This window comes from Anoplophora glabripennis, unplaced genomic scaffold (assembly GCF_000390285.2).
Source record: "Anoplophora glabripennis isolate ALB-LARVAE unplaced genomic scaffold, Agla_2.0 scaffold46, whole genome shotgun sequence".
Taxonomy (NCBI): Eukaryota; Metazoa; Arthropoda; class Insecta; order Coleoptera; family Cerambycidae; genus Anoplophora; species Anoplophora glabripennis.
This window is the reverse complement of record NW_019416736.1, coordinates 1,500,328-1,644,506: the sequence shown is the minus strand read 5'-3', so window position 1 is coordinate 1,644,506 and position 144,179 is coordinate 1,500,328. Positions and strand designations below refer to the sequence as shown.

At 31.8% G+C, this 144,179-nt stretch overlaps 7 protein-coding genes across 8 annotated transcripts; 3 read left to right on the top strand and 4 right to left on the bottom strand.

Moving 5' to 3' along the window:
- Positions 1–8,138: 8,138 nt before the first annotated feature.
- Positions 8,139–11,267, bottom strand: LOC108904230 (tyrosine decarboxylase). Its single transcript, XM_018706696.1, has 2 exons — positions 10,841–11,267; positions 8,139–9,782 (listed from the first exon to the last, which is right to left on the bottom strand). Exons 1-2 carry the CDS (start codon positions 11,153–11,155, stop codon positions 8,346–8,348), a joined length of 1,752 nt encoding a protein of 583 aa, XP_018562212.1. The 5' UTR covers positions 11,156–11,267; the 3' UTR covers positions 8,139–8,345.
- A 32,142-nt stretch (positions 11,268–43,409) lies between these two features.
- On the top strand, positions 43,410–44,745 carry LOC108904259 (histidine protein methyltransferase 1 homolog). 2 transcript variants are annotated; one of them, XM_018706738.2, is made up of 5 exons: positions 43,410–43,694; positions 43,761–44,000; positions 44,055–44,215; positions 44,266–44,504; positions 44,571–44,745. In XM_018706738.2, exons 1-5 carry the CDS (start codon positions 43,646–43,648, stop codon positions 44,728–44,730), a joined length of 849 nt encoding a protein of 282 aa, XP_018562254.1. In that variant the 5' UTR covers positions 43,410–43,645; the 3' UTR covers positions 44,731–44,745. The 2 variants fall into 2 exon arrangements, with proteins under 2 accessions (XP_018562254.1, XP_018562253.1); XM_018706737.2 differs by having other exon boundaries at positions 43,755–44,000.
- A 28-nt stretch (positions 44,746–44,773) lies between these two features.
- On the bottom strand, positions 44,774–45,943 carry LOC108904261 (pyridoxine-5'-phosphate oxidase). The gene is made up of 6 exons (XM_018706740.1): positions 45,802–45,943; positions 45,591–45,747; positions 45,394–45,493; positions 45,286–45,339; positions 45,012–45,208; positions 44,774–44,958 (listed from the first exon to the last, which is right to left on the bottom strand). The coding sequence occupies exons 1-6, from the start codon at positions 45,812–45,814 to the stop codon at positions 44,796–44,798; spliced, it is 684 nt and encodes a 227-aa protein (XP_018562256.1). The 5' UTR covers positions 45,815–45,943; the 3' UTR covers positions 44,774–44,795.
- A 459-nt stretch (positions 45,944–46,402) lies between these two features.
- LOC108904260 (proteasome activator complex subunit 3) lies at positions 46,403–47,690 on the top strand. Its single transcript, XM_018706739.2, has 4 exons — positions 46,403–46,562; positions 46,822–47,175; positions 47,241–47,394; positions 47,449–47,690. The coding sequence occupies exons 1-4, from the start codon at positions 46,545–46,547 to the stop codon at positions 47,655–47,657; spliced, it is 735 nt and encodes a 244-aa protein (XP_018562255.1). The 5' UTR covers positions 46,403–46,544; the 3' UTR covers positions 47,658–47,690.
- A 559-nt stretch (positions 47,691–48,249) lies between these two features.
- LOC111691884 (histone-lysine N-methyltransferase, H3 lysine-79 specific-like) lies at positions 48,250–51,314 on the bottom strand. The gene is made up of 3 exons (XM_023455353.1): positions 50,522–51,314; positions 48,512–48,658; positions 48,250–48,338 (listed from the first exon to the last, which is right to left on the bottom strand). The coding sequence occupies exons 1-3, from the start codon at positions 51,312–51,314 to the stop codon at positions 48,250–48,252; spliced, it is 1,029 nt and encodes a 342-aa protein (XP_023311121.1).
- A 3,160-nt stretch (positions 51,315–54,474) lies between these two features.
- On the bottom strand, positions 54,475–107,953 carry LOC108904228. The gene is made up of 22 exons (XM_023455352.1): positions 107,870–107,953; positions 105,805–105,898; positions 99,592–99,752; positions 94,706–94,921; positions 93,908–94,115; positions 78,685–78,845; positions 76,029–76,160; positions 75,117–75,296; positions 74,766–75,057; positions 73,805–74,709; positions 71,564–71,675; positions 69,114–69,313; positions 66,448–66,562; positions 61,140–61,649; positions 58,027–58,842; positions 57,468–57,545; positions 57,240–57,376; positions 56,489–56,626; positions 56,224–56,428; positions 55,980–56,131; positions 55,704–55,925; positions 54,475–55,300 (listed from the first exon to the last, which is right to left on the bottom strand). Exons 1-22 carry the CDS (start codon positions 107,951–107,953, stop codon positions 55,121–55,123), a joined length of 5,298 nt encoding a protein of 1,765 aa, XP_023311120.1. The 3' UTR covers positions 54,475–55,120.
- A 9,574-nt stretch (positions 107,954–117,527) lies between these two features.
- LOC108904227 lies at positions 117,528–140,353 on the top strand. Its single transcript, XM_018706692.1, has 11 exons — positions 117,528–117,617; positions 119,345–119,497; positions 121,639–121,925; positions 122,083–122,365; positions 125,067–125,216; positions 127,343–127,372; positions 127,446–127,557; positions 135,823–135,995; positions 136,055–136,183; positions 136,253–136,510; positions 139,934–140,353. The coding sequence occupies exons 2-11, from the start codon at positions 119,354–119,356 to the stop codon at positions 140,351–140,353; spliced, it is 1,986 nt and encodes a 661-aa protein (XP_018562208.1). The 5' UTR covers positions 117,528–117,617; positions 119,345–119,353.
- Positions 140,354–144,179: the final 3,826 nt, after the last annotated feature.

Sequence of the window (144,179 nt, the reverse complement as noted above, 5' to 3'; positions counted from 1 at the left end):
AAGTTATTCAACACATCGCCAACTTACGTTATTTAACATTTACCTTTAAATTTCATGGAACTGTTATTAAACAAGTAAAGTCTTTGGGTTTGCCGATGTTTTAGTTATTACGAGTGTATGAAAAGGCTGCTGAAGATTTCCATATATGTACCCGGTAATTAACAAATTTTTATCTTTTAGGATGTTGTGGTATATTACTACTATATACTAGTATTTTATCAGATGTGGGGTTTTAAAAACCACAACATTAATAAAATTTACGTCAAACTGATAAAAAGTATATGTATGTACCTGCGTTTGATATTACGAAATTTATGGAATTTCAATAATTTCGATTTCATTTTTAGGAACTTCAAATATCTTGAATAACAATATCAAAATATTTATTTATTTACGTATTCATTACCACTATCAACTCCCAGCATTCTTTTCGCTATATTTTCTTTATTCAAAACTGATTCTTCAACGTAGCCTTCCGCCACAGTGCTCGATCACCATCCTCCGTGTTTTTAAAACAAGTGAGGTCGCCACCGCCTCCAACTAAAAGGGTAGCAGACGTTCCTCGTAATGCGTGTCCACTGTACGAAAGTTGTCCAGCTTCAAAAATTTTGCCACTTCTTGCGAGACGGCACTGATTTTATAAATACCGACCACCATTCGATGACACTTTCCACTAACATATCTGAGAAATAATAAACGTTCTACCAATCTGGGTGGATGTAAAGTAACATGTAACGGTACACTACAATTACATTTAGTACCTGCCCCAATAAATGTATTTTGCTTTCTGGGAATTTACGAGCCATATAAATTATACTTTGAATTATCCGAGGTTATCCCAAATAAATGTATTTAGCAAATGAGATTAGAATAAGTAGGCTATAAAACATAAATTCGTTGTTGTTTATTAGGGTACATAAGCACAAACCGAGTAGGCAATGACCCGGATAAGTGTTAATTAGGATAGGGTAATAAAAGTAGATACCTGGGGACAAGGATACAACCGAAAACATTTCGAGGCACGAACCAGAAGTCTTGAAGCCTAGTTTCTAGGGATTTCGGTTGGAGAAAAACTACCATGTTTTATTGGGATTAAAAGCGTTTTTTTTGTCTCGCAATTTTGCATCCGCTTGGCTCGCCACAAAAGTAACACTTTTACTCCTAGTATAACAATACATATACTATTTTTTCGAGTAGTTGTTTTCCGCAGTATCGGCAGTTGGAATATTGTTTGACTTTATTTGAATTTTGAATTAAAAAAAAATGAGTAAAAGCTTGAAGATTGTATACGTTCCACAACATAAAACGAATTTATGATGGAAGATGGAAAAGTGTTGGGCGCCTATTTTTTTAAGAACAAAGGTAGTGTCATTTACATATGCAAAAAGAAAACAATTACATCAACGAATAAGACGCTAAATTTAAAAGTACCTGAAAAGAAATAATTCATTAATTTTTAAAAATGCTCTGATTTATTGTCCGAAATTGGCACGCGTCAGCACTTCTTCTAATTCAAAAGCTTGTTAACGCATCATTTTAATTCACTTGTTAACGACTCCGAACTGAGTTACAGATCGTAAAGTGTAGTGGTTAATAAATCACTTTCCAGCTGGTTGTTGTGAATGAATCCGTTTGAGGAAAACACCACTCGCGACGTTTCGCATTAACCTCCCACGGAATTGTTAACTTATGAAGATAGGGTCTCCCGGCAAGTAATATTTTGTTTATAAATAAGTGTGAGTGGTTGTCTGTCCACGAGCGGACCAAGTGTCACCAACGTGGAAGACAGTATCGGGTTTAAGGGGAAGGAGATGAGTAACAGTTCCCTGCTTCCACAATATGTACACTGAAAGAAATGCGCTTTAATATTTGTTTGAATTCTAAACGGTTTTGCAAGGATATTGTATACTACGAGCCCAGGCTAATAATAGTTGGGCCAGGCATAATTTTGCCACTAATATATTTCAATAAAAGTACTAACACTCTCAAAACTATTTTATTAAAGAGAAATATTGGCAACAGGAACATAATGTTTCTTTTATGGAATAACCCTTTAGCAGTCCAGATCTCATGTCAATACAAACATTGTGGCATAAAATGAAAAAAGAGTTGCGCAAACATCCAGCTTGTTCAGTTAACGATCTATGCAAGAAATTTGGAATAGTGCGCCTTCTAAAGAGTGCGCTAAACTAGTAAATACAATTCCTGCCAGAATAAAGATGTTATTCTTAATAAAGGGTATGTAAATTTTGATGAAACGGCCGAACTATCCTGAACCGCCAATCTTAATGTTTTTTATTAACAAACTAGGTATTGGCACATCAGTACGTGGTAATATTTAATCGTATTTAAGTTAAAAGTTTATACTTTGTTTCTATTACCAATATTTTTGTTTTGAGAGTTTTATTACTTTTATTTAAATATATTAGTAGTAAAACTATACCTGGCGAACTATTATGAGCCTGGGCTATTGTATACTATGGATATAATAAAAACATAAAAGTTGTATATTTCTTATAAAAGATTTAATATGTGGTGGACACACGATTAAAGAACTTCCTTCCCTAAAAAAATATAATATTGAGGCGAAAGGAACTATCAAATTTTTACCTCGAAGTAACTAAAACAATTATATACCTATTCAAGTGCAAAACATTATGAAAGTAACATTTCCATATTATTATCCCAAAAAAAAATTTTTCTAGAATCTATCGAAAGTTTTGAGCCCCAAATATTATTGGATTACACCATTCTAATACCCATTAAATGGTTAGTAAAAAATAACACAGCCACACAAAAAAAAAGTTGTGTACCTTTCATGCGACATAGGTTATATCAGAATTGAGTTATCCCATCACAGAAATTTCCTAACCTCAAAAAACAGGTCAAAAATAGCAGAAATTCACGAAAGAGTGCTAGGAAAAATACAATTTTTTTTCTATATTCAAATGTTATATTGTTAAAACCACACCGAACGTGAATCCGCGGTCGGAATTGGTATATTTTTTCCTAACCTCAAAAAAACGGTCAGGTCAGATATCACGAATTTTCAAAAAAATAACAGATTCGCGCCAAAATTAGTACACGGGGGTTTTCAGGGTCGCTGATCACGGATCCGAGGTCAATTTTGCAAAAATCAAGAAGGCGGATCCAAGATGGCCGACCAAATTTTCAAAAACTAACACATTCGCGCCAAATTTGGTGTACGAGCGTTTTCGGGGTCACTGATTACGAATCCGAAATCAGATTTACAAAATTCGTTTTTAACAATTTAATCAATTACCTAAGTACTTTATTACCTGATATTAGACAGAAAACCCGTGAATATATCTCTTACGGAAATAAGAACAAGATATAGCCGAAAAAAGGAGGTTAAACATGATTGGGTACTCAGGTTATAAAGTAAACAAAAATATTACAAAATGAATTTCGCAATTCTAACCTCGAATTCGTAATCAGCGACCCCGAAAACTCTCGTGTACCAAATTTGTCGCGAATCTGTTATTTTTGAAAATTTGTGTTTTTTGAGGTTAGAAAAATCCTGTGATGTGATAGCTCAATTCTGACTGCGGATAATTTTTTTTTATGTGACTTATCCAAAATAAAATGAAATGTTTAAATAAATAATTAATAGAGAAGCATATACCAGATATGTTTACATTCTCAAATAATGCAATCATTTAGAGAAACATCCCATATTATTGTTGATCATGTAAAAAATAGCTGCTACAAACAGATCTTTTTGTTTACACATTTTACATTAAAAAAATTAGAAATAAATTAAAATTAGCGCAAATTTTTTTTGAGAATGTCCATCAATTCATCAGCTTAGAAATAATAAAATAATCATTTCAAGCTACAATAGTATCTTAGTAGAACATTTTAATTTGTCACAATCGCGGGTAATATAGAAAGAAAAATTGTATGTATTAACATTAACTGTTATGCTGAAATTTGGCCTTGTCAGACATGGACAGTGTTTATCACGTGTTGGAGAGCATATAGTAGAAGATATAGAATTCAAAACGCAATCGATACTCCTTATTGCAAATTGAAATGTTTGGGAATTCTGTAATCGATAAAAAATAATTTCCGGCGACAACAGAAAGACGTTCTATATCCGTCTTTAGTCCAGGCCTTAAATTATTATTATTATAAAGTACAGCAGAGAAAATTTTTCTTTGAAAGTATATCTGCAGATCATGAAGTTTTTGTTGTCTAGAAAAAGTTCAGCTCTAATACCGACTTTGTGCAAGGTTTGCCGCAAAAACCTTATTTGGTTGATCACTGTCATCAATTAAAAAGCGAAATAAAGTATCATTTGCAGCTAGGAATTTAATTTTCGCGATATCCTTGATAATTCATCGCACTTCAAATCGTATAAGTTTGGTATACGAATTTCTAATTGTTTATTTGTAGGAACAATTTTGTTGATATTACTTAATTGAAAATTTCTAAGAATTGGAACTGCGTTGATAAAAGTACTTCGAAAAACTGTAAAAGATTGTAAATATTAGCAATGTCCAATATTTAATCTAAAACATGTCTAAAAAAAAACGTTTAAAGGTACTAAATTACCTAGTTTACAAATTATTGTTAATATATTGTCTTCCTTCTGTAACTTCCTTTATCTTTAGTTAACAGAAATTTTTTACCAGAAATGATAAATATTTATTTTAATGAGCAATTCTCGTGTGAAGTCCTTGGTTTTCATGTTATTTCCAACAAGATAAAACATGATTTACAAGTGGTAGTTTTTTTTATATAAAAGATGTATTTTCTGATCAGGTAATTCCTCTTTGTAAAATGTTAACAGTGAACAAATTTATTATTCGCAAGCTTTAAATAAATTAAAAACATGCCAGTAATTATGATTGAAGTTATGACTTCACGATTAATGTTGCTGCATAAATAAGTATATTTCACATCAAAATTTTAAGGCATCGTCAAAAAAATGAGCTCCAATTGTAGTCTTTTTTGGAAAGGCTATTTTAATTTTGACTATTTTTTTTTTTTTTTCATTACAGGTTTATTAATGTTAAAATAACGATATTGGTTGAAATTTTCGTTTTCAGCATAAGCAAAGGATAATAAATGTTTTTCTTTGAAATTTTAAACATCATTTAGGGTATGTCAGCTATAATAGCACCCTCTCCTTTGCTGTTAACTGAAATTATAATAAAAAATTGTATCTTAGAGTTATTAATGAGGAATGCACCTATAATAAAAACAATCATCAAAATCGTAACCATTTTTAGTGGTGTCTTAACATATTAATAAATAGTTGATTACAAATAATAGTAGCACTGTGTATTATAAAAAAATTGGTGTGAGTGAAAAACTGAGTACTTTCAGTCAAATATATGTACCCGTTATATAAATTGTCCAGATGAATTCGTATTTGATACATTTGCACCTAAATCAGAGTAGATGTCATCATTATTGAGTGACCCCACCCCATTCTATGGTTGTCGTGCGTTGTCTTTGCCTATTCCCATCGTCCCCATTAGGTCATCTCGTGGCGTGGTGTATGGCATGTAGTGCTGGATAATTGTGTTTAAATGCAGCAGTTTTATTACAATATTACAATATTTGGTTAAATTAACGGATAGTTAGATTGTTACCTATATCAGATACCTATATAACAGATATGTGTAGAAACCACTGCGGCAGCTTAGTAGTTATTTTAATACAATGATATTTAAGGTGGTATATCGGGCTCCGAGGGAAGTGAGGAGAGCAGGGGGGTCCTATGCTTTTATGCTTTTCTTATGGGACTAACACCCGTTGCTAATTAACAACATAAAAATATCATATTTAAGTAGTTTTAAATTATATTTAATGAACGCATAAAGACTATGTAGATGTGGCAACAGCGCTAATAATTGACTAGCAATTGTACACACTGCGAACCTACATACCTCGGACATCGTAGATATTGCGCGCCAAATTCGGGTAAAGATGCGTACACGTTCAAAAATGTATTGTGTGTAAACTATGTACAATATAATTATTATATATAGCAAATATATCGTTTTATCCTCGCGAAGATTTGTATCCTTTATTTAAAATCCGTAAATCATGTGAACTGTAAAACAACGAGAATTATGTTAATTTAGTTCTAAAGAAATGAAATGATACTCGCGTCTATCTCTCGTTCAAGTCGAAGAAAATGTTGGATGCAATTTTGAAGGTTCTGTGATAGAAATTACATTATTACTCACTGTTCGTGTTTCGTGTTTTTAATCTCTATTTTAGTAATGTTACAAAAGTTTTGCAACTATAATTTGCTGAAAAATATTTATGTTCCTTTGTTATTCCGTACAAATGCTTTTATCTCAAATATTACTAATTATATTAATTGAGTAAAGAAAACTTTATGTAACCCTAAATATTGCTCGCTAATGATTACGATGTATTTATAAACCATTAAATATATTAAAAGGATTTATCAACTGTATTTTTTATTCCAATAAATATATCACAGTTTCCTAGTCTTTTTTAATTAATCTAGTTTTTTAAAAACAATACAAAAAATCATCTGTTGTGGATAATTTATTGTTTATAACAATGTACATGGAATTTAGAAAAAATGTATATGTTTGAAATCAATTTCGTTTTTATCAAGTCTTTCAAATGTATTTCCTCCTTGCTGTCAGCTGATTGCGACGTTGCCACATTAATCCTCAAGTCAGACAGAAATGCAATTATTGGTTTCTGTTTCTAATTAATACAGCTGTTCAAAACTTAGTTTTACATCAAAAATAAGATAATACTATCTATGGAAAAGTTTTGTTTCACAATTTCTACATCTTTTTCTCAGTTATGGGCAAAAAAGAGCCGCACCGTCCATTTTTGCCATATGAACCTATGTTAAAATGAACAACTTTCAACAACAATATCTCAAAATCTAGATTCAAAAAAAATTGCAAAAAATATGACGCACAGAGGGAGCACTGGCTAATACGCTATATAAATTTCAGGATTTAAAGAAAATATAAACCAAGTCTGAGTAAAAAATTACTCAATAATAGTTAAATTTAGAGAAAAAAAATCAACTCTTAATTGGTTTTAGGTTTTACATACATAGAATATAGTCAAAAGTCAATCACCTGCAGTTAGCAGAAACTCAGATTCGAGTAAAATTTGCTCAATTCTGTTGTAATAGTTTCACTCATAACATTTTAGTCGAACTCAATCGGGTGTGGACAGAAAATTGAATGAAATATTGTTTACAATGCATTTGGATAAAATATCAAATCTTAAGCGTTGTTTTGAATCTGATTTTATATTCATATGTCAATCATATATTACAATTATTACTACATTTATATCTTAAATGACTCACAGAAAATAAAATTTAAATTTTCAAATAACCTATTGTTAAGGTCGATGGATCACATCACCAGGAGAAAGCTGAGATGTACATCTATTAGATAATCGGAATATTCTCATTCCTTATTAAAATTCAATAATAAAACCGAAGATTTACCTTGAATATTAAATATTTTAATTATTCCCGTTTCAATGGATATTTCAGACAGTCTGTGTAGTGTAAATCCTGGTTTATGCGTCTTTGTGTGAAACAAGTACTTTGACAACTTGCCCCATAAAGAACTCCAACGCAATATTAAAATAATGCGCTGCATGCACAACAAAAGCCCGGAACAAAGCTCGGAACTTTATTAATATGGAAGCTAGAGCTCACGCATGAAGTAACGGTAATCAAAAAAGTATTTGAATAATAATTCTTAGAATCCCCTCATATTTGGCCGAGCGTAGACTATTTCCATCAAAGTTTTGACAGTTATGTTATCATAAACTACAAATAATCAAGAATTATTATTACTGTAGTAGGTATTCTTTATCTTTTATACAGTGAACCTAGAAAACGAAATACTTTGGTTTTTAAATGATATTTTTGTTTATATAAAACAGAGAAAGAACAAACCTTATTTACTGTGTGCTTCATCAATTCTTGTTCGATATATTTATAAATGTCTACGACTAGTTCATTCTTATTCCAAATACAGGAAAATATTAAAGAAGATATACCTAATCTGTTGTTTAATTTTTTTTCTTCATAAAAGGCAAGGTTGAGTCTAGGAAAGAGAACTTAAAATACAACTTCATTATAATAAAATACTTTATATTTATGTCTTCAGTTAAGTACACAAAGTAGTATAAAGAAAAAAATAAATAAATAAGTAAATAAACTTAACCCTAATAATACTGAGATATATACATTGGTCCTACAAAAATATACATAATACTTATAGGTCCTTAGATGTCAATGCATTCATCTAGATAAATAAATAGTCCGCACATACACAACATATACTAATTCATACGCCATTACACGCGATCTCCTTGGGACTCGTCGGGAGTATCCTGAAATTATCTTCACAGTCCTTGTTAAACACGTCGTCGTCCTCCGGCAAAATCTTGCAGTTCGTCAGCATGTCCAGGATATCATCGTTGTCATTAGTCGTGACTTCATTCTCTTCGTCCGAATCAGCCACGAGAATAGGAGTAGCGCCGTCGTGGAGGTTTGACTTGCTCTTGGATCTCTTGTACATCTCTTTGGACACGCTCCTGGTGAAGGAGAACCTCTTGGACTTCTGCCTTGTGAGCGGAGGGCGGACGAATTCTTTCCTCGTGGGTAACGCTCCCAAGAGGGCCGAGGCGTGTTCTGAGATGACCCTCCATGCGTACTCTATGTCCTCGTGTTTGGCGTTTTCAGCTGTTACGCAGAACCTTATTATGTATTTGTCCTTGACCATGGAGGGGATCATGTGTAGCTTCCCGGAAGCGTTTATTGTGGCCAATAGATTCTGGTTTATCGTGTCGGGGGCTAGGAGTCTGAAGCAAACAAGACCTAATTTTACGTCGTTCACGACTTCGAACCTGTTGTCTTTTTTAACTAAGGATTCGAAGTGTTTTGCCAGTTTGATATGGTTTCTGATATATTTCTGAAGACCTGACAAGCCGTACTTCCTAATCACGAACCAAAGTTTGAGGGATCTGAACCTTCTGCTCAGGGGGATTCCCCAGTGTCTATAATCTATCGCTTCATCCGAGTTGGCGTGCTGCAAGTACAAGGGATCTACTACAAGGGCGCGAGTTAACCTCATCCTGCAGCGTACCCAAAGGCAAGAACAGTCAAAGTTAACCAACAGCCACTTGTTGGCGTTGGTGTTGAAGGAATCTGCATACTCTATTCCTCTGAGGTAGTGTTTGAGTTCTGGACAAATAAACGCATTTCCAGCGTACGCAGCGTCGACATGCAACCAAGTGCAGGGTTCCGCCTTGCAGACTGGCCCGATCTCTTGGAGATTGTCGAAGGAACAGCTAGAGGTGGATCCTAAGATCGTGGAGACGAAGAAGGGCACTAACCCGTTGGCTTTGTCTTTTTCCATCGCGTCCACTAACGTTTCTCTCCTCATACTGCCGTTCTCATCGGGGTCGAGGATCCTCAACTTAACTAACAATATCTTAGCTGCTTTCTCAACGCAAGAATGGGCTTCTCTGGAGCAGTAACCTACTAGTTTGGGGAGGAACACGTTGTCTTCCACGTGAGGCTTGTTGCGCTTCAAATATTGAATGGCCTGGTTCCTCGCAGCTAGCATACTGACCAGCACGCACTCACTGGCTGAGGTCTGGATGACGCCGCCACCCCTGCTGCCTTTTGACGAGGTGATGAAATCATTGGGCAGGCCGATGGCTTTTCCTAACCAGTCCATGACGATGGTCTCGAGTTCTGTGCATGCGGGACTAGCGGCCTGAAACAAAAACACTGATTATTAATAACCGTAGTTGGAAACAAACAATGAAGCTGTGATGGATAGGAATACATTTCAAATTCGGATTCAAGAGAGGATCGTAGGTGTAAGCAAATATGAAGGGCGGGTAATTTGTGAATATTTCTAGTTGATATGTGAATTAATATGAGTGGATTTTTGGTAAACAAGACAATTACAGTTTGAAAGAGAATAATTTGCGTTATTCTGATTCGAAAATTACCTAATTCTCGGTAGGGTTCACGGTAGAGCGTCAGCCAAGTTGGCATTGAGGTAATTAACGCTAATTTGGTTATTGTTATGATAAAAGGAGACTAGTTGGTAGTTCCCAGAGTGTGAGTTATTTGTTGTCCATAAATTTTAATAATATAAATATTCCCATAATATATCTCTTTTTAATATTGTTTGTAATTCTATTTTAAAGTGGAAATAACATGTAATAAATTAAATAATTTGCGGTATGTTTTATCAAAATGTTATAAATAGTTTTATATGTCCTGGAGTAACTCGTGAATTGTGTAATGCAAATATTTATTTAATACATGTTGTTTTATGGATTTTTTCTGTTAAAATTTTGCGCTGAGAAGAATATCGTGAGCTCAGCAATATAAAATAAAGATATAGTTTAATTATCATAAATAGTATATTTTATGGAAAATATGCATAATGATTTTACATTTTAATGTAATTAGAATTATTATAAAAAAAGAAAATGTTACAAATTTGTTTATATCCATATTTTTAGATATTTTATTATTTTATAAAAATGACCTCTGTTTTTTTTTATAAATAATAATAAATAAATATACTATTTAATTAATAATACTAATAATTCAAGTTTAAATTCTGAATTTTTGAAGTAACGTAGTTTTAGATTAAGTAAGGATTACAAATATTTTATTTTCAAACTATTTATGCTTCCAAAATTTGTCAAAATAACCTGACTAACAACTTAGTCACAGGACAAAAAATTTTGGTAAAAATAGAACTCTTAAAAACTGTAATTTACTGCATGTCGAAATAAAAATAAAAATACCCACCCATGAGAATCCAATACATCCAATGGCATCGGAGAGCATGTCCGCCAAAATTGAAGGGTACGAATTTCCACTGGGAAAATAAGCGTGAAACCTGGGGTGCTGCCAGTGTGTTACTCCGGGCATAATTTTTTTATCCACATCTTCCATGATGTTATCCCATTCTTCCGGTTCCACAGGAGCCTCGCTGGGGATGAGCTTCCTCAGGTAACCCGGTTCCACATCGGGGGTCACTCTGTGGTTGTTTAAGTTCGTCATGTACTCGCAGATGTAGTCCACCATCTCCTTGCCACGCGTCCGGAACTCTTCCACGTCCATGTCTTTCAATATTTCGAACTGAGTTTAAGTGATAACGATATGCGTTTTTATTTTTAGCGTTTTATGTGTCGCGCAATCTTATTCGTCACCGCGTATCCCGCGCTTTTCGCTGTTCGCGTTTCGACTGATGTCAGGCAGGTACCTACAAACTACTTTTATATAAAAACGCCTGGTGGGGGAGGTGCTGGAGATTACGCTCTTGGGATATTTCGAATTACTGCAACGCCGTGCCGATACGGTAATTATTTATTGTGGTAAGCAAAAAGAGATCGCGCCTTTTCAAAAAGTAATTTCTGTTTTCAATTACTCACCATCAGGGGCTGCTTCTTTAGCTGTCACATTGGAAAGAAATTAGCTCTTGTTGTTTTACTATAAAGTGTCTGAATCTGCGTCTAATTAGGTTTATTTTTTGAAAAATTTTCTAAACAACTTCCGGTTCTAATAAAAACTTGTGCTTATATTTTAGGAGAATATTTTTCAGGCAAAAATAAGCAAAATAGTTTACACAAACCTTAGCACCGTTTTTAAGATACAGTTCTTCTTTTTTTAAATTGCTTTTTGTACATTTTAAGTCTTAAACAATCTGGAGGGTTGGTATTTATCTGCATTCTAGCAAATGGGATATGAAACTTCATATTTTGTCTAGTACTTTTATATTGAAATAAAATAAGTACATTTCAAATGTAAACAGATACGGTAAGGTTAAAATTCTTAATTTTTTTAACATTTCTTTACATGAATAATAATTAGGAACTCACTTTAATAACTTTTTTTGTACAACAAAAACCTGAGAAGAAAATCTAGAATTTTGCCAGAAACAGACACCATACCTGAGACGAGATTCAACTTGTGTATGGTATAACGAATCAAGATGTTTAATAGTAAAAAAATACCTCAAATTATGAAATATATAGGTTCGAGGGAAGAGCTTGCTTGTTAAAATTTGATAGTAAATATGCCATTTCAAATTTCTATCTATATGAAGACCTAAAAATTTCACAGTATCATCACCAGTCCTTAAAGCAGTAAAATTTGACATGCTACAATTCCTTTGTGGGGTAAAATCGTAGAATGTTTGTTTTATTAGTAATAAAATATGAATGATTTTCTAAAGACATCTGAAAAATAGTACAGTTTGTTTCGAAGTTCGACTCGAACTAATTAAGGAATCAGCATAGATAGTAACACCTGTATTTAATGAAATAGTATCAAAGTCGTTTATATAAATTTAAAAAAATACTGGGTCTAGTACTGGACCTTGTGGTACACCCTTCCGTACAGGAAGAACGAACACCTAGCTTTAATAATACCTTCTTTAGCACTTACAAAATCGTGATAGTGACTTTTATGCCTACGACTTTTTTTTAAATACTAATGCATGAGCTTTTTTAGTCACATATTTTAAGAATCAAATAATAATTCGAAGGATTATCTTTTTGTAGCTTACCTGAACCTAGGTGATGATTAGAAAAACATTGTAAATATTATAAACTGAACTGATGACTTGTTATATTTTATGGGCATTTTTCCTTTGCTATATTACTCAAATAGACCAGTGCTTAAGCCTTCAAAAATGGTAAAAAGTGAAAAAAAAAATATAGTAGGATGAAACCCATTGGAAAAGGAAGAGAATATAACAGAAATTAAAAGAAAAATAATTTACGGGCGATCTGAGGTCGGGAAGGGGAAGGGGGTGAGTTTTTAAGGGTAAAAAACGGTTTATCTTATTTCCGGAAAAACTACAAGTCTTATGGAAAAAAGTTAAATGGCAAAGTTGTAGGTAATAAAAAGATTTACAACATTTGTATTTACACTTTTTTCACATAACCTCAAAATTTATGTGAAAAATTCAAATAACCAAGTTTTTGGTTTTTTATTTTTATTTCTTACAAAAAAATTTTTTTTTTCACGAAATTTGGTGAAAACTTACCTATTTATGTCCCAAACACGCTGTAATTTTTTTGATTTGAAATATTTATTTTTTCACCTTATTTTTACTTAATATCGAAAAAGCACCCTAATTTTCAATCGAAAATTCTCACGTCAAAATATCTGCTTTTTTAAAAACGTCGGTGGGCTTTTTCTTCGTTGAAATCTCTACTTTCTGATGGTGTAAAAAAAATATACATTACTATGGTAAGTTTTCTCAGGAAATGCAAAGAAACGAAAGAAGATTCTACAACTTTCTCAAAATATTGTAGATGTCTTATTAAATATTAACTTTATTAACTTATTTGGTTGTTAATTATAATAGTATATTTCGACTTGTAATTTTTTTGTTTATCAATGTAACATGGAATCTTACGTTTTTCGAGTAATTAAAGTGTAAATTTTAATAAATAGCTCAAAATTGTACATAATGATTAGAAAAAAATTTTCGGATTCTAGTTCGTTTCTTTGCATTTCCTGAGAAAACTTACCATAGTAATGTATATATTTTTTTACACCATCAGAAAGTAGAGATTTCAACGAAGAAAAAGCCCACCGACGTTTTTAAAAAAGCAGATATTTTGACGTGAGAATTTTCGATTGAAAATTAGGGTGCTTTTTCGATATTAAGTAAAAATAAGGTGAAAAAATAAATATTTCAAATCAAAAAAATTACAGCGTGTTTGGGACATAAATAGGTAAGTTTTCACCAAATTTCGTGAAAAAAAAAATTTGTTTGTAAAAGATAAAAATAAAAAACCAAAAACTTGGTTATTTGAATTTTTCACATAAATTTTGAGGTTATGTGAAAAAAGTGTAAATACAAAAGTTGTAGATCTTTTTATTACCTACAACTTTGCCATTTAACTTTTTTCCATAAGACTTGTAGTTTTTCTGGAAATCAAGGGAAACCGTTTTTTACCCTTAAAAACTCACCCCCTTCCCCTTCCCGACCTCAGATCGCCCGTAAATTATTTTTCCTTTCATTTCTGTTATATTCTCTTTCTTTTCCAATGGGTTTCATCCTACTATAATTTTTTTTGGTTTCAAAAATTATCGACCCTAGTCTAAAATGGTTATCTTTCCAATTGATATTGTGACTGCAAAATTTCGATTATAGTTTGTTATGTAATATGCAAATAAAATGCCATATAACAGCAGATTAACCTTTAAAACATCTGCTAGAGAATAGTTTTAATTTATTAATAATTATTATCTTAATTTTTGCTACAGTTTTCCATGTTTTTAAATAAAATATCTAGGTATTGCCTAAGAATTGCATCATTGTATCATCTATGCGTGTTTGTTTGTTTTTTATTTATTTTAGATATAGATATAGATACTGGGTAGCTACTGAAATAATTACATTATTCAAACTTCAGACATTTAAAGAAATAATGACTTAAAAATTACAGTTTGGCAAGGTGTGACATCATTTGGTTACGATACCATTTAGATATATTATTTAAATCATTTTGCTTATCAGCAAACAGTATATTCGTGTAGATATGGCCAGAATCCTAAACAAAACTCCTGGTTCCTTAAATATTCATCGAACGTGCAGCTTCCCACGAATAAAGATTTATATTAGTCTAAAAGCCGATATGTTTACTTCGTATTTTTAACTTTTTGGAAATGATTGGATAGTGACTCCTCCAAATTTATAAATGTTAATAGACTCGACGCTCGTGTACAGAAAATGTTGATTTATCTTCATTTCTAGATAAAGTTCAAACAGAATATTTTTTATTTACTTTACTAATTATCAGTTTATTTAATCTTAAAATATTTCTAAAGATAAACTATACTGCAGAAATTTCATATTCACTTTTGGTGATGTAATTTTATGGTGGACGATTTTGCACATTATGTTGGTGTTACAAAAACTTGTTAATAAGTTAGATGCTATATATCACTGCGGATAACAACGTGATTGTAGTTAAACAAATTTAATTATATTATTCCCGCTATTTCACAAAGTAAAATCACTTCAAAATGGAATGATTCATTTTGTTTGCGTCAATTCCTTCTGTCACCGTAACTAATTTGAAAATTAAACAATCCAAGAACTACTTTGATACAGTAAATTGTATTTGATGTTCCGCCTTCAAAGTCGATGGAAATTCACAAAGATTTTATTCATTTCTTCGAGTAAAAGCAGTTTTACCGCAACAGATGGGCGTCCGATAATTTTAATACGGATCAGTATTTATTTTAAAAATAAACTGATAACCATACTTAGACTTAGATCCTAAGTAAATACACTTTGGAGTCATTTTTAAGAAATCTGTATTAATCTTTCTATCGTATATTACGATAATTATCTTCACGAGTCAATTTTCATTAGTAGAATTGTAAAAGCAAATCGATATTCACTGCTACAGAAAAATGTTTTCAATTGGTTCAATGGTTTTGCCTTTTTTTTGTTGTCATAATTGAATTTTAAGATATCGTTGATACTTACCCTAATTTGGGTTAAAGAAAATAGCATCAACCCATGTATTGTTTATTTTATTTCCGTTGTATCAGCTGTCCGTCTACATTCTTTAAATGAAGTCAACTATTTGTTATCATTCTGTGGTACTAAGGGGATTTATGTGATAATAAACTTATTATGTTTCCAATTATCATTAGTTGGTTTCCCAGTTTTAAATATTGTAAGAAATAACCTCACTGTTAAAAATAAAAATCACTCACTCAAATGCTGTATTGTGTATCGGAATAAAGCATTCTTTTGTTGAAAATTGTAATTCAAATAATCAATTATGCTTATTTCAGTTGATTACGTGTGCTTTTTGATAAAAATGGCAATACTACAACTAGCATCATTTGGAATTGGGTATCACATCGATTTAAGTTGATTTACATTTGTTTATAATTTTTTATTGAAAACTTCTATAAAACCGTTTGCAGGAACTGCCAAAATTAAAAAAATTGCAACTCTGGTTTCTAGACGCGAAAGATATTTTATTATCCTTAAATTTTAAAATTAAAAAAAAGAGATAAAGGAGTTACAGGGTATCGAAAAAATAAATAACATATTATTTAATATCTATCGACTACTTCGAGCTAATTTCGTGAAATTTCGTATCCGGTGGTTTTTTGGGATGAAAAATTCTAATTTATCGACGATTTCGTTACATCTTCTAGAGGGCGCCACAAGCGACCATTGGGACGCATTTAAACTGCCAAAACTTTTTTGTGCCACGGTGTATGTCACTTTGGACTGGAAAAATCTTTTCCTCAAGCTTTTTTGCTTAAAAAATGTATACATTGCTAATATCTCCAAAGCCAACTGTTTTCAAAAAAAGGCATTTGAATTTGTAAATGCATAAAAACTTGTATAAATTGTATTATTGTCATAGGGCAATCCCCACCCTACTTTAATGAGAATATTACAGGATTATAAATACAGAATTATTTCGATTCGTCATATTTCAGTTCCATATCAGACTGTTGGAATCTTTCTCTCTAAATCAATTGTACGTTATACCCTAAATTAAATTACTTTAACAGCGATCACGGCGGACAACTTGTCAACATTTCTATTTAAGTGACAGTAACGAATGACGTAATAAAGTGTTGTGATTTCCATTAGGTAAAAGGATTTGGCATTTCACAGTTGACTAAGACAATAAAATTCACAGAACTAATGTAGTAATAAGAGAATGAAAAATAATCTAAATAATTTACGTTGAAAAAATCTTCGTTAAGGCAAAAAGTGAATCACTTCCGCAACCAAATTTGATTTGCAGGCTGTTTTATGCTTTTAAACAGGATACAATACTGGAACAATGTTCAGTAATAGTGATCCAAAATTGTTTTCATGCCAAGAAAGGAGGATACAAGTGTTAAAGGTACAACATTAATATATTTTTTACTCAAAATTCGACAGAAAAATAATTGAAATTGAAGGAACAAAAATTTATAATTAACAGTCGAGCTAGAGACACAAATTAACAGATATTCAATCGGTTTTAGAAAATCACTTGTTGGTTAAAGGTGACTGAACCAAAAATTAACCCTGGACTATTACTCATGGGCAGCCCATTTCGTGTCATGATGCAACCACAGCCAGCATGTTCCCCAAATGTAACGTTAAATGGTCTTTGTAGAGATCAGAAGAGGTTCCTAGAATGCACTAAGTCAGATTTTTAAGAAAGCCTTTGTCACGGCATCCTCAAACATTATAGTCCATTTAGAGAATTCCTGGTAAAGCCATTGTACAGTCTGGTGGTGCTAAAAAATTGGTTACGCAATGTTAAAAAGCTTTATGTTTGAAGAGCATGATGCATCTGGAAAAACTACCAAATATTTCTACATTTCTTCCAAATCTAAATGGCCAACAATTACAAAATTAGATTTCTGGTAAACCACTGAACAAAGAACAGTTAGAACAGGAAGAATATATTAAGTTTGACACGGAAGTGGAACTGGCACACAAAGACATGCAGAATTCAATGTTTTATAAAATATTTCACAATACATTGAACCGGAATTTGATGACAATAATTTTCTGTTGCCTATGCGTTCTATTTTTGGTACTTCCTATATTATGAACCATAATTGGACAGTACTAAGACGAAATTTCGCGTTTATTACCAATAAAGTTTGGCCACAAAAACGTATTTTATATTACCTCGACTAAATTATAAATAGACGTGCCTCCAAATAATCAAATCCATTAAATCTGCGAAAATGCGCAAATGAAATATCCATTATATACCCCACGTGCATGCCTGTTAAGCTTTTTTTACGAATAACGTGAACGTAAGAATTATTTTTTATACTTCTATTTACTCGCATGCTATACAAGAGCATACTGTATCGAGGATTGGTTTCAACAACATCTAATGAGTCAGTTGACTTTTTTAAAAGGACACCGAGAATGGTTGAATGAGATCAAAGTGCCGACAACCAAGTGAAACTGCTAGTTTACATATGCTGTGATTTTGGACAAAATCGCGTTTATTTTAATCGTTTAATAATGGCTTTTATTCATGATATAATTTTTATCTACGAAAGAACGCATTTTATAAATGTGTAGAAGGGAAAAGGAGATTAATATACACCAAAAGAAGCCGGATAGTGATTTGATCAGCTCCCACACGGTATAACCTTTTAATGCTTAATCCTACTTTAATCTCATTATATAATTGATTACATATTGACAAATGACACGTGCTTATTGGGTGTTGAATATTTATTAAAACATGCAAAATAAACGATGTAGAAAATTTCGATGTAGATATTTCACGTATTGTAGTATAATGTAGGAGTAAAAATTAAGTTGGAACACTATTGCATTATTGTGATGATAATAATTTTAATCATACTGATTAAAATCAAAACTGTTGTTTAGTCCAAATTTGTCATTTCGTCTTGAACTTTAAAAAATATATATATGTTCAAAGTTCAATCGATAAAAAAGCCGTAAAACCCGACACGTTAATCATCATAATCACGTTAGGTTTAGGATGATCGATCATTTGAGTTTGACTCATCCCATTAAATATGCAAAGAGAACCCGAACTATTTTACCTGCTCTTGTTTATCTTTACGACAAATAGAACATTAAATTGTTTTTCAGTTTAGTTTGTATGCTACAATCTATATGGTTATTTAAATTTTCTTGTCACGTTTAACAATTGTCAGCTTTATGATCCTTGTATTTTATTTACTGTTTAGAATAAAATTTTTTTGATTGCATATTTTTTTACGCAAATGGATAAGTTCCCCGTAGTATTTATTATGCTTCATTTCTGTGTACCTACCTTTAAAACAAAAAAAATCCCCAACAAAAATTATTGACAGTATTTTTTTGTAAAAACATGTCGTAATGGGGTCAATAAGTAAATTTTCAAAAACGTTCTTATTTTGTATACACAAAGTATTGCTCATGATTAGGGGATCATGAAAATTTCAGCTCAGTCCGTTCAGTGGTCTTCAAACAATATGATTTTTAAAATGCGAATATTTGTCTCAGTCGTGGCAAAGCAATGACGTCACCGCATGGGACGGTCAGCTGGTTTGGCGCTACTTCCAGATGAGTTCCTGCATCGTACAGAATGTTTTAGCTTTTGTGCATATTAAATTTAAAAATGGAAGCAAATTTCGTAAAAGCAGATTCTTCCAATTTGCCAGAAGTAGGTTTGTTAATGGTTATGGATTTTTTTAAATAAAAACCACGACTTTATCAGTGCTGATATGACAGGAGTGAAAATACAAAGGTTACGCTTCAATAACGTATAAAGCTTCTTTAAAGTATGTTTGTAGCGAAAGTTTTTATGTCTTTGTACAATAAGAATAGTAAATAAGAACAAGGATTAACAAGGATAAGAACAAGGATTTAATTGGACTAAACCGTCACAGATTTTCAAAGATTTACCTAATCAAATTCAAAATTCTTATTACTATTTTTATTTCCATGCAAACTACATAAAATCTACCTAATATCTTATAAATATAATAATAATATAATATTTATTCTGTATTTTTATATAAACACTTACCTAGTACCTATAGGTTTTTGTATAATATTCACAACAATGGAAAACACAAGCGTATTATAGTGTTTCTAGAGGATACAAACGTATTTAATACAAACCTAAATTAGGCAGGGTAGTTTTGTTGCTTTCAAAATAAGTCATTTTTCAAATAAAAGATATTAAAAAAAACAAATCAAAGTAGAGACTAATAGACTATTGATTTTAGATCTGCACGCCAGAATTACGGGGACATTATTATTTTCTTACGCGTCTTCACACTAGTGCTCTCACACTGGGGAACAATAAAATATTTGTAATTTTTTCCTGTTCTGTGTTTCCATATTGCTAACAAAATTCGGTATCTTAACGTACTGAATCGAAACTTAATAGGCAACTAAAACCTGACTACCCGACTGACTGACAACACACGTAAGAATGAAAGTTTGTCATAGAATTTATAGAACACCCTGTATATATGTTATGAACTGTAGGTTACTACGGTCAAATGAGTGGTGCTTTCCATAATGCCGATGCGCTTCGAGTGAATAAAAGATAGTAATTTATATAATAAAAGCATGAATGAAATACTGCAATTTACAGGTAGGTGCTGCGGAAAAATTCTCAGCCAATTGTACTGATCACTCATTGGATATAATTGCTATCGGATGAAAATAGTTCGTGGGAGCATGGAAAAATATACAGCGATTAATTTTAAAAAATCGTTATTGGGAAATGTTTCCTAGCAAAAAAATATACAGCGATTAATTGAACGTGGCTTAAATCTATTTAGAAAAGTTTTGAGTACTGTTGTCGTTGTCAGGTGTAGGATCATCTACGGAAGGTCACGGTGCTTTACTTTGCACTTATATCACTGGAAATTTCAGGAAATTGCATTGTTAATGAGAGTATAATAGATAAATTAGCTGTATTTATATTTATGCAATTTACTTAGGTACCTATACCGCGATACAGGTGCTTCCCAGATGTATGATAGCATAAAATCATTATATAATTGTTGTTTTGTTAAACATTACTAATCTTCGTAGTCGATTTATAATTGAGACGTAGGTAGTATTTAATTAATTACTTTTATAAATTATATATCAGTAATCAGTTTTACTATTTTATACAGTGGGTGTGGACACGCCGCGCAAAAAAATTTGACAGGTGATACTACAGGAAAAAATAATGACAGAAGTTCATAAAACTCGATATTAATTGACTAATTTCAGGGGAAATTAGTCTGCGTTAAAAAGAGGCATATTCCTACTTAAACTGTTATACAGGGTGTTAAAAAAGAGTGTAAAATATTTAAGGAGGTAATAGTATGAACCAAAATAAGCAGAAAAGTCTCAATAAACATGGGTCCGCAAAGTAACGGTTGCGGAGATATGGAATGTTTTATGTCTTTTAGGCCCTTTTTTTATTTTGCAATAAAATAAATTATAATAGTTGGTTCATGTTTAGTGAAATAAACAGTACGTATTTGACAGTTGTTCTCAGTGCACAAGTTTTCTTTCGCTATGGCTGGTTACTCTAACGCAGAAATTAACAGATATGCATTTCATGTATGGTCGTGCTAATGGGAACGCCACCGAAGCGCGACGTCTTTATGTTGACGCTTATCCAAATCGCCAGATTCCTTCACAACGCATGTTTGGAAGAATTCACCAAAGATTGCGTGATACCGGTTCCTTGAGCAAACAGTGCCATTTATCCGGAAGACCAAGGTCGGTATCCACTCCTAGAGCAGAAGAAGAAATTCTAGCACTGGTAGAGCAGAATCCAGGTACGAGTGTGCGGAGAATATCAGCCGAGGTAGGAATTTGTGGTCCTCTTGTTTGGAGAATCCTTCACGAGCAACTGCTTTATCCATACCATGTGCAACGACTACAGGCCTTACATCCAATAAATGATCATCAAGCACGTTTGTTTTTTTGCCGCTGGTTTCTACGTCATGATGCTGAAGACCCTCGTTTTCTTGCAAACATTCTTTTTACTGATGAGGCCGGGTTCACAAGAAATGGAGTGTTTAATTTTCAAAATACGCATATTTGGACCGACGAAAATCCTCATGCTCTAATAGAATCTGGACATCAGGCACGTTTTTCATTAAACATTTGGATGGGTATTGTAGGTGACAGGTTTCTAGGTCCTGTTGTTTTACCAAACCGATTAACAGGCGCTGCTTACCTCAACTTTCTGCAGAACATACTGTATGAGTTTTTGGAAGACATTCCTTTGAATCAGAGGCAACAAATGTGGTTCCAGCATGATGGTGCTCCAGCTCATTTTTCCATTGCCGTTAGAGAGCATTTACACCAAACTTTTCCACATAGATGGGTAGGAAGGGCCGGACCTGTTTTATGGCCTCCAAGATCTAAACCCTGTAGATTTCTTTGTTTGGGGATATTTGAAGACATTAGTGTATGGTACTCCTGTAAATAGCCTGGAAGAGCTGCAGCTACGGATTAATTAAAAGTGTCAAGAAATCCAAACCAAGGAGGGTGTTTTCGAAAGAGTTCGAATATCGTTGAGACGAAGATGTCGTGCCTGCTTGGAAATGGACGGAGGGCACTTTGAACATCTTCTGTAACTTTGTTTTTTGTTTGTTAAAAGCTTCCTTTGTCGGTTTATTCCTAATAAAATAAAGTGTTTGAAAAACGAATAGTGATCCATATCTCCGCAACCGTTACTTTGCGGACCCATGTTTATTAAGACTTTTCTGCTTATTTTGGTTCATACTATTACCTCCTAAAATATTTTACACTCTTTTTTTAACACCCTGTAGAAGGGAAATAAAATTTTATATAAAACTGCACTCGTATGAAAGGAATAAATGTTCCAAATTTGAAAAAAAAACCCTGTAGAATCAAAGTGAATAACTTTTGGTTAAAGTGCCAATCGTTGCCATTTTACCCAAAATATAATGTTTTTTAAGCGGTAAATAAAACTTTTGTAATGGTTTAGACGCGATTGAAATAGAGAAAAAAACATTTGAAAAGTAAAACGTAAAGAAAAAGAACCAGAGGACGGCTAAGAAAAGTATCAAAGTAGAGTCTATTATGAAGAAACGAGAATAATAATTTGGAACGACTTTAACATTATAGGTTATTGATTATAATGTGGTTTGCCTTCAAATAATGCTTTGGTACTATTAATTTAAAAAAACATTGTTATCAAACAGTTCATAATTAAAATAATAATATTAAAAATGCATTTCTAAACTACTGCATTGCATAGCAGAATGATTATAATTATGATTTCACTTTAAATTTTGAAATTTCAAGGGCGCCTAGATTTCTTATTGAAAAAACTTTTATCTCAGTATAGGATTAATTTTTTAGATGAAGCGCTATAAAATTTTGAAAAAAAGCAAATATCTAAGAAGTTATTGACGAATTTCAATAAATCTGGCGCAATTTCTAAATGGCGAGAGATTTTTTAATTAACACAATTTTAGTTCAGTCAGGGCAGGGAGCCCTTCGACTTCTCGGGCAATAAAAATTCGCTGGTAGCATTTCTATTTGAAAATCACTCATTTAGAAATAATAACTCAAAACCAGCAAAATTGCAACTTTTATGTAGCTTTGTTTATAAACACCTTAGAAATAACAAAATCCAAACAATCAAGGCGACTTTTCAAGATTTCGAATAATGTCAAAATGAATTGTTAAGAAATGTCAAGAAATAAAACCTAATTTTTATTTCACGAACCACAAAGAACTGTGGGAGCAGTAGTTAAGTATAATTTACCAGTTTCGGACGTTATTGCCAGCCATCGCTCCGCTCGGGCGCAAAAATCGTCCTCGACTTATCCATTCATATTTCTAGGTTCTGGACCAAATTCATTTTGAGTTCCAGTTGCGCAAACTAGCACCGGGGCTCATTCTCTGTCTCAACCTAATGCCCCACTACCAATATCTCCTGTCTTGCAGCAAGATGAGTTTGGTCAAGCTGTCGTTTTTTTTAAAGCCTAGTTTAGCCTACTTTATTTTAAAGCCTAGTCCAGATTTACAATGTTCATATACAAATTGTTTTTAAACAAATGCATGATGGAAAAACAAAAATAGTTGTCCGTAAACAAAAGCTAAATGTTAATCGAATGTTCTTTGTACGTCCTTGAACAAAAGTGTAAGGGCAGACGCAGTCTGCTCACATTAGAATATATTATTCATTCGGTTTGAATATTTCAAAGGATATACTTTAAAGTAAAACAGGTGTAGGTATTTCAGCAGGCTACATATTTCTCAATTTAAGGAGAAGTAAAAGACGTTTTAGAATGACAGTTTTCATGATGCCATACAAAATACAAAATTGCAAGAATCTGTCCATGTTTGTAAACAAACATACTAGTTGTTTGCGGGTAGAAGTTTGTGTTTAAACTTTTGTCTTCCATTCTCGATGTAAATAAAACAAAAAAAAACATGTGGATGAATTTTTTTAAACAAAATGTTTGTAAACATTGTTTTTATATAATTTGTATGCGTACATGTTTTCGTATATTTATTTACGCGTAAAAGTATGTAGATCCGGACTGATTTTTAAGTTACCTGATCTGATTCGAGCAAAACAAATGAAATGACCTTGAATGCACAGTGACAGGAAGCCGTTTAGCGGAATTTTTAAAATATAGACCTTATTAGGTGCCACGCCTTATTTGGATCTGATACTTTTTCAAATTATAGAAAAAATTGAACCAAACACTGTTCCACTGTTCCATCTAGACAATATATTTCGAGATAACAACCTGTTACACTTACTTTTGAATTGAATTTGAGATTCCACAACGAACCTCAGACAACCGTGAATTACTTAAGTAACAAACAAATTAATATTTACTTCTTTCCCTAGTCACTCGGCATATTACAACTTCACACGCATATTAACGACCAATTTACGTTGTAAGAAAACCCGACGGTCACTAACGTTCGTCCACTTCCCATTTTTTATGATAATACCTTAAGAATTACGGTCGTTAATTAGCTACGCGCAGATATACATAATGAAATCGAAACCTGTTGAGCCTACGCGAAACATTATTAAGGTTGTATCTTGTAGAGCTGGAAATAATGCGATCGAGTCTTCGCATTCGTCGCTGAAGACCGTGTATATTTATTTTCTTACAGTCATTTTGGCTCATTGACTACAAAGCTTTTTTATTTAAGATTCCAGTGAGTCACAAATCAGAGCTAGTTCATGCTTACATTCTTTCGTCTTCACATATTGCTTATCAATGAATTTGAGCTACCAAATGTCACAATTTTTTACATAAACTTCAGTACAACAAACTGGCTCTTATAAGAGCCCGTGCAAAGTGCAATAAAAGTTTGTATCTGCAACTGTAGTCCAACCAAATTACGCTTGGAGAAAAAAAAAATTGTTAATACCTGGACTTTTATAAGTGGAAATGGTAAAAGGGCTTATAAAAAATTGGGGGGTTGAAAAGTTGTGAAAAATTGTATCATCTAAAACAAGCTTAAAGCTTTTTAAAGCGATTACAATAGTAATACCATCCACTTCAGAATTAAAAATGACTTTAGATTTGGTCACAAAAATAGCAGCGACATATTTAAAAAAATTAACCTGATAATGACCCTTCGAAGATGAAACGTCGGATTGCAAAAATGTTGACGCCATTGTATAGAGCGAAAAAAGTGGTGTCGTAAATATGCAACTTATTTTAAAATTCGTTTTTAAATAAAGCCAGACAAAAATTAAACAATTTTGCAAAATTTCGTTTTTTTTCAGATATCTCCGGAACTACCTGGAATTTTCAAACTTTCTAAATGGTATATTGTTAGGTTGTTAGGTATAAAAAAACACAACTTTTTTCTAATCTGAACCGCCCCGTTTCTTTTACCGTTTCCTAGATCCTAATGCTATGCCATTCTTATCTTGGACACACTGTATCTATGAATTCATCAAAATTAGAAAAAATAAGTACACTAATCGATCCTGCGGATAAAAAATATTATTAATTTTATTTATTCACTATTCGATTTATGTTTATAACAATACCTACTGTACAAAAATAAAGTTTTGGGTCAAACAATGAGACAGTTTTTTTCCGTACAATTGAATGGTATAATCAGTTTTTGATTTTTTAAAATTTAAACAGATTATCAACAATTACTGAAAAATTCATTGTTGCAAGTCATTTTTTATATTTTTTTGTATTTTTGAGCATGTATTTAAACTGTGATTACAGATTTTTTATTTCACCAAAAAGTGTATGTCAAAACGAAAAAAATGAGCATTTTGTAGTAGATTTTTTCTTTGAAAAAAAAAAGTGTTTCAAAGCGGAAAAAAATGAATATCTTGGAAACTTCTGATTTTTTTATCTAAAAAAATTTGCAGTTATTTAAGATACGTAAAGGTATACTTTTACCAAGTATCGTCAAAATTAAATTATTTTTGCGGAAATGACAAATAAAAAACGAAAAAAACCTGTTTTACGCATTTTTCTCGGAAATTTTGAGGTTATCTTAAAAAGTGACCTCTACAAAAGTTGTAGATTTTTGCATGATCTACAACTTTTGTAGTGGATACTTTTTTGTTTGACGTCAACTTTCGCCAGAAATCCTAATGATACAACTTTTCACAACTTTTCAACCCCCCAAATTTTCATTTATTATAAGCCCCTTTGCCATTTCCACTTATAAAAGTCCAGGTAACAATTTTCTTTTCTTTTTCCTTTAAATGTGTTATTTCGATCGGTCTACTGTGCGGAAAATAAAGTAGTATCCAAACCATGTGTTTACTCTTCACTTAAATAACCTTATAACTCTACAATTGAGCGATACGTTGGTACTCTCTCGTTTGGACACAATGTTCAACTTCACATTTTTGCTGTGCAACATTTTTTGTCCGTCTATTTCTAATCTAACCCGGCGCACCATTTAAGTACCTCGGACGCGTATTAGTCCTTGGTTCTCGATATCAGGAACTGCTTGACATACTTTTCCTCATATGATTCACTTAGTGTTACCAAAACCACCCCCGCACATAGCTGTGGAATAATATTCAGGCGCCTGAACGCATTGACTCAGGCAGACAGGTTTTGTCAATTATATGAGCGAGAATCGTGACTGATTAACCGGTCTTAATCTTGTTGGTCTTTCTCACATCGATTACGTTCAAAATGATTGTATTAAATTAGCTGTTGTAATGCAATTGTTTAGCATTAAGGTTTGGTCTGTCTGTATTTGAAATGAACAGTTGTTCGTTTTAGTCAAAACTGTAAAATTTTCCATCTTCAGCTGCCCCCAGAGATAGACTTCTTATGCTGTACCTGATGCTTGCACTTAGAGATTTTTTGTTCGAATTCTCCATTAATGAAATTAAGTACCTACTTACTGGTTTAGTTATTTTTTTGACCTCTACTATTTTGGCTTTAAATTAGTATAGTTCACACTTCCATTCACCACGCTACGAAAATAAAGTCGTTTTAATTTTATTAACACTTATTTCGTGGTTCAAAGTCACAACACCCACTATGGATTATGAGAATGACATTAAAACTTCAAAAGCAAAAGTAAATAGTTTTACGCTGATGAACATTTGAGAACCTGAATGCGCGATATAATAAAACCGCCCTATTAATTCTAGAGATTCTTTGGAATTTCAAGACGGTCGTATATGCGACAGTTATTTTAGATATGTGATTAAATGCTCAAAACTGTGTAACTTGTCATGAAAACATCATAATCTTTAGAAAACAAAATACTATCGGAGAAATGTTTCATTTGCAGTTTGCAATTGATAAAAGTTCCACTCTTGTAGGTATAAAACATGTTTCAAATTAATGGCAAAATAATAAATTGAAATATCAAAATTTTTTCAGCATTTGTTTTCCACCTGTTTTAAAATAAGTAAAGTATTTTAGTTACTGTTATTATTTTTAACATGAAATTAATTATAATACAACTGTAATATTTGTACATTCCTCATTCCTGTCAAAATTGTGCACCCCTGTTTTTAATTACTTTTGCTCAGGCGCCTGAAGTGCGTTCAATTGTTTAAGTTTCACTTTCAATAGAGAGATGACGCTGTTAGCCGTATTTATAACTTTAATTTTGCAGATATTTTCATATATATTTTTGTAAATAAATTGTGAATTTTGCAAGTGAGTGATATTACAATATAGTGGAAATGAGTGATATATGCGTGACTACAAATATATTCTGCAAATATAGATTGTACGAGGTATGTTTTAGGTTAAGTTTTGTGCTACTAATTTGTACTTCAAAAACTGTCAATTAGAAAGTAAGTATCTATCCACAGTTTGAAACATTTTTTTAGTTAGTAAAAGAATATAATTAATCATCGTTAATGGTAATTTTACAATTATTAATGAAAACTATTAAACTAAACCGCCATCGCCAGAGTGGTGAAAACTACTTCAAAGTAAAACACGTTATATTTTTATCAAACAAATTATCGAGTCCAAGCAATAAAATAATTTATTTAAACATACACATAATAAATGCTGTTTCCTTTAGATTATTACTTATATCTTGAGAAAAATTTGTTTTATCAGTAACTGTACTTCCTAAAAAATAGTAGATACTGTCTGATTTTTCTAATGCCGGCCAGTAAAATGCTAGTTAAATGAAGTCCAATAATGTTTTATACAGATTAATTTGTTTGTGAACGTTGTTTTTCAATCACGTTGTGATGGTTCTTATAGCTGTTTTACATGGACAATTTATTCATGAATAAATTCACCAATTTCTTCATGAATTTATTTGTAAATAGTTTGGTTTTACACTGTCACAGACTTCGAGAATTTCTTTGACACATGAATCAGCGTTACCAACAAATCAAAGAAGCAAATACATTTAAAAAATGTCACCTTTCCACTCATAATTGTAGTGATACAACAGCGGTACCGTTTTGACACATATTATACATATATTAGTTTTTGTAAGTCACAAATCAGTAAAAACAATACAAAACTAGTATGACGCCACACAATTATTTACATATTCCACTAACATAACCTCATTATTGAACTGAGGCTGGTTGGGTTGGTACTTCTGAACTTCAGAAGAAATTGACGAAAATTAGAACATGTTCTAATCTAATTCGTCAAGAACTTGATGAATAAATTATTGAAGTTATTTGACAGAAGGTTTGCATTACACTTGTCCAATTTCTTGATGAAACGACTTCATGAATTAATTCATCAATAAATTGTCAATGTAAAACAGCTTTAAACAGCTAATGAAGCATGTTGTGTACGAGTGTACGTGGTTTTCACTTTTCAGTATACTTTTATTTGGTTTCCTTTGTTTCTGCAGCACTTTTTCCAAACTATCAGATACCTATACTCGGGCAGTCGGGCACATACACAAGTTGTCAGTTGTCACGTACTTTCAGCGAGACTAAGGTCACAAAAACAATAATTGGTCAAATATCTCTGATAGTTTCAAATTAGTCGCCAACTGCTACAGAAACAAAGCTATTATATACAAGAAAGATACAAGATATGATGTACATATAGGCGTGCTATACAATTGTAAACATTATAAATATATGAAGGTATGAGTTGTAGATTGAAAATAATGCCTTAAGTATGCATTAAGTGCCACAACTCTTCTTATGCCCAAGAATAGTCTGCATGCACTCCCATTTCACAGCAATTTTCTTTCGGTAACAAAAACTATGTATGAATATGCCAATCATGCCACAAACCACAATGAGTAGTGGTTTTCCAAAATTGTCTTCTAGTACCTAAAAATTAACTTTTCTTTTATATTATTCTTAGTAGGTATTTCTAGGTACAGAGCTTGAAGAAAATGTGTTTTTTAAGATGTACTCGTACGAAAAAAATGCATATACCTTACTAAAGCCTTAAAAAAATAAATATTTTCTATTTATAACTGGTATTGTATCACTATGCACAATATTTATTGTACCTACCTATGGCATTTATTTAAAAATTCATCCTTCTGGAGAAAAATGGAGTACAATTTTCTACTAGTCATAATACATTAATATCATAAACCTTTGCATAAATTTACACGTATTTTCATTATTGCCATTAGTAAGCCTTTCTAATTTTTGTACGGCCAGCAGGTGTCATTGGTTGCAAGAGCTTACGTGTCACTTCCGTTTCAATACCATTTCCTCTAAGTACTTAATTACAATAAAACCACTAATTTTTATATAGAAGTCGTGTAGGAAGATGACTATGTTACCGACCACCAAACCGATAGTACCGGAAGGTAGTTGAGGACAGGACAGTTTAATTGTCTTTAAAAATAGAAAAATAATAACTGGTTCACGTGGGTACCGACATTTTCGGTTGGTGGGCAATAAATAAACAATCACTCAGCAACTTCTACCGCCCGTTTGGTTGGGTAAGGTCGAACAATAGTCACTTTTTCCTTTTCTGTGTTCAGGGTTTTCCGAAATGACTTGAGACTATTGTAAGAAATTTAGAAAGAATGTTCTTATTTAATGGGCGGTTAAGTGATTTTTTTTCTTCAAATATCTTTGGAATATACAGGGTGTCTCGCGTAAGCACCGACACAGATCAGGGGCATGTAGGTGAACCCGAGGATTTTTTGTTCATTTTCGAGGCATTTTAAAGGAAGTTTTATATTGTGCGCATGCGCGTAATAGTTTGTCCACGAGGTGGTCGATGAGATGCATTTTCAATGTGTTATGAATTCGAACGAGTTGCTGTTTAAATACCTCATAGTTCAACCTTTTATATATATATATATCCGTTGCCGAGTTTTTAGTTTCTTATATTTTCACTTATAACACTTTATATAACAATGACAAGTAATACAATTAGAACAGTAAATGGTGGTATCATGCTACGTTTGTTAATACCTAAACAATTCTCATAATAATGATTGATTCCTTGGAATAAAAAGTTATTTGATATTTTTAGAATTTATGACGCAGATATTACTTTGTAGCACTCGACAGAAAAATTGTAATGCAGGATGATCTATCCTGGAAATTGTGTATTCTTGAAAACGACTGAATATAATTAAATTCTGAAAATGGGTTTTCTTGTCCGAAGCTGTCAATAAAGATTTTAGATATACAGGGCGTCCAAAAACTTCGCGATATAATTTCAGAGAAACAAAATTCTGAGCTGTGCTTAATCAAAGTTAATCAACCTTACATTTGCAAATAAATAATATACTGTTGGATACTCCTAATTTAATAGCATTTCTAAGGGTTTCTTTATTTTTATTTTTGGTAATAATCTAATCACAGTCTTCTATTTCATATATTTTATTTGTATGTTTGGTAAGAAATATTTAAGGCAACAAGTTTTCTTATCATGTAATCTGAAATTTGATTTTTAATAATTCAAATCAGAGGTCCTTAAACTTTTTTGTCTCGTAGACCACGTGCCAATTTTTTCTGTTTTGGATAGGCCCTCTCACCTTTTTAGAAATCTAGAGGGATTCCAAAATTTGTAGCCAGTATGATATATTGGAAAATAGAAATGATTGGAGACTATTTGAACTTAATTTACCTATATTCCAAATAGCACCCTTAAAGTTTTATTTAAAAAAATAAAACTGTTATTTTGCGGTGCTACTTGAATTGCCACTTTATGAGCATTTATTTGTTATATCACTTAGCAGTTGAATCATAAAACTCTAAACACCGTTCTTTATGAACATGTTGGGAAACTTTCTAAAATTCCACTAACTGTTTTTGGAAATTGAAAAGGAACTTGTGAATGAATCTATTATACAAATACACTTTTAAATACCCGTTAACTTGTCCTTCAATTTAATTTACAAATTTTCCCTTTAGTTTGTACTGTACTAAATGGATTTGATATATTCGTCGAATAATAACGATTTTTTTAGTATGTTTAGCAATGTCATTAAACTGTAGCGTGTTATGGCGAAATCAGGATACGTTTAAAGGATTTTATAACGGCGCCAACAAATTTTAAATAAATCGTCACCGAGTTTTACGAAAAATTTTTAAATTCCAATTAGGTACATGCATAACATGTGCAGATTTCAACATTATGCGTTCACAATTTGCGTTCGACATAATTTCGCTAAGGCACCTAATATCTTACACAAATAACTTGTATGACATATGTAAATGGGTTTATTCTAATATGGGAAAATATAAAATATTATATGGGACTGGTAATTGAGGTTATTTTTAGGATGGTACCGACGTAAGTCCAAGAAAAATAAACAATGGGGTCTGGGACAGCTCACTGTCGTCATATCAACAAATAAGGGATTTTCTGTCGCGCTTTTTCAAAGAAATGTTCGCTAATTCTTACAAAACATTTTTTGCGCAATGAGTTGTTTGCAGATGGCGCATTTTTGTACAGAAACGTCCAAAATTTTCTTATAATCTTTTAAATTTTGAAAGTAAATCGAACTTTAGCGGCGAATTTTTAAACATCCGGCAATGCTTCCTTCATTTGTGGCATGCAAACTGTTCAAAATCAATGAAAAGATGTGGTTTAAGTTTTTCAAAAGACAGTTGAAGAAAGCTATGTATATAATATTTTCTTTCGTACATTAAATTATTAATATTTTGAGTTTAAATGCATAGTACAACGTTTGGATTTTTTAATGAACCATGCACCTGTGAGTGTGCAGAATTGGTTGGCCGCCATTACAGGATAACGGAAAGAGCAAATAGGAAACCGCAAGCGGGGATCTTCATGGTGTGATGTTATAAATATTTGACTTAAAAATTCCATCTTGGTAGGTTTACCACCCTAAGGATTGTGACGTCATGGAAATTATTATTCCCAATTTCATAAACATGTGCTTACATCATCATTTTTCGATATCAATTTACTCTACTTACTACTCTAATGTGCATTATGGGCGTGTTTCCTAAGCTCACTTTTGTATTTTAAAACTCTCGAAATTACCATGAGCGTCACTTCGCAGAACAAAGATCGGTGAAGTAATTTGTAGTTGATACAAGGAAAATATGGTGCTAACAGCATTTACATATGTACATTATCCTTAAATGTTACGTTTAATTATGTCAAACCCCATTATGTAATTTTTGTACAAACACATTACCTAAAATTTTGGTTATGTACGTCACTGGGTGACGCAGAATCTGTTTCATTGAGAGAGCCTTTACCAAAAGTCGCAAAAAATAATTTATAAATTAGAATGTGGGATATTTTCCTAGAAGCGCAACATCAAAATAATAGGTCTGTAGGAAATTCTGCGCTACTGTAGTAATGATATGGAAATCTATGCAAACAACTGGGCCAAGTTTATAGAGTAGTTCTACATATAAAAAAGATTTAGATTATGATGAGCTTTTCTAAATATCAAGAACGCGATAATATTGCTAGAGTTCTTAGAATATTACAGCAACTACAATATACTGATCGTATATCCAAAATCCTGATAAATTCGATAGAGAATCTTGACATATAACAGTGTATGTTACTTAAAAAACTATATCTCTAAAAATTAAATTATATTTTTAGTTACATTGGGCACAATTACTTACACAGCTCGAGAAAAAAAAGGTCCGAAAGACAAGACCTACAGGTTTTTGGGGTCGCTGAATCCGAATCCGTTTGACCCGATCAGTTCTGCTAAATAATCTCACAAGGGCGTCGCTAAGAGAGGGCAATTAATACACTACTTTATTAAAAAAAAAAACAATTGTAATAAATTAGTATAAATATTTGTTCACAAAAGAATATAAAATAAAATATAAAATTTTATGTTAAAAAGTAATACATCTTCATATTTTAAAAATTTAGCTCTGGAATTTTAAATTAAACAAAATAAATTTTCATCAGTCGGTATCAGAATAAAAGTTTAACAGTGCAACTAGAGCTGTATGTAACACATCAATTTTATATAGAGAGAATGAAAAACATTTTTAATTTTGTAGGTTTACCCATAAGTTTAAGAAATTTATATATTTTCAATAATATACAGGGTGGTCCGAATTTTATGCAGGAAACTTCGAGGACAGATAGATCTCTTTAAAATAATAGGTGTTTGCTTTATAAACATAGGTCTGGAACGACCTCGTTTTAGATATACAGGATATTGAAGTTTTTAAAAAAATTGATTTTTTATTTATATCTCCGGAACCTATTAACCGATCTCAATAAAATTTAGTACAGATAATGTATGATAATAGGCCTTGTATTCCCTAAAATATGAGTTCTAAAGGTTCAACCAGTGGTGTACAACTGGAAGTGTCATCCCCTTTTTTTTATAAAAAAAAACTACGGCACTGTATTTTTAAAAAGTTATTATAACGGATTTATTCTAATGCACAAAATGCGTAAAAAAGGTAACTTGAATTTTTTTCCCTAAAGTTCACCGTTCTCAAGTTATTCATACCAATACAAAATACAATCCCCTTGTGGCAGACAATTCTAACCATAATATTACAAGAATATTTATGTTTATGCTTAAAAGTAAGTGCAATTTGTAAGCACATCATCAAAATTCTTTACACTCGTTGCTTTCATCTTTTTGGATTAAAACGATATGTATTTCATATAGGTATTTTTATTTCGATAGGTAACTCATATTTTAGGGAATACAAGGCCTATTATCATACATTATCTGTACTAAATTTTATTGAGATCGGTTAATAGATTCTGGAGATATAAAAAAAATCAATTTTTTTTAACAACTTCAACACCCTGTATCTTTAAAACGAGGCCATTCCGGACCTATGTTTATAAGGCAAACACCTATTATTTTAAAGAGATCTATCTGTCCTCGAACTTTCCTGCATAAAATTCGGACCACCCTGTATACAGGATGTTCTGAAAGTCCATCGGGAAACTCCGGGAAGTAATTCTAGAGATTAAAATGATAGTAATGAACGAATTGTCAATTGTTTGCAAGTTACAGCATACGACGGTTACATTTATCGGCTTTAATAAATAGTACATATTTTTTTCTGCTATTGTTTCTCTTTTAAACAATGTTTAAATTTCTGTGATGTCTAGCAAGGGAAAAAAGTTATGAACAAAATAAATTTTGAGTTCTAGGTAAAGTTCCCTCTAGCGGCGCATAATAAAAATTTTCTCTGAGTGGTCCAATAGAGTTTGATCTACTTAGTTTGTGTGCCAAATGAGAGACTAATTGAACTTGAATTAAATAAGTTATTTAAAAAGAAAAATTAAAAAATTGAACTTTGACAAGCTGTAACCTGTAACAATTGACAATTCGAAAAAAAAATCATTACATACTGCTATTATTTTATTCCCTAGAACCACCCCCCGGAGTTTCCTAACGGACTTTCAGAACACCCTGTATTTACTATATTTATTTATATTTATCTCTCTTATTTTGCCCTTTCCCTAGCCCATTGGCTGCGACGCCCTTGTAAATCTCAAGTTCTAAACTTAAAACACTCAAGTTAAGCTACATCTTGGTGAAATCTTTCTCCTTGATCCTCACTGCAATCATCCACATTTTCTAGGAAATAATCGATATGAGAATGTAAGAAATTTATTAAGCAGCCCAGGTCTTTAAAGCTTTCTACCATATTCGACACCATTTCTTTATAGTTTGGATTCTTTCGATTTCCTAGAAAATTTTCGATTAATTCCTTAGAAATAAAGATTTCGCCAAGATATTTAGAAAATGTGGCGTCGGTATCAAGGCAGATTGTATAAATGTATACAGTGTAGGAAAGTACCGATGGTCTATCAGAAGTTACGTGAGAGCGATAAAGTAAGCCATAGAAATCCATGCGATAGAGTTACGTGAGAGCGATAAAGTAAGCCATAGAAATCCATGTGATAGACAAGGATGGCTATAATGAAGGCGTCTAATAGTCAACGGCTATTTCGCCCTTCCACAAATAAGATCCACTTCTTATTCAATGCGGTGAAATATTTAGAAAATTGTAGTTCAAAATGTTAATTATTTAAAGATGGAAACGTTATTTTAAAATAGTTTTTAAGTATGTCATTAAATTTTCTGTGTAGTATGCAAAGGTATGTTTACGAATATAGAAGTATAACATGCTTTATAGACATAGGTGTGTTTTTATCTTTTAAAAGACATTACCATTTTAAGTACCTAAGTATGTGATCAAAATAAATTATGTCTCCAATATTAAGAACTTTATGTTTATAACCAAAACTAATCCACTTCGTATTTCCTTGATTTTACCTTTAATCTTTGCATTTTGTATTATTCATGTTCCTGTGAAATAGTTTGGTATCATTCAGACACAAAAAATAAATTACTCATCCAATATTTCAGGCACTGAAATAGATCTGAAACCAATTTAAAAATCCTGCATCTGTTATTTATATTTTGCAGTACAACTTTTCTTTTTAATTTTGGTAGAATAGGCTTCGAAAATAGTGTTTATGAGCGAGATAAACACGTCTAATAACAATTATTTGTTTAATGAGTAACAAATGCACTTGCCTAATGGGTGTCGGGCGTTCTCACTTTTTATTAGCCACTTTCCAAAAGAGAAATGGTTTGCTTTAAGTGATCCAACAGTATATAGAATAATTTTTCAGAAGTGACACATTCTGTAACTATTTACTTTTACTAGAAATTAGAGATTCCCTGTCGCCGCGTAGTTAAAATACTTTTGATACAATAATATTCGGTTAAAACTAGTTGTAATTTTTATTTCACTTCCTTGAATACGATTCTTACACGGTATATTATAAAACGTGGTTGAGTCCATTCATTTTCATCTGAATATACTTACTTGATTAATTGCTTTAATGTTGATAAGATGTCCTTAAGATGTCTAATACATTACGTATTAGACATCTTAAGGATCCCATACACGTTCAGTTTGGACTATCGCAGATGAATCGTATAGTACATGTTTGTGAGCATCACACAAGATTGCAATTGCTAGATAGTAGAGATACTTTTCTCATACGTATTTTTTAAGTGACGATTCATGGAATTGACTAAAACACTATAATTATACCTAGTATCAATGAATGAAGTGGGTATTCATTCATATCATTGAAACATTGCATCTATATTTTCTTATAAATATTGTGTTAATACGCTTCTAATTACTTGTTATACCTCGTTGATTACAAATCGCCATACTAATACTAGCTTATAAAATAATTAATTGACAATTTGTCTTGTGGTCTTAGTCATATCATTCAAACCTTAGTAATTATGTCGATAAACAAGCACCAATTGTTTTTAATTCATTTTTAGTGCAGCTATGGACAATGAAGGTTTTTTTACCTACAAAGAATATATACCTATCGTATATTAAATATTACTGGTGCTCGGTACTTGCTGGCAGACATTGACCTATTAAGTAGATATTCTGCAAGCATAAACTTGTTTTTATCAAAGGAAAATCGTGTCATTTACATTTAAAATAAATAGTTTATGGGTATAAAGGGATTTTTGTAGGAACAGGGTGCCAGACGTGAATTGATCCCTTCGTCCCTTCATAATGCATAAAGAAATTATTTAATTTCTAAACCCCTTAAAACCGTGCTACACTGGATCCCTTGACAGGCAATGATTTATTACTTTGCACTATAGGTGACATAAACATTTTAACACATCTACTCTACAACTACTCTGCTCTCAGTAGAAACGCTTCTTGTACTATCATGCAGTCTTTATTATTACCTTTCGACCATTGTAACATTGAAATGGAAGCCGTTAGCTTAATAATCGAGGTGACTTTTGCTTAAAAATGTTTGAAAATTCAGAGTCCGGTGTAAATTTCATTGTATTACAGGCATAAAAGACACAGAGGAAAATAAGTAAAAAAGTGTATGTCCTTATTACAAGACTAAACTATCGTTTGTAAGATTTAACTTTAATGCCCTGTTCCACACCGTTTAAAATTGGAGACATATACAGGGTGATTTAGTCATAATATCATTAATTTTAAGGGAGATGGGGATAAATGACTAGAACTCGAATACGTGATTAAAAAAAATTTAAATGCATGTTTATTTATGTTAAATTTTTTTTTCAAATTTTAAATCGTTATTTAACTCCTTTTCGGACCGCTTCTGACCGCTAACCTACAAAGGTTTATCGAGAGTGAATCTTGACCTACCGTATTCCGTCACTAACAGCTTTTACTGTGTTTTTATAATGAATGACAAAACAGACCTTTTTACCTAGACACACGAATGAATAGATATTTTTTATATTTTAAGTAATAACAAACATTATTTATTTGTTAATAAAAACAAATGTTTAAGGATAAAAAATATTTTCGAATGTTAGGTTATTGCAATTTATAATGTATAATATTGTATGTTTTCTCTGTTTTTTAATTTTTGGTATTATAATGTTCAATTAATTATTTAGTTTGTAGTACGTATGCCTTATTGTGTGACTTACTGCTTTTCAAAGAGTAGTATGGTACCTACCTATTTAAAATGCCAGTACGGCTGATTCACTCATAGCACTTTGTTAATAATATGCTGATCGCTGAGCCACTGCACTTTGATTTTGAAACCAATTGCAAAATTCAAGACGACTGAGGAAATCAACTGTTTCGCTTCAACGTTTGAACGCTCTGTGGTGCGCCGGTGTGTTCCCAGTAAGCAAATGTGATGTGACGCCGAGTTAACGGGAGTTACGTTGTAATTTGCCTATTTTTTAAAAGGTCGAGTATTTTTTTTCCGATTTTCAGCCTTTATTAGGCCTTCCGACCGAATACGTGGTTAAAATTAATGATATTATGACTGAATCACCCTGTATATAAGGCAAATTAGAAACATTTCATATTATTTTTTATATTTCTTTCTTCCTTCAATTGTTTTACACTTGAATCACGTTATATAATAATGTAAAATCTGACTTATGATTGAAGCTTATCTTCGTTGCTTGTTGTTGTTTATTTATGCAGCAAAACTGTCAATTTCTCAGTGAAATGTAATAAATTTAAAAAATACCGATTAGGATGTCGAATTGATATATATTTCATGAATTGCGTAAAGTTTCTGGAACCTAAATATTCAGTTATATAGTTTCCTCTGTTTGGAAAGGAAATAGGAATTAAATTTTCAACCTTTAAACCGCAATGCAATCTTAAATTTAACTTGAAACATCCGAAACGACAGGAAAGTCTAGGAATTTTAAGATTATGTAATGTTAATATTAATTTCATTGGGGTTATGCTATAAATCTTCAGTTTTTCTAAAACATAAATCCAATGTTACTGGATGAGTTTTCAATGTTACATATATGTATTTTAAAGTCTTCTTGAGTTTATCTCTACTCTCATCAGAACACCTATAGATTTATTTAATATGTTAAAGCTGATATACTGCCATATTGATTACTATAAGCAATATCTCAAGGAAAAAAAATGGAGCGACGTTAAATCAGGAGATCTAGGTAGCCATCCTAGCACCTCTGCTTTGGAAAATTCTATTTAAAACGTTATTCTTAATTGAATGCTGCAATAATTCAAGATGTATATCGCAAGTAATTACACAAAACTATTATAAGTACTGTCTACCGCTGATTTATCATGTTCGTGAAACTTTTTTAAGGATGGAAATGACGTAAGGACCGAGCAACAACGTGAATCCCACGAACCCACTTTGAAACTTTTACCGCCTTAAAAAAGTCAAACAGAAAGCTCGGCATGTTTGGGAAAACCGAAGCTATTAACTATACTCTGCATTGTTTGTATATACTTCTCACGATTACGCGAAGATATTAATGAATCTCGAGATTCTGTTCTTAGCAGCAAAAAAATAACCGGAAGACAGTGGTTGTTTGTTTAGGAAGTTGCGCCATTTTTTGAGTGAAAATGGCTGGTACAAACAATGCAAATGAATTTACGACTGTGTACAAATTTAAAATTAATATTAAATATTGATTTACTATTATTAACTATTTATTTAGATACCCATATAATAATAATTCTTGTGAAAATTGATAAATCATAAAAGGTAAATCATAGGAATTCTTTGTTTGAACAACGTACATTGTGATTTTATTTCACTGTAATTAATACGCATACACAGGAGATTTTTTATAGAAATTTGATATTTGAAAAACATACTGATGTTACCCGACCCAAATCTGTTAGACTTTTTTCTGTGGGGTCATCCAAATGAACTTAATTATTCAACGTCTGTAAATTCTACAAAAGAAAATAACGCAGAATTGCAATCAGATTAATTACAATCCTAGAAATATTCGTGGAATAAAAAAGTATATCTACGGAGAGTTAATTTTTTACATTTGTGGAAGTCATTTAACTTTTCTCATTTTTTATTATTTATTTATAATCTTTAACTTATTTCTCTTGAACTATGAGTAACATATGACCCAAAAGTATTTGTTAAAAGGTTAAACCAAATACATCAAACAATTTATAAAAAAAATCTGTTCCAAAAACCGATTTATCTCGAAAACCGTTTTTCATCGAAACAAAAGAAGAGACCTTTTGTTTTAAGAATCTTTTTCAGAGTACCTAGAAACAATATTTTCAATTTGATGGCATAACATCTCTCAAAACCTTTTAAAAAATGTGTTGCGATCCGTTCGTATCTGGATTTCTTTGTGACACTAAAAGATCGGTTTCAATATCAGTTCATCATGGAGTCTTATCTGTAATACACTGTATCAATTTTTTTTTGAAAACGTACAAGGTGGTTTCAAGTTTCAAAGTGGGGCTTGATATCTCTGGTAGGAGGAATCTCAGGAAGCTACAATATAGAACACTCCAGTGCTATTTGGGCCTCTCTTATAAGCTTCCAAGAGGTTAGTAGGTACTTACTCAACACCCTGTACTAATATTTTTGCACAGTTAGATTGCTTTCCAACAATTAGATTGACATAAGGTTTAAAGAGTGACATTTATGAATGGTAGGCTTACAATATCTTGTACACAAATTATCGGAATGAGAAAAAAAAAATAGGAATTATGACCAAAATATGAATGAAATTCCTTCCGTGGCCTTGTTCAATAGTAACTAGTGCGACAAATTCCGGGTATCGAATTGGCAACGAAAAAAAATTTGTGGGTATTACCGGCAGGTACGTCAATAAAACGGTCTGGATTCGATCTGATTAAGACTGGATCTGCATCCGCCTATCCGTCGATATATTGCAATCGATCAACGTTCCAATAAAGAAAAAAATGACTTGCAGTATTCGGTTCTCGTACGGCGGAGACAGAGATAAAAAGAGATCCGGCTAGTTCAACGACATGGATTTTGTAACGTTTTGAGGTGAGGGTTCAGAACTGCAGCGGCGTAGGTACGTCGGCTTCAAGCTATAAAATAAGTTTAAAGGAATTCGTTTAAGGGTGGTTTTCCTACGAGAAGTTAGTTCTATATAAAATGTTATACAGCTTTAACAAACAAGAACATAATGTCCGGAAACGCTTTGTCTTCGAGACAGAGGTTAAAGTTTTCATAAAAAAAATGGTTTTTGTTTATATCTTCTAAAAGGGTTGACCAAATCCCAAATCAATTCAAATTTGGTACAGGGTATTACTAATAAGTCTGCATAATTTGAATATGTCGATGCTAAATGAGATAACTCAGAAAAGGAGATTCAGGAATTACTTAGTGATCTTTTTTTTGGGCAGTACTTTTACACCACTGATTGAATTTTCGCAGAAACAGTAACATTCTATAAAAGTACAGGGGAATGTAGTAAAAATATACTTTTTGCGATAGAACGCACCGTTTTTTGAGAAGAAATGCGAAATGTGATTTAGAAACAATTCTTGACAATATGCACAACACAAATTTTCGGAATATTGTACTTATTCAGATGGAAACAAGGTCTTATGAGATCATTTCATAGTGAATGATAAATGAAATTGGGAGGTCTCACTTTTTTTCTCCAAACGTTCTTCCTTGCATATCAATGCAGCCCTTACGTCTCCTTAAAACGTGTCAAATTTTAAATAAACAAATCCAGCATAGATAATCTGGTTATCTAGGTGACCATTGAACCAGTCCATCGAGTCCAATCCACCTTTATTCGTAACTTTCATGAACCAGTATTTAGAAATGAGGAGGCGCACCATCGTCCATGTGCCGCAATCGCAAACCACCCCTGACATTCATGTCTTCCATTATTGGCGGTAACCTCTCCCGCAGGGTCATCTAATGAATTAAGCAATTCAGAGTTCCTATTAACCTGAATCCCAAAGTGATTAGTGACGTCAATAACACCATGTCGTCGGTTTGAAAGAAGACTATTATATCTCAAAAAATGCCATTTTTCAGAAGAGCCATTTAAGAATTTACTCTATTTACTATTTGTTTGAATCTTTACATTGTGGATTTTGTAAGTTTTCGAATTTGATGTAAAACTTGCAACTACTACAACTGCAATTATTTTGTAGGGATGCTATAATTAACTCTATTTTTTTTTATTATGTTACGCCACTGCACCTATCAGCATTGCGCGCGTCCGTTTACAAGAAGAATGACGTCGTGCTCTACCTTAGAGCAGATATGTATGTTGTGGTGATCTGAAAAATCTAATTTCCGAAACAAAATAGTTGCGGTTATAAAAATATCAAACATTACTGATCTTCTCAACAATTCTGCGGTCGGGTTTTGCCGATTGCTTGCACAAAATCATTTCAGCGAGGTCTTTTTGCACTTGCAGATGTCTTCCCAGAACGTTTGCAGGACTTTGACAATGCTAGCACTGATTTTGTAAATCCCCCTAAATGATTCTGTAAAAACCGTGTATATATTTGAAAGTGTAACACCGTTAAGCAATATACCACCATCACAGCGAGAACAGGATCTCTCTCGGTATTGTTTAATTTTAAATTTAAATTCAAATCAAATTTAATAGCTTGGTAATTCCTAGGATTCACCGTGAAATATAGTAGAAGTTCAAGATTAATTAAACTAGGTAGGCATATAATTTTTTAGAACAATGTCAATACTAATGAATATCATGCTAATTTGAATCACAAAAGTTATAATTTAGAATTGTTTACAAACGAGGATGTTTATAATTAAATAATAGGTAGTTGATACTGTTGATAGTTAAAAACAATTGGCATTACAAATTACAATGAATTTAGGTATGCAAAATTCATTTTTTTTTTGCTTATCAAAACGTTTATGCTAAATTAGATCGATAAGAATGTAAGTTTGACAGATTTATTGTATTCAAAATATTCACACCATGGGGAATAACCTAAAAGGAATTTATAAGAAAAAATAATTCTTGACTCATCTAAAAAAATCCTTATGTGACAAGCAAGTATATTAAAATTATTCCAGTCAGGACATATTCAAAATTTTATTACCTACATCCAAATATTTATACAAATCTGCATACTTACGTCACGTACTATATGAAATAAAAAATACTGAAAGTAGATAGGGTTAGGGTTATTTTTAGTAGTATTCGAGGAAGTGTAAAATATCTGAATAATTCATGCCTTGTGAGCAATTTATTTCTGTATTGGGTAAAAGTTAACTGGTATGTGAATACAATAACATTCAAAGTTTTATACGGGATAAAACTCATTAATTTGTTTCGTTAAGACTGAAAAACAAATATCATAGTTGTGTGGTTTTGATTATTAAATAAATACGCAACATACTTTTGAAAATATTTGATAAAATAATCTGCAAGTAAAGATCATTGTGTGATGTATAATTGGTTGCTCGTATGTATACACAAAAACAACGATATACGCGTAAGAGAAGAAGAAGAAGAAGAAATTTAATTACTATACTAACATAACCTTGAATGTTGCTCGGCTGTTGCCCCCGAGCGTGAAAAGTCTATCCTGTGTTGTGTTGTTTACTAACCCCATTTGCACTCCCGCTCGAGATATAGGAATCAATCGAGGGAATATGAGTAACCAATCTCAGATGCACTTCACGGTGCATTCCCTTGAATAATAAAAAACAATTACATAAGAAGCTGGCTAAATACCCTCTGGGTGAAGGCCAAAAAAAGAAGAAGAAGAAGATAACCTTGAATGTTCGCTATCATTAAATATCTTCGAATGTGTTGAAACTAAAAATTTAATAAATTCTGATCAAACAGCATTTTTGCCGAAAATACTTAGATAAAGAATTATCGGCATCAGTTTTGTTTGGTACTTATAGGTTGATTTGTATATGTTTAAATTTGGTTTTTCTTCCGATGCCTGTGAGGGCACTAGTGACGGTAAAAGAAACTTGGCCTTATTTTTGAATTTTTGTAACCTGTAACAAACATTTGAACTAGATGCAGAGGATAGATGCGAAAAAAAATGGGATGATTGCATGGAACTGGTACCTAGTGAAAACAAAATACTTGAGGACGTTGTGGCCAATGCTGAATTTAATATAATAACCTTAGGTGATGTGCATATAAAGTACGTTTCTTCTAACAACGTTCTTGAAATTTTGAGAAATATGGAACACTCGGATAAAGTTTCAGTTTTAAAAGCCGAACAAAATCATTCCGATCTGTTGCCCGCTATTTATGAAGGTGATATACATGTATTGCATATTAAGGAAATTATTCACTTAATATAATCTTCAGGTGGATTTAAAATTTGGGAATGCACATATGATCTCTTGAATTACGTGTATGACAATAAAATAACTTTCGAAAACAAAAAAGTGTTAGATCTGGGATGTGGAGCTGGTGTAATAGGAATTTATACAATATTAAAAGGTTCTTCTTGTTACTTCCAGGACTATGTAAGAAAAGTAAGGCTCCATTTATAGCAATATTTTTGGTTTTGTTGTAGAATTCAGATGTAATAGAGTATATTACGGCTTCTAATGTTTTATTAAACTCAAGAGACTGTATAACCAAATGTAAGTTTTATTCTGGTGATTGGTTATCTTTTTCAAATCTCCTTGAGGGCTGTACAAAGGGAGACAATAAATTTGATTACATTTTTACGTCAGAAACAATTTATAACACGGAAAATTATTACAAATTGCATACAGTATTTGAGAAATTATTGAAGAAAAGCGGTACAATGTATTCTTTTTATTGGAAGACATAAACATTGGCAATTATTTCACATTTTTCCTTAACTATTCACAGATTTTTAGCAGCAAAATCATTTTATTTTGGTGTCGGAGGTGGTACATCACTTTTCGAGGAGTACATAGAGAACAACAAAATATTTAAATACTCGTGCATCTGGAAGTGTGCAGAAGGTGTGAAAAGAGAAATACTGAAAATACAATTCAATGACCCATAATACCCCTTATATAATTTTAGCTAAATAAAATATATAAAATTTCACTATAATGCTTCTTAACACGCTCATGGACATAGCCTCTCGTATACCCATCCCTCTTCAGCTTCATGCGTTAAAATACCGTCAGGTTCGTTTTCTTTTGGTCTGCGAAATCTTATCCTGTCATGTATCCTGTCGGTTTGGCCCTGCCAGAATTCTATCGTGTGAGGCTTTACCATATAGCCTCCCCTAGAAAAAAAAAGAAAAAAAAACTCGGAAATATTTGTATATCTGATTTTTACCATAGTGATGGTCTAGGTACTTCTTCCTTGTATTTACTCTTAAGTTCTCTCTCGTTGCATGACAGAACTTCCCTGCCACTTATCGGCTCACTTTGACGGCTGCACAGTGCCCCTATCTGGCTTTGATAAGGACGTTTACTGAAATAGTTATCTGCATCGGAAAATGGTAATTTTTCTACAGTCCCTTCAATTCTAACCTAGAATAATTGTTAATTCATAATGTCTCAAAATAGAGAAGAGACAAATTTGTTTAAATGCAATTAAAAAATCTTACGGATCTACTATAATGCTCCCAATAGAAAGTAAGTGCTGCATTTGGATTTTCCTCCTAAAATAGTACATAAATCTATCCACGATGGAAAGTAATTTAAAAAAATATTACCAATTCCTTCCCTTTTCTGCTGGTGTAGTGTGTAAAGAATGTAAAGCCTTCTTTGCTGTAACCTTTCAGAAGAACAAACCGAGCTGAGGGTAATCCAGTTCTAAATAATTGAGAAACAAATTAGCAAATAAGCTATGTTGAAATATGTCATTTTTATAATTGAAATTAAATTAATTGAAAATTACCACAGTCCTTACTTTGTAGCAGTTGCTAGGCACATAGCATTTGCTTCAACAGTCCTTGGATCGTTCTTAACAATCTTAAACCATTTATCAAATAGATAAAAGGGTTCTTTTATTTCCAAATTCTCTTCAAGGAACAAATTGGTCCTTTCGTTATAATTCACCCTCATACCTTGATAATTCAGAAATAAGGAAATTAATTCATTATTAATTTATCAATACATACCAGCAACATCCATTTTCAGTAGGTAATGTTCTGATTGTTCTGCCAGTGGAAATTAAATACTTAAATCTTGATAACATAGTTGCAGCACATTGCGACCTTGACTGATATGAAGCAATTTGCTCAAATCAAAACATGGTAATATCGTATCCCGCAATCATGCAACCCAAAATACGCCTCAAACTAAAGCAAAGCCTCAAAAAAAAAAAAACAGGGTGGTTGGTATCCTCCCTCCTTTTAAAACTTGAATTTTTAAATGAATTATTATCACAGGCCTTCACAATCTGTTACGAAAATTTATATAATAAAGAAGAAAGGAAAATTCATAATATGAAAATAAGTCATTGATTACAGTTTTTATTATAATAATTATAACCTTGTACGTATTAGATGTGCTTGTGAAGTTTATCGTGAAATTAGCGCTAGGTCTTCCAATTATTGATAAAAATATATATATAAAAAAAGACCCGAATATGTATTTAACATGTGCTAGGACTATATTTTAATTCGATCTTCAATAATTAACAGCAGTTGAAACTATTCTACAACATATTTCTGACAGTAAAGTATACTACACAGAACATCCCTAACTAGTATACTAAAGCATACGCACCTAAATTCCGACCTTTGCATCGCATTGTTCGACATTGGGGAACATTTTAGGTTAAGTTATAACGAAATTTGTCAAGAAAAAAGGTTTTTTATACCATTTTAAATTAGTGTAGACTTCTGTTGGTGTAAATAATATGGCAGATTCAGCAAAGGTAAGTTATTACATCCTATACTTGTATTATATTATGTATATTGCCCTTAGCGATTTTAAACTTTAAAGCATGTTGTTTTTTCTGTAAAGTGACAGGAAGTGTCGTCTTATTTGTTTAAAATGATGAAAAGTATTTTCCAAATCATTAAGTATGATGAGTGATTCGACCAGTTATTCTTTTGCAATCAGGAATGACTTAAATTTGAACCAAGTCTCGTATCTCAATTTCCTTTAAAAATGTGTACAAACCTTTGTTGCAGGTTCAAGAATATAAGGAGGAACTAAAACAGAAGGCGGAGCAACTTGTCCTAAAAGGTTTTCCTGAAACTATAGTAAAGTTAAACAGTATTTTAGAGACCTCTCAATTTAAAAACCGAAAATTTTCTGATGTGCATCAAGATTTGAATATTCCAGTTCCGGACCCTATTGTATTAAACAGTCACACCGATTTGCCTCCCGCCAAAAAAACTAAATTTGATAATAGCATATCTTCTCAAGATGGCACTAAGGTTATGATTTTACCTTCGGGTTCTGTTCCAACGAATAAACAACTCGTCGATTTGGTGGAAAGTGTAAAACCACACATCCGGAAGCTTGTAGAAGATTCCAATTTGGTAAGAATTACTTTACATTTGCAAGTTTATTACCATTTTGTTTGATATCTAATATTTCCTTGTAGATGAAGATGTGGATTTCTTTTATGATACCTAAAATTGAAGATGGTAATAATTTTGGTGTGTCAATTCAAGAAGATACTCTAGCCGAAGTACAGTCTGTAGAATCTGAGGCTGCAGCATTTTTTGACCAAATATCTCGATATTTTATATCAAGAGGTAAGCAAGTGATTAGAAGACTCTAGCGTTTCAGTGTCAATGCTTTTTTTCCAGGAAAATTGATTTCTAAAGTGGCGAAATATCCCCACATAGACGATTATAGACAAGCCGTGCAAGAACTCGACGAAAAGGAATACCTAAGCCTCTGGCTGGTGATGTCCGAAATTCGAAACAGGTACTGTGCGCTTCACGATATCGTCCTGAAAAATCTCGATAAAATTAAAAAGCCTAGAACATCTAACGCTGCAGAATCCCTGTATTGATTAGAGTCGATGAATAAATGACATAAAATTTAAGTATTTTATTTTCTATTGGAATCTCGCACGTGTGACTGTCTTATAAGTTTTATAAAGTATTTTCGTAATAAATAGTTTAACAATCCTCTCATCCATTTATTTAACAACTGTGAATGTTATATAATACACTAGAAAATGCATTGACGTCACACGACACAACACCTTCCTTTCTTCCTTTTTTTTTACACAAGATTTTGGAGTTTGACTGAATAGAGTTAAGTTGAAAATAAGTCGCCACTTTTTCCTGATCGAAAATTTTTAAAGTATATACATAGCGTTTCTTAAAATATTTTATTTTCAAGCATTTTTCAGTATATTCACTATTTAATCATTCTGAAAATTGTTTGCAGGATGTCAAATAATAAAGTAGGTGGAGATTTATTAATAGAAAAAATGCGACCATATTCGTTCTTGAAGTGCATATGCTAATTACAAATGTTTTCAAAATATTTTTATATATTGATTACAAAAAATTACTTTTTTTTTTAATGATACCAACATTGCTAGTGTCTGAAGTATTTATTTTTTTAAACGCAGTTATATTATGTATTTGATATAATTAATGAGATACTGGTTTTTGGGGCAATTCTATATTCGGATTCCAAGGTACAGGATTTATATATGTCACTGATGTCGAAGAGCACAAACCTAAAAAATGTTTCAGTAGAGAAATGTTAGAAGACAGCAAATATGTTATTTCAACATTAAAGTGCTACGATCTTTTAAAAATTTCATGAATTATTTAGTAGTACCCTACATTTTTATTTATTTGTTTTTTTTTTGGTATATTGAAAGCGTTTAGAAAATATATAATTTCTTACTTTGCAATCCTTGATTTAGTGGAATAGGCTTTGGTTTATTTTTAGAATTTCTCAACCATTCTTCAAAAGCTTTCTCATTATCTTCAATACGTTTCTGCTTCTGTTCATATAACTGAATTAGTGCCAATTTATCTTTAATTTTTCTCTCTATAAAAATGTAACTTTTACAATTTTTTTGTTTCGTGAAACATTCGTTTACTACATTAATAGGATAGTGATTATATCCAAAAAACAGGGTTAAAAGGAACTACGATGTTCAAGCAATTATATTGCATGAATCGTTCAAAGGGACAGTTTAGATGAAAAAACCAGGGAGTGCTACTAATTAGAAGGTGAAAATTAGAGATAGGGGTGAAAATGCACCCCTTTCAGTTTGTAATTGTAGCTCGAAAACGAAGCAAAATTTCGCAATAGTTCATAGGAAAAATTATTTAGAGAATTTAATTTCTCATCGAAATGGCTTATATAAAAAATTTTAAAGGAAAATTTTATGCAAAAAATCGTTAATAAACAATTTAAAAAAAAATCGATTTTTTTATTCTTTTTCACTTTTTTGCCTCTAGTTTCTTTTTGAGAAAAGATAGGTATAGGCATTGCTTCTTAAAAAAAAATTAGAGAAAATTTCCTTCAAAGAAAGAGGTTGTACAGTATTTTTGGATGAGAATTGACTGATATATGACCGCTCAAACTTAGCGAATTATTCGATTTTCGTCGCGTTTACCTTTATACATTTTAATTCTCATTTTTTGCAAAAAAGGAAGGATTCGTTCAAGAATTTTCATCACATGACTTGTTCGAAGGGCCATTAAAAATTAATAAACCGTGGGGTGCTTTTAAATTAGAGGGTGGAAATTGGAGATAACGGTGAAAATACACCCCTTTCAGTTTCTTAACTGCTTGAAAACGAAGCAAAATTTTGCTATAGTTCATAGGAAAAATTATTTAGAGAATTGAATTTCCCATCGAAATGGCTTATTTAAAAAATTAAATGAAAAATTGTATGCAAAAAATTGTTAATAAACAATTTAAAAAAGTAAAAAATAAGATTTTTTTTACTTTTTTGACTAATTTTTTAGAAGTAGGTAAAGAAAATTGCTGTACAAAAAAACTAGATGAGATTCCCTTCAAAATGATGCATTTTCAAAAGTTTTTGGACTAATATTGACTGAGTTATAACCAAACTTTTTTTAAATTAAATTAGAACCAAATAAGAGAAAAAAAAATCAAAAAATCTTTTTTGCTTTTTCTTTAAATTGTTTATTAACGAATTTTTGCATAAATTTTTCTTTTAAATTTTTCAATAAGCCATTTCGATGGGAAATTCAATTTTCTACAAAATTTTTCCTATGAACTAAAACGAAATTTTGCTTCATTTTTGTGCTATATTTAAAAAACTGCAAAAGTTGATTTTCACATCTATCTTCAATTTCAACCGTCTAATTTAATAGCACCCCACAGTTTTTTCATTTTTAATGACCCTTCGAACAAGTCGTGAATAAACAATCCTTGTATTAATCCTTCCTTTTTTGCAAAAAAATTAAAACGTATAAGGGTAAACGCGACGATCTTTTTTTTATGAAGCAATGCCTGTACCTATCTTTACTCAAAAAAGAACTAGAAGCAAAAAAGTAAAAAAAAAATTAAAAAATCGAATTTTTTACTTTTTTCAAATTGTTTATTAACGATTTTTTGCATAAAATTTTCCTTTAAAATATTTTAAATAAGTCTGATGGGAAATTCAATTATCTAAATAATTTTTCCTATGAACTATAGCGAAATTTTGCTTCCTTTTCGAGCTACAATTAAAAAACTGAAAGGGTTGCATTTTCACCCCTATCTCCAATTTCCACCCTCTAATTTAATAGCACTCCGCGGTTTTTGCATCTAACCATTTGAACGATTCATGTAATAAAATATCTTAAACGTCATAGTTTCTTTTAAAATCCTATAATCAATAATAATGTTGTATTTGTGTCAAGAATTAATTGGATATGTATTTCCATATCATACCTAAGTCCATCTTTTTTTTCCTTCTCAACCATTTATTGAAACATAGCTCATTCTCTGCTCTCCTCTTTTCTTTCTCTACTTCTTTCAATTTTTTCTTCTCTTCCTCCAGTTCCTTAAGCTTCCTGTTTCTTTCTTCAGCTTGCTTTTTCTCTGTTAGCCACTTTTTGAAGTTCTCCCTCTCTTTTTCCAATAGTAGTTGTCTCTCTTTTTCTTTGGCTTCCTTGATTCTTGCTTCTTCCATCTTCCTTTTTTTCCGTTCTTCATCCTTTTTCTCCAACCATTGCTTTATGACTGCTTGCTTCTCTTTAACGTTAATATGACTATTCCTGTCTGTAGATAAAGGGGTCAATGAAAGTTTTATTTCACTACCCATGGAGTGTACATCGGGTTTGATAGATTTTACGGTGATTTGACTTTCTGCGTCGCTGCTCGAGTTTGTACTACAAGATCCGGAGGATTTCGGGGAATATTTCTTGGTGTTTACAATTTCCTCAGGTTGAGGTGTGAAAGAATTCAACGAAATGCTAGAACCTCTAACCATTCTCGTTGTCTCGTTTGCATCACTACTACATGTTCGACAGGTATATTCCCCATCACTACCACTATTTAAAAAGATCGGACTTTTCTTCCTTAAGGGTGGCATACCAAGCATGGGTTTTTCAACGTAGATAGCAGAGTTGATGAATTTTCTGATGATTCTCTTCGATTTCCAATCATCGGTGGTGAAATAGTCTATGGACCAGCTCTGGTTTTGAGGGAATTTTGTTGCATAAGGGCCTTTATTGTCGATCATTAATAGGTATATATTTAAAAAAAAATTGTTATAATTTCTGTTTTGCAAGACCTGTCAAAAAAATATAAAACAAATGTGACATTTTCAAAAAGGTAAAGTTGGTAACTACTTGTTAGTATAGCCGACTTTGAGAAAATATTTAAAATGTTGAAATATTTCTCAATTATGAACAGGAAAATGAGCAAAGTTAAAAGAAAAACACCTTTAACACACATAAAAATCGATTTATTTCATTATTAATAAATTTTATAATTAACAGTAAACTTATTGCTTAACTTAATACATCTAATGTACTAAAAAAATATTAATAAAAAACTATAGAAGTGTTTTTCAGAAAATTTTATATGGCTAGTGTTCATTTAGAAATACTTCACTACAACACACTTTGAATCGAAGATGCACAAATTTAAATCTAATAAGATAAATGACAATTAATTTCTTCTCCATTTTGTTGATTCAAAAAATGTTATAGTGTATATTTAAATAACTGCTTGAAAAAATAAGAAATGCACACATTTGTAGATACATTATAAATAAAATTAATTCATATGTTCATAATAGTAGCGAAATTACTAATAGACTACAAGTCCATCGGAAATTTTCAAGGGGTTATTTGACCCAGGATGAATTACTTATAAGTCAATACTACCACATATAACAATGACTTTAGAAACTATGCCGTTAATTCTTCTTGGTGCAGGTGAGTACACAGGTGTCCACCAAGGGGAGTGGTTTTCGGCAAAACATTTTTGTACGGCATTTCTAAAGTATATAAGTTATACAAAAAAATGAACCTAGACCTAATGCCGTACAAAAATAGCAATACCAGAAGCAAGAAAAATTTTTGATTTTCTGAAAATTTTGTCCTGGTTTTTGGTGACTACAGTATAGCATTTATACTGCAAGTTATGGATTGATACGTAGTTAACTCGTTTAGTGACGCCGGTACGTATCTGCTGATACAGGGGTTAGAAATGTAGGGTGCAACCCTCTATTTTAGCCCCCATTGTTTCAAGTCACTGAAAAATGTACGGCATCGATTCCACATTATTTAATTATTTAATTCTCCCAATAATTCTTAGCAACTATGTCATCTAAAAATTATGGTTAATGCAAAAGTTTATAAACAATTACTTGTATTTTGGAATTGAGTTTTATTTTTTTTTCTCGATAAGATCATTAATTCCTGTACGGCAACCAGTTTTTTAATAAAATATAACCAAAAATTATCGTACTAAATCATGGCCGGTTATAATTAATGGTACAAATTAACAATTAGAATTAAAAAACAAATAAATATATTGTGAATATTTACAGTATTTTAAAAATTCCTCATTATAAACTAAAAATGTTATATTCAATATATTATGGCTACAATTGACTTTTCATTAAGAAAATAAAAAAAACAATACCGTACATTTTTAACTAGTGAATTTTACATAGCTGATAATATTTTTCATTAAATTTTTATTACATTTTTAAGTCATTAATAACTATACGGTATTTACAAATTTTCATAAGAAATATAATATAACGAATGAAAATTGCAATGCCGTATACATTTGTGGGAACAATTCTCCGAAACTGTATAAGTCCAAAATGAATTTTATCCTAATTTCAAGAGAAAGAGATTTATACCGTAGAAATTATGATGGTATTAAGTTTAAGTTAAAAGAAAATTGTGTATAGAGATTCGAGAAAATATGTTAAGAAATTTAATGACATGCAAGAAAGTATTATTTTTAAATGAATATAATAATAAACAATTAATTTTAATTCAATATTGATGAGAATTCCTATATAAATATATTTAAAACAGTGATATAATATATGTTTTGCATATTTACAACTTCTGTTACAATTGTTTGAACAATTTATTGTGATGAAGCTATTAGCATACAATATATGTTTAAAATTAGCAAAAATAATAAAGTGTATTTGTTGCAAAAACAACTTTAAGATTGTCAGTTATAAACATGAATAAAACCACATAAAAATTTACATGCCGAAACGAAAAAAGAGATGGAGAAAGATGTTTCGATGGCCAGCTAGAATCTCGAAGCTGTAATTTTAATTTTAAAATAAAAATAATTCCAAATTTTTTAAAAAATATTCGAATGCAGATTTTTTTATTGATTTTTCAATAATTTTAGGATTTTGAAAAAATTTTACTTATGTACTTGTGATATATAAGATTTTCAAATTTATAAAATTAATAATTTTTATATCGTCCTATGGTTTTTTAACGACATATTACTTAAAGATTCCGGCGTTTCTAACTCCTATATCGACAAATATGTACGGCATTACTGAAAAATATTTCTATATGATATTGTGTCTTATAGAAAGGCCGTACAGTAGTAAATAATTTGTATTAAGGAGAAAATAGTAGTAAAAATAAAATCAATTCTTGCAAGTAATACTTATTTGCAAAAATATATTTCAAGCCATTTAGAACTATTTTTTTTGTACCGCATTTTGTTTTTGTTAATTATTGTTGTCAGTATTAACAAAATATATTAATGCCATACAAAAATGTTTCACCGTGTGATCCTACTTTTCAGAGGAATATTAATTTTCCTATAGTAAGCACGTTTCATGAAAAATGTACGGCATAGCCAAATATGTCATTATTTTATAAAATAGAATTAAAGTTAGCGAATTTGATGTTGGTTCAAATCACCCCCCATTTTTCTTTCAAATAGAGGGTTGTATTTCTAACCGCTGTATCAACAAGTATAAAAAAAAAATTATCTGTGTATCGATCCGAATTCAAATAAATGCCACACTGTAATAAATCACCAAAACCCGTGCCAAAATTTTTGGAAAATTAAAAATTTTCCTGGCATCCGGTATTGCTATTTTTGTACGGCATTAGGTCGAGGTCCATTTTTTTTGTATAACCTATATACTTTAGAAATGCCGTACAAAAATGTTTTACCGAAATCCACAGGTTTAGCTTACCTGTGTGATCACCTGTACCAACAAGCATTGACGGCATACTTTCTAAAGTTATTGTTATATGTGGTAGTATTGATTTATAAGTAATTCATGCTGGGTCAAACGACCCTTTGAAAATTTCTGATGGGCTTGTAGTCTATAAGCTGAGGATAATAATTTAGCAAAAAATAATCTATTACAATGAAATTCACCCTTTTTTTACAAATATATTTTAATTTGAAGTACTTTAAATTCAATAATATATCTAATCATAAATAGTCTATAAAAATACTGACTCATTTAATTTTCAAAATGCTGTAGAGTATGAAAAAACGTCAATATATTTTAGTTTTTTCTATTAATTTTAAAAGCTTTTAGTAAGCTCTTCTTTGTGTTGTAATTATATCCCCAAGCCCAACATTTCTGAGTGGCAATATTTTTTTTCACTTTTTAAAGCACTTTGTCACATATTAAATTAAATTTGTCCAATTTTTAGATTTTAATAGCTTCACACTAGTAGATTATAGTCATAGACTGCTGTGATATTTGTGCAAAACATTTCAAGTAGTTGCTATTAGCATTAATACCGTCAAATTAAGTATGTTTGATGTAAATTTAAATCTAATTTTAAAAATAGAAAACATAAATTAAACTTGCCTCAGAAACACATTTATTTTAGATGTAGCAAAATGGTCAGAAAAGTAAGTGACACAATAAATACTTACATATACAAAAATATAAGTGTAACAGACGGATATCTATCTATACTTAACACTCCCCAAAAAACCAATACCTTCTTCCCATCCTGGACAATGACTAACAATTAACTACATTATATTTGATCCTTAGAATACTCAGCCTTTCTCTTAAAATGTCTCCTCCTCTTCTTGAAGTCTCAGTATTTCCGATTTGTTTAAAAAGTAATAAGTGGGCTGTCTGCCCTTAAGGTCCTTGGTTACCCTTCGAGCGCCCGCTTTAATAAGTACCCTGCTGATGATCTCCATCTTCTCTATACCCATGGAATAGTGTAGTGCTGTCCTTTCTAACTGCAAAATATAAGTGATTTTTTAGAGCCCGGCAACATTGAGAGGTAGGTTAGTCTACTGAACCAGTAATAACATTTTTGTTATGTGTTTGTTTGTAATTTGGTTCTAGACTAGCAAGTACGAACATATTAGATATTATTTTGATGCAGAACTTTAACAATGACAACTTTTATCCCTTAAGAATATTGTGCCAATAATTGCAGATGGTACTGTATAAGAAGTAGAAGTACTGCAGTACACTGTCATATTGTAATAGACAAACATATTTCACAACCAGTAAAAGTAATTTTTACTAAGGCTGACCCTTTTTGCATTTATAAATATTTCTCAATGTGTGTATTCATGTTATATTTGTCATATTGAAATAAATTCATAAAATTAAACCACGATTTTCTTAACTTACGTTGTCTCCAAGTTTTAGAGTTTCAGGGAAAGTATTTGCTAAATAGTCAACTATTTCCTCTTGCTGGCAAAGCACAGCGATATGTAAAGTACACCTTCCGTAGTTATTCTTCCCTATTGCCAAGAGTTTTCCGCTTCCAGTGTCATTTTCATCTGCCAGCAACGCTGTAACGTCGTTTATAGAACCTTGTCTAATGGCATGATGGACTCGTTCACGTTTTTCCTATAAGAAAGATGGAAATGAAGCTGATAAAACTCATCACATTTTTTGTCTTACCTCAAAAGCTAGTATAGACTGCAGGAAAGAGACAGTATCTGATTGGTTAGCTTTAGAAACGGCTTCTATTATGGGTACCTCTTCGTCATCTACAATGTCGGTGATGTGGTCATATCCATCCAATAATAGTTCCACCAGCTTGTCGGTGTCACCTAAAAATGAAAACGTCTTTAGTAATTCTATTCGAGTGGTCTGAATTTGAATTTATTTCTTTGCAGCTTATTTCTAGTAGAATAATTTTCACCTTTTGTGGCTATGTGCAGAACGTATCTGTCAATTTCTTCAGTGTTTTCAGGAATATTAGCCTGGATGGTGATGTCCCTGGCAGTTCTGTACAGCTCGTCTCTAAAGGCTACATTTATTTCAGTTTCTAAAAGTAGCTGAAAGAGCGCATTACGTCCATGAGCTCGGGCTGCTGCAAAGTGTAGCATGCTCTGTCCGTGTTCATCCTGAAAAGAGGCGTGGTGTAATAATGACATTTTTACTGCGATTTATTAAAAAAAGTTTACCCTGCTGGTGTTATTGAACGCAGACTCTTCATCAGAATTACTATCGTCGGGTTCCACAGTAACGACGTCAATGCTAGCGGGTATGGCATTGTTGTCGTTGACGGGTGCTGGAGAACCCGTCACAATCTGCTGATTTTCCTGAAATAAACTCGTATAAATGATCAAATATAAAATAAATGCCATAAAAATCATATGAAGGATGGATAACAAAATACCAACACAAAAAAAATTATAAATTTTGAAAAACCTTCTAAAGCTGTGTGAAAGGTTATATCTTTGTAAAAATCGGAAACAATTTGTTGGTCTTCTATGTTCAAACAACAATATTGACAGTAGGATTAAATCAAATTATACTGGGATTATCTCAAAGTTCAATTAGCTCCGTTTATTTTTGATATACGCTAATGAGCTAGAAAAACTCATATCAATCAATATTCGGCTTGTATCGGACGCATACCACATATCATCCCTTACATAAAAAAATCCAATGAAACGTTAAAACTTCAGTGTAAAATTATATTATATAAAATGTCTATGTGGTAAAAGCTATATCGTAATAGTAACAAAACAAAAATTATCCGATTCCAAAATAGACAAAAAGAGTAAGTTAAACAATCAGATAAAAGCATTTGATCTAAAGTTTTTGAACCAACTTTAAACTGGAATTTTCAATTGATGTGTATCAATCTATTTTTATCTAACAACAATACGATGAAGAGTTTTTATTAGCGATATTATAAATGCAGCCTACCTGAGTCCTCCCTCTTGATTTTACACTGTTTCTGGTGTTAGCAAAATTGTAGAGATACTGTGCCAAGTAGGCTATGGGGTCTTCAGGACGTTTGTTAGCAACCTCAGTTAGTCCCTTTATCAAAGGGTCACCTAGAGCTAAATATAATCAATGAATTGGCATTAAAATAGTTCCCGCAAATTTTTTTTGTTATTTTATAACATTAGATACTGAAATTTTGGTGCTTACAAGATGCTAAGTAACGACCCTCTTCAGTGGCAAAAAAAGGCATGTCAACCTGTCCATTGTCCATATTGTTAACATTATCTGAAACCAAAGAGACAGTTTACGAACAAGAGGTAGAGATCCTTGTGAAGATTTTCGGAAAAAGTGAAGGTAGTACTGCTGTGACAACTTTCGTTCTGATAGACATTGAAGCGGACATACAGTAGTCAAAAGAACAGTTACAAGAGAACACACTTTTCCTAGAACACTCATTTTGTAGGTGCATTTTGGTGTAGACTCCTCAGGTACAATACCACACGAACAAGGAACAGTTTGTTGGAAATGTTAGACAGTACAAGAAGTGATTGCTGTTTTATAATCAATGGTTTTATTACTGACCTATATAAGTCCATCCTTAAAGCGCCGATATATACAAAAAGGTAAAAACAGTGTGAAATTTGGCACTATATACATAACGGCTTACATTTATTTTGTACTACACACTTCTATTGTGACTATACCAACAAATACTTACTATATACTAAAATTATATTGTTATGAAAAGTAGTCTAGTGTATATCACCTTCCATCTTCTTCTTTCTGAACATGTTTAGAAACATGGCAGCGATGTGTAGTGAGTTTGACATAGCTAAATCTTTTTCTAGTTGCAACATATTAGCTACAGCAGTGCAAAAGTCTTCAAAGCATTGCAGCTCTGTTATGCCCAAGCATTGTTGATTGCCGATTCTGACTATGTCCGTTGTACTTGTACTTCTGTTATATGTTAGACCTCTCACAGCACATAAATGTCTCAAATTATCAGGTTCTTTGATCAGATAGGGAAATCTTAGAGTCAGGCTAAATTGTAGGGTACTACCAAGGGCGGATGGTCTAGCCGTGAGGTACCCCAATTTCTTATCGAAACGAAAGTTTAAATGTTTGTCCAAAACTAGCATCAGTCTTGCTATTCTAGAGTATACTTGGCCTATGTTTCCAGGATGCATATGAGAAGTACAAGTTACTATCCTTATGTGATCCAAAACGTTAATCCAAACCGCTAAATTCGCGCTATTATTAACAAAAACTCCTCTCCCATACGGCCAGAACCTTCCGTGAAGGCGGTCGGAATCAGGGATATTCCAGAGAGGAATCAGCAAGCCATTACTGGCTAAAAGAATCCTCGCTTCTGACGGTTCTTCAAGCACCTCGTTCATTGTGTAGTAAGTTCCGCTTCCCTTTTCTTCTATTTCTTCGTAGGAGGTAAGGGGATATAAAGCTTTGGCCACTTCTTCGCTGAGTAAGACGGAAGTTGTAATTCTTTCTACCAGTTCCAGTTCGCCATGATTTAGTGACTTTGGCAGTTCGAAGTCCGCTAGGTTCCTTGTAGCGTCCAGTGTTCCTAAAATTCGCGGTTTATTCATTAGTTGTGTTATGAGAAAATATACGGTTATATTTATTCTTTCTCTATTTTATAAATTAGTTTATTATTAAATCGGTCAGAATATGTATATATTTTGTTTTTTAAATATGCAATTTTAAAAATAAATTTTATAAAAAAGATAAATATTGACTATGTAAACAAATCTCTTATTTTGCAATAGTTATTGTATTTTGAGAAACAATTAAATGAGAAATAATCTCCAATTTAGTAATATAAATTACAATTAATATTTTATAACGTAAATTATGCACATTAAATGTTAAACGGATGTTATATCAAAAAAATTTGGAATAAAATAACGGACTAGTAGGATATTAAACGCTGAAAGCATCAAGGGTGCTATAGGATAATTATTTCTCTGGTCGACGTACATCTTTCGAACCAGAGTCCCTCGGAAAGTAAAAAGTCGGCGGATTATTGCAATTAATTTAAATAATACAAAACTTTTTTAACAATGAATAAAAACCTTTTTTTGATTTTAATGAGGCATATGTAAAGAGTGAACTTGAGTAAACGGATTGTTTGCTATTTTAAATGTGCAAAAATCGTCGCCATTTAAAAATACAGGCTAATTTAACTTTAAATTCTGAATCTAATCGAAAAATAATTATATAAACTTAGGGTTTAATTTTTGAGATACAGGGGGTTAAAATAAAAAAGTCATTGAACATATTTTGTTATATCCCTGGAATCTATAAACGGATTTATATAGGTATATGAAATTTAATGCACACAATAAATGGAGAGAGAGTGGCGGCTGGTTCAGGGGGGGAGGGGCTAAAAATTTTTGTAGTAAAAAAGATTTAATTTAAAACTTAGTTTATACTGTTATCTACATAATTAAATAGAATAGCCTTACGAAACACATAAATTTGTAATGTCCAGTTAATTTAACTCGACTTGCAAAGTTCATTTGAAAAACAGTGAATACGTGGGATCCTCATAGCTCGCCTCTAAATCTGTAAAGTGTTTACAGCGGTGGTTATGGTTACTGTCGGGTAGCAGTGAATGATGCAGTTGGAGTAGCGCATATTTATATGCAGTTTGGGATCTGTTTAGTTCGCCCGTAACGGAATAATAGCTACTCACCTCTTTCTTTTCTTATTAAACGTAATTTGTTTATGAATGGTGTAAAATTTTGTTACATACGTATTGTTTCTTGTGTGTTTTGAAAGATTGTAAAAGTTTAAATTAGATTGTAAAGCCCGGCTAACAACACTTGCATATCTATTGAAAAATTAATGGTGCGAGAAATACCAAACTTTAAAAAATTATTGAAATGTTTATTTCGGACAAAAGCAGAAGAATGGACTTTCACTATAAAAAATAATGTTGAGCACATTTATCCTATATTTCTTCAATAGTGCTCAAAATAAAATTATCCAATTATATTAAATTTTTTTCAATACTTTGTACCTAAATTCTTCCGTCCTCCCCGGTAAAGAAGTCAAGGGCCGCCACTGACTGGAGGTCTTTTAATTATTAGAATTTTAGTTCTATCACTTGGGTTTTAGGTATGTCAGTTTTATGTGAAAAAAAGTAACTAAACCACTGAATTTTCTTTGAAAGAAAAAATAATAAATTTAAATTTCACCTATGAAAAATTCTTTTTCTTTTTTCGGGAATATGCACTGTTTGTACAAACAGCTTCATTTTTATTTGTATATAAGTCTTGGATTTATATAAGTTTGGCAAAATATTAAGTATTTTCATTTTAATACAATCATCACTTAAATTCGGTTTTTAGTTTTATATCATTGCAATCAAATAAAGTGTCAATTGTTTTACAGGGAAGAAAGACAGAAGAGTCTATGCCATCCCTTTTTTGTTGTTTTTTGGTCGTCGTTCTTTTTGGTTTGATTCCAAAAAAAAAGTCACGATTTGCCCACATAAAATTTCAAAACCTAAACACTTCTTGATTTGATTCTAAGATTCTAAAAAAAGCTAGACCTAAACACTTTTTGGTTTTATTTTGCCAGATCTAGTCGAGCACACCCCCCCCCCCCTCCGATCTCGTGAGGCCAGGGGCTATAGCCTCCGTAGCCCCTCCCTAAAAACCTGGGCCTGGTAGGTCTTTGTCGCCCTTGAATCTAACCAGGTATCACAACATAAACTGATTATAACTCAGTAGAAATAGTTCAACCATCAAACGTTTAAAATCTTTTGTTTTTATAAAGAACACTGACTCCATTTTTTTCTATATTAAGAACTGTAATCTCTTTTTCCTCATAACACAACCGTCTTCACCAAAATACCTGAAATAATCCACTTCACGTGCGGATCTAAGTCCATTTCCACATCAATAATGTCGTCATCCCTCGGATTTTGCACGAATTTACTATCAGGGTGCAGCGGCAGCTTACGGTGCAAGTCTACAGCGTTATATTCCTTGATAATAGGCTCTAAGAATTCCCTGAAAACTTTGTAAACGTAGAAATCCGGCGCGACAATCCCAAGGGGGAAATCCTGCTCCAAAGCTATACGAAAACTCAAATCCGTAGGCAGCTTCTTCACGCTGGGCCATATTACGTCGTAGAGGTTGTGATCTAGCTTGGTCAACCGATACTTGACGCTGTCGAAGACGTACCTTTTTATATGTTTGTTTAGAATGGGCACGGATCCTAAAGTAGAGGACGTGGTGGTGGCAGAGGAGGTCGAAACGTTGGAATTCCTGCGACCGTGCAGGACGTTGTAGCAGCGCTCCAGCACTGCCAACATGTCCTCGTCGTCCAGGTCTTTGCGTGCAGAAAATGTGTCCGCGGGCACTGTGTGGTAATATACAGAAATGGTCTAGCAACTATCTGGGCAAGTTTGTGCAAAAATGATGGAGTTATTTCGAAGTTTTAATTAAATTTAAGCTATTATTGGTTAGGCTGTCCCAAGAGGATCTGAACCTCAACGATTGCTGTTCAAAAAAAGTTTCAAATAAAAGTTATCAAGAAACCAATATGTTGGTGACCTTGTTTTTGACTTTGACCAAGGTCAACTTAAAAATATTAAAAGGACCACTCGACAGAGAACCAAATACCGGTCAAATTCATTTTTCTCTGAAAACTCGACAAGATCGAATTGTGGAGGAAAATGTTTCAAGCATAATTTGTAGGAATTTGAATGACAAATTCGATGGTGACCTTGGGTTTGACCTTCATGACAGTTTGCAACAAATGGATTACTTAATTTTTTATGCCAGTAACCGATGTCCTTGCTGGTATTTGAAGGTCAAACTAAAATTTTGCTTGAAATATTTCCCTTCACGATTCGACTTTGTCAGGTTATTTAGAGAAAAATGAATTTGATTTTCAAATGATTCTCAAGAGCGTACCAAAAATTCTGATCCCAAATTGAATGGAAAATTTGGAGTTTTGTGGACTGCTGTTAAAAAATAGGGCGTCCCTTTATTACTTTCAAGGTCAAGGTGACCTTGGTTTAGTCTTGAAATTTGTCAAAGTTAAGTTCAAGAATATTGGTTTATTTGTATCGAACAACTTTTATCTGCAACTTTTTTTTTGATACAACTCATTATTGAAGAGTTAGTATTGTATCTGCCACGTATAAAAGCATAGTAAATTCGATATTGCGTACATAGTAAGTGTATTTTTATCTGTACATTAGACAGGGTGTTTCAGAGAAACTTACCATAATTTCTAGTAAATAAATTGACTATTAAAAAACAAAATGAAATTATTCCTATGAACCATGAGTCAAGGAAATAACATTTCAGAGCTAGACAGTTTTTTAAATTAGAGTTTTTGCGATTCTGATATGACGTTTAAGATTTAAAAAAAAAACAATGTTAACATGATTCCAAACAAAAATACCGAACAAAACACAGTCACTCGGCGTGGTCTTTGCTTTGGGCTAAATAGTAACTGTTGGCTACAAAATATTATTTCTGTCAATCCAATTTTTGGTAAGGTAAGGTAAGGTAAGGTAAGGTAAGGTTTTAGCAATCAAGGTCTATTTTTAATTAATAATAAATCTTCCCCTTCGTAAACGTACCTACATACATATTAGATTACAAGACTCTTAAGAAAGATTAAATCAAACGCCCTCTGACAAACCGATAGTTCATTACTTATTTTCTGATACTCTATTATACCAAGAATATACAGTATGTTCTTCTGGAACCACTTGTACATAATTAAATATTGTACAATTTTTTTGGATCTAAAGTTTTAATTTCGTGCTAAATAACGTGTAACACATGTGCTTTGCTCTCATCTACTATAGGATGCCAAACAGTACTTACAACACGCAAATTTGAACACTAAGTTGAAAAAACTGGAGGGGCTAGAAACTTCGCAAAAAAATCTTTAATGTCGTATTTAGAAATTCTCACTAAGCTTAATTATTGATCAGGTTTATTGGCTGGATAATCAAACTAAAAGCGCCAAATCCTGTATAGATTTCAACTTTATAGTCGAAGCAAAGGACTCCGCACTTGTTTTATGAAAATGTGGCCTCGGTCAAATTGGCCGAAGTCATGGTAAGTTGTTGGTTTTGTATTACTGACCAAAAATATACTCGGTACTTGGGTCCGAAAATCAATTATTTCCTACTTATAGCGGTCTGAGTCAGGTCAGCTCTGTTGAAGTTTGGTATTTGGCACACGTCAAAAATGTTAATTAGCAAATTTTCGAAGCCATCCGATTAATTTTTTCTATAAACATTTCACAAAAGTTACTGTTTTTATTACAATATCCGACCGATACTACTTTGTAGTCATCACAACAGAACTGACTCAGACCGTTATAAGTAGGAAAGAATTGATTTTCGGATCCAAGTACTGTGGACACTTTTGGTCAGTACCTAACATAAAAGCAACAACTTGCCACAATTTCAGCCTATTTGACAGAGCCCACATTTTCATAAAGTCAGTGCGGGGTCCTTTACAACAGCCAGTGTTACGGAATATCTACCTAAATAATACTCGTACACATAATCTTTAGCTACAATGAAATTCAAACGCCAATCATTTATAGATATTAACGATCACATGCGAAATGTAATAAAGGGAATTCCAATTTAATGAATGTGAAAATGCTTTTCAGTTTACAATAAAATAATAAGTCAGTTTTGCAGCGGCATATCCAGAGTTTGATGGATCTGCAGGTGTTCAAGTACTCCATCATTTTTATCCAAAGAAGCGTATAATTACTAACCATATAAAGTGCAAAAATCAAAACAAACATTTATACGATCCTTATATTAAATATAAAACCAAAAAAATGCATGAAATAGGTTACATATACACAATGAACGTTTATTTTTTCATTATTTGTTTAGTGAAAATAATTTTTTTTAAATAATTGGGAATAATCAAATTACTTATATTGTGAAACACCGATTTGTTATTTAGTTTTTTTTATACACAAGTTAAAATATTTTTATAAAGAATTAATCATGAAATTGACTATGCAAATTTCATTTTACTGAAATCGACATACAATAAGAGCATTCCATGCTAAATCACTAATCGTCATTTTCCTGATTTTTGGTATTATTTAGTACCTATTTATAGTAGCTCATGAATTTTTTCAAATTTTTATTTCAACCCCTGAAGAAGTTATGAGCATTTGAATCTTTTAGGTAAAAAAATTTTCAAATACAAGTATTTGAAAATTTGCCCAATGACTGGGCAAAAACTAAAGATATGTAAACTTTTTTTTTAATTTTGTTCGTTTTGAGATGGTTTTATTAAAAAATACAAAAATAATACATTTTTAGTTTTTTGAGTCTTTTTTATATTTTTTAAACCAAAAATGTGACGGAATTTTTTCTTCGAAAAATTCTCGACTATCAATATACAAATTTATGACACAGATTCTAGAGTGGATCATTTTTCCCTTCAATTTTTCTTTCGAATGAAATATTTTTTTTTGTATTCTAAGTTTTTACAGAAAATGTACGTTATTAAACCAAATATTTTATAAAAATAAATCGCGTTGACTATTTACTAAAAATACCATATTTTAAAAACTAGGTAGTTCTAATAATGTCATTAATAAATATCTAAATTATTAATAACTAAATATTCCCATTTTTTTTCTCAATATTAAAAAGTTTGTTTTGTATAGTTGCCTAATGCTTGTTAAATTTTTGACCATTTGTATGCCCCAATAATACATTCATTTTTGCTGACATTGTTCATTCAAATATTAAATATTTATAGACATGAAAACACCATTTGTATTTTCAGATAAATGGTGGCGTTCCATTCTAGAAATATAATAAATTATTTAGATTTCTAGTTAAAATAAAAACGAAATATAGAAAGAAGAAACAGTTGTTTGAATCGATTATTTGTCTAAATAGATTAATTCTAAAAAAATTTCTTTTTTATGAAATTGCGTTTTTATAAATTATTTATTTCATTCATAACGGTTGACCGAGAACTAGAACCTTTACATTAAATCGGAAATAGCAAATACAAAATCTTTATGGGATACCTACAATTCTTTGACTTAAATTTCCATATCAATAAATTTACTGCCCTAAAAGTTACGACGTCATATTTTTCTTATTTTTTTTCTTAATTTCATAAATATTTTTTGCATCATTCGCACCTACATTTGTTAAAAAAATCTATATATACAGGGTGTCGCGCTTAAATGTGATACAAGAAATAAAAAAGTTACAGGCTTGTATCATATTTAAGCGCGACACCCTGTATATACCTTTTCCCTTTCAAAATACATATATAAGACGATATGTATAGAAAAATTAAACACTAGATATCAGATCAAGTAAGTTTTATTTAATTAAAATACACTGAAAAAGTCGATATGTTTCTGATTTTTGGGGAAATTGGGAAAAATTCGAAATTAGATTTATGGTTTTATAGAGGTATATTTTATGTTAATAATAAATATAAACATCTTTTAACGATGAAAAAATCAGTAACAGACTTGAAGAAATCAGTGTTTTCACATCATTTTAAATATTTTTGAAGGGAATATATATCGGAAAACTTTGTTCAGAAATATTAGAACTTTCATTAAACCTAAACAAATATGTGCGAAATTGGGAAACATTTTAAATATTTATATAAAAGTACAATGTTTATTTTTATGTAAATGGATTGCCACACTATCTGACATCGGGAGGGCGTTCCATTTTTCTAGAAATGGATTATAATTTAGGTACATTTTCTAGTTGAAATAAAAAGAAAATATTGATTTTTTTTTATTTTCACGAACAGTTGCTGGAATTGATTATGTGTCTACTACATAGATATAACTTTAATTCTACAAAAAAAAAAAAGTTTATAGCGTTTCGATAAAACCAGGTGTATCTCATCCATAACGAAAAAATATAAAAAATATGCCGTGTATATATCTTTTACTACTATAATGAATAATTAATTAATTTATGTAATTGATTAAAGTTTCTATCAAGTTTAAACTAGTATTTTTCCGTATTTGGAAATGAAAAAATAATTATTGTTCAAAGTAACGTATCTCACGCAATAAAAAATTCAAGTGTATAGTACAATCCTCATTCTGGGCAACACGAACAAAGCCACTAACGTGTAGGAACCTTTATAAATAAATTACGGATTACCTTTGTCTGTCAAAATTTCGTCTGCGACTTGTTCTTCTGCGCCAAAGTCCTTCAGCAGGGACCTGTGCGAGAAGTCTGCCTGGTTTTTCCTGTAATACTCCGGCGTGTTGCCGAACTGTAAAAATACATTTTTTAATGTTTAAATTTTGTAATATTTGCCTGTTTACAAATTTGCAGGGAATATGTTAGGCAAATAGATATTTTTTGAGAGAGAAAAGTCGATAGAATGATTTATTGCAATTTTTTTTAATAAAATGCGTCTATACTGATTCAATAATAACTCCGGCACACAAAAATAGTGTTATGTATCTTTGAGTTAAGCCAATAGGCTTTATGTATTTTGACGGCTAAATCCGAATTTGATGTCCGTTTAGCTTAAACATCCCCAAAATTTTAAGTAATTGGCAAAAAATATGAAAAATCGCCGAAAATCACGTTAGTGAGCGCAAAAAAATTCGAAAAAATTTTTTCTGACCTTATGTATTTTGATACGCTGACTTATGAGAATTTGGGGATAGTGTTGGAGAAAGAGTTCGCTACAAGAGAAGAAAAGTGTAAGAGCAACATCAAAGGAAGCCTGGTTCCAGTCAGTAGAATTTATTTGGAAGTAATTCATATCCATGACATTTATTCAACATGTTTTGGGAATCGTTATTTTAATTTTTTGCGATATTTGCAAAATTTTTGGGTAATCAAGCTCAACATACTTTAGACTCAAATTCGACTCAACAAAATTTATGATCTAATCTAGAAAACCTCTCTAAATTTTCTCACTCTCATTAATATGATTTTTTGCTATTTTCAGCTATTTTTTGTTTTTTTTTTCAAAATTTGTGGGGGATTCAACGTATCAAAATACATAACACACTTGATCAAGGTCAGAAAAAAATGTTTTGAATTTTTTTGCGCAGATTTTTGGCGATTTTTCACTATTTTTGGTGATTTTTCGCTATTATTTTACGAGTTTTGCAAAATCTGTGGGGGGGTGGGTGCAACTTAAAAGACTACAGATTTGGATTCAACAGATCAAAATATAGGTACGGCTGATTCATTAACAATGGGAAAATCGAAAGCTGAAGATACTACACGTTAAATGGTAACCATTGGCGCAAACATGCCTTATCCGGAAGTTGATAGTTTCAGAAATACAGGGTGTTGAAAGTTAAAATTTTAAAACGGTTTTTTGCGATTATTCTGAAAATATGTAGGTATGTAACATGAAAATTTGTGAAACTATATTTTTTTAAGCGACGAATAAGATGCGTGTTACAATTTCAGCGTTGCTCCTAGAGGGTGCCACTTACGACCAATTTTACCGAAACCAAGCAAAAAATGCTTCCACGGCTTGAAGAAGTTCTACTTTATTTAAGAAGAGACACGTGGTTTATGCACGACGGAGCTCCACCGCATTTTTCTCGGCTAGTGCGTGCATATTTAGATGCAGTTTTTCCAAATCGCTGGATTGGCCATGTAAGCATTTTTGCTGGCCCACCCAGAAGTCCGGATTTCAATCCTCTTGATTTTTCTATTTGGTCTCGAATGAAAGATATGGTTTACAAAGAATCTATTGGTTCGCGTGAAGAGTTATGGTAAAGAATACAAGTCGCTGCCAACGAAGTCAGACGCAATTCCAATATGTTGCTTCAAACTCGAAATTCTCTCAGGAAATGTTGTGTAAAGTGTATCAATGTCAACGGTGGATTCTTCGAACAATTACTTTAAATCATTATTATGTATTTCATTTGTTTTATTGTTAATTGTTGTAATAACATGAAGAAACATTTAGTTTGTTTCGCTTTTAATTACTCGTAATATCAAAATATAGTGTTCGTTAAATCCATTTTCCTCGAAAACGGATTGAGATACCGAAATGAAACAAGAGTACCTAATTAATGGAAAAATGATTGCTCTTTCAGGTTTTGAATCAAGGTCGATGTTAGATATACAGGGTAAAAAGTTATTAACTAAATTTTCGGTAAAATTGGTCGTAAGTAGCACCCTCTATGGGCAACGCTGAAATTACAATACGCATCTTATTCGTCACTTAAAAAAATGTAGTTTCACAAGTTCAAGTTCCTAACCTACATATTTTCAGAATAATCGCAAAAAAAACGAATTTTAACTCTCAACACCCTGTATTTCCGAAACTATCAACTTTCGGATAAGGCATATTTGCGCCAATGGTTACCATTTCACGTGAAGTATCTTCAGCTTCCGATTTTCCCATTGTTAATGAATCAGCCTGTATAAGAAACCCACTTGATCAAGTTCAGAACAAATTTTTTCGATTTTTTTTGCGCTCATTTACGCAATTTTCAGCGATTTTTTACAATTTTTTGTCAATTGCTCAAAATTTTGGGGATGTTTGAGGTAAACGGAATTCAGATTCAGATTCAGCGCGAGAAAATTCATGAAGTCTATTGGGTCAAATCAAAAGTTACTTTTTTATGTGCCAGAGTAATTTATCAGAATTTTAAAGAAAAATGTGGTCGCAAAATATTGTTCAAAACATGCGGCTTTTCTCGGAAATTGAAACGACACCGACTTTTGTCAGACATTCTGAATAGATTTAAGCTGAAACTGTTTTTTGAAAACCGCAAATAAAAAATACGATAAATTTTCACGGATAGAGGGTTGTGCTTCGTCCTTAATCCTAGACGGCATACCTTATCCTGGGTCCTCGTGTCGGCGCCCAAATGCACAAGCAGGTTATAGTAATGTCCGTTATCTGATAGAACGGCGGCGTAATGGAGTGGCGTTCTGCCGTCGTCATCAATAACTTGCACGGTTTCCGGGAACCTTCCGGCTAAATACCTCACGATGCTCGTGTTTCCGAATATGACTGCCACGTGTAGCGGCGAGGCACCTGAAAAATATACGCCCGCGTCTTAGAAGCCAATTCACGCCATGCAGGGATTGTTATCAATTTTATGCTTCAGTAAAGTTGCTCTATTATCTCGAAATTTATTGACAAAAAAATGAAAAAAATACCTTTACATGTTTTATTTATCATTAATTCTAAAGTTTACAGTTGTATTTTTCTTATGGGACACCCTGTATATTTTTAAATATCTGGTTAGAACGCTTTTTTAAGCAGACTTCATATAGGCAGCCGTGAATTACGAAATGCGAATATTAGTCTGATTAGCAGAAATTGCCTGTACAGTTTGAAAAAGTAGCAGAGTAGTATTTGTCAGAGGACATCGGACCTGTCACCAAAATCATTCAGACATCTCTAGTCAAGCATCGAAATTTTCACCGATGTTTTGAATCCAGTCGTCACCGCTTCAAACCGATCAAGTCAAAGCAGACGATGTTGAGAGAGCCCGATGCTGTTGGCAGAGCGACCGTCGCGATTCATCGAAAAACTCGCAAGTTTCGAATTTTCTTGTCAAACAGCCACGACCAACGGATATAAAACCATAAATTCAACCGTATTCGACGATGAGTTAAGACAACAAAAGAAATCTCCGAATTTTTTTACAGAAAGACGTATTTTTAATACACTTAATATGCATAACTGGAATGATGAAAATCCTCATATCCTTTAGAAGGAAAATATTATCTTAGTTTTTTAGAAAACAATTTAAACGACTTTCTTGATGAGGTTCCATTGGAAATAAGGCAAAATATGTGGTTCTTGCACGATTGTGTTCCAGCACACCAAAATTTTCCAAGAAAATTGATAGATGGAGACCAAAATCCAGTGAGGTTAAAGGAAAGAAAACGGCAAAAATCATTCTCGAAAATTAACGTTGTCAATGAATGTGTGATCGAACATCAACTCTTATTTGCTGCAGTCAATTAAATAGGCACCGTTCCTGGTCAGTACAATGGTCTCTCTCTCCGCTTTTACGTTGACTACATTGTAGGTATCTGTCCTATTGCATGTAACCGAAACATATCTTGTATAAAAATTAAACCAAAAAAATTGTTATATTCATTACTAAGTTATTATAAATTGATGCGACCTCAGGATCAGACCTAGATCTATTATCCAGCGTCCAAATTGTTCAGGCGTCTTTACAGCTTTGCGCTGCGACCGATATAAAGACAGAGACAAGAAAGTACCAATAAAAACCAACAAAACCAGTGCAAAGAGGCTCAGTCTAAAGCCTCAGTGAAAACCGTCATCGAGAGGATGCCAAGCAAGTTACAGGCAATTAGAATAGAGCGTGTTCTACTCTCGAAACACCAGGTTCCTAGTTTTAAGCTTTAGTTGAAAAAAAGGATTTCCCGGAGTACAGTACGTTGTTAGGAGAATCCTAGTAACTCAATTTTCAAGGCTGCTTTGATAGCGGGTACTACCGCAAGAAAGACAAAGGGACAGAACGAGATACGACAAAAACTAATATTTGTACTAGGATCAGTATTTGATTTAATCTGACATTTCGCAATTCGCTACTGTATAATTCGACTGTGCTCTTCCGAAGTTTATTTTTGGCAAAACAATTTTGAAATCAATAAATATGTAATAAAGTGACAATTTCAACTACTTTTCGTGTAGATACGGTATGGTATAGTTGCTACGATGTCAATTGGAACCTGTATTATTATTTATTAGTTGATATTATTATTCGTTCATATCGTAACCAGTAAAGGGTAATAGTTATTAAAATAAATGTTATATGTAATTATCTAGTAATTTAGCGTGGCTCTCTGGAGACTCTTTGAAGCGGAGGATAACGAAATAACTCGGGAAAATCCCCAAATAGTGGAACCGGTTTTTGTCGAAAGTATCGAAACAAACTGAGAGTTTAAAAACAAAGATTTATACGTAAAAAGTCAACGTATTATATTAAATATATATATGAATGTTTGAAAATTGAAAATAGTGAACAATGTGATAAAAAAGTTAGGAAACGGATTAACGAATTAACTAAGATATCCAAAAAAGGCGAATTTATCGCATAATTAAAGAAGGATTGATCACGGTACAAAGAGGAAACGGAAAAATACAAAATTAAAGAAAATTGACGATTTTACCAGATGTAATGCGGCGCAGCTAAATTTTTCTGGACGTCTATGGATTCCGTAGAATTTATGAGTTAAATGTTTTTATGCGGTTCCAATTGAGATCGTAACAACTATACCCTTTTTTGAATGACATACTTACCTTTTGGAGATACTGTATCCTTTGCTATAGCAAATTTGCGACGATCTAAGGCGGCTTGTAAATCTCTCAGACTACCATTTCGAGCAGCTTCATGTATTCGGTTGATTTTAGACTACACAGGAATATGTAACATTTATAATAATATCTAGTCAGAAGAAATAAGAGAAATTGATAAAAATAATGCCTACTAATAATGGATAATTATTAATTTAACTATTCTTTAAGTTATTAACATCAAATAGGCCCATTCAGTGATATATAATTTTAAACTTTTTCTTTCATTTTCTGATAGTATTTAACCACCTAAATATATCTTAAAAAAATTAGGTCAATAGGATTAATAAGTGATATATTTAATTCTGAATTTGTAAGACCTTTAAAAAGGTCAACACTGCGAGAGAACAGGTAATGACGTCACGATACCGGCCACTCGCCAGCAGTCGGAGAGATAAATCTCATTTTATACGGCTTCTAAGAAAGAGACGACAGTCTGTTTTCGGCTGCCTCGTCTAAACTGATGTGTAGATATTTGCTATACTTTTACCTATATTATATATCTATATTTTTAAGTGTATAAATAGAAAGTGTATAAGAGATATACATCAAGTCTTGTTGAAATGCATTTTTCACACAACATATTTATTATAAACATAGAATGTCTTGGAATATCTAAATACATTTTCGGATTTTTCTCAATGACGTAATTTTGCCTTCCATTTTGTGTACAAATGTACCCAACGTACTAGACTCGGTACTTGTGGATGTATGCGACGACGTGTATGTGCGAGCAACTCAGAACCACCCTCGTTTTTCTTTGATTGCCCGTCTATATTATTATTTAAATAAATTACTTATAGGTGCCTCTCGCAACGTATTTCGAAATTTTTGTGGACGGGAACGTTTAGATGGGGTAGAATTTATTTTTTCGACATAAATTTGAAAATTCTGCTCTAAATGTTTAAATAATAATATTTATAACCTCTTAGACGGGCAACCAAAGAAAAACGAGGGTGGTTCTGAGTTGCTTATAGGTCCCTCTCGCCGACGTATTTCGAAATTTTTGTGAACGGGTACGTTTAGATGGGGCAGAAATTTTTTCCAGCATAAATTTTATAATTCTGCTCTAAATGTTCAAATAATAATATTTAAAACCCTCTAGATGGAAAACCAAAGAAAAACTAGAGTGGTTCTTAACTGCTTATAGGTCCCTGTCGCCGTCGTATTTCGAATTTTTTGTGAACACGAACATTTAGATGGGGCAGAATTTATTTCCGGCATAAAGTTGAGAATTGTGCTCTAAATGTTCAAATAATAATATTTTACAACCCCCTAGACGTGCATCCAAAGAAAAACGAAGGTGGTTTTGAGTTGCATACCGTGGCTGGGGAAACCGTGGATAACATCACACAAACTTTTCATTTTTCGGTAATGAAATAAATATTTTATTCGGAGTCGATCCTGAGGTACTTTTGCAGCCTGGAACTATACAATATTTGTACAATCCTCGGTTTCGACCCATTTAGACATAAAAACAATAATTAACGAAACTGCGAATCGATCCACATATCGTATGTATTAACACAGAATGGGAAGAGAGCGAGCGTGAGCGGAGTGCTCTATTATGACGTCAGGCAATGGTTGCTCAACGTTTTTCCGCGCTCTGTTTTCATTAATTTATTTCACACATTTCTCGTTGAAACAAAAAATTGATTTTTGGCATACTAACTAATTAAAGGGTAAACTTTTGAAATATGCAATAAAAAAATTTTACTGAATGGGCCTATTAACGTCACTTCCATTCTAGAAGAAGATGGTTATAGAAAAAACTAACTAATTGCAAACTGCAAGATATAGCAAACGTCATTTATAATGAATCATAAATTCAGGTACAGTCCGTACGATATTTGTTGAGATAGAATTCCAAGAAGACCCCTGCGTCAGTGTCTTGGAATTAACCGCATTCGACACCCGAGGTAGAAACACATTGGCGGCGTGGCGTTCATAGTAGTAGCTTGCAATACGTACTGTGATTTGCAGTTACGAGGGCGTGTTGCTTCGGTTCTTTTCTAGGAAATCTATTTTAACAAATATTCTACAGACTGTATATTATTATATGTTCTAGATATGTAATAAATAACTATTGCTATAACTAGGACTTATACTTATAACCAAAATTAGTATATCTCTGTTTTCATGTTATTCTGATATTCTTATCTAAAATACTTAAAGATATGTATTTACCATGTAGACAGGAACATTCTCCAAAAAAGACTGCAGCTCAGGATTGTCGCTACTCTGACCAACCAATTTCTCTCCATCTCCATTCAAAACTAGAGCAGCGAGTTGCTCCATATTCCCAGCTTCTACTAAGGCCTTCACCTCTTCCTCGCTTCCTAACGAAGAGCCGTTTCTCTGATTCTGCCCCTCATTATTTAACGTTTCAACTTCATCTTCCCCGTTAACCACCCCTTCGATGATACCTTCACCGTCTACCACAGGCTCTAGAGTTTTGTGGTGTTCCTGTTGGTTCTGCTCGTTTTCAACAGCTCTACTATTCGGTCGCGTGGTGGAATTTATTTTGCTGCTCGGTCTGCTTTGTTGTAGCTGACTCGGTGGTCTGGAGATGCCTCCTACTTGACTGTGGGGGCGCATGTTTGTGTTTATTACGCTTGACGGTCTTGATTTTGGCAGTTCTGACTCTTCAGATTTCTCATTGTCTGGCTTTTCATCCTCTTGAACTGGCTCTTCAGTCGCTGTTAAGTCACTGATATTCTTGACGTCGTCATCTTGTTTACTGTTTTCTTGTGTATCACCGTTGCTTTCGGGATGCTTATCGTCGTTGTTATTAATTTCTTCTTCTTTCGAAGTGATATTTTTTTCGTGCACTTCCTCATTTTCATCTTCGTCTTTAGTTGGTTCCTTGACAGCTTCTACTTCAGTGTTGATTTGTTCAGTTACTTTTTCTTCAACTACTTCATCATTGTCATTTGTGTCGTTATTATTTGGTGCTTCCTTATCATTTTCTTCTGGCAAATCATTTGGACTTATTTGTTCTTCCTTCTCTACTCTCTTTTCTTCTTTTACTTCTTCCCTTTCTTGCTGTTCTCCTTCATTCGTATTTGAATTTTCATCGGTACCATGGTTATCTAAAGTAAATTTCCCAAATTAAATGTTTCTTAAGAAATATCTAGGCAATACTGACCATTGTTATTGTTTTCTTCCTTTTCTTCACTCTGTTCCTCCGGTTTGTCTTCCTCTTTTCCGTTCTCTTTTACTTCTTCTGTCTCTTTTTCCGTTGAATTTTCGATCAATTTTTCCGCTTTGTGGACTACTTCTTTAACTCCATTCAGTGGTATTGAAGATGTTAACATGCTCCAGTCGAAGTTTGCTGCAAACGACTCCTTGGCAGATCTAGGACATTCCGGAACGACATTTAATAATTTAGCATCGAGCTCTGAGTTTCTGGTCTTGTAGTAGGCTGCTGTTTTTTGTTTCTACAGTGAATTAGATTAAACAATTAAAGGTTATAAATAAGGTGTGTTTTTACACTTACATTGTCCAATGCAGATTCATCAGCACCGTGTTCGATAAGAAAATTTGTCATTTTTCCATCATCTTTTAGAAGTGCCGCATAGTGTAAAGGGGTTCTTCCCTCATTGTCGGTGGCGCTAATGCAATTTTGGTACTCTTGCACTATATATTGAACTATGTCTTCCTTACCCAGACCCACGGCCTATATCGTTGTAAATGTTGTTTGTATTGGTATTTTATTATTAATCAACACATAATTGAGTAATAAAGAACGATTTTATATCAGAAATTGTGTTAACAATACTGTCACATAATCTTGTTTATCGACTGTGCGATAAAAGAATAAATTAAGGTAAATATGATTTGCGGCAACAGATCAAAGTTACCTAGATAAATCCTGAAATGATTGACGGACAAACAGATATTTGGGAAGGGATAAACGAAAAATAGTGTTGTGGAAAGAACATAAAAGAATCTATAAGTGCTTTATCAAATTTAGGCATTATTGTACATTCTTTGGTTGTCTTAGCTTTTTTCTTGTTATATATTATACTTAATTTACTTGCCTTTGTTTAGCAAGATAGCAATTTCACATTCTGTTAAAAATTCTCCGTATGTGATTAGTTTCGTTTTGATTAAAATTTGGAAGGAAATCATCAATCGATTAAACTAAAAATAGTTAATGAACTGTCAGGATTACAATTTGATTGCAGTTAAATCGAATAATAATTAACCAATGATTTGCCAGTTCTTGAAAATACGTTGGCTAAATTTAGACTGGAATCGAAGCAAAATTTTGATTTCTTATCAATTTTTACTGCAAAAAAGATTTTAAATGTTCATTAAAGATTCACAAACGTTTCTATTTTGTAGCTGAAAGCGTTTACTCATTACTAAGTGTTATTTCAGATACATAGACATTGTAAATTCTTACCTTGTGTAAAGCTGTTAGGCCATTAGCATCTTTTCCTGAAAGAACCATTGGAGGTATTGGCGGACTCACATGGTTTTTCAAGCTTTCAAGGTCACCGTTCTGAACATCTGTATGGATTTCCTTAATCAGGCCCTGCAAAAACATTGAGGCGTTCCTATATTTCGCGGAATTAAGTTTTTGGATTCAATTTGTTCATTAGAAGTTATAATGTTTTGAAAAACAGGCAAAAGGGTTTAAATCGTTCTGTATAATTTTTTCTGTGACGAGAAAATGATGAATAAAATATTAGTGGTTATATCATTATGGAGCGTCATTTACTGTTTTTATTAAAAAATTTGATGAGTTTCGACTAATCATTTTCATTTTCAAGGCTATTCAATTACAAAAGAAGTGTTTTAACAGTAAAGATAATACTACATAAAAGAGGATCACTTAGTGTAACTTACGCTTTCATCAAAATATAGCTAACAAACATTTATTGTAAGATCACAATACATTTTTTTAAATGTATTTAATTACCAAAATTAGATTAGCAAAAGTCAGTAATTTTAAAACGCAAGTACAAAGCAAACTACAACATATGTTCAAAATGGCGATCACCATTTTCGATGCACGCACAACACCCTCGAATCCAATTTTCGCGCAATCGCTGGGAAACACCTCAAGAAAAGGAAATAGTGGTACGCAAAAAACACTCCGACACGGTCGAATCCAGATACCAACTGAATTGCGTATTAGTGGTTGCTGGACACCATAGTACCTCGTGTTAATAAACCGCCGCGCTGTTGTCACATTGCTAGATATGAATATTATCGAATTTAAAAATTACAACGCTAATGATTTTTTAGTTCATAAAGAAGTTCAAAAAAGTGATGAACATTGTATTTTATGGTATTCTATGCACACAGTTTTGTTAATATTCCTTAATTAATCGACCTGTTGTCATCAAGTTGGAGATTTAGATAATTTTTTTCTCGGAAATGGTTGAGTTGAGGACCCACATCATATGAGGTTTTTTTGTTTATTTTAATGTATTCTATCGTCTGTTAAAATTAAGGCACTCAAACTTCTAACACCGTGTATATGACCCAAATTGCTTACAAGCCTGTTTATTTGTAAGTAAATTGATTTTGCGTCTGGAAATACATAAAATTGATTTAGTAATATCTAGACCTAATGGCGAATAATAATAATATCAATAAATTATTTTATATCGCAGCACACTTAGCTATAAAATAATATTAGTTGTATAGATCATTTGGAAAATTAATACAAAATTGTAATGCTATGACATATGCTGTATAACGTTTTGAATAAGTATATTTTCAACTACCTTACAGATTTTTAAGAGTTGCATAATGATCTTACAATTAGACTTTTATCCATATCGAAAATTTTGATGTTGGATACGACAAATGTTTTATAGCTTTTCAAATAAATGCAATTTCAAAGATATTTATTTTTGAAAATAGACATCATCTTACATTTTTACGTTTTCTAAGTAAAAATTACCAAAGTTGAAACTTTAAAATACCCAAACTGTACAGTGCATTCTATTTTTGATGTTATGCTACGGTATTTCAGTTATTAGTCAAGATAAAACGTAGCGGATTTCATTGACATTGAGGGATGTTCAGTCAGGTCGATAAAATTTTTGTAGTTTTGGGGCTTTAGCCAAATAATCAAAGTTTTAATATTGAGTAGCAGCTGCAGTTGTTACATTTTATCTCATAAATTTTTTTGAGTAGAATAAACTCGGCAAAAAAATTTCAAAATTTAGATTTTATTTTTCGATATTTGATGAGCATTTAACGCGAAATTTCATCTCAAGGTTTCAAAACTAGAATCTTCAAGCTTCAAGATGCTTATTTTTTTCTTGATACGACCATTATCATTTAATTTTTTTGCCGAGAGAATAGCGTACCTACTTTTTAATAAACTAACAGTTTTGGACTTACAGCTCAAAGCTTAAGTTGTTCTATGGAAACCATAGTTGGCCATGGCCATTGGCTTCATTTAAAAAGAGGATGTTCTTTGTTTCCCAAAAATATGTAACTTGTCATGATTATCTTAAAAAGTAAAAAAAGTTATGTATAGCCATTTCTTTGTTTTCTAAAAGAAAAAATAGAAGGAAAAGTTGGTTATGACTAAAAACAAATGGACTACTAAAAATAATCATTGTTGTATGCAGCTGGCTATGGAGAAAAACAAATTCATAATAATCCGTCAGTGGGGTAAACAGACACATTTTATTTTCTGGGGTAAGTAAACTATATATTTTTAAAAAGCGAAAACCATCCTCGTTTTAGGCCATAGCCAACTATGATTTCCATTTAAAGAATATAACTTTGATCTCGGAAACTGGTAGAGACCTCCATTAGCATCAAATTATATTTTTCCCCTTTAACTACAAAACTAAAAAACGCATGGAAAACTGTTAGAACTGACGATTTTCAAAAAAGTGACCAACATTTGTGGAAACCTTCCATCTTGAATAATAACTGAGACACCTTAGCATGACGTGGAAAATAGAATACACTGTGCATAAAATAAACATTGCCTTAAATTTTTTCAACTTGAACTCCCTACATCCATCGGTTCCTTCGTAGTCGATAGTGCGCAATATCTGTAACTCTAAAATTTTTCAAAAACTCACCATAATGTGGGGCACAGCCTCCAAGAACTTCTTGATTTTGGGATTGTTGCTGTGCTCCACCAACAGCTTGGACCCGTGTCCCTCCCACACGACCTGCTGCAGGTTGGTCAGGTTCCTCTGGTGGATCCATATCCTGATGTTGGACTTCTTGAAGTTGAGACCTGTTGGCAGAACGTCCCTCATGGTCACAGGGGAATCGATGGACTAGCAGTGTCAGCGTGAAGCGAGGCTCTTTGTAGCCGAAGAGATAGAGTAATCAAAACTTTACGCTGACGCTCAATTCCATACAAACAATCGGTCATGTGATCACGTCACATGACCGGCACTTTAATAATTCACTATTGCTATTGATTGGGGGGGACTCATGTTCCGGTTCTACCCCCCTCAGCTGGGTGGATCGATTTTAAAAATGCCGCTGTACTGAGTGGCTGAAATATTCGATTTATCGGATTTTTTTTATCGCAACGCCAAAAGTTCGTTATTTTTTTTATTAGTATTCATTTCGGTATCTCGATCCGTTTTAGAGAAAAATCGATTTAACGAACACTATGTTTTGATAATACGAGAAATTAAAAGCGAAACAAACCAAGTGTTTCTTCGTGTTATTACAACAATTAACTATAAAACAAATGAGATTCGTAATAATGATTTAAAGTCAGCGTTCGAAGAATCCACCGTTGACATTTACACACTTTACACAACGTTTTCTGAGAGATCTTCGAGTTTGAAACAACTTATTGGGATTGCGTTTGACTTCGTTGGCAGCGATTTGTATTCTTTGCCACACGAACCAATAGATTCTTCCAAATAGAAAAATTAAGAGGATTGAAGTCCGGCCTTCTGGGTGGCCAAGTAAAAATGCTTCCACGGCTTGAAGAAGTTCCACTTTATTTAAGAAGCGACATGTGGTTCATGCACGACGGAGCTCCACCGCATTTTTCTTGGCCAGTGCGTGCATATTTAGATGCAGTTTTTCCAAGTCGCTGGATTGGCCATGTAATCATTTTTGCTTGGCCATCCAGAAGTCCGGACTTCAATCCTCTTGATTTCTATATTTGGTCTCGAATGGAAGATATAGTTTACAAAGAATATATTGGCTCGTGTGAAGAGTTGTGGCAAAGAATACAAATCGCTGCCAACGAAGTCAGACGCAATCCCAATATGTTGATTCAAACTCGAAGATCTCTCAGAAAACGTGTGTATCAGTGTCAACGGTGGATTCTTCGAACAATTACTTTAAATCATAATTACGTATTTTATTTGTTTTATTGTTAATTGTTGTAATAACACAAAGAAACAGTTGGTTTGTTTCGCTTTTAATTTCTCATATTAACAAAACATAGTGTTCGTTAAATCGATTTTTCTCGAAAACGGATCGAGATACCGAAATGAAAAAAGAGAAACATAATTAATGGAAAAATGATAGCTCTTTCAGGTTTTGAATCAAGTTTCATGTTAAATGTACAGGGTAAAAAGTTATTAACTAAATTTTCGGTAAAATTGGTCGTAAGTGGCGCCTTCTATTAGCAATGCTGAAATTACAACACGCATCTTATTCGTCGCCTAAAAAAGTATATTTTCCTAACCTACATATTTTCAGAATAATCGCAAAAAAAACGATTTAAAATTTTAACATTCAACACCCTGTATTTCCGAAACTATTAACTTTCAGATAAGGCAATGGTCACCATTTCACGTGTAGTATCTTCAGCTTTCGACTTTCCCATTGTTAATGAATCACCCTGTATATTATGTTTCCAAAACATTATGCATTTATTTTTGACATATTTTTATGTTATCATATTTTTGTTATTAATTAAAATGTTCAAGTAATAAAAATATCTTCGGCTTCGGCATCGGCCTCGGCCGAAGGTGACCCATAAACCGAAGTTCGGCTTCGGCCAAAAAAATCACATTCGGTCGGTATCTAGTGATTTTTCTAAAGTGACTTATAGGCTATTGATTATATCCAAAAAACAGGGTTAAAAGGAACTATGATGTTCAAGCAATTTTATTGCATGAATCGTTCAAAGGATGAAAAAACCGCAGAGTGCTATTAAATTAGAGGGTGGAAATTGGAGATAGGGGTGAAAGTGTATCCCTTTCAGTTTTTTAATTGTATCTCGAAAACGAAGAAAAATTTCGGTATAGTTCATAGGAAAAATTATTTAGAGAATTGGCTTATTTAAAAAAATTAAAAGGAAAATTTTATGCAAAAAATCGTTAATAAACAATTTGAAATAAAGCAAAAAATTCAATTTTTTTATTTTTTTTTACTTTTTCTAGTTTTTTTTTGAGTAAAGATAGGTATAGGCATTGCGTCATAAAAAAGTAGATAAAATTTCTTTCAAAACAAGAGGTTGTAAAGTATTTTTGGATGAAAATTGACTGATATATGGCCGTTCAAACTTAGCCAATTTTCGTCGCGTTAACCCTTACCTATAAGTTTTAATTCTCATTTTTTACAGAAAACGAAGGAAATAAGACGTTCAAAGATTTTCATCACATGACTTGTTCGAAGGGTCATTAAAAATTAAAAAACCGCGGTGTGCTATTAAATTAGAGCGTTGAAATTGAAGATAGGGGTGAAAATGCACTTTTGCAGTTTTTTAAATATAAAAAGTCGTTAATAAACAATTTTAAAAAGCAACGATTTTTTGCTTAAAATTTTTCTTTTAAATTTTGTAAATAAGCCATTTCGATGGGAAATTCAATTCTTTACAAAATTTTTCCTATGAACTATACCGAAATTTTGCTTCGTTTTCGAGCTACAATTAAAAAACTGAAGAGAGTGCATTTTCATCCCTATCTCCAATTTCCACCCTCTAATTAAATAGCAATTCGCGGTTTTTTGATCTATAATGACCATTTGAACGATTCATGTAATAAAATATCTTGAACGTCGTGGTTCCTTTTAAAATCCTATAATCAATAGCCTATTAATACTAAAGTACTAAACAAAATTTGATTTGGAAGTATTTGATTTGGAATAGAATTTTTTGGATAGTTGAAAATTTGCTTTTTTGCCTTTGTCTTTAAAAATACGTGAAACTGTTGTATTTGTTTGTGTGCAGATATTTTAATTAAACGCAGATGTTTCTTTTATACACTAGGCAAAATCCCAAAGTTTTGGGTAATTTTCAAAGAGCTGTAACTTGTAGGGAAATGGTAGAGAGAATAAAAAAACGAAATTAAGGTTTCAGGTGTCTAGTTTTCGAATCTGGAGTTTAAAATTGTTTAGCGTCAGCAGTTTTTGAGTAATCATAAGAAAATCAACAAAAAAATGCAAATTTTTGCTTTTCTTTTAAAAGGCCTATGGATTTAATTTTTTTTTTTTGGTAATTGCACCATAAAGCTCTTTTAGATAATTTCTCTTCAATTTGAGCGGTTCCGGAGCCCTGCACGAGTTATCGTCGACCAAAGCAAAAAAATCATTTTTGATTTGGCAATTAATTACTCAGGAAATAATGGTCGTACAGAAAATCCAAACAGGGTTTTGAAAACTGCAAAGTATTCTCTACAAGTCGTAATTTTTTATTTTAGATATAAAAAAATTTCGAAGTGAAAATGTTGGTTAGAAGAAAGATAAAACATTACATAAATAGGGATATTTGAATAACTTGGCATAACTTTGCAAATGTTGAATAAACTAAGAATATTGACTGTAACTTTCCAACCTCAAAGTGTCCTACAGAAACCGTGATAATTTCAAAAGGCTGAGATTTGTTTCTCTTAGTGCCCGGAATGTTTAAATTTGACGTTTTTGCTAAAAATCAATGTAATAAGTAATTTTTCGCTTTTTATTCATTTTTTTTAAAGTTAAAATGTTTTTTAGCAATAGTCCATATTTTCTTCATCAAAAAACTTTCATTATTCTAAAAAAATAAAAAAAAAATTCTAAATTTTCACTAATTTAATTCAATTGTCGGCTCTGTTCCCGATTACCGATTCTAACCGGTCTCGCATATTAATGCACCGCGATCTCTGTAAAAGAGCCTGGATCAATTGATGGTAATTTTGATATTCCGGATAGTCTCGTCGTCATCGACGCCCGAACATGTCCTAAACATGCCCAATAGGGTTCAAGTCTGGACTCATAGGTGGGTGGTTGAAAGTTACCACGTTATTGGCGTGAAGAAAATTTCTCTAACGTTTTGCGGTATGAAGACGAGCATTATCCTGCATGAGAATGAAACGATTCCCCATGCTTGTACGCACGGACAGGACGTGTGGTTCAAGGATTTCGGTGATGTACCTTTCGGCAGTCGATGATGATTACCAACTGAGTTCTGGTATTAATGGATACACCTGCCCATCCCATAATTCATTCAACTGAACCGTCATTATTGATTTCGTTATGGATTCAGCCTTTCAAAAATCACTAAAAAAAAATTTGGAAATTCTTCTCTCTCTATCTCTTTTTTGCTAAGAGAAACAGGGCGAGTTTGCATGTGGCACCTTCCTCGCGAAACAAAGAGATTTTTGAAGAAATAAGAAAGCAGGCGTAAAGAGGAAAACGGACGTAAATTAAAAAAATTGCAAAGAAGCAAAATATCAGGAATAATGAAAGAAAAAGCCAAGCGCAAAGGATCCTAGATCCCTAGATCCTAGATGGTTGCTTGGGGAAATATTAAAAGAAAGTTACTGGGGACTTTCATTTTATTTCAATATTCGATTTTTTATTTGTTTCTTTACTTTTCGCCAGTCAGTTTTTTAATTCAATAATATGACAAGTATATTTAAATTATTGGTGACAGCAAATGAATAAGTACCTATTTTAATTAAAGTGGATACTAATTAAAATCAAATTTTAGGTCCACTGCTTACATTTTTATAAATCGAGAGCAGTTTTTTTGTAAAATGTTAAATTAAAAATCAGAAAATTCCAAATATTTCAAATAGTTGTAAATTTAACACTTACAGTCTATATTAAGAAACATGGATACATTGGTAATGGAAAAATACAGGATTGAAAAAGAAAATGCAAAATATAATTAAAAATGTGTAACAAATGTTTTCTATAAATACTGCGTACTGTATTTACAAAAATATAATCGTTCACACGACGTTTACTTGAAAAAAAAAAAGGAACCTATGGTTTGACCTCCATATATTATTTATAAAAATATGTACTGACATTAAGCAAATATTTAAATTCTTATTTTATTTCAAATACCCGTTATATATTGCGTTGTGAATTTCGATAGACAGACGCCAAAACATGGAAGAGGCTTTTGTTAGGGATTCTATAGAATAGAAGTGACTTTATTGTATTTTGCGCCTGACCTGAATACCACGCTTTTCAATAATAAATCTGTAATGAAGGGTTCGACAACTATATAGGGTAATAGGAAGAAACTATCTTTAATGTTTGTTACTGTTTATAATTTGGAATACGGTTATTTTTGGAATATTAAGACCTCGATCATATTTTTAGATATAAATGATATACTATTAGAAAAATGTGATGTACTCGTGTAATTATGTGTTTATGTATTTAATATAACAGCTGGAAGAATTTTTATTCTTTTTCTATATGAAAAAATAGAAGTCTGGCATTGAAGATTAATAGTAACCGAAGATGAACTGCTAGTCAATAATTACTTTCATGGTTAACGATAAATTTTCCTATTCATATATTTATGCAGTAGTAAACTAGTATTGTAAAAAAGATGTCAGAAGTATTTTCCCTGAAATATCGGTACTGAGAAACTTATTTATCGTTCAGTAAAGGTGTTTCATTTTCTTGGAAGGGAATGAAAAAATCGTATTTAATAAAATGATTGCTCAATCTAATCTAGTTGGTGTCATTAGTAAATTTTTATTTAATTGCATTTCTGAAACCGATGATGATTTTGAAATATAAGCTAAAAATATAGGGATTGATTCTACAGAACAATAATGGCACGAATTCTGCTGCCAATTTTCCAAAAGTTCAACATTAACATTCATATAATTAATATTGAATTCTCCATTTGAGGCTCATATTCGCAAAAACGGTTATGTTTCTAATTCAAGATATTCGTCATGGTTTAAGATATAGAGAAGGTGATGTATATGCGTATATAAATTTTAAATATTGTAGAGAAGATACTAATATTGTAATTAATGCTTCTTATAAGAATTTTACCCATATACAGGGTACGCTGAAATGGGAATAATTCTCGTATACAATTGACCATAACTTTTGAAATACCCTGTATAACATAATTAAACCCTATATTGGAAGCATGTTCTGTAATTGGGTGTAAACTTGTAGAACAGTGTATTTGCAAATAAATAAATAAATCGATTTACGTAAGTAACTCCAAAATTATTTTTTTAAATTAATATTTTGCATTTTCTTTTTAGTTAAGCATTTTTTTTATTGATCAAAACTTTTTTTTCAGTTTTTCAAAATATTAATCAACTAGTATTAAAGATACTATTTGTTTCTTCGTAATTCACCTTTTAGTTTTGAGTGTGTTAAAGTGACATATCTAAAACCAAATGAAATATTGCATAACAGTTTTTTTATTGATACGGGTGACATTTACTTATAAATTGTCGACTTACAATTTCGCATTAACACTGTCATAAAACTCAAGCTTTTTAATAACTGCTTTTTGCACAGTATTATTAATCATACAGGTAAACGCTGTGGGTAGCACTTATTATAATTTGTTTCAGATACACTTCATGAAAAATACTCCCTGTAGAATATTACATACTGCAACCAATGTATTTGTCTTATAACTTTTCATTTTTCCAAATATATTCTACTTAATTTGGAAAAACCCTGTCTCCAGTTACCTATTTCCCATTTCTGTTAAATTATATCTAAATTCAGCAACTAGATAAAAAATGTATGACTATTTAATAAATTTAGAACGTAATTGTAAGCCATATATATTTCATTGGTATCACTTTCCCATAATTTGATATCTGTTTCATATTTAATTAGTGAAGGGTTCAGTGAAAAGGTTATAGGTACAAAAGAGGGTAAAATTCGTCTAATATAATGATGAGAAAGTCGTATGTATTTGTAAGTAAATGTATAACTAAAAATGGACTTACAGTTGTATTTTATTTTGATAATGTAGAATATCGACTAATTTATATATTTTTATTTTCTAAAGAACACTTACAGATATTAACAAAGCAAATGTCCTTATGGAATATTTTATAATATTTCACTGAATATATCTAATAACTGGACATCAGAAACTTTGTGCCGACAATCAAATAAATAAACGGTAGTAATCTATATTATGTTAGTAAGCGGCAATATGCGTTATAAGAAAAAGGATAGTTCTATAGTCAAATTATGTACCGCTCTATGCTCACGATATACAATGCTACTGACTGCAATAAAAATACTCAACCAAGCAAATTGTCAAACTCGCATACATGCACAAAAGAGAATGAAACGCCACTGGCACGCCAGGCCAACATTTCAGGCATTAAAGTGCCGCTAGATACGTATCGAATAAATTGATCGATGCGGAGCTTCAAATTAGAGGCAGACATGTTATTGTACAATAAATCAATTTTTTAATTTTTTTTTTTAGACTTTAGACTTTAAAGAGTGCGGTAACTATTGTCTATTCTATTTAAAAATGTACTTTAATGAATACATTAACTGAAAACTTTACTGTAAAATTTAATAACTATAATTGTTGATAACAAATTCTATAAAAACTTTTACACGCAAACCCCTATGGGAGAAAATAATGACAAGATTGAAGATAAATGCATGGGATGAAATGTAGTTGTATTAAAAGCTGATATTTCTTTAACTAATACATACGTTACAGTTTTTTTGTTACAATAATACCATCTTTTTCAAATTAAAATTTCCAAACTCATTGGGCGAATAAAATATTATAGGTTTTTTATTTATACAATGTCAAAATTACATACAGGGTGTTCAAAAAGTTTGGAACTCCCCTCTATCTCAGAAAATACTGCTCAAACAAAAAAATGATAGGACAAAAGTTGCAGGGTTTTGAGGGAGCAATCCAACGGTGACCTTGACCATGACCTTGAAGGTCATTTAGGGGTCAAGTTGAAAATTTTAAATGGAACCCTATACTTTTGACCCCGGAAATGGTAAGAGCGGAAAATTTTACGTTCGAATGTGACCTTGACCATGACCTTCAAGGTCATTTAGAGGTCAACCTGAAAATTTTAAATGGAATCGCATATTTTTTACCCCGGAACGGATCTAATATATTAGACTAAAAATGTGAATCAAAAAGATTTCAAATTGACGACCTCCAAGTTACAGTCAAGGTCACCGTTTGATTGCTCACTTTTAACCCTAACATCTCGGTAATTTTTGATAAGAACCTTCGGAGACAAGCTGTTGGAGATGCTGTGACCATTTCCAAATTTGTTAATTTGGTTAATAAAGGTTAACTAATGTTTGAACTTTAAACACAAATAATAACACAGCCAGTGCCACAAAATACGTACCTGGTCCGAAAGACCAGACCATGATATCTATATGTTTTTGGAGTCGCTGAATCTGAGGTCCGTTTAATCCTATCACGTCAGGTCAAGGTCAATCCAAGGTCATATCGCGAAAAAGAATTAATGCAAAAAATTTGACCATTTTTATACGTTTTCGGGGTCGCTGATTTCGAATCCTGTTAGATTTTCAAAATTCTAGATGGCGAATCCAATATGGTGGACCGAATATTAAATATTTTAAAATATTGAAAAATAAAAAATATTGTCGAAACCTACATAATAATTTTAAGTAAAAAGTATGTCTCTATTAATTTTTCAATTAGTAGCATATTTTCTGAGAAAATAATTCGTGAATATTGGAATATTTTAATCTATTTGTTTGTTTTATGCTTGCAACGAATGCAGATATTAGAGATGTTTTAAAATCTTATGAGCTTTGACCTTCATACGCGCAGAAACATAATTCCGACCGTCGCCTAAATTATTCTACGTCCTAAAAACATTACACCTATTATTCACAGTCTCTCTCGAGCTCTAGCGTAAACAAGCCTTTGATCCGATTACAAATATCATAATAAAATGCCCTATTCTTTATTATTTTAATTTAAACAATAAAAATATATATAACGAACGTTCGCCAGTTGACTTTATTGATGCCCGAGCGCCTTAGTTCATTTCTAGTTGTAATGAGGCACGTGGTCTAATTCTGAGTCAATGTTTTCACAACGTGCTTATTAGAAGAATTATGGGGATACGCCACGCCTTTCGCGCATTTCGTGGCTCATGAGATATTAAAAGATCTCTACAACATATGTTTATGGTTAAAGGAGTTTTTGGAGTTATTGATTCCAAATTCGATGTCTTTTTAACTTTATCACGTCAGTGTCAAGGACATTTCAAAGTAAATCGAGAAAAACCGTGTGAGCGTAGAAAGATATGATCCTTCAAAGATCAAACAGAATAAATTAATAAAGATTAAAAATTGTCTGCTTAAAAACATGTTTTTTGACTACATAACCTTTTTTTTAGTAAAATGAATGAAGATTAGAAATGTTATGTCTCTTAGTTTTCCTGATTGCAAAGTTGACTCATTTATTTTAACAGCTGGTAGAACTCTTAAAAAGAAGTCAATTTACCAAAAATCGTTTATATAAAAGTTGTCAAATAAAGCAATTATTAACAGTTATTTTAAAAAATTGAAATTTAAATACTTTCTAATACAAACCTGATTTATTGTCATATTCGACCATTCCGTTGTAAAAACATAAATTAGTTTGTTTACTACTGACACTAGTATATCTTTTTTTGTAGTCGCACGGTACTCAATACAGTGCAACTACAAAAAAAAAGACGTACCCAGTACCAGTATTAAACAAACAATTTATGTTTTTACAACGGAGTGGTCAAAAATGACAATAAATCAGGTTTGTATTATAGTTTTTAAATTTCAATTTTTTAAAATAATTGTTAAAAATTGCTTTATTTGACCCCTTTTATATAAACGATTTTTGGTAAATTGACTTTTTTATGAGTTCTACCAGCTGTTAAAGTAAATGACTCAACTTTGAGAACACCCTGTATAAGCATCATGGTCTGGTCTTTCTGACCGCAGGTTTTTTTTTGTGGCGCTGTCTAATTATAGTTATAGCAACTATCATTTTTATTTATCAGGCTACTTTGAAATACCTTTGTAACTTCTAAACAAAAACGAATCGGATCTGTGTTCATATAAGAAGAAATGTTTGAAATTAACCCAGCTGCCATCTGTCAAAGTTTGTCATAGAGCTTGTACGTGCAATGTAAAAATTTTAATTCGACAAGAAATTTGGAATTAATTTGAAAGTGGTTTGAATGTTTTAAGATTTAATCTATAAACTGAGAATTCTTTTGAATTCGTCGAACTTCATGGCGTTGCACTGTAATCAATCGCATCAGTTCTTGAAATATTAAAAAATCGCAGACACATGTAAACGGTAAAAGGCAACAAATAAAAAATTAATAGTGGGCTGGCAGCGGGAGCAAGTGCCACGTTATCGGGGGTAACGACTTCCTAGACACGAGAACAGGGACACAACTAACAACCACATTTAACTAAATTATTACAAAATGCGGGTTGATTTTACGTCCGATAACCGGAAGCGATTATTAAACTTTTATTTCCTGAGTGAATCGATCGCCTTATCTCTTATTAAATAGTTTTAAAACCGCCGATTCTGACGCCTCCAGGTCTTAATCTGCAATTTGTCATACGATGCGTGCTCCGGGCAAGCGACGATAAATGATAATCGCATTTAAATTTATGGTTTGAAGTCTGCGTTGTCCTTTACGAGGAATAAAGTGCACTGGCGTGCATAAAGCCACATCAGAAAAAGTATGTTATTAGCGCGGGACCTTTTTGCAAATGTCAGTTATTATTTTTATTTATTTGTATGATAAAATATCAGAAAGGCAAAGTTTTAATTGGAATATAAGTTCGTATACGAACTCCATGTCGTAAGTTCAGAAGAGTTTAAAGTTAGTTTAGAAAAACTATACCTGTTCAAATATCGCTGAATATGATTGGCGTTGGCGGCCCAATAACCCATGCACACACAAAGAAGTCCAAATCCAAGAGACCCCAGACCCACATATTATTTCCGAAGGAATCCCATGCGCTGAACACGAAAGTGAAATTTTTTGGTGAAAACGCCCAAATATGGGTCAAAACTAATTTTGTCCTAAATGTTGTCCAAATTTTTCAGAAAATCCATTATATAGATCCCTATCTGGGTTGTTGTCGTGGGAACAACACGGTTAATTAAGGGCAGTTCTACCATTACTAACCTTGTCCAAAAAAACTGAGTTTATTAGCAAGAAACTAGTAGATGTTATCTATACCGACTTCACTAAAGCTTTTGACATACTCGACCACGACCCCTTGCTCTACAAACTAGATAGGTTTGGTGTGTCCGAATCACTTTTGCAATTTTTTGCATTGTATTTACAAAATAGGTATCAGTTTGTTCAGCATCGTGGTTTTAAATCGCACAAGTTTCATTAAATATTTGGCGTGCCTCAAGGATCTATACTCGGACCCTTACTATTTGTTCTTTTAATATAAGATTTAAAAGCAACGAAAGGTGTCCAGTTGCAAATTGAACTGACCCTTGCACTATGTCCATCTCGCTCTCTCTCTCTCTGTATAAACTGGTGAACTGATGACAATGTTCCCGATTCTTCTACTGGTGATTTAATTCTAATGCATTCAGCATATGTAAAGAATATTTAAACCCCGGAAACTCGGTGAATCGGGGCCAGTCCGGAGCCACCATGAGAGCCAGTTGATGGCCAGGAGCCTCCACTTGATAAGAAACCCCTTGGAGTGTAAGTATGTGTATTTTATAATAAACTGTAAAAATTGATTGATTTGTGTGTTTTTCCCTCTAAGCAGCCAAGCGAGTAGCCCGAAGTAATAATAATATCTTTTTTTACCAATTATTTTTAGTATTTTAAACGGGAGATGTGACATATTTGGTCAGGGTTTTCCGCATTATCTATTACTTGAGCGTTTCAATGTTCATGTCCTTGCTAAAATAAGATCTGTTTTTCAATTAATGTTTTGTGTAAAGTTCTACATAACATTTTGGACTGCTTTACTTATATAGTCACATCTCTTATAGTTTGTTGCCTTTTTATCTTGTTCATTATATTTGTGTTATTTGTAAGTTTGTACAATTTTTTTTCTCTATTTTTTCGTAATTAATTTTTCTCTCTTTTATTATTTTTACATTTTATTACTAGACTTAGCATATCCTGTTATTGGGCATCGCTTGTTGGATGTGTATTTTAAATAAAAAAAAATAGTGGATTTCCGGGAGAAAATATCGAAGTCATGGATGAATTTTACTAATTATCTCGTGTTTAGCGCCTCAAAATACTACAGAAATAGGTATTTGGACAAAATTTAGGAAAAAATCTGTTTTGACCCATATTTGGGCGTTTTCACTCAAAAATTTCTTTTCTCTGAAATTCAGCGCATCGAATTCCTTCGGAAATGACATGTAGGTCTCTTGGGTTTGGACTTTTTTTTGTGTACGTGTAATTTATCTCATTAGCTAAAAAATTTGGACAGCACTGAATATTTTGGAATTCGGACAAATGCATTTAATTCCTAAAGCTGTTTTTAAGAAAAAACATGTTCGACTTTATTTGAAAAACGAGCTATTTTATTATTTTTAATTCAAAATAAGCTTATAAACTATTAAATATATCTACAATAACTGAAACATTAAGAAACAATGTACGTATATGAAAAAAAAGGAATTTTAAATACAGTGCAATAGTAAAAAGAAAAAAAATCGTTGCCTCAAAATTTTTTAATTGTGCGAGGTAAAAATCAGAAAAATGTAAAACTTCTACCCTAGCAGTTTTTTTGGTTGTTTTACAGTTACACTATATTTAAAATTATGTTTCGAAAAAAAAATTGTTTTTGGGAAATCAATAATTTTAGAGTTGTTTTAATTTTGTGTCAATTAAAAAAAAAATATACGTAATTTTAAAGTGATTCGTTTTGTCAAATAAAGTGTAATATTTTTTTTCTTAAAAATAACAAGCCACTTACCCAATTTCAAAAACACTCAGTGACGTCGTCGTGGGGTAATCAATGGCATTGTCTATCAGTTGCCTGTCAGTATTTCCGCCACTGTTTGACAGTTCAATCAATTTCTACCTTCAGTGGGGTGTTTTCTAAGTTTTTAAGTATATCACAAAATGACTAGCATACACAAGCTTAATAGTTTGAATCTGCTATAATAATATTTATTTGCGAATTAAAAATAACGCGTAAAACTATGGCAAGTAATTTCAGATAATTATTAATTATGGGTTTATAAGTTGAAAAAGTTATTTTGGCAAATATGGTCGGGCTTACAAAATGTTAATTAAGTTGTCAAAATTTTCAAATAATATGGTTTAAATTGCTATTTTCGGTGTATAACTTACTTTTATTTGGTTTTCTCTCATTTCCTTCAATGATTATCTCTTATAGAAATCGCGAAATCATTAGACATTTCGAAAATTAAAATAAGAAGAACATGTCTGTTCTAAATTATCCAATTGCTTCACCAAAATATATATTTTTAAGAAATGAGTATTTGCATTTTCTTTGCAGTTGGGTTGTAAACAGATGTTAATTAAATAATTTATTTTTTAAAAACCAATGTTTTTAAAACTGTACCCAACTCATTAAGTCTTTTTAGTCTAAAATGACCTCTTGAAATTATGACGACATTCTAAGAAAACACATCGTAGAACAGTATTACTTAGTTAACAAAATAAAGCATGGAAAACATTGTTGCTATTTCTAAAAATCCAACAATTAAGAAAAATTATAATTAGAGTTCGAATTAACGAATAAATAAATAAACAGGTAGGTATAAATAAAAATAAATAAATTTGCCTATTTTATGAGCAAAAGGTCGTTTTTTACATCTTGGCGCGTGCGACATTATTAGAATATTAAAACACGTATACACGAAGCAAACGCGAAACCACTAACTGCCGTTATTACCGGTTTTGTATGGTGCGCTGTAGCCAAAGGCCGACGCGACGGCTATGATCATCCGACCGAGTCCCGAACTATAATTATAATACATGCAATATTATTAAAAGCGAGGTGAAAAAATACTGGGTAACAAGACTAATACATTTTTATTATTTCAGGTTAATGTTTCTGAGGTTGATGGATATTTTTTATAGATTTATCTGATCAAACAATTTAACGACTTGTCTCCGTGAAAATTACCATAAAACATATAAACTGCCGTTAAATGTAATAAATTTAAGCACGAACCACAAAATGGTAATGCGAAAGAAACAAATAGAAGAATGAAGTTGTTAAGTAGAAAAATTCACGGCCACGTAAAATACCAAAGATAAAATTTTATAAGTAACAGTATGTCTTTATTCAAAAAATAAATCAGAACTATACTTAAAAAAAGCAAATATGATTTAAAAATACTTTAAAGAACAGATTACTTTGTACGTCTTCTTAATTAAAACCTTTTCATTATTTTTTTTTAATGAAGCAAATATATAATGATTCCTCCTTCCTTATTAGTTAATCGTATTATTAAAGTAATTGACTTCATTCTGGGATCTAGATTAATGTTTGTCACATCTGTAACCATTAATGTCAAACATGGGACTACATAAGAAATGAAGGCAGTAAAAACAGACAAAATTGAATTCGAAAAACAAATAAGCTATTGTAGTTGTCGATAATCGACCTAAATATCTTTGTCGAGGTGGTGATAAAACGTGAACTTTCTGGTAAAGTAATATTTTTCCCTGTCAACTTGTTACTTCCTGGTAATTGACACAGTTATAATAATTCTAATAGAGTCGTGTAAATTTTAGTTTCTCTTTATGTCCTTGTTTTTCTAATCATATATCAGAATAATGTAGACAATAGGGATAATAGATTATTGAAAAAAAATTGTTTTAATTAATTTTCCTATTATCTAAGTCGAAAATTTATAGTTCATATAGAAAAATCTCCCTTTTTGATGTTCCATGGCCCCTAGGAGTTGTGGTATGTTGTTTCAGATAGCTGTTGTTTTAAAAAAGAAACAAATAAAGCTTTTCCACGTCGAGGGAAATATCTTTTAGTTTTATCATAATACCAACAAATATATTTTTTACTCCAAATAAGTGACTTTTTAGACTCTAATAACTAATTCTTTTTGCAATAACTATGTGCACTTAGCTAGGCTTCAAAGTATATACTTACTGTCACTGGTAACTACGCTTTTTCTAGCTTTCGGCGTCGGCTTTTCTCCATTGGGTAATTCCAATTCTTGCTTATGGTCCATGTAGTATTTGGCAGAATGCTGGTGGACGTCTAGCGATGAGGGATCTGCACCAGCGTTCGTTAAAAGTTTTTGGGCGTTTTGAGGGTCCCTGCACATAGGCGTGTAGTGATATGCCGTTCGACCTTCCTAAATATTAAAAAAATGTGTATAACTATATTTGTTTTACCTGCCTACAATTATTCAGCAGTAAATTTAGTACAGCTATTATTGCGTTAACTACTATCAGGGAGACATAACTGACGACACCTAGCGTTAATGCCAAAAAGCTAATAATAAAAGTGGTAATATCTAGTTAAAAAATAAAAGTAATCAACTAATTTATGACTAACTAAATATAATTTTCGGTTTTAGTGGCCAATAAGTCGGTAGTTCAAGACGTATGTATTTTTGTTCGAAATCTCCCTTATAAAGTGGACTACACGAACGATTGCATGAATGAACCGCTGCGCTGCAATGGTATTTTATCTTTGTGCCACCCATTTCCATAAGCGAAATTATGAACACCTTGACCCCTTATTTCACCGAGTCAGTGCCAAGAAAGTAATTTCCAGTTTTCGTTAGATTTGAATAGAGATTGGTTTCTAATCTTGGTTAAAGTGTGATATTATTCAATTTAACACTTTCAGAAATAACGTCGGGAAAGTCAGTCAATTTTAACATACATATTTATGTATACAAATTCTGATCCGATTTACTAATTCTAACAATAAACCTACCGCGTCTCTTAACGATATAATGTGTGGGAATTTGTCAATCAACCATCTGGATATGTCCTTCAGGTCGTAATAGACCGCTTTGTGTAGAAGTCCCACTCCTGATTCGTCCTTGGCAAGGACTAATCGTTTCTTCTTATCCGGTTCCTCTTCTAAAAGCGATTGCAGTTCTTCTAGTCGTCCGCTGTTCACTGCGTCGTGCAGGAGGGAGATTTTCGACTAAAATATAAAAAAAAATGTTTAATAAAATTTTTGGTTAATATATTACTGGAAAAGTTGCGTATGTGAGAATATCGAGTTCACATTTTGAATAATCTGAATTGTTATTACATTACGTAGATAACCATGTTACATGGACTATTACCGAATAATTTTATGAAGTTGCCTATAAAAACGACAAAAGTATGATATAAAATACACGAAGTTTGTTAAAAATAAGTGTACTTATAATGTTAATTTGTGATCAAGCCAAAAGTTGAACGAATTAATTACCGTTTCTAGTGTATTCTAATGTGTCTTTTTTAAAAAAAAATACATTACTCTTTACGAAATTTTAGTAGTAAAAAAAAACAATAATTGATATGAACAAGATGAAGCTTTCAAAAGGTACTTTCTTCCTAATTATCGTGATGGATTACCAACTTGTTCAACGTAACCATATAAAAGCCAAGTTAATTTTAAATTCAGATAGATTTGGAATGTTTTGTAGTACATTATACACTATTTGACATTTACTAAAATCAATAAGCATTAATATTTAAAAAGCCACGAGCGTAAGACATGCATTTTGTTTGTTGATATTAATAAAATACACGTATATACTTACCCATACGTTCAAATTCCAGTGATAGAATCAGGGAAAACATTTACTATTCTTTTTAGAATCAGATATTGTAAACATTATGCTTAAATTGTTTTTCGCAGAATTTTAATGACACTAAAATTATCAATAATAAATATGATGTACGTTATGTGCACTCATCATTACGCAAAAATGTTATATTCCGCTGTAATTTCGATTTGAAATTCTTGGAACACCGTATACTCTATTTTTCTTCACGAAGAAGATTAATTTTATCGCTGTTTTCTTAACGTAGCATTAAGTCAATAAACTTTAAGGAGATATTCCTCATAAAAAAAATAAGAAAAAAATCAACTATAAATTTTTTTCCAGAGACGCTTCATTTTCGAAATATAGGGCGTCTTAAAAAAAATTCGCATTTTTTAAATAACTTCTAAATGAAGAAGGCTATTTAAGCCAAATTTGGCATGACGTATCTTCTTATAAGATACCATTTTTCCGTAGAAGTAGAAGTCTCGCAAGCAACTAGTGGCGGAGTTATGGGGACTCAGACTCATTAAAGTATAAAAAAAATTAATACGGCCCTACTGAAAATCAAAAATGATGCTATTTTTAGATAGAACAGTTTGTTATTGACAAAAAGTGTACATTCACTTTTTTCCTAACTCTTCCTAATTATCTCTTATAGTTTCATGGCAAAATAGATTTTTCGGAAGGGTGCTTCTGGATTCTGTCGATAAACTTTAAAATGAACCTCAACAAAAATTTTCGAGTAGGCTGCTGTCAAGTAATGTTAATTTGACGTTTTAAATGTTATTTTGCGAATTGTTGCATAAATTATCCATTAGATAAAGCGTTCAAACTAATAATAGAAATAAGTTTAATAATGCCGTCCATATTTTCGAACAATGAATATGCTGATATGGTCTTTGTATATGGTTTTTGTGATGGAAATGCCACGGCAGCTCGCCGTGAATATGTAGTAAGATTTCCTCATCACAGACTACCAGCAAAGAAAACATTTTCAACGACATTCAGTTGTCTCAGACAAACTGGGTCTTTCGGTATTCCAACTCATGCTGATGGACATTTTGCCCCACTTCAGGATGAAGTAAGATCGAATACTATTTTAAACCATTTCGATGAAAATCCATTCACGAGTGTCAGAAGATCTAGCTATGAGCTAGGTATTTCGTCAAGTTCCATTTGTAGGACTCTTCGGGCTGATGGACTCCATGCGTACCATATCCAGTGTGTGCAACATTTATTGCCTCAGGACATACGATGAAGGCGCGTGTTTTGTGACTGGATGTTAAACCAAGCAGAGAATGATGATTAGTTTACGCAAAAAGTAATGTGGACAGATGAGGCAACATTTACTCGAAGGGGAATTTTAAACCAAAGGAACAACCATATTTGGTCCTACGAGAATCCACGGGCGGTAAGGGAACATAGTTTTCAGCATGAATTCCAATGTAACGTATGGTTGGGTGTGTTGGACAACACTATAGTTGGTCCCTACTTCCTTCCGCATCGGTTAAATGCTGACATGTTTACCGAGTTCCTTGAAAATGGTTTTCAAGATCTGTTAGATGTTCGGCTTAATACTCGAATGAACAGTTGGTTTCGATGGTTGTCCTGCCCATTTCGGTAGAGGTCCTAGGGAGTGGTTAAACATTAATTATCCTAGGAGATGGATTGGTCGTGGAGGACCTTCAGCGTGGCCCGCACGTTCACCGGACTTGACACCGATGGATTATTTCGTTTGGGGTGCTGTTAAACAAAAAGTCTACGAGGTGCCAGTTAATACTCTAGAAGATCTAAGACAGCGAATGGTCCAAGCGTGTCGAGAATTAACTCCAATTCAGTGTCGATCGGCCACTACCTCCATAATTAGAAGATGTCGTGTTTGTCTACAGTCTGGAGGCGCTCATTTTGAACAAAATATTTTTTAAATCATTTCATTTTTGATTCACTTTTCGCTTTGTCTAGGTATAATATTAATTGGTCATTTTTTCGTTGTTTCAATTTACAAATAAATTTTCATGTATTGTTTGCCATCTTATTTTATTTAAAACACAAGAAAATGAAGTGACTCTACCTGAAAGAATTTTAGGAGTATTGCAAGTGTCGCTTTACGACATAGTCACATTAGATGTTAGGTACTTAAATATTTCTATTGTTTTCATCATCATTTTTTTTTCTAAAAAAAACACCCTATATCTCAAAAACGAAGCATCTCCTAAATAATTTTAATACTATTGGTTAAACCCAAGAGAAGGGGAGACAAAAAAGATTATTTGACTCACACATACTCGAGACCAAGACCAATTTTAATAGGTACTATATTTTTTTAGGTTTTATGAGGAACGTCTTCCTAAAGTTTATCGACAGAATCCAGAAGCAAACTTCCGAAAAATCAATTCTGCCATGAAACTATAAGGGTTAGGAAAAAAGTGAATGTACACTTTTTGTCAATAACAAACTGTTCTATCTAAAAACAGTATCATTTTTTATTTTCAGTAGGGTGGTAACAATTTTTTTATAATTTAATGAGTCTGAGTCCCCATAACTCGCCACTGGTTGCTTGCGGGACTTCTACTTCTATAGAAAAATGGTATCTTATAAGAAGATGTGTCATACCAAATTTGACTTAAATAGCCTTCTTCATTTAGAAGTTATTTAAATAATTCAAATTTTAAAAAAAATCTTTAAGCCCTTATATTTCGAAAATGAAGCGTCTCTGGAAAAAAATTTATACTTGATTTTTTCTTATTTTTTTTTATGAGGAATATCTCCTTAAAGTTTGTCGACTTAATCCTGAAGTACCCTGTATACACCCCAACTTAAGTTTTTCTATTGGAACACCTGTACATTTTTACATAATCTGTTTCAATGAAATGATCAAACGAATATGCCATAAACATGTCTTTGACATTATCAGTTGTTAAAGCGATCAAATCTTCGTCTCATACATAATGTAAATGTAATATGTAAAAATATTCAGGGATCCATAAGAAAAAACAAAACTAACAGAATTAGTATCTATTTTTCCGAATTGCGAAGAACAACTGTTTTTTGTAAAAAGAAATTCATTTATTGCTGATGAAAAAAATGTGTGAATTTTCAATAGAACTTAACATTATCACGTAATGATTCTGTGATATAGTATTCCAATAAATTTTAATCAAAAATAAGTAAAAACTTTCTTTCAACTTGTAACCTTTACTAGTAGAAGGTTGAAAGGTCTAAATTATTAGAAACATTAATAAAATAATTATAAATTTATCTTAAGTGTCAAAAACTAATACAATATTTTGAAGAAAAGAATGTGAAAGAACAATTTTTTAATAGGTGCCCAAACATCATTTTACAAATGAAGATTCTTTGACAATATTATTGACAGAAGTTCATGTAGGTATATGAAATTTGGGCAAGCAAAACTCTTAAGACTTAAAAAAATGCACATGGTGTTTATTTGGTTCTGTGCAATAATTGCAATAATCAATATATTGGTACAACTGCTCAAAATTTAGAAAACAGGTTAAAAGACCTAAATATACTAAAAAAAATTCCACAGCACTAAAAAATCGAATTACAACAAAATGTTAATCTTTGACCTGCCTTTGTTGTTCTCGGGCTAGAGTCTGTGGTGATAGACTTCTGCTAGCGAATCCGTCCCCATAGAGCCTAACCCTAGAACAAGGGCAGATAAATGCTAAAGCTGAGGAAGTATGGTTTTTTAGAAAACTTTTTTCTCGAGGTATTTTTGATTCCTGGATAATCAGTTCAAAAAATTTTTTGTTAAAAGATCTTGAAACTAAAGACTTCAAGCTTCAAAACAGTTTTTTTTTTATCTCGACTCGACCATGTTTCCCTGAGATAGTCTTTTAAAAATCACTAAAAAAAATTATGAAATATTTTTGTTCCCTTAATTTTAGGGTAAGTATATGCCTAACAATAATGTTATTGACAACTACATCAATTTTTTTTGTCTAGCATTACAACCAAAGCAACGCACCTGTCGTGTGCAAGGAAATACCAATCCACACGGGCAACATTAAAGATAATTAACTATAATACCTACCATTAACGCCGGTATCGATTTCAAAAAAGTCCTTGTCTTGTAGTCTGCCGAGTACTCTCCTACGAGTTTTTTGCCTTGGCCTTCTAGCACGGCCTGTTCTAATTTGTCTATATCCCCGCTGTGTATCAGCTGCTTCACGTGTGCCGAACTTAATTGGAGCACTGGAATAATTCGATAGTAATCAATTAGGGGCGGTCCGCCCTTTTGTAACGCCACTGCAAGGGCGGAAGGTTACAAAAGAGGGCACAAAGGGTGGATAATTAAAAGCGCAACGCGTTCTTTGTGAAGACAATGCTTATGATTTGATTACAAACTCTTAACGTTTCTATTTATCTACACTGAGAAAAAAAAGTTTCGTTAATAGATTATTATTAATCGAGTAAATACAGGAAAGAGTTACAATTATTATAGCATTTTTTTAAATCTTATAAATATATCAATGTTTAAACCAAGTTTGGTGACACGGGAGTGAGAGTTGTCAATAGTAAAATAAATGACTGACTAGCGCTCGAACATTGAAGCGAAACAGCTGATTTCCTCAGTCGTCTTGAATTTTCCAGTTGGTTCGAAAATCAAAGTGCAGCGGATGCAAATTTTATTAATAAAGTGCTATGGAGGGATGTGCGAGTGTTTTTTAACCGTACTTAAAATTAAATGACATTATGACTGAATCACCCAGTATATTGAACCAAGTGAAATAAAGAATGTCCGAACTTTTTTCTTGATATAAAAAATTTATGTAGCGATGACACTTAATAATCGCACTGTATATAAAACAAATTTATCATATAATTAAGGACATAATGTAGATATAAAGTTATTTGGGAATTAAACAAATAATGAACATTTATCAAGCGAGTAGCTTGAGTTCATAGCATTTAAATAGTTTCATGTTAACATCAGAATGTGACATCGTAGTATTTATTCTTCTTTTAATAACAAAAATGCCATCACAAAATACTATGGAATGAGTTAACTCGAGAGGTAATGGTGGTCTTTAACCCGTGTTTATCGAATTTTATCAACTTAATAATAAGTATTATAAAAATATAACTTCACATTTTCTATCTTATTTTCATAAATGAACATTAATTATTCATCATTGAAATACCTAAAATAGTGTGTATGTCAATCTAGAAAAACTTTAATTATCAGAAAATAATAATTATTTATTTGTAAATAAAATCCAATATTATTCGTATGAATTCCATACGAAAAAATTAAGTTATTTTCTCAAAAATCTTGGTTAAAAAAAGAAGAAGACACGAAAACTTGCAACAAAATGGTTCAAGATTTTTTTTAGTGGGACTACATCAAAATCATTTCAAAAAGAGCAACTTTTTATATTTTTACTAAAATTAAAAGAAAGAGTACATTTTTATTAGTACAGAGTTGCTAAGCATTAAAACCTGTATTTCTTTGTCCATCTAACCTTTTCAGTATCTCGTATAGTTCCTGAAACGCCTGTAGTGATTATCAAATTTGGTTTATCCTGTATACAGGATGTTTCAGTCATAATGTCATTAATTTTAACCACGTATTCGGAAGGCCTAATAAAGACAAAATTGAAAAAAAAATTTCTCGACATTTTAAAAAATAAGCAAATTACCCCGTAACTCCCGTTAACTCGGCGCTCCACTTCGTAATAGGGAACGCGTCGCGCAATCAGGCGGAGTACACAGCAGTTGGATGTTGTAGCGAAACAGCTGATATCCTAGTCGTCGTCTCGTCTAGTTTTGCAATTGGTTTCAAAATCAAAGTGCAACAGATCTCAACTTTATAGACGAATCAGTGTGTTTTTAGCTGTATTTGTCTTTTTAAATAAGTAGGTACCATACAACTCTGAGAAGTAATAAGTTACACAATACGATATATGTACTACAAACTGTATAATTACCTACTGGAACATATGTAATATTAAAAACTTATGTTCAGTTATGAAACAGTGAAAACGTTAAGAATAGGTATTAAAGTTAGGTTAGTGACCGAACACTACGGTAAGTCAAGATTCACCCTCGATGTATAGATAGATAATGATTTTAAAATTTTTTTAATCGCATATTCGTATGCTACTCATTTTCCCTATCTCCTCTTAAAATTAATGACATCATGACTGAAATACCCTGTATAACGATTGTTTAAAAGTAGATCAAGTGCGAAAGTTATTGTATACGATGATTTATAGAAAAAATTGTCTGTATAGGTACTAAATAAGTGCAACCTAAATATACTTGTAAATTTTTAATTTAGAAGAAAATGGCACTAATACCTACATTTATTAAAAAATATGGTTATTTATTTAACAAATTCTAATAGCTTTCATTTATTCTGGTTAAAATTTCAAATTCTTTATCAGAATAAAGACATATTAACAAAATTAAAAAAATATCAGTTTTTATTTGTTTTTAATTTTTCCCATGGTACTTTTATTTTTAACTTGAGCCCGTTAGATATTTTTTAACTTCATCAATATTATTATTAGAACAAATATTAATTATCAGAATAAAGTTGTTACTACATATTTGCTTATTTTCTACAGTATTATTAATTAACGCTGTTAGAATCTAAAAAAATTAATTGATTTTTTATATTAGGTACATATTTGAATAGTGTCATTTACTCCTAAATAAAAATCCCCTTGTATATCTAGATTACGTTTATTTACACTAAAAAAAAAGTTTCTTCTAAAATCATAAATAAAAACATTTTCAATTCGGTGCAAATTATGTACTGCATGTTTTTTTAATAATCATACTTTATTAAATTTAATGTTGGAAGTATTGATAAAAAAATTAAAAGATAGGGATGACTGAAAAATACAAATAATATACAGGGTGATCCGTTAACGATACGGAGCGACTGTATATAGGAAACTAGACATGCTAACGACGACTCATTTTAAAGAACTATTAATAAAATTTATTTTTATGGTATGGGAATAAAAATATTATTTTCCTGCGCAATGATTTCTAATTGTCTCCGTTTACTACAAAAAAAAATAAATGAAACGATCTGGGTTTTTTTCATAGCTTGATAATAGATTATTTATTAAGGAAAACAAATACACAAACCGGAGGTCGATATCTTTTTCGTTTTCAAGTTATTGCTAGAATAGTGAAGTTGTGCTAGAACATCCTCCTTTATTTTTAGTTCTCTAAATAACATTGGCATAGTCCAAGCCAAAATTAAATTGTAAAACTGTACCAAAAAAGTACTTGTTATATTTTGCAATGTTTAATTTTTTTATTAATTCCAAATATCCCAGTATTCATCAAGATTATTGTTTCCATAACGAGGCAGGCTATGTCCTATGAAAATAGACAAATGAAAAATTATGTCAAACGTTATGTGACAGCAAGAATTAGTGTAATTTGTGTGAGAAAAGTACTTTAAATCAATTTCTATTGGCCGTATTTGTTAATAGATTTTTTACCAATAATCGTAACACGTCTAGTGGTAGTATCCACCCTGTTGGCTTTAAAATAAAGTTTGTTAAAACTAAAATAAATTTAAAGGTCATTTTAGTTTATTATGAAACTGACTCTTAATAAACGAACCTTATTTTAATTTGTTTGATTAATATTGGCGCATTCGCCATAATTTGAAAAAGCAGAGAGTATGGCATCTTTATTGTAATTTAAAAATTAAAAACACTTACATATAAATGTCTTTACCTATTTCTTGTAACAAACAAAATATAAGAGCACTAGATATCGATATCTAATAAATTTAAGTACTAATTTACTTCACCGTTGACGAATGGACTTACTGTCGAAGGACCGACCGTAATTAGAACAAGTAAACACGTAAGTGTAAAACAACAATTAATGTCACTACAAAGGGTAGAACGGTAAACACGGAGGCAGTTAATACACCCTAAGACCCTTCTTTTCAATCGCATTCTCTTACGTGGTATATTAGCAAGTCTTTGGTCACGCGATTCTCTAATAATCCCGACTTTACACTCTTCTTCTAAGGTAGGGAACTTGTAAAAAATTGCTTATTAAAATGCCAGCCAAAAGGCAAGATTCATAAACATACACTGGTTTTCTGTTTGAATATTATATCAAAAAGACGTTTATTTTTGTCCTATTCTTTAGTACCAAGCAGCACGTTGCTTATTTCGTATTCAAAAGTGCAGTAATTTCCATATATCTGCAATTCTCACATGAGGAACGGCTTATTGATAACGCGAGAAACGTTTTCAGGGTTACATGAAGCGAATTTGTGTGTTTCAATTTTAGTAACGGGTTCATGTTCAATGTGCATGTAAAAGCCCAAGGTATACATCGGTCGTATATTTTTTCCAACAAAATAGCGTGATCCGTGGAAAATCAAAGTTTAAACTCGACGGACATTTAGCTATTCAGTTGCAATTAAAGCATCGTTAAATTTTTTTGTTTAATTTATATTTCGTTTCTGTGTTAAATTTTGTAATTAATTGTAGAATATGATGATAGAATTTTTTTCATAATTCTTCACCCAATGTGAAGTGTATTTTTATGTCTACAAATTTTTAATTTTTACTTTATTGTAAAAGCACCAAGCTAATTCAAACTTTAGACATTATTTCTAAAAAATCTTATCAAGAAGTCGAACAATAAATAATATTTAATAGAGTATGATATTTTAAAGAAATTTAGTAAAAGGAGAAAATATTGGTCAGGTAAAAACAGATTCACATTAATCTAATTTATTTATTTATTTATATTAATTTATGAAAAAAAATTCAACTCTATGTTTTGGTATGTAGATTGCGCCCCAATTGTTTTCCCGTATAATTTTTAAATGAAATACAGATTATGTGAAAATTATTTTTTTTAAATAACGTGAATTAGAGAAAAAAAAATTGCGGAAAATTCTTGGAAAATCTTATACAGTTTTCCGGGATTTGAATATTTATGAGCAATTTTATTTATTTTTGCTGTTTTCTTTGGCATTTTTTTGTGACGGCAATGACGCAGTTTTACATAAGAAACCATATATTGAAGTCATTAAAAAATTGTTAAAACTAATAAAAAAAAGGTTGTTTTTAATTATTAATAAATAAAAAAATATATATTGATATAATTCCTTTCCTATTGTCATCTAATTTAAATTTTCAGTTTCACTATATTACAATTTCCTTTTCTCTAATTCACTTTTGTTTTTTAAAAATGAATTGACCATTATTTTGGCTCCAAAACATTAATTTTCACATAATCTGTACTTCATTTAAAAGATATAAGGAAAACTATTGGGAAAATTGAAATTTTTCATGTATGCAATTTTGTAGGAAATTTTATTTTGAACAACTTTTATTTAAAACTTTTTTTGAAAAAATGCATTTTCATTGAGTTATTGGCAGTTTTTTGTCAAAAAACACTAACAAATATACATATATATATATATATATATACAGGGTGTTTTATAATAATGTGCAAACATTTTAAGGAGGTGTTTACAAAGTAATTTTAGAGGGGTATTTCCAATACGTTTTTTCGATTTGACGCCCCTCCCCCTGAAAAAATATTCGAATCTCAAAATGGCCGAAAAATTTGCTTTTATTTTTTTTTCGCAAACACTTAGAAATTTCTATTTTGGTACACGTTATCAACTAGTTGAATGACATCTTTTGACAGTCTTTTCTATTCTAGTTTATGTCTTTGAATTTAAGAAATTAGCACCGCTTGGTTCTATTTCTCTCAGAACTTTTTCTAAGTTAGCTTATTCCAACAAGAAAAATACCTTTTAATACGACATTTCATTTAGAAAGTTTTTTCACTATTCTCATTTTTTCGTATACTTAATAGTTTACAAGCAAAAAAATACATTATTTTTCCTTACAATTGCATACTACGTTTTTAGTATCACACATCAATTTTAGTTTTTATTTTGAATAATTACACAATCCCACAAAAAGGTGTGACGTCAAAAAGACAAGACCATTATTCGTTTTTGGGGTTGCTGAATCCGAATCCGATGTCCCTTTGACCTGAACCGGTATGTGTTAAGGCCAGTTCAAGATCAAATGTAAAGAATCAATTGCCAACAAAGTAAACCAATACTCTATACGTTTTTGGGGACGCTGAATCCGAATCCGGTGTTTTGTTTTCTTTTATAAAAAGAAATAAGGAATATTATCTTCGTCCCCCCTATAAAATTTACTGACGACGCCTAGTGTTCTTCACTTTGTACGTTTGATTTCGTTACAAATTTAGCTTTTTTACCTACCTCTGGGAGGGCTGGAGTGAATAAAAAGTCCATTAATGGCCCTGCCGTTGCTCTGGGCCCGTCTTCTTAGAACCGGCATCTTGATAACACCATACTAACTCAAATTAAGTAACCATTCCCTGCTCACACGTGCCGCTTATATCGCAAGTCTGGTAAACATATGCACTGTAGTTCCTAGACCTAGAACATTATCACTAATGAAATAATTGCAATAAGGAAGAGTGCCTTGAAAAATGAACTCGAGATACAGTCAGTTGTTTCCGACGGCACGTTTTAAAATGTTTTAGCTTGAAATAAAGGTCAGACAGTTCAATATTGGTAAGGCTAGCTCATAGAAATTGGTCTTCGAAAAATGTGATGGAAAGGAAATTGATGTAATAATTTACATATCAAATTTATTTACTACTAGCCTGTATCTCCTGTAACTTTTCAAGTCCGATAGCTTTTATTGCTATACAGGATGTTTCAAATTAAAAAAAATCGATTTCATGATTTTCTGGGCTTTCTTACTCTTTTATTGAAATGTGGCATTAGATTTTTACTGCAAAGTTTCCTTTTTAAGCAACCATCATAAGTTTAATTGTTTTTTTAATAGAAACATACTAATATTTTCACGCCATTGCACTAGGCACTTGCTTGTTCCAAGTTTAACATATTGCTGTTTAGTAACGTTTCGAACTGGGAATCGCCAATGTTATTTTCTTTCAAAGATGTTAGCTTTTTATTTTTTTAATCGTATTTTTACAAGCGTCTAGTCTAAAACGTCACTAAACAGTAATTTAGTACACATATATCATTGGATTCAAAAATAAATAATTTATTTATGTATTCATTTATTTATTTAGAAATTATAATATCTAACGGGACGAAGTGCCAATTACAGGATAAGGTAAAACAGAAAACCTTAACTAAATCTAAAAAGAAAAAGACAAACAACATTAAATATTAAAATATAAGTACTACACAAAATAGAGACAATGAAAATATAAAATATAAAATCCAGACAGAAGAACTTAGGTCTTAATAAAAATATAAGTATCACACAAAATATAGCAATCATGCAAAATATAAAATCCAGACAAAAGAACTTAAGCATAAATAATAACAGACAAATAAAACAAATAATCTAACTAACATAATAAGATAAGGATTATATTTGCTAGACAAACAATTTTTTTATGTCATTCCTAGAATGAAAAAATATATCAAGTCGATCTTCATACTTTTAGTAATTGGAAAGCATTTGATATAGGGAATATGCTATTAGTAAATTGGTACGAGGTGTGGGCAATTGTAAAGCAGAGTGAAATCTAGAATTAAGTCTAGGAACATGATGTAAAATCCTTGACACTAACAAGTTTGCATATAAGGTGTTATTTATAATTTTAAAAAGGAATATTGAAAATTAATTCGCCTACGACAGAGACTATTAAAATTAAAACAAGAAAGCAATAATTCTTGAGGTGTACCACGAGGAGAAGAAAATCCATAACTAATAAAATGAGTAATCTTTAAAAATTGTTGTACTTTCTCTAATTGAATATTATAAATATTATAAATATTATAAATATTATAAATGGGACTCCAAACAACTGAAGCATATTCAACGCACAAATGCTGCATACAATATATATTTAGAACCTTTACGTTGTGAAAGTCCTTACAATTACGCATAAAGCTTAAATTCTTATAAGCAGATAGATTTGGTTACTAAACTAATGTGCTTGTCAAACTAATATCAAATGTAATACCAAGGTCAGTAAATTGCGTAACTCTATTTCATAAACATTCACCAGTTTTATAATCAAAATCTAGATTAATTTTGCGTTGACTGTAAGACATTCAGTTAAGTCATTAATAAAAATAACAAACAGTGGCCCCAGGATTGACCCTTGCGGAACTCCTGAAGATTGAAAGCCACGATATTGCACAAATTGGTACCTATTACTAAAATAGGATTTAAATAGAGATAATAGAGTAGGGGATACACCATACGACTCCAATTTCAATGTTAATAAATTATGATCAAGCCGATCGAAAGCTTTGAAAAAATCGGGATACCTACATCAACCTGACTTCCTTCATCCAAAGCTTCAGCAATAAATTGGATTTTCTCAACCAGATTTGAGGTAATTGAACGACCACTCATAAATCCATGTTGGTACGGAGATATTGATTTTTCAATATGAAAATAAAGTCGATTGTGTAAAATTATTTCTAGGATTTTTGAGAAGTTACTTATAATGAGCAAAATGATTTAAAAATATTAACAGGTTTATATGAAGACGAAATGTTGCAATAAAAATTTGTTTCTATTTTCGTATAGCTTTTTAAATAAATTTCGATCTCTTCTATCACATGTATCTAATTTTAAACACACTGTATGACAACAAAAACTATCGATCTATATATCAAATTGGAGTTCTTTTAATGGCCTATTTCTTGATATAAATATTTATACAGTGCGCTTAAGAAAAAATACGCCCAAAAGAATAAATTTTCAACAGCTGTATATGTATAGGGATGTAAAATGGTTATATTCTAGTACAGTCTGTTGGATTAAATTTATCTCAGTAAAAGAGACAAAAAAAAAACAATTTTTTGCAACCAGCCCCTGGCTGACCTTTCTGACACAATGTTTTATTCTTCGAAGTAGACACATGTCCAAAAAAAATTAACTTAGAACTTCTTATTAAATTAATAAAACTACAGTGTCATATAGACATCAATCTTATTATTTACAAGTGATTTTTTTTTGGATAGGGAAGGAATCATGCTATAATCCCATCATCATTTGTTTGCAATTATCACATAATATATGCATAATTTAGTTTCTAATTTCCTTTAGTGTGCCTAAAGTTACAACAACATAATTATAAGATCTCTGCATATTCATTTGTTTAATAAGTATTATTTATATTCACCGCAAATTGCTAGAAAATGGTTTACAAGAATTTATAGTCACGTTATTGGTATGTTATTAAAAATTAAAAAATAGCAGTCGAAATGCATATCTGAATTTTATACAGGGTATGACACAACAACTTGCCAAAAATGAATTTTCTCTTCCAAATTTAAAAATCTTTTCTTTTGTATATTCAGATTTACTTTTGAAGATGTTGTTTTCTACTAAAAATATTAACAAATGTCTTCTAAACAAATGACAACTAGAAAAAATGATAACTAGAGAAAAATGTCATTTTTGAAATTGGGAAGTGTATTGAGGCATTTTGAAAAATCTGTAAATTCCTTCAAGTAATTCTAAATGTATATAAATGTATAAACATAAAAAATTGCTAATATGTAACAAAATGTTAACAGCTGTACAAAAAAAAACAAAAAAGTTGAATAAAATTTATATTTAAAAATTGATAAAAATTTTTCTTTATCGGCACCTAACGTGCTTGAGGAAAACGTAACTAATACAGGGTGTCCGCAAATTTCATCGATAACGTTTGTCTGCATATTCACGGCGATAAATAAATACGATATACGAAAAAAAAGTTAAATAAAAAAAAAATTGATTTTTGAGTTACAAGCCTTCAAAGTTGTCCGATCGCGTTAAAATTTTGCACAGTTATTTGGACTAACTATTATGGCGTATTATTTCTTAAAGCCTTAGTCAGATCGATATACTGAGTGATAGTTTTCTCCGGTTACCTATCCCTTTTAGCGGCCAAAACTTTTTACAGTGGTCGTATTTTTTTAAAACAAACAGCAGCACTGAAAAGGTCGTTTTATTTAAAAAAAATATTGCCTCTTGAGAAAATCGCTTATAGAAAGCCATTCTTGAGAAAAATGGCATTATTTGCAGGTCCGTATGTTTCGGTTTGCATAGTAATATCACTGATTTAAAACTTTCAGCTCAGTAGGCGATGAAAATAAGATGTTGATTGCTGTGGCTATCAGGTAATGTCATTATTGTCGTGTTTCTTTAGGATTCTCATCACTCCACACATGCAAATTATGAAAATTTACAACTCCGTTCTTTGTAAAACAAGATTCGTCTGTACAAAACAATTTTTGAAGTATATTATTATCTTCTGCGAGGCCATTCACCAACAGCGGCAAAATTATAAACGTGCGTTGGAATCTTAATTTTCAAGTTCTTGAGCAAAAGTTAAATGAAATGGCCGAAGAATGTCTCAGGGGTAAAGCTTTGTATAAAGGTGCGTTAAATTACCATATTTTGGAATACCCTATATGTCTCTGCTCTGTGTCGTTTCTTATGCGAAACACACTGTATTTCGAAGAATAATAATTATTAAATCAGTAATAATGAGATTACTACAAAATTTGAAGCCAATACATGAAAATAATCTAAAAAATTACATGTTTTAAACAAAGCATATCCTTATTAGTGATATGTATTCATATCAGCAGCGTTTTCTTTGGTTTTTCCTACACAATAATACATTTTCAGTACTTAAAATTAAATATTCGTCTAGCTATTGAGGTCATAAACTAAGGCAATCGATCTCGATAAATAATAAATCTCTTTACCAATAATTCAGGTTTTCCCGTAAACACATAGGCATTCGAATTCGGTGGTGTACGCGAGGACTATATACAAAAAAATAGATTAATAATTTATTAAACACGATTTACCGTATAGCCTAACTTGATATATGTCAGTAGAATGGAAGTTGACCTTTTACAAGCATGACAGTAATCAGACCTCTAAACTTTAGATATCAAAAATATAATTCATAATTATTGATAAAGAATTTTTTTTATTTTGACTAGGAAATTTCATAAAAACATTGACATATTTTTAATTTCAGTATGATTTAGTAGTTTCAAAGTTTCTTTTATTAATAAATTTATTCCAGAAAAATCTTAACACATTATTTTTTTCGCATTTTTACTTTTTTTGTAAATATGTGAAAAATCTGTACCAAACCTTAGGTGTAGAAAATTACTCAAAGAAAAATCTTAACATTTTATAAATAAATTGAATTCAAATAAATTTTGTGGATAAATATGCAAATTTAATGAAATTATTATATGTAACAATCGGTTTTTTCATCTAGATATGTTAGGGCAGCGGTTGTAAAGCCACGCAATTCTGTGATCACTTGGATGTGATAAGTTCAATGCCCTTTTGCATTTTTAGTAGTGACTAATATAAAAATAAACAAGGAATAAAGGTAAAATATATTATCAAAAAATAAATTATAAATTAGCTAATAACAAACATAATAATTAAGAATCTCCAGTCATTTAACCAATGTACATAGAATACAAATATAAAATGTTGTAACATGTAAATAAACCATTATTATCGTTGAAATAGTCACGGGTTCTAGTTTTTAAAAAGCATTTTAATGGCTATTGATTTTAAATCAATACATTGTACATTCAAGTTGATGTTTTCATTTATCGGATATTCGGTATCCAGTCGAGATGTTAACTAAACGTAGTATTAATGGGTGTTTTAATTATTTTTTTTAATAATACATAAAATACACTCGTCAGCTTGAACAAACAATGACTGTTGTATTCTCTATTTTCCTACATTGTGCACTACTTCAATTATGATGAAAATAAGTAAGATTTTTTGACTTTTCAAAACGAAGGCCATTAGAATTCAAAGGAACCAAATTCTAGTTCATTATTTAAGCATAAAAATTGAAATTGTTTCAAAATATGTAAATAAATTGGAGTTTCTTTGTAGGAAAATAATTTAACACAAAAATTATAATAGTTAAAATAAATGGAATATGCATTTTTATTAAAGATTATCTATTTTTTGAAAATTCTGTAATCAACAAATAAAAATAATCATCCCGTTCAACAAAACGCCTTTAGAACGACGATATTCGGAAGCGTGGCGTTATTTTTAGGCCAACACAAGTTAACGAAACAGAAACAAACGAATATCACTAATCACTCACTTGATTTCCCCTTGCACTTTTCAAAAACTGTACCAGCAGCCAACTAGATAGTACTTTCAGTGATCGATCAACAGCCGGTTGAAGAATGATAATAGTTTAACCGTCTGTCACGGGCGATTCTATATTGATATAGAGCTGTCCAGTAAAAGTGACCAGTACAACTAAGGGTGTGTAGTTTGAAACTTGTTGGGGATTATAGTTGCGATGTAAGCGTGTAAGCGTGCAAGCGCGATAATAACATTATCCTCGAAGCGCGTTAGTCGGGGCGCGGGATTCGCGATCGCCTTTTTTGGGTCTAAGATACCGCCTCAATCACAAACACAAAACAAATGTTAAAAACTCAGTAAATACTCTCATAAAAATTTTATGTAGAATTACACACTAGGTCATTGGTTATTTTGACGCCAGACTAGGTATAATCTCTTCGCGATAAGTTTTCAATGACATTGGGGAATGGCACAGTGTTGCCAGATTTTAATTTTTTCCTGGATATTTAGGAAAACTTTTTAATAGATGGTCCATTTAGAACTACAGATTATCAAATTCTTTGAATAATTTAAGAAAATATACAGTGTGGACCATTTTGGTGATGCATGTATTGGTATCTTGGAAACTATAAGAGATAGAAAAATGGTTAAATACGGGAGTTTTAGACAGTTCTGTCGCTAACTTAATGGCGCTGCAGACCGGTCTTAGTTCTTCAGATTTTTGAATTATTTTGAAAAAAAGGAAACGTGGCGTTCTCGAAAATCGTCTTAACTTTGTTATTTAGAAGAATTTTGAAAGTCTGAAAACACTTTTTCACAGCTCGAGGAATTTCACTGTAGGTAGATTTTCATTGCGACGTTTCGGTTGCGAGAAATCATCATCAACTTTCTTTTTTTCTTTTGGTCGCCATATTGAATTTTAAACTGAGTAAATAGAGCATTTGTTAACTGGCAATATCTTCTTGGCCTTCCTGAACACATTTGTACCAATTCCGTTTTTGACACGAACTAGCCAGACAAACCCTGACCCGACATTTCGTTACACAAAGAATCGCCAAAGAGACTGAGGTAAGTCTTACTCATTCGCTCTCTAAACACAAACTAAGCGTGGTAGCTGCCTAAAATTTGACAGGTACGTCACTAACAGTGCTACCAATACATAAAAAAATCAACGCGATAGACAAGGATAGACAACACGCACAATTTGAAAATTTGTGTTACTTTTTGATCAAACCTCGTATATGCATATTTACTACACCAAAAGTATAATTTTGCTAAGAAACAAAGAAAATACATAGTATTTTGAAGAAGAAATTAAAATCTATACATTATTGCGTTGTAAGATTTCTACAAAGAATATGCTTCATACGTATTTATGTTTTTCCAAGGTGGTGAAGTCCTAAATGAAGGAAAAATAGTATTAACTAGTAAGGAAATACTCTGTATATTATGCAATTTCTGTAAAGTATCAAATTGCCTAGGTACTTATTTAAGTGACAAAACACTGCTCTTAGTACCTACGTAATTTTACATACTTTTTTTAGTCTTTACCCTTCGATGTTTAAATCTAAAAATTTGTTTCTAAATTCGCTTTCATACTCGCGAAAACTATATGGGGCTTGAATTAATCTTAGGTCTCTTTAACTACAAGAAATAATTAAGTAAACAATATATACTTGTCTGACATAAATGAGGACATTGTCTTGTATTAAATAGGTATCTAATTTAAAATAATTAAGCTAGTAGCAATAACATTTTTCATTTATATCCTTGGGAAAAAACCTTACCGAGGTTATTGATTCATGTGAAGACAGTTTCAACCATGTCGAGGATAACGACCACTTTCTTTGAGAACATGAAACTGAAAACAAAGTATGTTGTAAATAAAGCAATATGTAAAATGGCTAAAATCCTCCAATTACATAAAGATTTACAATTTACACAAAGTCATATTATGTACTTGCCTCAGTTTTTATTTATAATAACTTTATAATTAAAGATGTATTACTACGCTATAAATGAATCTAAACATGTCTGCTAAAATGCAAGCAGAGTGCTCTACGTATAAACTGTAACACGGTGATCACGTGATTAACCTGCCTAGTTGAGCCAAAACAAGTTAGTGTAAATGTACAATTTTATTTGTACCTATATTTACATCAAATATAATAAAAACAAAAAATGTAGGAGTAACATATTGTTACAGTTATCTATATGTAGATATTTTTTATTTTTCCCTTAAATAAAACACAATTTAAAAAATACATTTATATTATCAAACAAAATAGTCATAACCCATTCAGGATTAATAATAATCTTTCAGTAGTAGTAATCTAATAAAATTGTTTAATAGTAGGAGAATTGAAATGTTAGGATATCTTTACCTAACATATGTTAATACAAACACTCTCGTTAGTTAAAATCCAGTGGCCAACAAACAGATATGTTTCAACAAATATGGCGGATTTATCGAGTATTTTGAAAATACCAATTGTTTCACAGATAAGTTACGTCGTTAAATTCGCCATATTTATCGGTTGGTAACTTTGTGAGTGCAACTATACGAGAATGTCCATGCAATTCTATATTATGGCGAATGCGCTAATGTTAATCCTGAGCTTTTTAATATTTTTATAAAAAAAATATTTATTGACAATAGTATCAAAAATAGCCGCATTTTATATAATCTTCAGTGTAAAAAATTACTTTTATAAGAATATGTGCGATAAAAAAAATTTTCTCCAACCGTTACAAAACTATGGCATTTGTTGACTGTCAGAGGACTCTAGTTATGATATAGATTTAGATAACACCCTATACGGGGCGTTTCAGTTCGAGTGAATCAAATTTTAACCACAAACAGTACTCAATAAATAATTCAGAATTGCCTTATAAAGCAATGGTCTAAATCTCACCGTTTTCACTGTATGGATATGGTCGGTTTTTAATATCATATTATTTATGAAGTCTTTAGTATGCTTATAACAAATTGATTCAAATTTGGTGTAGTGTCAACATTTACACACGTGCATAATTTACTGTAAAATTTACAAATTTTTGTAGGTCAGTGGCATAGGAATGGGTAGTAAAGCGGGAATTTTTTAACCCAACTTCTACGCCACCTAATAATCATTTGGGATTCATTTTTAGATTCCGTAGACAATTCTATAATTCTTTTTTGCGTGTAAATGTAGTTCCAGATTGATATAATGCGTAAAATATCGGCCATGTATCGAATTTTTAGACATTTTTTTAAGTTTATTACAAAATTTGATACGATAAAGTATTTTGGAGTTCAGAATCATGATTAGCGACCCCAGAAACGTAATATCCCTACTTCTAGGTGCCGATGAATTTAGATTTTTGGTGCTGTGTCAGAATATATTAAAAAATCGTGAAATAAGCCAAATTTTGTTGGCCTGGTATACCTACAATTACGTTAGTATTATATTTTATATTTAAAAAAGCTTTATGTACTATCAAATATGAATATATTTTTAGATGATTTTATTTATTTATAATTTTAACTGTAGGCGTCAGTTCAGAAAAAAAAAACTATTCGTTTGCCTGAAAACGTAGGTACTAAGAATTGTACAAATCAATTTCATAATTGACCGTTCATTATTAGAAATAAAAGTCTACCTAGTAGATTTTATCGTTAAATTACACGAAACGTTTAAAATGCAATAAAACAATAACAATACCCGCTAGTGATACATCGAGTTAATTAAAAAAAAAAAAAAAAACAAACTCGTAAATGTCACAAAGGCAATATAACTGATATATTCGCGTGTTGGTATAGCAGCTCTGAAGTTTTTCAAAGGAAAGCAAAGCGATGACAACTCACGAGTCATGTGAAGGGTATAACTTTGTTACCAGGAATGCCACTAACAACAAAACCAGCATCTTTTTAAGCATTTTTTTGTGAATTTTCGACAGCTCGTATATTTTTTATCAAAATCTATTGTAAAATTGCAGTAGCACAAAGAATGACATACCATCCCGGCAAAAAATAAGTTTAAGTAAGCATTTCTCAATATACGCCGGCTTATCAGAATATTTCTGCTTGAATTTTTATAATTGAAGTATACTGAAATACATTATATAGAGAGCGATCAGCAGTTGAATCCAACACAATATAATAACAAATTAACAATAATTGATAACTAACGAATGTATAATTAATTAATGTAATTGCAATAATTAATAATATAACCACATGTAGAAGCATAATACGACCACATATCCTCATGTAAAAGTATCGTCACAACAAAACATTTTGGCATTTTGGTGAGGTCACTGGTCAGTGGACAGTGGAATGGAGGGTCCGGTCCTCTTCTTCTCCACATCCACATATGAAAGTTAGTAGAAGAATAGACCTTAGAGCGTTTACTACACGGGGGAAGCACGCTTATGGCGACAGTGACGGAGAGATAGAAATAGTTTGGATACTATCTTTCTCTTTCGCACAGGCATATGATTGGCTAACGCAACTCCCATAGCTCTCTAGCTACAGTAGTTATTTATCTATGCTGTGGTATTATGGTATCATAACAGAATGTAGTTTTCTATTCTGGAGTATTATTATTGGTATTATCATTGTTTAAATATAGGATATTTAAACAATGGTATTATGTTCAACGATTTTTTAGAGAGAACAAGTACCCAAACTATCGCCTGCCTTTCTCTCTATAGCTTCTCCTCTTTTTTACATGCTTTGCTTCATGTAATATGTATATGCTGTAGGAATAAGAGGAATACATAGCGAAAAAAATTATTAAACGGTGAAAGGTGTGCGTTAAATTACTATCAATTTGGGTTCTTACGGATATAAAAATTAAAATAAGTTTAGTAATAGTTAATAATAATAAACATGTATCTCTAGCTTGTGGAAGCAGATAAACAAATAAAAACCGTCAAAACTTAATTAAAAATGAAGCGTCATTCTCAAATTTGAAAACGAAACATTTATTTTAACGACTTGTTCAAACGCATGATTTATAGTGATAACATTTTTTATTTTTTATTTACTTAATAATTTCAGAAAATACTTAATTCTTGTATCATTTTGGCGTAAGATTTTTTTCATATATTTTTTTGTCATAACGTGACAACATTTCCAAATAAATAGCGAAAAAGTTGTATCTATGCATTTTTTGTACAAATTCACCAAACAAATCGTCATAAAATTCGATAAGTGAAAAATAATGCATAGAAGGTCTCATAGCAGTTATCACAGGAAATAATTTACATACCGCCTGTATTAGCAGTTACCCTACTTATGTTTTGTGGCGATTAAAATCCAATAATACCAGCTGTAATGTATACGCTTGTTAAGATAAGATCTTAATTTTAGCTTGTAAAATTCGAATTAATGATATGCTTCTGCCTTCCTTACAGAATAGGCTATTCTGTGCCTTCGTGGTAATTATTGCTATAAAAAGAACAAGCACATGAGCCACAAAAATATTGAATTTGGAGTAAGCAAGGTAAGGATAGTAAACAAATACAGGACACGATAATATAAATTTGTAGTACTTAATAAACTGCTTATATTTATATGTTTGATAGGGTCTTACATATTTAATAAAATCTGTTGAAAGTAATAGGAAGTTATGTAAACATACTACAATAAATTGAAAACAGGACTACAAATTTGTAGCTGTTTAAAATTTGTGGGAATACCGAAGTGGAATACTAAACCCGTGCTCCTTCTAACTGTTGATCATTCGGACAGATGCAACGATTATGGCTTATGAAAATGATCGAAAATTGCAAAACTGCGCATGAGCGTGTTGTAAACTCGAAAACCCAATGAAACGAAATCCCGATTTGTTACCCGTTCCGTAAGAAAGTGAAGTAATAAAATCCGCCATTGTGCTTGTTTGTAAGTTTGCTTGCCAGTTTTTAATACCTAGTGTTTTTTTCGGTAAGTTCAAGTTATGATTTTCAAGTTAAAATTTGACTCCAGTTTAATAACAATGATTCTTGTTGCATAAAAATCTTCTGAGAACTCTATAATCATTGTTGATCGAGTTTATGCTTATTCACTACTGCTTACCGGTGAAATGTTTATGTTAATTCGTAATTATCTTGGGTATCAGATATGTTAAATTTTTATTTATCCTGTTTTGGATGTTTATTCGAAGTAATGTATTTTCTTTGAGATAATAATGTTTACCAAATTCAGTTTATTATTTACATATTTTTCTGCGTTTACACTTTTGCTCGTTTATTGACAAATATACCTAGGTGCAAATTTTAACCGAAAAATGTTTCCGTTGGTCTAAAGAAATAATAGGTCCCCTTATGGGAAGGAAACCCTTCTTAAAAGCAGCCTCTTTACAAAAGATTATTTAATAGAATAAGGGTGGATACAAAAGCCCTTATTTGAGGGAACAGCTGCAAGTTATTCTTTCCTTAGTCCCTTGTTGGTGTTCAACTGGTACGGTTGCTTTTTCATATTTTCAAGGTATATAATTTTATTATTTTGTAAACATATTAAATGGTAACACATTTGCAAAATTTTTGTTTTATGTTTTTTTTATTTCATTATCTAAATTCTGCTTTGTGCTGAATGATTACTATCTGCATCTGATAAAACAACATTAAAAAATCAATATCAAACATTGTAGTGTTAAATATATCATTAAATATTTTATGTAAAAATATGTAGTTTTAATAAGTAACTTAAACTCAGTTTTGTTCTTAATTTATTTGCATTTATTTCATGTAGGTACCTAATCAAAAAAACTTGAATTAATTTATTTAACTTTTTCTTACTTACTTTGTTCCACAAACTAACTTCTCAGTTACCTATTTAATTTTTCAAACTATCTCTTCATAGTTCATAGGAAATAAAGGAAAAATGTGCTTGTGATACCACCAATGCATTGTTTGGAGTATTTGTTGATCTAAATATCTGTATATATATTTTATTATGTATATAAAGTTGCAAATATTATTCAATGTGGTTTTATATTTTTCATATTTGTTTATACATCACAGCAAAAATATGTTTCCAAAACCATATATTGAGGTCAACAAATTTTTAGTGTTATTGTGTTACGTTATGAGCTAAGTTAAACTAGAGTTGCAGCTATGATTTACGTAAGTTTTCTAGTTATTTTGTATTGACATGTTTGAAATGATATTATGTTGTTAGTAAAAGATTCTTTATATATGTTTTATATATCGATATTACATCCGTCATAAGGTATTTGAATTAATTAATAAATAACTGCAATAAGTTTTTTTAAACTTATTTATGTGAATAAATACATTTATATGCAGTTCAACCTTCAGTTTCTCGAGTTTTAAAAATTTTTCTGTGCTGACTGTTGTATACACTTAATCATAGCTCTAAAAATATTACCATGTAGTGCTTTAAGATTATATTTCACTCTATTAATACAGTATGATATATAAAATTGCAAGTCTTGCCAGCAATTCAGCCAGTTGATTTAAAAGTTTCCCATATGAAAACATTCTTGAATAATTAAGTGTAATTACATTTGATTTATTTTTATTTTTACTGCATTGGAGTAACAAACATAAACAATAACTGGTAATGAATCATTCATAACTGTTCTAAGCATATGACACTGAAACAAAGAATCGACTTTCAGTATGATTTTAACTACCGCTTATTTTCAGATTATTCAAATGGACCAAGCCAATATGACTGTAATACCTGGTCCTATGCATCCACCAAATGTTGGTAATGTAAGACGCGGAAGAAATAATAGACACGGGACTCTTCATGGAAGCCAAAGTGAACGGTTGTCTTTGGGAGAGGAAGCTAAATTGGTAAGTGTCGGTGATATTCTCGTCTATTGTTTTATATACAGAATGCCTAGAGATGTAGTGGAATCCTTGTGGTGAGGGGAAAAGTTTCGAACGAGTTTCTATGAGTTGATGTCAGAAATGGTTTAATTTTCGAGATACAGCGAGATACATTTTTTGCAATATGGCATATAGTCTTTCCAAAATCAGATGAACATGTATAAAAACGCCTAGCAATAAAATTTAATTAGTTTCAAAGGCGTTCCTAAAAAAGTTTTCTGCTAAAAGTAAAAAATTATAATAATTAGTATATAATGTGTAGAAAATTCTTATTATATGCTCATTTGGCCAACATCATGTTTTAATTATTTATGTCCTCAATTTTATTATATGGATGGGAAATTTCGTTTTGTTCCGTTTCAAAAGGTCTCCAAAATGCNGGCGTTCCTAAAAAAGTTTTCTGCTAAAAGTAAAAAATTATAATAATTAGTATATAATGTGTAGAAAATTTATATTATATGTTCATTTGACCAACAACATATTTTAATTATTTATGTCCTCAAACAATTTTATTATATTGATGGTAAATTTCATTCTATTCCGTTTCATAAGGTATCCAAAATGCCATGTTGTAATAATATTAGTAAACAAAATGTCCCTCTTATTTTGCCCTTTCGCAATAATTGTAATAAATATGAATGACTAATAGAAGGTGCCTATAATAAATTAAAATTACCTGAATCACACTAATTTCCGCATTGCTGCACTGCACCGCTAGGCCATTTGTTGATGACTGAATTTATGGCCCGATCGCCCAGTGCGACTGTGTTTATGCCGCGTTTGCCCGCGCGTTCATTCTTCAACTGGGCGACCAGATCTATATATGGGTATGGCTAAATAAATATTGGAATAAGTTTTTCAAATATTTTAATGCCGAATTACTGTGTCAGCGACCGAACCTGGTACATATTGCCAACCTCTTGATTCTTCAATAGAGATCGGAAAGACTATACATATTATTTTTGTTTTTTTCAGTCTAAAATAAACTTATCACGTAGTTGAACCCATCGCTAATAATTCTGAAATTGTTTCTTTAACATAAAAACAATATAAATTTATTGTTGTTGATACAATTTTATTAACAATATAATCGTAAAGTCTGAAAATTTAGTGTTGTAGAAATTTGCCCGTTTCGATACTGAGGAAATTCAAAATTTTTATCAATGGTCTTTTAAATTTTTTTAAATTTTTAACGATTACATATTTGCAATTGTATTTCCAATACAAGATTCCTATGTTTTATCTTTATTCTTTGTAAGAAAAACGCTTTTAGAGCTATCTTTTATTTATAAAACTGTGTAATGTCAAAGAAAAATATGTACATCTCGAAAATTCCTCGTTTTGCGAATAAAATGGAAGAAATATGTCTTTATTGAATTTTCTAATATACCTACTCATCACTTCCAAAATTTTAAAATTTTTAGTGATTTATATAATTATAAATTTGCTGATTTTTTTTTTTATTAAATAAATTAACCAGTCTAAGTTTCATTAATATACAGGTTAAAAAACAAAGAAGCTACAGGCTTGTATCACATTTAAGCGTGACACCCTGTATGTCAAACATTTTTTGAGGTATTAGGAATTTGTGATATTTTTCAAGAACTTTAACACACCAGATATCGATAATGAAACGATTTAAGACACGAGTCATACATTCTTTGTCAAAAAAAAAAGATATTTTTATACCTCTCTTTTTTTGTATTACTTTAAAAAATATCTACACTTATACTTATCACTTTAAAAATACTTAGTCAAGATATAAATTTGTTGAAAGTGGTTCATTAAAAATATGTCTAGCATACCTCAAATAAAATTTCTACAGTTCTTGATATCTTGGGTAAAAATACGAAATATATCGTTTAATATTTTTTAGGATATTATTAATATTAATTCTTTGCAAAATGTATATTGCTTTTTAATATCATTCTTTGAAAATGATGTAGACCAAAGGACGAAACTTTTAGTGCAAATCTCACATATAGGACCATGTTCTTATATGAATGATGTGGCACGCAATGTTGAATGTAACATAATTACAAAGTGCTGTTAACAAAATGACATCTTTGTTGTTCTAACTTGACTTTGAATAGCTTTATTCTTAGGAAATGGCGTCCATGCCCTTAAAAACGCCCGTGTCCGTATTGCAAGAGCTCCTGAGTAGACGTGGCATCACCCCAAAGTACGAACTAGTACAAATCGAAGGGGCTATCCACGAACCCATTTTCCGCTATAGGGTTTTGATCAACCCGGATTTATTAGCGACCGGGACAGGTCGCTCTAAGAAAGACGCCAAGCACGCGGCAGCAAAGAACTTGCTTGATTTGCTTGTTGGCAAGCAAACTCCTGAACAGGCCAATCAAACCAATGGCACACCTGGAGCTACTGATATGTGAGTATTTATTTAATAGGGTATTTAAGCTTATTCAAAATATAACAATTATTCAGAATATTCTGTGGCCTGATTTAATTTTCCCCATATGTAACATGAAAAAAATAACAAAGAATAAACTTAGGGGTATCAGCAACGACTTTGATCTCTGTTTCAGAACGAGCCAAGTCGTCTCTCCCTATGACGACAAGGTCATGGGTAACCCAATCGGGTGGCTCCAGGAGATGTGCATGTCACGCCGTTGGGCCCCACCGGCCTACAATATGGAGCACGAGGAAGGTTTACCCCACGAACGCCAATTCACTATCGCCTGCATTGTGATGTCTTTCCGCGAAGTGGGCACCGGCAAATCGAAGAAGCTGGCCAAACGCATGGCTGCCCACAAGATGTGGCAGACCCTACAGGACCTTCCTTTGGACGCTTTCGATATCGACGACGATGTAAGTTTCGATAATTTAATTACATTTTAATCATTTTTTTTTTTAATTAAATGTGATTGTCCTTTTGATGTTTAAAGCTTGTGAAAAGAAAAAATAATCCTGTTATTTAACATGTAAAGTAAGCATGGCATTTTTTAAAATCAGTAAATGGAGGAAATGTACACTTTGGATCAAAATTAACACAAGATTAAAAGTAGGGCCAAATTCAAAGTTGGTTTTCTCGCTATTCTATTCCGATTTAGACAATCTTTTTTAGTTATAGGTTTATTCTTTAACGAAGCTGAATTAATTTTTTTTTTATAAAATTTTAGTTTTCATATACAGGGTCCAAAAGAGTACAAATTGTGCGCTGCATATTTCGGGGAAGTACTTGTCTTTTCTGGCATCCTGTATATTCTGTAAATGTAGAATTCAATAAAAGTTATTATTAAATGGAATAAACCTATACATAAAGGTGAAAAATCATCAAGAAATTGTGAAAATTACTGGGCATGATTTTATTGTTGGAAAGTCTTGGGAATGATAATACAAGTGGCGTCTCATCTTGTGGGACACGAAAAAGTATAGCATCATTGTTTTTTATCAACAAATAGGTAAAAAATTCGTCATTTTTTGTTCTATGCATTATTGTAAAAAAACTATTAATCTTAGCAAAAAATTGTTCAATAGACGATTTGATCTAGAGAAACTCATCTTTAAAATGAACTCTATAAGTTAAAATTGCTTTATAAACAAAATATGTATTGCAAAATTAAACAGAAAAAGTGCTTTTTTTAAATTGTTAATAACTCTTTAAATAATTAATAAACTCTTACCAAACTCTCCCAAAATGTGAGTTTTTATATGCTTAAGAGATGTGTAAAATATGGGCTCGATCGGTCAAATAGTTTTTGCAAAATTCTGTTTATTTATCGCATTTTTGCAAAAAAAGGCCCAATTTCAAATGACTATTCCGGGGGCAGGGTTATGACTAAAACATTATTTTTGGGCTCATTTTCTTCGAAGGGACACCAAGTATCCTCTAGATAAAAATTTTTTTTTGAAATTTAGTTGTATATAATTGGTAACAAATGAAAGGCACTTTTTTCCCTAATAAACAAATAAAATAACTCCGCGGTTTTTAACTTTTGAAAGAAGTTATATACACCATTCGAAAGCTCGTAAAAAATCTACAAATTGAAAAAAACAAGTTTCTACGACCAATAGGTCTGGAGTTAGCAATTTTTTTTTTAAATCAGCAATTTGTTAAAAACATTAAGACCTGAAATTTTAATTGAATTTGCCCATAATTGATCAGTCCAGAACCTGTCAAAGTAAATGTACGCGGCAGTAGCCCTTCAGGGAGTGGTGGTGGGTGATCTTCCTCTCATTCAACCATGAAAAAATTGACAATGTCAAATTTGTAATATATCAGCTTCTATGTAATGTAGAACCTTCTTTTTTTTAATTTGGGCTAACCCCTAAAAATGAATTTTTTGAAAAAAGAATTTTTTTCATTTTTTTTTATTTGAAATGTTTTAGACAAGTTCTCAATAAAAAAATGTTGTCAAAATTATTTTAACTTCAAAATTAATTTAACTCAACCCCCAAATTGAAGTTGAAATTTATAATGAATTGTAAAAAAAATTTCTGCTGTCAGTATCTATGGAAATATTTTATATATTTTTAAACTAATTATAAANAATCCATAATTATATAAAAAGTATGAAAAAATAAAAAAAAAAATTATTTATAATTTTTTCCAATTATATTCAACTAAATTTGAAAAAAAATATATTTTTTTTTTTAACTAGAGGATACTTTGTGTCTCTTCGAAGAAAATGAGCCCAAAAAGAATGTTTTAGTCATAACCCTGCCCCCGGAATAGTCATTTGAAAATGGGCCTTTTTGCAAAAATGGGATAAATAAATGGAATTTTGCAAAAACTATTTGACCGATCGAGCCCATCTTTTGCAGATCTCTTAAGGATAAAGATATAAAAACTCACATTTTGGAAAAGTTTGGTAAGATTTATTAATTACTTAAAAAGTTATTAACAATTAATGAAAAAGCTCTTTTTTCGTTTAATTTTGCAATACATTTTTTGTTTATAAATAAAATTATAACGTATAAAGTCTCATTTTAAAGATGAGTTTCTCTAGATCAAATCGTCTGTTGAACATTTTTCGTTAAGATTAATAGTTTTTTACAATAACACGTAGAACGAAAAATGACGAATTTTTTGACTTTTATCATGACCCATTTGATAAGACGCCTCTTGTATTATCATTCCCAAGACTTTCCAACAATAAAATCACGCCCAGTAATTAATAAATTTCAAAATGAAATGTTTCCTTTCCTGGTCTAATAATTAAAAAAATTGGGACCTATTTTTACCAATACGTTAAATTTGATCTGAGCTGCATAAACGTAACTACAACAGTGAATTAATAGCACCAATTGCTTTTTTAAGTATTACTAACCTTAAACTGTCGCCCCTAGTACCATTAAGTAAAAGCGCACTTTTTGTATGTTGCCTATAACAGTTCTGTAACGATTTACGACATGCCGACGACCCGCCGTTAATTGTGCTAGGGTAATTTTACTGTCTTTTCTGTACGCAATGAATTTCAATGGCTACGTCTGGCTAAAAAATATACAGAATTGTAATGTACAAATTATCTTAGCACAAGCTCATTTCAATTGTGTATGTTTCTTGTAGCTGTCTTCAAAGTTAAACAACATACAGAGCCGGTACACGGGATTAAAAGACAGTAAAATTACCAAGTTGGGCACTCCGCTGTCTCATAAGGTGTCCCAATTCCACAAGACACTCAAAAATGCACCAGGGAAAAAATTGATGGAACTGCAGGTAAAGCAATCGCCATTGTAATTAGCGGTGCTGGTTTTGCTGTACTAGGTTGTGATGACGCACGTAGTGGATAAATTCGATATTTTTTTAAACGACTGAATTCGAAATATGCTCTATTTTTTAAAATATATCATTTGGTAGCTTGCGACGTCGTTTTTGTCTGTTTTTGCCTTGTGTCATTGTGGTGTCGAATTTAGTTGTGAACAGACAGTCTCGATATTGCTAATTGCTTTTTTTTTTCTAAAAAATCTTATTAAATGAAGTCGAACAAAATTGTTACAACTAATGATGTAACTGGTAACAGCCATAATGTGTTTAAACATACAATAATTGATTTTAGAGTTTGAAAAATATGTAATCAAGGAGATTAAGATCCAGCGACCGTCACTCTACTGGCCATTTTGTTGTTTATCCTCAAAAAGTTATTAATAACTTTTGTATAATAATTAAATAAAAAATTAGGAATTAGCAATGTCAATCAAGTGGGTTTTCTAAAAATGTGTCAAGAAATGAAGTGACACGTTCAGTTAAAGGTAATTTTAACAGCGATGATGTCACAAGTATCCATCACCAGAACAGGTGTTTTTAAAAATTTAAATCGTTCTATCGTGTTTTTTTTTAATTATTTGTTTAAAAAATATAAAATTTATCCATTACTTTATCATAACCCTGTATATGGGTTGTTTGTATCTTTTGATAACAATGTATCTAAAGTAACGCTTAATTTTGATAAAAAAAAATTTTGGTAAAAAAAGAATGTTTTTAAGTTAATTTTTGAAAATTGTCCATTTTCGTTAATTTCTTGATAAAGTGCCAGGTTTTACCGAATTTATGCGTTATTTTCAGTACATGCTTTTATTTTTATATTTACTCATTTTTAGCATTTACACTTACTCTACAGGGTGTACCAATATTTCATGTACATACTTGAGATTTTTCTGGTTAAAATAAACTTGTTCTGAACTTACCTCTAATGAAAAAAATTGCTTTGTTCAGCCACTAGAGGCCATCAGAATTTGAAATAAATGTTATTTTTTTGCAAATAACTGGTTTTGTTGGATTTAAGGAAAATTCGAAATGTTAAAGGGAGAACGCATTAGGCATTCGTGGTCCGTGCTAGTCCCAATTGTGCGCATAGTCCCATGTTTTATAATCTATGCATTCACACTAGTCATTCCCGAGCTCGTCTCACTCGCATCGCTTTCTCCGATCTTTTCCAAAGAATCTTATGAGACCGTGATGTGATTGAGACGAGCTTCCTCTTCCATAGAACATTTTCTTAACTACTAAAACAATACCGCAACTATTTAAAGGAGAGCACGAGCAGGATAGTGTGCAATTGCCAAATGTGACTGATTTTGTAAAAGACCGCGATCAGCTCGGCCCAGAACGGACCGTGATGCGACGGGACCGCCTAACTTTTTTCTAATTTTTTCATAATTTTAACCAAACGTAGTATCACACAGAAATTTAACAATGAAGACATACAAACATACTGTACCGTTACTAAACACCGAAAAAAAATGACTAAGGTTTGCACTACACAAGGCAATTTTATTATTATTTATTTGACCTCACGCTAGCTTGTCCAGAGGCGGAGTAGCAAAATTATTAAAAAAAATAAATAAAAAGAATCAACGGAATTTGAAAAAAGAAACTGTTGATATGTGTTTCTAAAGGTTACACCCTGTATATATATTTTTAACTTAATTGTTAATTTACTAAATTATACAAAGTAAATTTTTAATGGTAATTAAATTAAATTTATATCGAAATTGCTTTGGTAATGGCTTTGAACATGATTAATTCCTGGAAAACCGTTAAAATTGAAAAGAATGTCAAGGGCAAAAATTATGTACCTTAAAAAAAAATGAATATACAAAAATGTAGTAACTTTGGTTGTTACGTCAAAAAGTGACATCTGTACACTAGTGTATCAAATTCGGTTTAAATCTGACAAAATATTTAGAAAAAACTGAAAGATTTTTTTATCAATTTTGATTGGTATCTTTTTAACGGCTAAAGCATTTTTCGATAAAGCTAAGATCAGTCGTAATCCGAGCAATATTGGGACACCCTGTAACATTTTTAAAATTTCATTTACCTGACGTAACATTTTCTTCAAGAATTCATACCAAACGGTGCTTTTAACCGACGTGACAAAAATAGCCTGTAAGTAAACCATTCTGTGAGAGCAAAAAAATTTTAAGTCTGTACGTTACGTTGCAGACCCTTGCCATAAACGTGAAAGACTTCAGTTTCATTCAATACCTCCAGGACATAGCCACCGAACAGTCTTTCGAAGTGACCTACGTGGAGATCGAGGAGAAAACGTTAAGCGGCGCCTGCCAGTGCCTCGTGCAACTGTCCACGCTCCCCATAGCGGTGTGCTGCGGAACCGGCAAGACCCCTAAGGAAGCCCAGATCTCGGCGGCTCACCACGCCTTGGAATACCTCAAAATTATGTCAAAGAAATGAACGATCTTGGATAACCTGGTAAAATGCCGTGCCAATATCAAACTTAAATCATCCATTATCGGTTCACCCTACCATCCAATTATGTAAAAGTCCTCGTTTTTTAAAAATCAAGCCTCGGAGGCGTTGAAAACAAAATGGGCTCTGGCAAATTTTTGGTAATATCCGAGACTCGGCGGCCCCTGTGCTGTCTTTACAAGTAGCTTTCTTCTCTGCAACAGCGGAATTTATTTTTCAGATGTGCCCAGTGGGGCGCACTGGTTGTCTATAGGTAATTATAGGGGTCGCCGTTTGGGTCATTTTTTACTCACGAGGTCAAGTTAGCAGGCTTTTGGTTTTATAAGTGCGTTTTGAATGTCTTGAACTAAATGTTTGCTCTGCGAACATTTTAATTTCGTTAGTTCTTTAACAGCCTGTTCAGTGCAGACTACGGACCGGCTATGTCTCAAACGCCATTCATTCTGCGATTTTAAGATAAATAATCTCGGATATGGTCAAAAAAGTAGATGTACTATATATACTTTTTATCACCTACAAATCTTTTTCTTTTTTTTAATAGTTGCGTTGAATGTTGAGTTTGCTTATCCAAATTTAACAAACTATGGCTCATTTTAAATGACTCGACTCAAAAGCTAACTTGTATACTCGACTATAGGGGGTATTTAAAAAAAAATTGCAATCATGCCCTTTTTTGCTTTGTTTGACAGACCGTTGATTAAGAAAAATAAATATAAAAAGAGGAAGTCCATGTCTGTTTCCATTTTTAAATTATAGCAAAAACGACAGGGGAGCATCGGAAGGTCTGCCTTGAGAGGGCTTTAGCAAATAGGCAACCAGTAGTACATTTTTATAGATTTTATTACACAGTTTGTCTAAATATGAGTTAATGCACAAATAACAGACTTTCCTCCATTCTAACGCAGATTTTCTATAAAATGGAGTTAGTTTGGAACTCGAATTACCTCGTGTTTTAAAGAAATTTGTAATTTTCTTGTTCAAAAGTGGCAAATTACAAATTTCTTTACAACAAAAAGTAATTTCAGTTTCAAATTAATTCCATTTTATAGAAAGTCTGCATTAGAATGGAGGAAAGTCTGTTATTTGTGCATTTAATTCATATTTAGACAAATTGTGTAACAAAATCTATAAAAATGTATTGCTGGTTGCATATTTGCTATAGGGTCCTCTTAAATATGGTCAAGAATAAGTAAATATGTATGTTTGTTACATTTTTTGGTAACAATAAAATGATATAGTTTTTACTAAGAGCACTTAAAATGGATACAAGTTCATTTATTCGTTATTAATTAATGGAAAGTAATTTTTTTCTATCTGGAAATATTTGCCTAACCGAATGTATCTTTTTCAAATAAGTTTGAAAGTTTCAATTTTCTTTGTTTTCTAATAATTTTTTTAGATAAAATAACTTTTTCGTTTTAAAAGTTTTGCTAATAAGTTCTAAGTATTACTGAAGTATGCATTGTAATATTTCTTTATTTTGAAATACCGTATTTACGCTATTTTGCAATAATTTTAAAATGGAAACAAGTTTCCTACATTCTGCTGTTAATAGAGTTCTATAGCAAATAGGCAACCAGTAATACATTTTTATAGATTTTATTACACAGTAAATACGAATTAATGCACAAATAACAGACTTTCCCCCATTCTAATGCAGATTTTCTATAAAATGGACTTGGTTTGAAACTCAAATTACTTGTAAAATAATTTGTAATTTGCCGCTTTTGGCATTGTAAATTACAAATTTCTTTACACCAAAAAATAATTTGAGTTTCAAACTAACTCCGTTTTATAGAAAATCTGCATTAGAATGGAGGAAAGTCTATTATTTGTGCAATCATTCATATTTAGACAAATTGTGTAATAAAATCTATACAAATGTATTACTGGTTGCCTATTTGCTATAAAGCCCTCTTAAATATGATTAAGAATAAATAAATATGTATGTTTGTTACATTTTCTGGTAGCAAGGAAATGGTAAAGTTTTTACTAAGAACACTTTTATTTAAAATGGATAAAAGTTCATTTATTCGTTATTAATTAATGGAAAGTAATTTTTTTCTCTATCTGGAAATTTTTGCCTAACCGAAGATCTCACTAAGAATAGAAAATATTTCATTTTGTTAACGTTTCAAAAATAAATTTTTCATTTTCAAAGCTATGAATGTTTCTGCCTGTATGAATGTTTCTTTTTCAAATAAGTTTGAAAGTTTCAATTTTCTTTGTTTATTTAATAATTTTTTTAGATAAAAACTTTTTTCGTTTTAAAAGTTTTGCTAATAAGTTCTAAATATTACTAAAAGATGCATTATAATATTCATTTATTTTTAAATACCGTATTTACGCTATTTTGCAATAATTTTAAAACAAGTTTCCTACATTCTGCTTTTAAGAGAGCTCTATAGCAAATAGGCAACCAGTAATACATTTCTATAGATTTTATTACACAGTTTGTTAATGCGCAAATAACAGACTTTCTCCCATTCTAACGCAGATTTTTTATAAAAATAAATCGAGTTTCAAACCGAGTCCGTTTTATAAAAAATCTGTGTTAGAATGGGGGAAAGTCTGTTATTTGTGCATTAATTCATATTTAGACAAACTGTGTAATAAAATCTATAAAAATGCATTGCTGGTTGCCTATTTGCTATAGAACCCTCTTAAGTCGACCATTTTAAGTCTTAAGTGGAAATATATTTTTTACCTCAAAATCGCAGCGCGAAGAGTGCCCGAAATTTAGCTACTCGCTAGTCTTAACTCGTCACACTGTATTTCTTTCATAAGTTCAAAGAAAACTATTTAAATTATTTTTTAGCAGTATTATATAAATTTGAAAAAAGGAATATTTGAATAGTTAGGTCCATCTTAATTTGTTATAAAAACACGTCCAAAAGAGACTTGAAAGCCATTTACAGAATTTTTCACTTAAAGTGTATACAACTGTTTTACTAGTGTTGTGAGCTTATACACTTGGTTCGGTATACGTTCGTGGAAAGTAACTCGTGCGTAAAAAATGGCCCAACAATATGTAAAGAGAAGGATAGCACATAATTTTACAAGCTATACTTTGCATAGAATTAGTGGTTTTTTTCGAGGATCAATTACATATTATAAGAATTTTTATTTTGTGTGCGTTCGAATAATATGCACTCGATAAATATTTGGATCACACGGATTAAATCTGTCCTTCAGGACGGTTAGCGGATAGTTTCACGTAGGCAGATTTATATCTGTGGTATTTTTAGTAATATTTAAATGGTGTTTATTATGTAATAATATTAGATAGCTTAGCCATAATACACTATTAGGCACTAGGGTGTAATAATTGTTAACTTTATAATCAAGTATATTACTCTGGATGTAATTACGGTGCCCCGATGATATGATATGTATTATTATATTGTGAAAAGGGAGCATTTATTTAATGCAAAGTATAGAGGTTGTACCCAACTTTTATTTTCTAATTAACATATATGTCAATAGAACGTTTTCGGACAGGTCCGGCGGAATAGTATGTTTTCGCTTCTAGTGTCCAGTAGTACTAGGATACCACAAGCCTCGGTACAAATCGTTATTCGTTTAAATTTGTTTTTTGTGCCCTAACCGGAACAGACAGGTTTATTTTCCTTTTCAGTAATGATATCTAGAATATATTCGAAATTGCTCGATGCCGGTTGTACTCGGATTTGTGATCACCTGGTACTGTGGTTTAAGTTTCTCTATCGTTTTGTTTAATATTAGGTATAATTTCATATTTATATTGATGTGTATGCTAATTAATAATATATACCTAATGCTTAAATTTTTTTTACTCAAATTTCAGTATCTCCTTCCTTAGCCGCATAGTACTTTGTGATTTATGGACTAGTTTTAAATGGGTGTCCCATGAATCTCCTTTAAAAACTTCATTTTTTAGATTTCATGTCATAAAATTGGAAATCGATCTAAAAATGTCTGAGGGTTAAACGATTTTGTTCTCGTTCAGATGTGTTGCCCCACGTTGGGCGCCATGTTCTGTTCAGATGGGTGGTGGATTTTTAAGGTATATTGCCCTTAAAATCCCACTTAAAAAAAGGTGACTGGGAGCGATATCGCCAGTATTGCAGTAATTTTTCTAAGTCGCTGAAATTGGGCATCCCACCAAAGGGTCAAGTAGAACTTGAAAACAATTATCAAAAATTGGGGTGTCTTCCTGTTTTCTTATGGGGTTACACCACTGTAACGGCCTAAAAAAGCGTGTTTTTGACAATTTTTTTTTAAGAGAAGGGAAGCAGGGTTCGTAGCGGCCGGGAATACCGGGAAAAGTCAGGGAATTTGTAATTCTTCATAAAAAAACAGGGAATAGTCAGGGAGTTTTAAAAATATTTATGAGTCAGGGAATTTGATGTTTGTAACTAATAAAATTTTGTGAAAGCCGGCCCTGAGTTCTTGAAAGAGAAAACTATTTGTGGTTTTGAAACCTTTATATATAGGGTATAAAAAGGATTATGGAGTCCAATCGAGAACAAATTTAATGCATAAACACCAATTAGTATGTAAAAATGAACAAGTGACCTGGATTTTTTTTTATAAGTCAGGGAAAACCTGGAACAGTCGGTGAATTCTTTATTACTTTTGAACTATGAACCCTGGGAAGGTAATAGAAAAAAAACTTGAAATATGTTACTAGGAATGTATTAAGTGTACAGAAATTTTTTTTCTTTAGAAAATATTTTAAAATGGCGGCACTGGAGCGATTCTTCTGAAACATGTTGCCGTCAAGGCGTTCGTCACGCACTAGAACTAGTGCAAATTTCAAGGTCGAACTAAAAAAAAAAATTGCTCTTAATCTACGTGAGTATAGCTAGAGAAACACGTACGGGATTGTAAAAATATTGTTTTTTTGTAAAATTGGCAAGTTTGAAGTAGCACGTTAAATTTTTACCAAAATCAAAATGTTGTTTTAAATATGGTTAAAATTTCAAAAGAAAATATTGAAAATTGTTGGAGTTATGGCGTGTGCCATTTTGAAAAAGCGTGTTTCGAGAAAAATGTGTTTAAAGTTTTAAGATGCTACACTAACGTACTTTGTTTGAAAATTTTGCTTCAATTGTACACACATACTCCCTAATGACATCTATAAGTGAATTAGAAAAGTTATAAACCAATAGGTAAGAAGGTACATGGTACCTTCCGAGCGAATATGTTCATAGTGCAGGTAGCCGTATGAGAGTACGCCCGACACGTATCAGGAAAAGCGCAAAATTAAAAAAAAAATTCATGTATAAAACCTTTTGGGTTCAAACTACCTTTTAAGAAAAAAAAAACGATATTTTGAAAATTCTACAGTGGTGTAACAACTTAATAAAAATACGTTTCTTTAACTATATTTCCAAACATTTTTGAAACATAATTGCAAAACATTACATAGTTCCACAAAAAAATCAAAAGAATCACTTCAGATTATGTTTACCATATATTTTCGGGGTCGCTGAATCCGAGTCCAGGGTTCATTTAACTCCATTACGACAGGATTTTTCATAATCTCAAAAACCCAATAAATCTTCTATTCATTGACCCTCAACTCCTATAACTCTGTAACATCGAAACGCTATAACCCCTACACCCATAACCCGGTAAAAATGAAACTTTCATTGGGGGAGCCTACATTTTGCCGAACTCAGGAACAACGACATGGACATAGAAGGCTTCTGTTCTCTTTAGAGTGCTTTATTAGGTACTGGGGATCCGACCCCCTGCATGATAATTTTTTGCCATGAGTTTACCATTACAACTTGAACGCCGATATCCAGGGTCTCTGCAGGATGACGGAATAATTCCGTTACCCACCGTCAACCACGTGGAGATGTCCTGGATTGCAAACACACGAATAAGTAGTATATCGATGTATGAAGTTTTGATTCATGAGAGTTCTTGCATAAGTCTATTCTTGACTGAGTTTTGAGGTTATGGGATTATTGGGAAATATGAGTTTTAGACTGGAGAAGCACATGTGGCTCGAACATACTGTGTTTTAGGGCTTAAACGTGCATAAGTCTCTTACCGGCTTATGGGGTTTCGAGGCTACAGGGTATGGAGTTATAGAATTAAGAGGTTATAGGAGTTGAGCGGTCAATGGATATAGGATTTATTGGGTTTCTGGGCCTATATTTTGAGGTTATGAAAAATCCTGATGTGTTGTGGTTAAATGGCCCCAGGATTTGGATTCAGTGACCATGAAAACATAGTCAGACCCCAGAAATAATATTTTATATACCTATTTTAAATTATTTATATCAAATCACAATTCTTTGAAATGCTGGAAAAACTTCAGTGTCTTTAATCATTCCAAATAAAGCTAATACAGTGCGTCCCAGAAGTAACGCAAAAAATTCGTATTTGTGTTGCGTTTTCACAAATACGCTAAGACAGGTCAATTAGTATATAGAAATTGTCGTTTTGTCACGTTGCTTAAACCTTTTTTGCGCTATGTTTTGTAAATTCATGACGTCATTGACATTTTTTTAAAATAGCACTACGTAATTTTTTAAGCATAAAAGGATAGCCGTTTTCAAAGGAAATGCGTCGATACAGGGCTTGACCTACTTTACTTTAACAAATACGAAAAATCACATAGATGATAATCCAGCAGATAGTATTTGGTTTCAATAGGATGGGGCCCCTACTCATTTTGGGATTGCTGTAAGGAATTATTTGCATAAAATTTTTCCAAATAGATGGATAGGTCGAAGAGGACCCATTGAGTGGCCACCACGTTCACCCGATTTAACTCGCCTAGATTATTACTACTTAAAAAGCAGAATTTACGTTGATAGACCGGACATCATCGAGGACTTAAAAGTGCGCATAAGAGAATAAGAAATTCAAAATACCACGGATGAATTCGCCTAACTGTTAACGGGTGTCACTTTGAACATCTTTAAGTCACATACAATTGTTTAATAAAAATCCTTAAGTTATTGTTTTTGAGAAATCTCTCATATTTTTTACATTAAATTAAGTTTGTAATTAAGATTTGCCTGTTTTATTCGCAGCTGTCAAAGTAAAGTAGGCTATATCGATGCATTTGCCTTCAAAAGGGCTATATTTTTATGCTTAAGAATTAGGTAGTGCTATTAAAAAAAATGTTGATGACATCGTAGATTTATGAAACAGCAAAAAAAGGTTCAAGCAACGTGACAAAACGACCATTCTTATATACTGATTGAGGTGTTTTAGCATTTTTTTTTTTTTGAAAACGCAACAAAATAAAATACGAATTTTTTGCGTTACTTGTGGGACACACTGTATAATTTTTCAAAACAGTTGTATGATACACCAAAGTGGCTTTATTATGCCCCAAGATATGTAAAATCACTTCAGAATAAAATAAAATTCCTTAAGAGCTTTAAAATATGTGATTGTAATTGTAATAAAATTTCTTGAATCCTTGAGAAATTATCAGAAGAACTTAAAACGTATCAAAAGAAAATTGAGATGGAATCAAAAAGTTAAAGGTTTCTGATTTCACAACTTTAGAATACAAAATATGTCAAAGTATAATAATAAAAATTTTCAAACTCTCAAACAGATCATTCCAGCGGGCCAAAATAGGTGTTGACAGCATGTCGCAGTCTTACACTTATTGAATCGACAGCCATATATAGTTCACTACAATTGTTCATTATGATTGCCTAACTTTCTCCTGTTTCAATGTGATTGATAAAAATTTGTAATCGGTTATCTCTAGTTTCTACTAATTCGTAGTGCTCATGCTGTTACAAACCCGACATGATATAGTTTCTGTGATTCTAATTGCCCTAAACCCAATTTTCATAAATCCTCAAGTAGGCGAATGACTAGATATCAAATTCTGACACGAATTTCCCAACTGACAAAATTTGAAGTTTAGAGATGAATAAAACATTAAAAGCTCTATATAAAATTCATCAATCTACTCCCAGTTTACTGCATAATGTAAATCCAATAGTGGCGGAATGTGGCCTTCAAAAATTCAAGAGACAATTTGCATCCAGTGTAAATTTAATGAAAGTAACCGTCGTTGGAGCATTAGGTATGTATTATTATTATCATATATCGCACTAGAACTACACTACATTGGTCGATACAGGAAAAGTCGGACAGCCTTTGTGTTTAATGTTAAAGCAGTGTCCCTTAATCGATGAATTGTGCATGCACGATATAAAACCGACGAGCGGTTTCGCTTTAGAACTGAACCATGTGGATACAAACTGCAAGGCGACTGCATTTACTGGCAGGGAAAATTTAAATCAGGCCTTAGAGGTAAATTATTGTATATTATAGAGAGTATAAGCTTAGGAAACAAATAACGTGTATTGCAGCACTCTAAAATTGTTGTAATTGCGGCGTCTGCACCAGAAGTAGATTTGCTGCCTTTCGACAAGATGTGGTTACCCAACGCCCAGCTAGTGAAAGATATTGTTACCCAGGTGGCCAAGAGCTGTCCAAGGGTAGGTACATAATATATTTATTGTGAAAATTTTTCAGTTTATAATTTTCTTTAAAATGCTCATTTGCAGGCATTTTTGGCCATAGCGACAAATCCGATCAACAGCTTAGTTCCGATGGCCTGTGAAATTCTCAAGAAGGGTGGTTCATACAATCCTAAAATGGTGTTTGGTGTTACCACCCTGGATACAGTGCGTGCCAATACATTTGTAGCTCAAGTCTTGGGTCTTGAACCGGAATGTGTAATGGTTCCAGTTGTAGGAGGACATACAGAGGATACGATCATTCCTGTGCTGTCCAAAGCTAAACCCTGCGCTGAATTCACAAACGTAAGTATGAATTTGAAAGACAGCTATTGTTTAGTGACATTACTACCTAATATGGTTAGTTTTTAATAATTGTTAACGTCAGCAGTCCGAGAGTGCGTTGTTGTTAGCTTAATTAAATTGGGAAATCGATTTAAACAGGAAACTTTTTAAAATGTATATGTCTGGCTCGAATTTAAAGGCTATACAGCAGTGGCGGCTCGTGACATTAAGAATAGGTGAAGCATATTTATTGATTGACCAAAAAGAAAAAAAAAGCGCCGCATGCGAAAATTTTCAAGGTCAAATGGCTAGAAATTAATCTGGAGATTTTTAATTGCATTTATTGAAAAACTCACGTTCGTGAGAAGGAGTTTCATTTAGATTTTATAAAAAAACAATAATAATATTAGTTCGGCTTGTGGACTTCTGCAAACATTAACGCTCACCGTACATATATTATGTTCCAAAGAAACTTTGTGGTTAGGACAGCCTCACGTGACGTTTCCTAAATTGTTAAATCCCTCCTTATTCCGCACACCCGACTTTACACCCATAATTAAACACGGCATACAGAAAAGATTTTTTAAATAAACAGTTCCACACAACCACTTATACTCCGAATACCATTCGTTCCGAAACTACCGCACATACCTACACATTGTCTTTTGACTTCCCCCATATTTTTTCCGAGAATAAGGCACAGGTCTCTCACAATTTAAAAAATCCATTTTGTCCTCAATTTTCCATCATAGGAAACATTTCCAAATTATTTTGCAAAACAAATATTAACTGAGAACTGTTATGATCGTGCACTGGGTGAGGCGTATACTATTTAAAGGCAGGCGATGGGCGATGACACTGCTGCTTCAATATCCACGTCACTTGTTTCCCCCAAGCCGTAGTTTATTCCCGTGTTGGCCGCCTCGTTGCCATGACAACCGCCGTAAACAACGCTTCGAAGAGAAGTGGAATACAGACTGATTTCGATATGCGTCACTATACGTTGTATGGTGCGAGATTGATGTTCGCGCTCAATGAAGGCAATGTTTTTTTAGAAGGCGTTCACCGCGCAACTATTCTGTTTATTTCTGCGTATTAAACAAACAAACACAATACAGTTTCAATATAGAATTATACCTAAATTTATATAAAATTTAAAATAATTTTAAATTGCACAAGCAAACGGAAATTTTAAGTGAAGCGGTGCATCACCTGATGCACCGCCACTGCTATACAATTTTTAATTAAAATAAACTCGTTTTATTGCTTTAGCGAGTTTGGCATATCTGTCATCGACGTGAAAATAAATAATTTCTTTGGATAAATATCATAAAAATATGTAAATTTGTTAAGGAATATGTTAAAATAAAAATATAACATCTGCTTCCAGTGAAATTTTTAAGTATGAGACTGATGACATCAAAAAACATACAGTGTGATGCTTTGTGTTTTTAAACACTTACGTCAATGTAAAGACATTTATTATTATTATAATTATTATATTAACCAAAATTATCATTATTTCACAAAAATTCCCTGTTAGCTTTTGGTGATATATTGCCAGCAATGATCCATTTTGAAAACCCATGAATCTTCCTATGAGTCACATATTTAAAATCACTATTAATTTTAGTTATTTTTTCTGCTTTGCTTTTTACTTTTTTACACTTTCACCTGAAAAAGATTCAATTTTTTTCAATAGTTCCGAAATTAACTAAAATTTGAAATTAACACATATTTCAAAGATGTAGCCCTATGACACACACAGACACGTCTCAACTGGAACCTGAGACAGGGCGGTATTTCAATAAGTCATAAGTAGCACTGAAATAGCACCCTGTGGAATTTTTTTTGGGAAAAAAAATTATTGGCTCCAAAAGGTCATAGAGCTACTTTTCATGTAATAGACAAAATCAATAGCAAACCTATTTTAATTGGCTTTTGTTTGTTTTGTTATTCATTTTATGTTGTGTCTTTATGGGCATTCTTCATTTCAGCTTGTTTATATGTATAATGTTTATTATATTTTATTCTATTTTACTAAAGCATATGACTGTTTCACACTACTGTCATTTTAATTAATGTGATATAGTTTATTAAGTTTTATTACTTTTGACTTTATTTATAGTTTTTTTGTCTTCGAATTGTTTTACCAATTGTTACTGTCATTTTTCTTTTTTTTATGTTACATATTGTGTTCCCACCCATTCAGTAATGGAATATTTTCTGTTGAATGGTGTATCAAATAAATAAAAAATTAATAAATAAATAATTAATCGAAAAATGAAAATCAAAAAATATATTCAAGAAAAACACAACCAAAAAATTACTTTTTTTTAAGTCATTTTTGGACACTTGAAGTGAATAAAATCGTTATCACTTTTTTATCATGGAAGTACAACTCATATGGAAAAAAATGAGACCTGCTTCGTTTCTCTATGACTATTCGTCAAGCAAGAAGAGCCGATTTTCAAGATGACCTTTTTTTCGAAAAATCGACAACAAAAAAATTTTAATAATTTTTAATTTGAAAATATTATTTTTTTTGTTTGCCAAGGGCTACATTTACAGCAAGTAACAAGTTTCAAAACCTTAATTTGCAGGAGATACAACAAAAACAAAAAAAGTCGATATTTGACGGTTTTTTCGATATATCTCGAAAAGTAATACATCAATCGATATATTATTAAAAATACGAATCAATAGGTTTTTTAGTAGCTACAACATTCTTATTTAACTTTTTTCAATTGGAGTCCAATTTTTTTTTACTAGCAAAAAACCGTCTTTTTGACTTTTATGAATTTTTTAGGTTAACTTCGCCGTTTATGCGCTACAGGAAAACATTATCTTAGAATTTTTTTTCCTATATCACCATATTTTTTGTTTCCAGGTGGTATTTTTTGTAAGCTGATTGGACTATAAAGTTATATATGTAACGCACCAATTTTATATATTTTATAATTTTCATTGAATTTCTTTATTTTTTTAGTTATTTATATTTTTTCTTGTTTCTCTTGTTTTATTAAAAATATTTCTAAAAAAAATTAATTTACTACCTATTTCTCCTATAATTTATATTTCCCCCATCTTCTCTCTCATCTTGCCCTCCCCTAGCCCATTGACTGGCGACGGCCTTGAGTCATACTATGCAACTTCAGTCGTCTCTCTTTGTATATGATAAGCAAAGATAGAAATAGGCTTTTGTAACAATAGAATGTTCACAGGTTGAACATACCAGAACACTATGCGAAATGAACAGCACATTACAATTTTCATTCAGAGAATACACATAATTAATTTACCAGATTTAACGTCCTTTTTACAGCTGCCAAGTAAATTTAACAACTGTCTCTCACTTTCTTATACGTATATTTTTTTGTGAGACAGATATAGATGTAAATGGCAAACTACCCAAATTATTTCTTCTAAGTACTTTTATTGTAGGAGGAACTTGAAAACATAACCATGAACATAAGAAAAGCTCACGAGAATATCCTGAAACTGAAGCCCCCCGAAACCGCGCCCCTATCCAGTGCCTTCTCAGTCGCCAGATTCGTAATATCCCTTATAAAAGCCATCCGCGGCTATCCCGAAATAATAGAAGCAGCTTACGTCTTCTCTAGTTCTCACCCGCAGCTAAAATATTTGTCTACTCCTCTTCTACTAGGTCCTAACGGTATTGTGAAGGACCTAGGGCTACCCAAACTTAGCGATTTTGAGTCTTGCATGTTCGATAACGCCATACCGACATTGATTAGTGACATAAAGAGGGGAGAGAAATTCGTAGGGGTAACTGATCCTCCACCGTGTAATCCCTGCGATTCCAATCCTAATGCTCCGAGATGTCCTGTGGATTGGTGTTAATAAGTGGGAATCGGAAGTAATTAATGTATATGCTTAATTTTGATAAGTTTCTGCAAATAAAATCTATATGACTACTGAATTAGGACTAAAGCATTTTTCCTTATTAAGCAAAAAAATAAATACTTAAAAATAAAAATTTGTGTTTGGCAGTATCTACCACAGACTGTATTTTTAAAATAAATAATTGGCGTAATTATCGTTCAGTAATACAATTATCGTGTTGGAATTTAAATTTAGATGAAATTAAAATTTGTAACAAATGTTATAACTCTGTACAGGGTGTCGCGCTTAAATGTGAAACAAGCCTGTAACTTCTTTATTTTTTGACCGATTTCGAATTTTTTTTAGAATGTAGGATAAAAAAGACTATCTAACTGTAATGCTGCTGTTTTTATTAATGCAATTCATGGCCAACTAGGACGCGTTTTTTGACGTCAAAGCAGCTAGTTGGTATTAGTGATTTTTTTTCCAAAAAATAGATTCTCATTCAGCATCCCTTAAAATGTCTTATCACCAAGTTTCATCAAATTCGATACATCTTCAGACGAGCACTAGTTGGTCGTATATTGCATTAATAAAAAACAGCAGTATCACAGTAAGATAGAGTTTTTTCCCTACAGTCCATAAAAAAGATTTTTAAATCGGCTAAAAAATAAAGAAGTTACAGGCTTGTATTACATTTCACAACATCATGGAGTGCTCGCCTGAAGATGTATCGATTTTGATAAAACTTGGTGGGAAGATGATTTAAGGGATGCTGAATGAGAATACGTAATCTGTTCTTTGAAAAAAAATCGCTAAAACCAATCAGCTGTTTTGATGTCAAGAAAACGTGTCCTAGTTGGCTATGAATTGCATTAATAAAAGCAGCATTCCAAAATAACAAATTTTGAAATCGGCCAAAAAATAAAGATTTTACAGGCTTGTATCACATTAAAGCGCGACACCCTCTATATGTCATTATAATTTAAATTTTTTAGATATATATTTTTTTCTCTGTACTTACGAAATTTGTTGAGTCAAACAAAATTGTATAGAAATTTGATAAGCTGCATTTTAGTCAATTACTCGGTTTTAACATCTCGTGACCTGTATAGGCAACCATAAATACACTGAGGCTGTATATACGGCTGCAAAATGTTTAATCAGCTATTACATATGTAGACAACTGTATATACAACATTGATGTATTTACAGTTGTCTATAATTTAACATCTAAAGAGTCTAAAATATATATGAATGTTTTATAATTTACAATAGTTATTGAAAAATAAATAATCACAGTTAAGATGTCAAGGGACAACCTGCCAAGAGAAAAAGTAACTCCTCGTCAGGGACAAGTCCTCGCCAGCACAAGTCGAGTTCTCGACGACGACGGAGACATCGAAGCTCAAGTTTGAGTGATACACCCCCAAGAATTGTGGTAGCAGCCCCCAGTAAAACGCAGGATACTAGTCCATAAAAATTTTGGTTTAAAATGAGAAAATAAAAAATCTTGAAACTTTTAATTTATATTTGATATTTTTGTCTTTATATATTTCAGTCTGTTGGAAAAACTGGTGTGGTCAGTTCTTGTTTAAACAAAATGTACCTACTTAGGTACATCATTAGGTACAAAAATTTTGAGAAATCTGAAAAACCGGAAGATTTCGAGAAGAACTGACCTCAGTTTTACATTCAAAAGGGTGCATACAGTGTAGAGGAATTTTTTCAGATTTTTTCTAGCTAGAAATTTTTGAGAAAAACCGATGGTCCATGAAAATTCCTGAAAACTACCAAAGATCAAATTTGTGACTTAAGGGCGGCTCCCTACATATTTTGACCCACAGAATACACTGTGATGGTTAGTTTTTATTTGTTTCCATTGTGAAAAAAAATTTAAATTCTCGAAAACTCGAAGATATAAAAGAGAAACTGACTTCAGTTTTAGATTCAAAAGGGTGCATATAGTCTAGTGGATTTTTTTTTAAGATTTTTCCGAGCTGTAGAAGTTTTTGAGAAAAATCGATGAAATTTTCTGAAAATTATTACATTTAAATTTGAGATTTCATGGCGGTACTAGACCTACCTGCTGAACATGCCAAGATAGTTTTTCTGTTTTTGTCGTGGTATAACAAATTTTTTAAATTTTTTTGGGGAAAATCAATCATAAACATTTTTGAAAATCGTCAAAAATCTAAAAATTTGTCGGTCATTGAACGCATCATTTGTAATCGTTGATAAAAATATGAAAAAAAATATGACGACCCTAATTGTTTATTTGATTATACTCATTCCAAAAGTAGGCAACCACATATACAGTTCCATTGTATTAATGGTCACCTACATACCTACCGACTCATCTATTCTATTTTTAGATTTAACCATTGTAATGTTTTTGTTTCTATAGGAAAAAGGATCTGAAATGAGCCTTTTTTGTAAATTACAGGTCATCTTAGATAATTCTTTTCTGGAATCTGGTAATGAAAAAATAAAAGCTTTTAGGGCGACAAATAAACTTAAAAAAAAATTGTATGACGAATAACAGTTTTAATTAGAATCTCCTTTTTCACATAAACTTTAGACTTCCATTCATTTCTCATACATTTCCAAACAGGTTATATTTAAGGGCTCACATATACCTGGGTAAATTGGGAAAATCGATTTTTCAAAAAGGTGCTCATTCGAAAGTACTGTCCTTCGAGTGTCTACCCTGAAAATTTCATAAAGAAATTCGCAGTAATGACGAAGTTATAGCGTTTCGTAACTGTCCTGGTAAGCAACGAATAACGGTCGGGCGCAGGTAGACGCGGCCTTTGTCATCTGTTTGGCTATATTCTACGTCTACACTACACGATTTGGGTGTTCTCGCCCCTGTTGGATTCTACGTATTTATCGACCTTTATACATATAGCAAGAGCATGTTCCGACAAGTCTAGAGAAGATCCGTCATATGGCCCAGGAATCGATGATTTCATGTAAGTTTAAAAATAAACCAGTTATTCCATTGTAAAGTGGAAGCAAAACTTTAAACGTGTTTTACTCGAAACAGTATTTTCAAAATCGGTACCAGAAATATCTCCGCAACTACTGAACCGATCGGGATCAAATTTTTCAAAGTTATGCTTCACACAATAATCTAGTACTTATCGAGCCCTTTTTTCGATATTTTACAGTTTTTTTTTTCTTATAATTACTCAACAATTTTAAGGCGAAAAACCGCCAATTTTATGCAAATGACTGCCATGACCCGAAAAAATTGAATTCGCAAATTCCGGCTCGATAAGTACTAGTTCTGTCTATCTACTTTGAGAAAATAATTTTTTTTTTCAGATAAGAAATGGCGGAGGCACGTCTGGTACCGCGAACGCTCTCGAAAAAAACACACCCCGGAAAACGACTGCAATTTTTTTACCATTCAAAATTTTCGAACCCAATTTTCACACAATTTATAATAAATGCCATACTTCAAAATGTTCATTATGGTTTTTTAAAAAAATGCAGTTTTATACACGAAAAAAAATCTTAAACATCTTCTAGGTGCTCAGCTATATGCGAGCCCTTAACTTATATTGCAGAACTAAAGCGTTGCCTACCGTACTTTCCAATATATTGGTTTTCTCACTTGTCCAATAAAAATTCAATTTAGAAAAAAGTCTTTCTATTCCTGCATTAGAACCTGGAAGGTAAAGTAGAAATTCTGCAACTTTGTATAAAATAGTACTTGGCATACTTTTTCTTTGAACATGTTGGACTCGAGATGTGATGAAATGAAATATGTATTCGATTTATCGATTTATTTCATTTCATTTCGATTTGACTAAAGAACCTTTAACAATATATGGAA

Coding starts and splice junctions, on each gene's coding strand:
- LOC108904230 (XM_018706696.1), bottom strand. CDS start 11,155: ATGGACGTGGAAGAGTTCCGGACGCGTGGCAAGGAGATGGTGGACTAC. Junction 9,783..10,840: donor GATGTATTGGATTCTCATGG/GTGGGTATTTTT, acceptor TTTTTGTTTCAG/GCCGCTAGTCCCGCATGCAC.
- LOC108904259 (XM_018706737.2), top strand. CDS start 43,646: ATGTTTAAATTTGGTTTTTCTTCCGATGCCTGTGAGGGCACTAGTGAC. Junction 43,695..43,754: donor CTGTGAGGGCACTAGTGACG/GTAAAAGAAACT, acceptor CATTTGAACTAG/ATGCAGAGGATAGATGCGAA. Junction 44,505..44,570: donor TTGAAGAAAAGCGGTACAAT/GTATTCTTTTTA, acceptor AACTATTCACAG/ATTTTTAGCAGCAAAATCAT.
- LOC108904261 (XM_018706740.1), bottom strand. Junction 45,494..45,590: donor TGCCTAGCAACTGCTACAAA/GTAAGGACTGTG, acceptor TCAATTATTTAG/AACTGGATTACCCTCAGCTC. Junction 44,959..45,011: donor GTACCTAGACCATCACTATG/GTAAAAATCAGA, acceptor TTTTTTTTCTAG/GGGAGGCTATATGGTAAAGC.
- LOC108904260 (XM_018706739.2), top strand. Junction 47,176..47,240: donor TTGTAGAAGATTCCAATTTG/GTAAGAATTACT, acceptor ATTTCCTTGTAG/ATGAAGATGTGGATTTCTTT. Junction 47,395..47,448: donor TCGATATTTTATATCAAGAG/GTAAGCAAGTGA, acceptor CTTTTTTTCCAG/GAAAATTGATTTCTAAAGTG.
- LOC111691884 (XM_023455353.1), bottom strand. CDS start 51,314: ATGATCGACAATAAAGGCCCTTATGCAACAAAATTCCCTCAAAACCAG. Junction 48,659..50,521: donor GAAAAAAAAGATGGACTTAG/GTATGATATGGA, acceptor ACATTTTTATAG/AGAGAAAAATTAAAGATAAA. Junction 48,339..48,511: donor ACTAAATCAAGGATTGCAAA/GTAAGAAATTAT, acceptor AACATTTTTTAG/GTTTGTGCTCTTCGACATCA.
- LOC108904228 (XM_023455352.1), bottom strand. CDS start 107,953: ATGAGTGGTCGTTCAATTACCTCAAATCTGGTTGAGAAAATCCAATTT. Junction 94,922..99,591: donor AATCGATACCGGCGTTAATG/GTAGGTATTATA, acceptor TTTATATTTTAG/TCGAAAATCTCCCTCCTGCA. Junction 55,301..55,703: donor CTCTAAAACTTGGAGACAAC/GTAAGTTAAGAA, acceptor TATATTTTGCAG/TTAGAAAGGACAGCACTACA.
- LOC108904227 (XM_018706692.1), top strand. CDS start 119,354: ATGGACCAAGCCAATATGACTGTAATACCTGGTCCTATGCATCCACCA. Junction 125,217..127,342: donor AAAAATTGATGGAACTGCAG/GTAAAGCAATCG, acceptor ATTTTCTTCAAG/AATTCATACCAAACGGTGCT. Junction 136,511..139,933: donor CCTGCGCTGAATTCACAAAC/GTAAGTATGAAT, acceptor CTTTTATTGTAG/GAGGAACTTGAAAACATAAC.